The sequence below is a fragment of the Anabrus simplex genome, chromosome 5 (assembly GCF_040414725.1).
Source record: "Anabrus simplex isolate iqAnaSimp1 chromosome 5, ASM4041472v1, whole genome shotgun sequence".
NCBI classification, from domain to species: Eukaryota; Metazoa; Arthropoda; class Insecta; order Orthoptera; family Tettigoniidae; genus Anabrus; species Anabrus simplex.
The window spans coordinates 70,835,227-70,979,405 of NC_090269.1; positions in this window are offsets into that span (position 1 = coordinate 70,835,227).

Genomic DNA, 144,179 nt, shown 5'->3' on the forward strand with positions numbered 1-144,179 from the left:
GCATGTACAATTCTATAATAGCCTTCCTGCCATTCTTACAGCTCTGGCATTACCGGCAATCGAGCCCAGGTCCCCCAAGGATGGCAGCAACTAACACTAACTGTCACGCTACGGAGGTGGACAGCTTTTCTTTTTACAGATTGACAATTCGTTTTACGTCGCACCGACACAGATCGGTCTTATGGCGATGAGGGGATAGGAAAGTGCTAGGAGCGACCGTGGCCTTAATTAAGATACCCCGCCATTTGCCTGGTGTAAAAATGGGGAAACAACGGAAAACCATCTTCAGGGCTACCGACAGTGGTGTTCGAACCCACTATCTTCCGAATGCAAGCTCAGAGCTGCGCTACCCTAATCACACTAGCAACTCGTTCGGTGGACAACTTTTCTCGTCATGACATTGGACCTCCTACGCAACTTTAAAAATGTATTATTTTTGTTTTTATGCTGATTTGGAATTCACATTTTAATTTTTTTTAAAAGTATTTGGTATATACGTACCAGCCTGACTTCTCCGCTGCTCTCTGGCCTTTCCTCCTATGAGCCACTGGAATTCCCATACTAACTTCAGTCCAGTCATGTTCAATTTGTTGGCGAGTGCAAATTCCTATGAGATGCTTCCAAGGTTCACTGAATTTGAGCATCGTATGAGAGTGAGTGCCGTTTGTTTTTTTTACCTTAGAGGACAAGAAGCTAGGTGAAAAGCGGTTTCCTATTCATCAACTAACAGCTGATTGCCTTGAAATATTACTTCAGTCTGTCAAATACACAGTGAAGAGGAATAAATAAAATAACGGCACGGAAAACATTGAAGGTACTCCCACGCCCATTAAGAAGAAACGACTGTTAGCATCGTAATAGATACGTTCACTATTGGAGTTATCAGGCGTAATTCGCAGATTTTTTCTTTCTTGTGAAGGCTTTCCCGATAATTTTAAAATTAAAGGAGAGGCTTCAGTATTCAATCACCGAATTTTCAGAAATGTTACTTGAAAAATTGATCACAGTATTGGATTTCGCTTTAAAAAACTGGACAAAAAGCCTGTTCTTATTGAATCGTTATTTGTCTCAGCCTTCAGACACGCGTTTTTAAGAAGAATTCGCCGATTTTGGGAAAAAAGGCTACAGGATTTTCTACACAGATGAAACATTGTGCGCCCAAAACCACAAAATGGCGTACGCATGGCAAGAAAAGTTATGGAAGCTCTGAGTAGACATTTAATTATGACCAATACTGATCCCACCTGCAGGAAGTACGGATAGAGGGGAGTTTTAAAACTCCGTCAGGAGCTGGACAGCATGTCATAATACTACACATTGGCAGTGAACAGGGCTTTCTTCAAGGAGCCAAGCTCTGCTTCGTGGGAAAGAAAGGAACAGGTGATTATCACCAGGAAATGAATTCACTCTACTTTGAAGAATGGTTTTAAGCCTACTGCCTCCAAAATGCACCTTACCACACAAAGCTGGACCCAGAAACTTAGAACCCTACCAAGTCATGGATAAAGGCCGACATTATTGCGTGGATTGAGAAAAGAAACATCCCACTGCCGCCTGATGCAATTGATTTCAATTCCTTAACAAAAGCAACACTACTCCATCATGCCAAACCCTACTTCAGAACGCCTCGAAAGAAAATTGAGCGAATCGCTAGAGAATTAAGAAAAGACGTTGAACCTATCTGGCTGCCAATAGCGCACTGTGAAACGAACGCTTAATAATTGATTTGGAACCTTGTGAAGAGCAAAACTCCAAAAATAAACCTTGCGAGTGCTAAAGAGAAATGATGAAGCATAAATGTGACAAGAGACCTATGCCAAGAATCCTTACGTTTCCTAACGCCTAGGCTCTGGAAACTTGCCATAGACATAGAAAAAAAAAGATTTGGAAAGAGACAAACTTCCTGTCGAGATTCAAATACAGCCAGTTGTAGTTAGTCTTGGAAGTTCTGGTTCTGAAGGCGATTATTATGAATTGATGATGATTTTCTACTGATAAACTAATTTAAATCTAACCAATGTATATATTGTAAATACTTACTTATACGTAAATAAAAACCGTCAAAAGAATAAAAAATAAAATAAAATGCAAATAATATAAAAAGTATTAAGAAGCATTTTATAGCTGCCATTGAAAGTCCAAAGCCCTCGTGAGAAAAGCTGATGGGAAATATTTTTCATAACCTCATAATGCCATTTGCTTCAATGCTGATTACAGGTAATTATTAAATACCCCTGGGACGTTTTAAGCATACGGCGAAACAAATGCTACTGTACATGCTACTGTAGTCAGCAGACACATCTACCAGCGTGGTGTGGCGTGGCGCGCTGTCTGGCATTATCTCGGCAACGTCGCAGGGTCTTCCCAGCACAAGCCAGCTTCCCATTTATGTCGTCCTACCCATTTAAATACAAACTGATATAAAAAAGTGAAATTATTTACGTATTTCACAGTCATGTGGATTCGTAACGATCACAACGCGACCAAGAACGCAATTTTTCAACCAGCCCGAGCCGAGAAAAAGTTACATTAGAAAATTGATAACGTACTTCTCCTGGGAACAAAACATTCTGATATTTACAAACTCTGAAACATTTCATTGTATATTGTGATAAAATTTGGATACGATCACATGACGAGTTTTGGAGAAACGATGTCTTAAAGTTGAGGCATAGTTGAAACACGCTTAGAAACGGGCACTTTTTGCGTTCCACTTGCGACAAAAAGTATTACAATATAAATTAAAATTTGAAAACTGCATGAACTAACGTGAAATGAAACGAGGAAAATGATGGTGTTATAGGATTTTCAGTGGGCCTATTGGGTATTTCATAAAACAACCTCCAAACTTAAGTGCACATAATACTTTGGTCGACAGTAGATGTTAGTGACCAAGTTCATATGCCGCTCAAGGTCATACAGAACGCTCCCCACCACCAACCTGACCACCTTCATCCACTTCCAAAGCAGCATTCAGTATATCACCGGCATAGGTACGAGAGACAGAACCCGTTTACACCGGAAAGGACGGCTACACAGCAAAGCACAATTATTTGTGGCCAAGGATGATGTTCGTAGTGGAGGCAACAGCAGAGAAACTGCCGTTGTGTGGAACACAGGCTTCGTTTAAGCTATACGGGGTGTTTGAAAAAGAACTCCCTAGTTTTAAGTATATATTCAATGTGGAAATGATTGAAAAATCCATCAGTGAGTACATACAATGAAAGAGAGATCCTTCAACTTTTGTTTAATGTTAGTAGACTTCAACGTGGGATCCACTTCATGTGGATGCTCTGCCCCCCAAATTCAAAATTATGACGATTAACTGTTCCACTGACATGAAATGTATCCTCATCAGTAAATAACATCTTTTAAAAAAAGTTGACATCATCAACTCTGTGTAGAAAGTCAACAGCAAACTCATACCTTTCGATTTTATCAGTATGTTATAATTCATGTAACAGTTGCAATTTGTAGGGGCGCATTTTGAGTCTTCTACGTACATCATACACAGTACCTTTAGGCACTCCTAATTGTAGACTACGTCTGACCAATGCCTTCTTCGGGCTCCGAACACACGAAGAACGGATGTGTTCAGCAACATCTTCAGAAGTTCTCTGTCCACCTGGTGATTTTTCTTTTAAAACACTACCGGTTTCCTTGAAAGACTTTAGCCAATGACGGATAGTTTTTGATGTAGGTGGTTCACCACCATACTGACGTCTAAAATTACGTTGCACTGTTAAAAGTGACTCAGTTTTCACAAGCCAAATGACACAGCGCTTTCTGTTGCGGAGTACACTTTGCTACTGAGTTGCTCTGCACTGCACTCCTGGACGGAACTGAGAGAACAGAGGAAACAAACAGCACTGGTGCCGTCTCGACGTCAATCAAACCTGCCAACTGCAGGGGAGCGAAACTTGGAGAGTTGATGAATCACACACCACAAACTAGAATAGTGCATGTCACTTTGTGCAGATTCTACGACACATTAAAACTAGGGAGTCCTTTTTCAAACAGCCCGCATAGTAAGTTAACTCGTGTCCTCGTCCCGAGCTGGTGCAGTTCCTTTGAGGCACACTACCAATGGAGGTGTGCTGCATGTAACATTTAAACTTCACACTAGTACTCCTGCCATTCTTAAATCTCTGTCAATGTCGGGAATCGAACCAGAGCCTGCAAGGACGCCAGCTAATAGTGTTCACCGTTACGCTACGGAGTTAGATGGCGACCTATTCATTGCCTCCGGCTAGGTCAGAGACCACTGATCAGACACCCTGAGTCAGTTTTCATACGGTAGGATGCACACTTCCTCCTCGCTCCACCTCTAAACAACTGCATGTGGCCTATTCATCTATTAGTGACTACGCACAGAAGGTCTGCAGTCAGTAGATGAGGTGAGTATTTTTCCGAAGGTATTTGGTTTTCAAGGCCTTAGGTGTCCTTAATTTCCACGCTCTTCGTCACCTTTTGCAACCTTTGGCCGTTACATTCATCTTTCAAAAGGTCAGAACCCTTCTTTTTTTCCTCTGACTGGTGTTAGGACAGGAAGTTTGTCCAGTTGCACTTCTTTTTAAAACAATAAAAACCTCAGCCCTGACGACCGGAGCAAACAAATTGCGGAGTAGGGGAAAGAGTTTACAAAAATGTTTCGGATATATCTTCTCGCCTATGTGTTACTGAGGCACGTGGAATTCCTTCGATTAAAGAATAAAGCATTTCAGATGGTAGCTGTGAAACTCTTCAGCTTTTCTTATTTGCATTGGTACTAAGAATCGTGCCGTTTGTTAAGTTAACAAAAATTTCATTGCTGTAATTTTGGTAACTCCATTTAACTATAGTTGCACCTATCTATAAGCAAGGGAACAAGAAGGACTGCAAAAACTGTAAAGGTGTTGATCGGTATACCAGGCAAAATGTTCACTGGCATTTTGGAAGGGAGGTTGAGAGGAAATTGGACGAAAACCAGTGTGGTTTCAGACCACAGAGGGGATGTCAGGATCAGATTTTCAGTAAGCACCAGGTAACTGAAAAACGATACGAGAGGAATAGACAGCAATGTTTATGTTTCGTAGATGTAGAGCAGGGCCTCTCAGGGTGCATGCGCGTGGTGCATGCACTGTGCACGGTGCAAAAGACGACTTGGCTTGGTTGACCAGAGTGCAGACCCCCACTCCTCGATTTGGAGCAATAGCGCTGTCTCTCTCTTTCCCCACGCCTGTCTCGCTCGCTCCGCCTGTCTCCCTCTCCCCCACTTGCGCCGTAGCGCTCCAAATCCTGGCTGAGTTGAGCCGAGTATAGCCGAGTAGGGCCGAGCATAGCCGAGTAGCCCAGAGACGAAGCGTTGATCCGAGCCATACCGAGCGGCACCGATGCACAGTGCACGGAGCTCTTGCGCCTCGCTCTGCACGCGTGAGATTTTGGGCCTTTGAGAGGCCCTGATGTAGAGAAAACATGTGACAGAGTGTCTAGGGAAAATATATTCGCCGTACTGGGGGACTATACGATTAAGGGTAGATTATTAAAATCAATCAAAGACATTTATGTTGACAATTGGGCTGCATTGAGAATTTAGGGTAGAATGAGTTATTGGTTCAAGGAACTTACAGGGGTTAGACAAGGCTCTAATTTTACATTTTTGTTGTTCATAGTTTTTATGGGTCAGCTGCTGAAAGGTATAATGCTGCACGGAGGGATTCCGTTAGATGTAAATGTAGTAAAGAGTCTGACTTACGCTGACGACTTGACCTTAGTGGTAGATTGTGTCAAAAGCCTGCAGTCTAATACCTGGAAACTAGAAAATAGGTGCAATGAGTATGGTATGAAAATTAGCCCTTCCAAGATTAAATTGATGCTAGTAGATAAAAAATACAAGAGAATTGAACGACAGATTGGGGATACATAGCTGTACTCGGTAGATAATTTCAAGTACTTAGGATGTGTGTTCTCCCAGGATCGTAGTGTTGTAAATGAGATTGAATCAACGTGCAATAATGATAATGCAGTTAGTTCGCAGTAGCTATCAATACCATTCTGTAAGAAGGAAGTCAGCTCCCGGACAAAACTACCTTTAAATCAGTCTGTTTTCAGAACAAGTGAAGTGAGGTTTTCTCAGGATATCGTATTCATAAGTTAGAAGTAACAGACATGAAATTAGCGAGAATGATAGCTGGCACAAATAGGTGGGAACACAGGCAGGAGGGTACTCGGAATGAGGAGACAAAGGATAAGTTAGAAGTGATCCCGTTGGATAAACCTGTACGCATAAACCTGCTTCGGTGAGGCGAATGAAGGAGGATAGATCACCCAGGAGAATAATGGATTCTGGTTTGGAGGGTAAGAAGAGTAGAGGGAGACCAAGAGGACAATGATCAGACTGTGATTCTAGCGATTTAAAGATGAGAGGTATGGAATTAAACGAGAGCGCAGAATTAGTTGCAGACGGAGGATAGAGGCGGTGTTTAGTAAATTCACAGGGGCTTGCACACTGAACGCTAAAAGGCATATCATTCGATAATGAAGATGCATACATGTATGTGTGTATGTATGTGCTTTCTGTACGCCAAATTCAGTCAGATTTCGATAAAGAACTTCAGATTATTAAATAAATTGCAGTGAATAATGGCTGGAAGATGAACCTTATTGACAAATTAATAGCTCGAAAACAGAAGAAATGAAATATTATTTCAGTGTACTCATCACCCCATAAAGAAAAGAAAAATTCGACATATCTACTGTGCTACGGCCCAGTTTCTGAAAAACTAGCAACTCTTCTGCAAAGGCAGGATTATTCTGTAACGTTTAAACATAATTCTCATTTTTCAATTTTTTGAATACTAAGGACGCCATCAATTAATAAAATAAAATTGGTATAGATAAATCACAGCGCGGTGACTGCAACTCCACTTGCGTCTGTCAGATAGAATGATGTATTAAAATCAGGACGAAAGAACACGTTAGATCACAGAAATTACAAAAGCCCACATAGTTGCAGTTCACCAAAAAGCAACTATTTCTTCAGCATGGTTAAGCATCTCTAAATTCTTCATATTGAATCCATGGGCTCCGTATTATAAAATTAATAGACTTAATTACTGACCAATCCTTGATTGTGTAGTTTCACCGGGCGAGTTCAATCAATCACTACTGATCTGCATTTAGGGCAGTCGCCCAGGTGGCAGATTCCCTATCTGTTGTTTTCCTAGCCTTTTCTTAAATGATCGCAAACAAATTGGAAAATTACTGAACATCTCCCTTGGTGAGTTATTCCAATCCCTAACTCCCCTTCCTATAAACGAATATTTTCCCCAATTTTTCCTCTTAAATTCAACTTCATCTTCATATTGTGATCATTCCTACTTTTAAAGACACCATTAAAACTTATTCGTCTACTGATGTCCTCCCATGCCATCTCCTCTGACAACTCGGAACATACCATTTAATCGAGCAGCTCATCTCTTTTCTCCCAAATCTTCCCAGCCCAAACTTTGCAACATTTTTGTAACGCTACTCTTTTGTCGGAAATCACCCTGGACGAATCGAGCTGCTTTTCTTTGGATCTTTTCCAGTTCTTGAATCAAGTAATCCTGGTGAGGGTCCCATACACTGGAACCATACTATATTTGGGGGTCTTACCCGAGACTTATATGCCCTCTCCTTTACATCCTTACTACAACCCCTAAATACCCCCATAACCATGTGCAGAGATCTGTACCCTTTATTAACAATCATATTTATGTGATTACCCCAATGAAGGTCTTTTCTTATATTAACACCTAGGTACTTACAATGATCTCCAAAATGAACTTTAACCCCATCAACGCAGTAATTAAAACTGAGAGGACTTTCCCTATTTGTGAAACTCACAACCTGACTTTTAACCCCGTTTATCAACATACCATTGCCTGCTCTCCATCTCACAACATTTTCGAGGTCACGTTGCAGTCGCTCACAATCTTGTAACATATTTATTACTCTGTACAGAATAACATCATCTGCAAACAGCCTTATCTCTGATTCCACTTCTTTACACATATCATTGATATATAGAAGAAAACATAAAGGTCCAATAATACAGCCTTGAGGAATTTCCCTCTTAATTATTACAGGGTCAGATAAAGCTTCGCCTACTCTAATTCTCTGAGTTCTACTTTCTAGAAATACAGCTACCCATTCAGTCACTCATTTTTTCTAGTCCAATTGCACTCATTTTTGCCAGTAGTCTTCCATTATCTACCCTATCAAATGCCTTAGATAGGTCAATCGCAATACAGTCCATTTGGTCTCCTGAATCCAGGATATCTGCTATATCTTTCTGAAATCCTACAAGCTGAGATTCAGTCGAATAACCTTTCCTAAACCCAAACAGCCTTCTGTCAAACCAGTTATTAATTTCGCAAACATGCCTAACATAATCAGAAAGAATGCTTTCCCAAAGCTTACATACAATGCATGTCAAACTGACTGGCCTGTAATTTTCAGCTTTATGTCTATCACCCTTTCGTTTATACACAGGGGCTATTATAGCAACTCTCCATTCATTTGGTATAGCTCCTTCAACCAAACAATAATCAAATAAGTATTTAAGATATGGTACTATATCCCAACCCATTGCCTTTAGTATATCCCCAGAAATCTTATCAATTCCAGCTGCTTTTCTCGTTTTCAACTTTTGTATATTACTGTAAATGTCATTGTTATCATAGGGAAATTTTAATACTTCTTTAGTGTTTTTCACATCCCCTATCTGGACATTATCCTAGTAACCAACAATCTTTACATACTGCTGATTGAATACTTCTGCCCTTTGAAGATCCTCGCATACACACTCCCCTTGTTCATTTATGATTCCTGGAATGTCCTTCTTTGAACCTGTTTCTGCCTTAAAGTACCTATACATACTCTTTCATTTTTCACTAAAATTTGTATGACTACCAATTATGCTTGCCATCATGTTATTCTTAGCTGACTTCTTTGCTAGATTCAATTTCCTAGTAAGTTCCTTCAATTTCTCCTTACTTCCATAACCATTTCTAACTCTATTTCTTTCCAGTCTGCACCTCCTTCTTAGTCTCTTTACTCTGTTAGAATATGGTGGATCCTTACCATTCCTTACCACCTTTAAAGGAACAAAACTATTTTCACATTCCTCAACAATTGCCTTAAACCCATCCCAGAGTCTGTTTACATTTTTATTTACCATTTTACATCGATCATATTTACTTGTTAAAAACTCCCTCATGCCTGTTTTATCAGCCATATGGTACTGCCTAATAGTCCTAATTTTAATACCTTCCTTTCCTCCATATTTATTTTTAACTATGACAAAAACAGCTTCGTGATTACTAATACCATCTATTACTTCGGTTTCTCTATAGAGCTCACCTGGTTTTATCAGCACCACATCCAAAATATTCTTCCCTCTAGTTGGTTCCATCACTTTCTTAATCAGGTGCGAGTGTATTAATATGAGTCAGTGGAAACTTAGGATCTGTAACTATACGCAGTAATGTGAGAATGTATCCGTTTTGATCATGATGTGAACTAGGTTTTAAGTCGAACTAGGACAATGTGTCACATACAACTCATTTTTTTTTAAGGAATAGCACATTAAAACAGAAGTGGATCAGTAATATACATCGTGACTATTTTTAAGTTTATGAAAATACAGTAAGTGGTGTGCATACATCATTTTGAGAATAAGTCTGAGGTTAGGAAATATATTGTTTTTAATTTTGAATGGTGAACCTATTCATATTTCTCGAAAATATCGTTTGGTGATGATGATGATGATGATGATGCTTGTGGTTTAAAGTGGTCTAACAACCAAGGTCATCGGTTGAAAGTTAGAAACTTAATTTTGTTCCGTGTTGAACTGGGATTACATTCATGTAAGGTCATCGGCTCCAAAATATCACTTAGATAGTTAATTGATATTGTGATATTCTGTCAGTGTCTACGTCTTCAAAGTGTCGAGTGATTTCGATGCATTTTACAAGAATCTCTGCTTAACTGTACAAAATTTTTTATCAATCTATACATATAAAATAAGAGTTTTGTCTGTACATTGTTCAGAATTTAAAAAGGGTGATATTTCTGTGTCATACGTGCCCACAGTAACAAGGAACTGCACTTTTTACTTTTCCATAATGTCTGTCTGTCTGTCTGTCTGTCTGTCTGTCTGTCTGTCTGTCTGTCTGTCTGTCTGTCTGTACACGCATCACGAGTTATCGGCTGAAGAGAATTGAATGAAAATCGGTATACAAAGTCGGGGAATAAGTCGCTATAATCTAGGCCATAAATAATTATACTCACGCTGAGTGAAGTGGCAGTTTAGGGGAAGACCTGAAATTGAATTCTCGAATATTTGTTATTAATGGTCATATCTTAACGAAAATCGGTAGGGGAAGTCGAGGAATAAGTCGCTACAGTCTAGGCCATAAATAATTGTATTAACGCCGAGAAAAATGATAGTTTAGGGGAACGCCTACAGTGGAATTCTCAAATATTTATGTTGAAAATGAAATGTTGTATATCTTTTAGTGCCGGGAGTGTTCGAGGACATATTATTTATGTTATTAGTGGTCGTATCTTAATGAAAACCGGTATGCAAAGTCGGGGAATAACTCGCTATAATCTAGGGCATAAATCATTTTATTCACGCTGAATGAAATGGTAGTTTAGGGGTAAAGCTAAAATTTAATTCCTAAATAATTATTTTATTAATGGTCGTATCGATTAACACTATATAACTTAAGTTATGTAGTATTATATTTCCAATTATTTATCTCTTATAAATTGTTACCATACCGGCTATGATCAGAGATATTCATTAATTTGGATTTTTGTCACTAAGTCCTTGTCAGCGCCGAGTCACGAGAAAATAGGTAAACAGGACTTAACGAAAATCGGTATTTATAGTCGGAGATTAAGGAACTACAGTCTATGCTATAAATAATTTTATAAGACGCCCTAATATCACAGAGCGAAAGAAAACTAAATGTGAATAACTACAATATTGAAAGCTCATAAAATTGATTAACGATAACATTACATTTACCATTGTGTATTGTGATGTGCTTTGTCTTCCGTTGCCACTCATCTCCGATAGATAGGATTACTGCTGCGTACCGAGTTTTCTTTCAATTTGCCTTACGTCGCACCTAAAACAGTTAGGTCTTATGGCGACGATGGGAGAGGAAAGGGCTATGAGTGTGAAGGAAGCGGCCTTGGCCTTAATTAAGGTATAGCCCCAGCATTTGCCTGGTGTAAAAATGAGAATCCACGGAATAACATCTTCAGTACTGCCCATAGTGGGGTTCGAATCCACTATCTCCCGGATGCAAGCTCACAGCTGCGCGCCCCTAACCACACCGCCAACTCGCCCAGTCGTATAAGTGCAACAGTCTGCCTAAATTTGGCCAAAAGTAGCTGGGGAGTTAGGTAACTTTCTTCTTTAGCACGCAATTCCACTGTTTCATAAATTTTCCGTTACTACTGGTACGTAACACACCGGTTCGTCATAGTATTCGAGCTATTCAATCCCTACTCTGAGGCGCTGATTGGAATGAGTAGTGTGCATATTTAATGGAATAGTAGCATAGAAGTGTTCATAGCTGTCTGTGGCCTGGTCATTCCAGCTCTGGAACTTTGGACCATAGTACGGTTCGTTAAAACTGAGAAAATGTGTAGGTTTTCATTTGATCGAGTAGTTTATGTAATAATATTGCTTTTAATCGCTAAATTCCTACTGACGTTTTTGTAATGACCTATGTTGACTTCAGGTAGAAAAACCACAAAGTCAGTCTTTCTGAGTATCCTATAGCGAAGCACGGGTACACCAGCTACTTATAGTTATAAAACTGTATATCTCCGGAAGAATGATTTAAATGATAAATGTAAACTGTTACACAGAAAAAATATTGATTTGGAGGGATTAGCTTAATTAATTCATGGTTTTACAATACCAATATCTTCTTATTGATACTGTGGTTATCTGTTATCAAGCAGGCTACATCAAATTGAAGCTCGTCCATTTAGGTTAAAGACATCAATGGTTAGAGTCAATAGAGTTTTTGCAGTCATTTTCCTCAATGGGTAAGGACTTGTTATATCTGTTTTGTCTGAACGATCCATTACTAAGTTTACCATCATTGTGTGACGTGTTGTTATGCCATATGTTAACATAAGAAGTTTAAAGAGTTTTCCGGAAAGGAAAGATTAGCATCACCAAAGCCGTTAGTTGGGTTAGCATCATCATTTCAGATGTAATTTCCTTTCATTGGGTGCTGAACATAAGAATTTTCCATCACTTCGAAACTAAAGCAACAAGTTCTGTTTCATAGTTCTCATGAGAGTAAATACATTGAGGAATTTTGCCCCTTAATTTATTTTAAACATGCAAAATTATGCTATAAATATAATTGTAACAGTTTCATATGTATTTCCATCTATCCAGTGATGTGAAATCTAAAAGAAAACGTTGTTATTTGACGTAGAGAAATTTATAAATAACCACCTTCTTGTTCTCATTTACTGTGCGGCCGTCCATCTATTCTAGTAGAATACATGTAATTGTAGTTGATTATATGCGTTGGGTAGTTGTTGGCGAAGCGTTTTCATACGTGCAATAGTGATTTGCCCCATTATATTACAGGGTGAGGCAGAGTGGGCTCCCTGATTTGATGGGTTAACTGTATAAAAACCGTACAAGATTATTACAAAAGCTTTTTATTTCTGAAATCTAAATACAATGCCATTTTTTTCATTTGGTTCTAAAAATGATATCGTTCAGGTGACGACCTTGACGAGCGACGCACATATTCAGCCGTTCAATAAACTTTTCAAAAACTCTGCGCAGCATATCTGGCGTTATTCCAGCGATGACATCAGCAATTGCTTCCTTAAGGGCTTCCACGGTCCTTGGTCGAACTTTATAAACCTCAGATTTGAGGTAACCCCAAAGAAAATAATCGCATGGGCTTAAATCGGGGGATCGAGGAGGCCATGAAACATCCCCTCGTAATGAGATCACGTGGCCGGGAAACTGTTCTTGCAGAAGTTGGCGAGAGCGACGGGCGGTATGAGCCGTGGCACCATCCTGTTGAAACCAAAAGGTTTCCATTTCCCCACCATACTCTTCCATTTTGGGGAAGAAAAAGTTCTCCAACATCTCACAATAGCGCACAGCGTTCACAGTAATGGTTGCATCTTCCGATTCAAAAAAGTAGGGGCCAATAATGCCTATGGAGGAAACAGCACACCACACAGTCACTTTTGGTGAATGAAGAGGTTTTTGGTGAAGATTGCGTGGGTTTTCAGCTGTCCAGTAACGAAAATTTTGCTTATTTACTGTGCCCGAGAGGTGAAAATGGGCCTCATCACTAGACCACAGAATAGCACCGGGTTGTAAAGAAGCTAACATTGCATTGCAAGCATCTGTACGTTTAACAAAGTCTTCTGGCCTCAATTCTTGAACAACCATCATATTATAGGGGTGTAAATGAAGATCACAGTGTAAAATTCGCCTTACCGTTCTGGGCGATATTCCATGAGCAGCAGCATGTTTCCGCGCGATGGGGATTGTTCAATAGACGCTCTCACAGCCATGATGTTCTCAGGTGTCCTCACACTTCTTGGTTGTCCGACTGGTTTTCTAGGAAGTGCAGATCCTGTCGCCCGTACACTTGTAATCCATTTCCTTATGGTTTTAGCATCAGGAACACTGTCATGACGATTCAAACCAAACCGCCTACGAAATGCACTCTGCGTCGCCACCACACTATCGTTATTTAAAAAAAAAAAAAAAAAAAAAAAAACGTTTCTACTACAAAACCACGATGCTCGCCAGTCCACGGCATGGTGACTACTAAAATGGCGTCTTTCCCCCCACCAAATGCACAGTCAGCCATCACAGCCGAGCCACAGCCAGCCATTCCTGTTTCATGCTCTGTGCAGCAAAGTAGCCAGAGGTCCCAGTCACCGAGCGTGCACCCTGTTTAGCCGCCTGGTCGCCCACGTCTCCGGTCAACTTGCTGTTTCTGCGGTACGTTAGTACCGCACCCTGCCGCCAGGAGCGCTTCGCCGGACTGCCTGCCAGCGCGAGCCCCGGCTCGCTCTCCGCCAGCTACTCCAGAGTCGCCCGGCAACGGCCGCCATCTTGCGGTTTCCAGGGCGGTCCGACTTCTTTGATACCGTCTTGGAGCTGACTTTCTGCGGTCCCCCATATTGGCACCAGCTACTCGCCAGTCCACTTCGTCCAGCCCAGCCCAGCCGTCCGCCTGCTAGCCCACAGGGCCTGGGTTCTACGAAAGAGCAGTCTTTGTCAGTCCAAAAGAGCTATTTGTCTGACGCTCGGTGCATGTCAGCTCGCGACTTGTCCCGGCGCGACCCGGTTACAACTACACCTGGCGCGACTGGCACCCCCCGAGTGCACCCAGCCCTGGTCCTCTTCGGAGTTTGACCACTAGTGCTAGCTCCTGTCCCCCTCCCACTCGTATCTCTACACCTCGCTCTATTCCTTCTTTTTCTTTCTCTTCTCTCAGATTTTCTTTTCTCATTTCTTCTCCAATATGGAAAACCCTGGTGGACTGAGTAGCTGGGGCCCATATTCGGACTTCAACCTCCCCCTTAACATTATCTTCCAAAATTCTACCCCTGGCCCGAATGACACATATCTGATCGTCTGCCCTCCTACTGATACCTCCCCTGACGCCCTTAGGCGCCATCGGAATCGTATCGCCTCCACTCTGTCCTCATATACTCACTCCATTCTCCGTATCGATGAGGAAGACATGTCTCATATGATTTTCATCTTCCCCTCCTCCCAAAAGGCCGCCAACACTGCTCAAGACCGTCTGCTAAATTCCGGCATTCCAGTCGTCCCTTCCACTGCGAAGAAGATGAAGAAGAAGAAGCAACGGAAGAAGATGGCAACAAGGAAGCAGCGAAAGAAGATGAAGAAGAACCCTCCTTCGAGCGTCCCTTCCGCTATACTTCCAGGAATACCCCGTTCCCTGTCGCCCCTAAGAACACTTTTCTTCTCATCCCCCTCACCTCTCCCGGCCCAGTTCACCTCACCCGTCAGGCTATCATAACCAGTATTCAACCTATCATCAGTAAACATGTGGCTGTCATTGAGGAGACTCATAACAGTCACATGCTCATCACTCCCCTCCATAACAAGTCCATCTCGGTTATCCTCAACAGACTCCAGAATGCAGACATTCCCTCTCCGATAGTAATCAATCCAGTCAACAATTCCTGCCGCAAAGCCAATCCTAGCCGCGCTGCTCAAGTCCCCACCACTAAATCTAAATCCTTCCAGACAGACCCTATCCAGTCTTCAACCCATGTTGCTCAAACCGACCCCTCACCTATACTGACTCCAGACCCGCCTCTGACCACCCCTCTACCACCCCCCAAGCTCACTATTGCCACCCAGACCAGAAGAAGAAGAAGACGCCGCCGGAAGTCAACTCCGAAGCCATCTTCGAGCCCCAGACCAGCAAATCCAGCCACTCCAGTCTCCCCTTCGAAAGTGGTCCCGGGTCCCACCACCTCCCTGGTCCTCCAATGCTACAACTGCCTTAATCTCCACCATACGGCCGCTTCTTGCACTAATGCTACCAGGTGCAATCGATGTGGTGGCCCCCACCACCACAAAGAATGTACGAAGCCTCGAGGCCAGGCGAGGTGTGCAAATTGCCAAGGGGAACATGCCGCCTCCTATCCTGGCTGCCCCTTCATTAAAAGGGCAGTCAGAGACCACTATCGGCGTGCCAAGCACCTCAGCCTCCCTCCCCCTTCCAATACCTTCTTTCCTTCTTCTTCTCCTCCGCTACTGCCCACCCCCCCTGTTCAAGACCCCGCCATGCTCACTAGCCTTTTGCTTAATCTTTTAAATTTAACTCAACTGTCAACCATGATCCCAGCCATGCCTAGCCGACAGCTATTCATCAAGTAAAATGAGTACATACTTCCCCGCCAAGCTACTATTCCCTGTCATGCCCTCCTGACAGCTACTGGCTCCCTGACTTCTTTCATGTGACATCGCCTGCCATTGTTCTCCTCCCGTCTAAACCTATTGCCTTCTTCTTCAAACCTGCAACTGAAACCAAACTAGTAACAAATCAACCATATACCTTCCTTTAAAACTTCACTTCCCTAGCACTAGTACTAGATTTTTTAATAGCTCAGTGATGAGGGGTTTTCAGCTCTGACATGGCGGACTTGTTCCGCCATCGACAGATAGATTTTGCCCCGCCAGTGATACGCCATGAATCTGAACTAACGTCGCTGAAACAGATGAGTAGAGAGGCCGAAGTGTGCCTTGGGACTCCCAAGTACGTGATCTCAACAAACAAACAAACAAAAAAAAAAAAAAAACCAAATGCTACTACTCCTACTCCGCTTACTCACGTGCACGCTCTTCTGGGATTTATTGAAACTAGGGAGTCCACTCTGCCCCACCCTGTACATTTATAACGTTAAATTACCGACATTGGTACACTACGCGCGTGACATTTTCATATCAGCCAAAACCAGAAGTCCGACTACTTCAGCCACCATGCTTTATATATATATATGTTGCACTCTGATCTGTTGGAGTCGGTCTTGAATAGAAAGTGTTTAAATAGAAAGTGTACAGTAAATGACGTCACATTAATCGTTACCGTAGGCCTTGATCCCCAAAGATGAAAGACAGATTCATTATCATTAGTTTTTTCAAAGGAAAAAGGTTTACGTATACTTACAGGGAGGGAATTCCACAACCTTGCACCAGACACCTGGCAGGACTGGCTCTGAACTGACGAGTGATTAACGGGTATAATGAGGGAAGAAGATGTCCGTCTCATTGGCTGAATGGTCAGCGTTGAGACCTTCGGTTCAAAGGGTCCCGGGTTCGATTTCCGGCCGGGTCGAGGATTTCAATCGCGTCTGATTAATTCTTCTGGCCTGGGGACTGGGTGTTTGTGTTTGCCCCGTCACTTTGCTCTTCATATTCAGACAACACACTACTCTACCAACCACCACAGAAACATGCAACAGTGGTTACCTCCCTCCATATAGGGTTGGCGTCATGTAGGGCATTCGGCCGTAAAACATGGCCAAATACACATGTGCGGCAAAGTTCGCACCCGCGACACCACAGGTGTGGGAAAAGCAGTAGAAAAATAAAAAGAAGAAGGGTAGAAGTTTTTTAATTTTCCAGTTTTCAACCCGGAGTGTTTCTCTTAATAAGGGGAGATATGTATCCGAAAGTCAAAAGAAATGCTAATATTTCGCACGAGTTTATTGCCTTCTGAAGTTTCAGTATTTGTTCTACAATTGCGTCGGTTCAGCTAACATTACAGTACCTAAATATCGGAAAAATGACTGAGTAAGTTTTATTTTCATACTATATGGAATAATGGATTAAGTTTTAGGGGATGAGCAGATGCATATACGAGTACTTTACTGCAGACGCTTGTTATATGAAAATCCCAGTTTAATGGGCCATTCATGATGATACTTAGGTTCTTTACGGGCTTTTGGAAACGTATAGGTTCACCACAAAGCATCAGAGTAAGCTGAAGCATAATGTTTAGGGCATTTAAGAGCCTAGGCTGTCCCATTATGATTTTCTGCATTTTCTTCGGGTTAATTGATAGCAAGTTCCCTTTTGCATAGGAATTGAATTTAAACGAGAGTTCATTTGGTGGACTGTACTGTCAATGTCGGCGGCTTTACAGAGTAAGTGTATTTGAAAGTTATCGTCTAATTTCGCAACAGTTCCAACTTTTCTGCTAGAGATAGACATTACTGTAGTTCCTTTCAAGAAAAAGCAAAGGTGGTACCAACATCAGCGTTATTTGTAGTACACACGTTTAAGGAGACTTTTCATACCATTTTGGAATGTGAAAGCAGAATGTTGATATCCTCAATGGATTAGACTTTATTTTGGTGTAACATCTTAGTGAAACACCATCATCATCATCATCATCATCATCATCATCATCATCATCATCATACTGGCCTGTTTTGTCACTCTGTATAGATTCAACTCAGTTTTATGGTCGTACGTCTTTCCTGGCACCAACCCTATGTGTATTCACCAGCTAACACAAAATGCAATCTAAGATATTCACAACAACGTAGTGCTATGTCAAACGATGTGGACCGGGATCGAACCCAGTGCCTTCTGAACAGAAAGCTATTACGATCATTCAGACAAGTGGCCGGACATCTTAGGTGAAGTACTCTGCTCTGTTAGTTCAAACAGAAATGATTGGTGCTCAGGTTGTAAACAGGAAGAACAAATGAGCGAAAAATGACTACAGAGATGATTTCACCTTCATATTGTAAGACCAATTTAATATTCATACGATAGTACGGTTATGAGATATATTAACAAAACGAAGATATCTACATCAGCTGCTGTTTTTTATGCGTTTGTCGTGAATATCTTAGATTGCAATTTGTGTTAGCTGCATTTTTCATTTAGAAGTCTACTTCTATTACTGTGTAAGAAAATATTGCTACTGGGATATGCCCAACTGAAGTGCTTTAATAATAATAATAATAATAATAATAATAATAATAATAATAATAATAATAATAATAATACAGAATGGTTACCCTTTTCTGATTTTAGGGAGACTCGGGTGGCCCACTGGTACTGGAAAACGTTCTAGTTGGTATCGTAGTATATGGAATTTACTGTGCAGATTCCCAGTTCCCCGGAGTTTACATCAGGGTGGATGCATACTTGGACTGGATCAGAGCCAATGCATACTCAAACGGCTGTACAAGGAGCTGCTATGTACTCTTCATAGCCTTTGTGCTTGCATTTAGCTAACGGTCTTCTGGAAATGCTACTATGGCAGGGTTATGCTTCCTACCCGAATAAACAGGAGGCAAATGAAGTCACAGATCTATCCATACCTGAAAGATGGCTGAACCCGATTGGGAACTTTCGTGTAACTTGATGACCTCTAAGTGTTAGTAATAAAGTATATATACTAAGAACAGATACTCTGCTTTCATTCGTTCCTTTGGAAATTTTCACCTAGGAACCAGTCGTCTACCAATAGATCATGAAATAATTATTAAAACTCAAAATTGAATACAATGAATGCCAGTCCATTGAGACATCTGTTGGTTGCTAGCAAATAGATAATACGTCCTATCGGTTTCTGCAACAGTGACCAGAAACTGCGTCAGTTCTTTTTTTTTTTTTTGCTATTTGTTTTTACGTCCCACCGATACAGATAGGTCTTATGGCGACGAAACTGGGTCTAAAACCGGCCGCAAATATACGAGTAGGCTATGTTTTCTGCGACAAAAAAAGCAGTTTCGGCATTACCACGGTAAGATCGAAATTAATTTGTATGTTATGGATGTGAAGGCTGTCTCTTCAGCGAGTGCCTCAAATGACTTGGAAGACGAAGGAAGATATTTTCAGAAGTAGGCATTTTATTATTCACGTGGTACGGGAATTTTATTTGACATTTTACTCTTCAAATCAAAAAATGAAATTGTCTCTTGTCTGCTGAAATGGCTAATATAGGCCTACTGTTCAAGGGTGGAAAAAGTATTCTGATGTCTTCAAAAATAGCCACTATGCTGTTTAAATTAAGCAAAAAAGTTCTCTAGTATGTTTATAAATAGCAAATATACTGTTCAAACGGAAGGAAGTTATTCTCTGGTGTCCTCAAAAATAGTCTATATAATATTCAGGTAGAAGTCCTGGATTTTTAGGCGTCTACTTTCGTTGCTACTCCTCCCAGATGTGCATTACTTGGAGAAATACAACTTGACGTCTATTGAAATAATGTTCATAGACAACCCTACATGAAATATAGCACATTTATTTCAATTTGTACTTGTGTTATATTTGCTCATGTACATTTTATATGTAACATATCACTTTTCGAAGCGATTAAATATGTTCGATTCTACCAGAAGATCGCCACAGAAAAGCTGAAACATATAATAGTTTTTTTTGTTTTTGTTTTTGCTATTTGCTTTACGCCGCACCGACACAGACATGTCTTATGGCGACGATGGATAGGAGAGGCCTAGGAATGGGAAGGAAGCGGCCGTGGCCTTAATTAAGGTACAGCCCCAGCATTTGCCTGATGTGAAAATGGGAAACCATGGAAAACCATCTTCAGAGCTGCCGACAGTGGGGTTCGAACCCACTATCTCCCGATTACTGGATACTGGCCGCACTTAAGCGACTGCAGCTATCGAGCTCGGTTAATAGCTTTTAAGGCTATTTTTAATTAAGCATTGAAGAGGTGGAACTTCGTATTGCATTATTTTCAGAAAATCAATTTCATTAATGATCAATGTCAATATAGAACCCAAAATCGAAATTTATATATAGAAATGATTTTCATAGTGAAAAGCACAATACCCCGCTCACTCAGCACGTGGTTCTCTTCGATTGGCGTATTAATGACTGGCATTACCTTCAGTATTGCAAAAGGACCTTTTCTACTTTCTCGAAAATCACTAGTATTCTCAGGTATGCTTTCACGGTCCGCTAAGTAACCACTAGAATGTCAGTTTAGTAGACCGTATAAAAATGGGCGGACTGTGTCGAAGGATCTGCTGCAAGCTTTATGCCGCACAGCACATCTTTTTGACAGAAAAGCAAGAGGTCGTATTAGATAATAGTGATGCGGGAGAAATGCTGTCCCACTCTACTGACGCCTCCAATTTTCTCCGCTCGTATTATTATTATTATTATTATTATTATTATTATTATTATTATTATTATTATTAGAGGCCAGGTGCAGGTACTTCGAGTTGACTGACGCCTTATAGGCGATCTGCACGTCTGTGACAATTCTAATGCTGAAGACGACAAAAACGCCCAGAGCCCGGGCAACTGGAATTAACCAATGAAGGTTAAAATCCCCAACCCGGCCGGGAATCGAATAGGGGATCCTTTGGCCAAGGGCCAGTACAATATCCCTTTAGCCATGGAGAGTGGCCTTCTTGAGCTCACTCGATTTCTCAGAATTCGCTCGCTACTTAAGGGGGCCCAGGGGATGTTAACTTGCTATTTGCTTTACGTCGCACCGACGCAGACAGGTCTTATGGCGACAATGGGACAGGAAGGAGCTAGGAGTGGGAAGGAAGCGGCCGTGGCCTTAATTAGGTACAGCCCCAGCATTTGCCTGGTATGAAAATGGGAAACCACGGAAAACCATCTTCAGGGCTGCCGACAGTGGGGCTCGAACCCACTATCCCCCGAATACTGGATACTGGCCGCAATTAAGCGACTGCAGCTATCGAGCTCGGTGCCTGTTAACTTGGAAGCATGCGTTAGCGACCAAGGGGCGCTTAGCTGATTCCTGGCATTGCTTCCACTTACTTGTGTCAGGCTTCTGACTTTCATCTATCCTATCATATCCGATCTACCTTGTTCAATACATGTTCTCTTCCGCCACGACGGTGTTAGGATCCCGAGGTCTTCGTGGTCGTTTTGCAAGCACGCTTTTTATCTTCTGCTGTGGGAGGAAGAACGGACAAATCCGCAATTGAATCGATCAGAAATCGTCTGCCAGAGGAGCGGTCTGTAATGAATAAGCGACGATAATTTACATGACCCACATAACTATGTGCCGTCTCTAGCGAGGGGCCTGAGCATTTCCCGAATTAGAAGACGTAAGCGTAAAACTGCATGGGGGAGTACATTTCTTAGCCTTTCGTCAGTATTTGAAATGGTACCAACATAATGAATTACGTGGCTGATAATGTTGACGGTGAGGTGAACGGGACTTTGAGGGAAAACGATGCTGTGGTCGGTTCATAACACTGTTTATTAATAATATTAACTGTCTAATCTGTTTTTCAGGCCTAGAAATCCTATCGTTGGGTGATGCCGACAGTTGCGACTAAATAACGGGTAAGCTAAGACTCGTGTAATCCAATAGCCAGTTTCTTATTGTTGCTAGGTTATCCAGAGTATCACTGGAAGATGCTAATATAGACCTTAAATTTACTGGTAGCCTTTGCATGAAAATACACTCATGTTCATAAAAACCAGACCACCCTGAAAGATTAGAGATATTGCCTTTCTTACATGGCGGGGCTCAGGCTATGAAGCCTGCTATTGTGCCAAACCATATTATACAACAGCTTTATACAATTTACAGAATAATGTACATAAAATAATTTTTTACATATATTTCTAAAAATCACTATTAATTTACTTAACCTCTATAATTGTGTATCCTTATTGATAATAGAGAGCTAATTATAACATTTTTACGTTGGTGAAATCTGCTTTTTACATATTTGAGTACCACATTAAACATTTCCTTATAAATAGCCTCGGATTGCTTATGCCTCTAATTTCAGCTGGGATTGAGTTCCAGGAACGTATGGTAGCAGGTATGAATGAGTTGTTGTACGAGTTATGTGGTGAATGGGAATGGACAAGTATTTAGAGGACATGTACATTCTGAAGAAACGATTAGCATTTGAACCATGTCGGCCCTCAGGTTCAAGGTCCACATCGATATCTCGGCGCACCACCACTGAGTGGTATAATGTGCCTGCGGCTCTCGTTATCGCTATAAACCGAAGGTAATGGATCAATGTGACTTGAGCAGACGTGCCAGATGCCTTGCCGATGTATGAGAGAACGTTATGAATCCATCCGTGAAATTGCTGCTCGTGTGGGACGAAATGTGTCGGCAGTGCAATGGGTGTGTACAAAATAGTTCACACAAGGCCGTAGAACACGAGATGGGTCTGGTCGCACTACACAGACCACCCCCCGAGAAGATCGACACCTAGTCCAAATGGCGTTGCAGGACAGATATGCGTCGTCCTCCGCTCTGGCGCAACAGTGAAACAGTGTAACAGATCGTACACTATCACGAGTGAAAGTTCGTTGTTATTACGGTCTGGATTACCGGCACGTCGTCCACTTCTCCACCTACCTTTGACTAATGTGCATAAACATGCTAGACTGCAATGGTGTATGGAAGGACGTCACTGGGGACAGGAATGACAGCAGATAGTGTTTTCTGACGAATCCAGATTCAGTTTGCTTGAAAAATAATGGCTGTATTTTGGTTCGCCACAGACAGGGGGAGAGGCATCACGTTTACTGCATTCCCACAAGACGTACAGCACCAACTCAATGCCTTATGATGTGGGTTGCTATTTGGTACAACCACAAATCACAGTTGGTGCGTGCCCAGGGCACTGTGACCAGTTTGACGTACATGAATGACATCCTGCGACCCGTAGCCATACCTTTTCTGTACGACACCCCAGTCGCCATATTTCAGCAGAACAATGCGCGACCACATATTGCTACACGAACACGTGCCTTCTTGTTGTCACAAGATGTCAGACTGTTGCCCTGGCCCGCCCGATCACCGGACTTGTCGCCAATCGAAAGTGTGTGGGATATGTTGAAACGACGCGTGCGGCGCTGTGACCCACTGCCAACCACCAAAGATGAATTGTAGCAGCAGATGAATGCAGCGTGGATGGCTATACCTCAGGACGCCATTCGCGCATTGTACGCGTCGATGCGATCACGTATGGAATAAGTTATCAGTACCCATAGAGGACCCAGTGCCTACGAGACAACAGGACACATCCTGAACCTAGGTGCCTGAAATGCTAATCGTTTCTGCAGAACATACTACTAATGAGTATGTCCTGTGAATATGAACTTCATATCTCTAGTCTTTCAAGGTGTTCTGTTTTTTATGAACATGAGTGTAGTTCTTAAAAAAATCGTCTTGAACTTGTGTTCCAGCAAGGGTACGCATTTCTCTGAGTAACTGACTAGGCTTCTTATCACTAAGATCGATTTCTGTTAAAAGTTTTGTTAACGTTCGCCCTTCTGATTCATCGAATTTCGTTAGAAGACGAGACTTGAGGTCTGTAAAAGGCGTAGTGAATAATGGTCGGTTCAAAAGGTCACAAGTTCCGCGACATTAGGCTTGAGCGATCCTTTTATGTAAATACATTTTGTCAATTCTGCGTAATGCCGGCAGTAGCAAATTGTGCTTCAATTTGCATTCCTTTAAATAGACTGTTTTCTTTTTACCTAGACGCGTGTGATACGTGCATTAGTGTTCTCGGACTTGCCTGCTGATAATTTTCGGTGTTAGTCATGTTTACAGGAACACAACAGTCTACGGTCACACCGCACGACACGTATATGCACACGTTTTAACTTATCACGTCGGGGTCACCACTGTCAGAGTAGCTTGAATTGATTCGTGGTCTTAAGTTACTACTACTCAAGAATGAAATCTGAGGTAAAAGCAATGATTTATTATTAGCACAGCACATTCAGTTCACAACGAGATAAGAATAACGATAGATAACAGTAAGTTCCACAAGCAGATTACACAATATTAAAAAAAGCAAAGAGAGAATGTGTTGATTGGTCACCAAGTCCTTGGACGTGTTTTAATGTAGGTGGAGCCATCACATCTTCATTAATCAAATCCACGGGGATTTTTGCTAGTTTGTGAGTATCTTTTATTGGTTTTCAGTAAATATTCATTTCGTACCGTTCAAGTTTTGTGTGAATGCTCTGAATAGAACGTCTTAACCTCCTACATTTAATGAACTCCTTTCACGAATTAGTTACAGATATGCGGCTTTGATATACTTTGCTTTCCGCTGCCTCTATTTTCAGTTGGCATTTCTTTCATCTGCTTTATTTTTAGCCGTTAACCTTTTCAAATCAGGGCCATAGCATTATCAGTGATCTTGGCATATTTCATACTCATACGGCAAGCCTCTGCAGTTCTCTGTACCTGATAAGAGGGTGCCATTATTTTCATATTCCTTCCCGAAATATTATCTGACGCTGAGAACAAATTCTCTAACTTGAGAACGAATAGTCCTCCGGCTTCTTCGAGGGATTTCAAACATTGTACTAGCAACACAACAAATCAAAACAGCGTAGATTCTCAGTATTTTGCCTCTTTTCCTGATCTTCAACCCATCACAAAAAATGTATTTTTAAAGAATTCAATAAAAACGTTTCCAGGTGGGAATGGGCTATTTGAAAACGTAGGGAGGTGACTGGGCTGATCCTCCTTTTGGCGTATGGCCTCCGGAGGAGCCTGGTGGAGGTCCTTATACCTGACATCCATGGTAGGCCTGCGCGTTGGATCCTGCATAGGATGAATTTCAAAGTTGAAGACGGCTCGCACACCCAGCCGCCGAACCACAGGGAATATCCAATGAAGGTTAAAGAAAACCCTCTTCAGTCAAGAAACGAGCACTGAATCCCTGGAACCAAACACTCGGGCGATAGTATGGAGTTTAATACACTGAGAAGTATCGTCCAATACAGTATTATTGTTCGTTAATTACAGCTTATCAAAACTGGAGGAGAGAGCGCACCGTGTTGCGATGCCTCTAGCGTGCCGATGGAAGTAACTTTGAGCAAGTGGTGTGGCATTCTTTCTGTGCTGGCGAAGCGTAGACCCTGCTATACGAAGTGCACTCATGAACAGTATTCCCACAGATTGTAGTCCTGTAAACTTGTAGTTGTTCGTTGGGTAGAAAGGGAGAGAGGCGTCAAGATACCATTCTGCGGGATATTTGCGGAATACTGCTGGATGTTACAATCGTCTTCGAATAATGCTAATCGTGGCTCTTAACTTCAGTTGCCGATAAGAATTTCGGTTGCAGAATTGTGAAGTTACCATATATTCTTCCCCTCATAGGAACATTTATACAAATACTGCACTCGATATAAACAGTCAATTTTATTTTCTTGTATTTAAAATCTGACACGTTATATATTTTGTGTTACAGTTCACAAAGATACATGGTTTAAGCATGCAAGCTACGATTTACAATTCTTTGGATGGGAATGGCAGTATTTCCATTTAGGAAAAATGAAATTTCCTGTTATTCATTCGGCAAAAACGCAATATAATTACAAAATTCAACAAGTTTACTGCCTGATTTTGCATAGTGTTGTAGTATTATGTGACTTTCTCTGTTCGCTGAATTTCTGAAAGTAGTATTTAAAACTTTACAGGTGTCCGATGATAATGGTGAGGAGTTTCATCACGAGTGAGAACACTGATATTTACTATTCAGGAATAAAGTACAACAACGTAAATGCATCTACCGAATAGATATTCAGTATGTCTTCAAATGAATAAACTATCTGATGCTATTCCCGTTGGGCATGATTGGATTGTTGTTGAGTTTTTCAGACAATTTAAACCCAAGCAACCAAAAGCCACAGATTATCCACCTTAATATTAGAAATGTTTCTAAAGCACCCCTCAAAATATCATAGTGAAATCTGTATTACGTACAGTAGAAAAATATTTCAAGTTGTATACTCCGTACGGCTTTACTTCTACAATGACGTTTTGCAAAACAAATAAACATCATCTTACCTCTGTTTTCAGCGCCCTACTGTCCAGTGGCGGCTCGTGAAAAAATCGTCCTACGTGCTACAAAAAACAAGCTAAATACGCTGTTTTAAATCTGCATATTGCCATGATGAACAACGCATACTTCAAACTTGGTAATAATAATAATAATAATAATAATAATAATAGTAAATAATAATAATAATAATAATAATAATAATAATAATAATAATAATAATACAACTTTTCTCACAATTTATAACTCAGAACAAACATAAACAACATTAATTTGGAAGCAGATGAATTCTTCGACAACTGTCTACGAGATAAATAATTCATTCGAGAAATATTGTTTTTACTAACCTAATGGCGCAACTTACATCAGTGCAAATAGAATCGTGGGAATATAGATCCCCACTAAGAACACTAATTTAATTTCACTTTATATACACTGCAGTGGATAAATAATTTGATAAATCTCCGTATAAACTTTAACACTAACATAATGACAGAAAAAACACGCACCAGCAATATAACCGCGAGATTAACAACCGCACAAAGCAACTGAAAGAGCTGCCAACTGATTCATTGAGACCTCTCCTATTACCAGAGTAAATGTCTGGCTCCATGGCTAAATGGTTAGCGCGCTGGCCTTTGGTCACAGGGATCCCGGGTTCGATTCCAGGCAGGGTCTGGAATTTTAACCATCATTGGGTGTATGTGTTGTCTTCATCATCATTTCAACCTCATCACGACTCGCAGGTCGCCGACGGGCGTCAAATCAAAAGACCTGCATCTGGCGAGTCGAACATGTCCTCGGATACTTCCGGCACTAAAAGCCATACGCTATTTCATTTCACCAGAGTAAATTACATTGTAATGCGGGATAACATTTAGGGTCAGTCAAAGATTCTTTGACTCACCTACGAATTCCTTATTTTTGACACAAAAGGAAGATGGATATTTTAATAAGGATGTGTGAGATATATTGCCTCCACTTACGTTTTACTTTCGAGCCCAGACGATGCTACTCTCTAGTGGCAGACTCGCTTACCACGTTCAACATCAAGGTAGCAGGAGGCATCGAGTACTTCTACCACCTTGCGGGAGAGGAAGTAACTATAAACGGGATCAGTGAAAGTTGATCCCGGTTTATGGTATACTCCGCCGGCTAGGGGGAGTGTTGCAAGCTTGGCTGCGCCTGCGTATTGCTTCCTTCAGGCTACAGGCAAGGGCTCACTTCACATGAGCACGAGCCTTGTTCCCCGGGAGAACGGCGCTAGGTGTTCGACCTTAGCCTACAAGGAATACAAGCCTGCTCACTCGCAGTGCTCTCTTCGGAAACATTGTCCGCCTGGCAGTGCGCGTCTTGACCACTGCAGCGCTAGTATACCACCTCACATCAGCACTCACTAGCATTGCTAACGGGAGTTAAAACCAGCACAAATTTACCTCTACACTCTAATTACAGTATATTATATACGTTAGTGAGCAGAAGGAAGTAGACAATAATAAATGTTCCCCTTTTACCCCTAGGAGTCCAATTCAACTGTGGATTTTCATTTCAGATGGCACACATAACTCGAAATTTGTCTGGCATTTAAAAGGATGTAAGGTCTGCACTAGATATTTTTACTATCGCACCGTATATTTTCAGTGGAAAGGAACGACTTTAACCATTTTTCTTGATATTTGCTTCTCATTATTTTTCTTCTCAAGAAGTATTCTCGGCGATACTCATCTGTCATGCAATTAGCGTAGTTAGTGACAGAGGGGCGCAGAAACTTCTGCAGTATTATTCTGCTTAGTTCCTCAGGATGATCACTTTTCCCACACTGTAGAATAGGATTTTTAGCAACATGCGGCAACAGTATTTCAGTTAATGTTTGTGCTATTTTTGGACTGCCCAGCGTTACCGATATCATTTCGTCCGTTACTTGCCCCAGTTTCATCAGCAGTGAAACAAAACTTGGCTTTGGATACCTGAGGCCACCTCTGTCTTTGATTTTTATTAATGACGTTAGTGGAGATGGACTCTGGATACTACTAATTTTATCAACACACTGTTCACATGGCATGTGGTCTTCGACAACTCTTACCAAGTACCCTCCAATATATGCCATTGCAGCACTCGACATAGAAACGCATGGTGCTCCTTCGGCTTCCTTTTCGATGTTTTCCAGTTGTGTTTGAAAATTTCTTGCTAACTCAGGATTCGTTGCTGCCGGTTCACCCGCGTCATTTTTTGAGCTAGTACGTTTCCTTGTCGAGTTAGATGTTGCCATCCAGTCACTGCAGGCGGATTCATGTAGCACATTTCCCGTGAGAGATGCACTAACGAGTCCAGTTGTTAAAATTTTATGTAGGGCCTGTGTAACACTTGCAGCGTTTGTTTGGTCGTTGCTACTGTAACCTTTCGTGGTATCAGTACATCAATAGACCATAATATTCCCGCAACATGACGTTAAAAATGGAACACCTTGGATGAGGCCTTCGACCGGGCGCGGCGCCGAAGACCCCTTCTCCCCTACTAGCGTTACAAGGCACTAGCTGAGCCGGTAGAGACATACGGGTCGCAGTCTGTCCTTACTGGGCAGTAATCTAATAATTTACAGTAGGGGAATCATAATAATGAGAGGAATACTATTTACCTATGAAATGAGAAGAATGAATTACGTTTCTTTTTTTAAAAAAAATTTAATGCCTGAGAAAACACGTAGATAATTTATACATGGATATGCCACCATATTAAGCATATAAATTAGACACCGTAAATTTTCTTGAGTGTGTAACTGTCCTCTCTAGTCCTTTCCCTAGAATTGCAATTCACTCTGAAGATATTCAAACATATTATGCACTAGTACCGTTGTACACAGAAATAATTGGATGATGGCGTATCTTGTATTACTCGCCTTATTTACATTATTACACTATATATTCAAATACCAAGTCGTCGTCCTATTGGCGAGAATTAACATTAGCTATCGAATGAACCAGGTGAGGCGTATTTGATATATGAGCTTGTCTAAAATACCTGAAAGTCGTCTCACTTATTAGAAAGAAAAACACCTATCTCGCTATCTCATGAAATAAACAAATAATACACATCGTATGTTCCAATGGGATGTCACTTAAATATATACACGAATTCGACACTTATACAACGATGGTTCCTAAACGAATCATATTTAGCGAAACAGAAAAACAATACAGTATTCAAATACATATCACACCTGTGGAAAGAAGACAATAAATACACTCGACATTCACAATATAAATCACGGACCGGAGCATCCGCCCGTAGCTGATGGCAGCAGCATAACTGCCTCTGGTGCTGATGAGACATGAACTCATGTCCCATGACAATTGTGAAGTGTGACTTCCACCCTGAAAATCCCTAGTCGTTTTAATTAACATAAAGAAATGGGGGAATTCTCTCATTTATTGGAATTGTAGGTCTAACCAACGGTGTTTATTTCTGACTGGTTGCATGTAATATCGATGCCGGAGAGAAAGAGAACGAGCCCTCTAACACTAAGTTCCTCTCACAGCGGTGATAGTATTTCACATCCCTCCTTACCTGGCCGGACTTTAAATCTCTCCGGCCAGCTGTTTACACTGTCCTCACCCTGCACTTTCACTTTCAACACAAGGGAACTCGGTCCCGTTATCTAGCCACCTCGGCATTTCGCTTCAAAATATCATTATTCATTGGATGCCACACGCATCAATTAAACACATCGGCTTGCATCTAGCCTACTTTATACCATTAGCACGGGATAAACAACCTTGCGCATACTTTGCTTATATTTCATCAACACCGCATTCGACCTATTCCTTATCAACTGGAGTAGCTCGATCTCACTTCTCGACATAACCAATACACGCATATTATGGAAGAAAGAAAGGCCCTAGCATTCGGGACAAAGTATGCTAACACTCGCGTTCTAAATAAATTCACACATTATCACACTTCACTTGTCATATCGAGGTTTCTTCTTCGCCATACTTAATTTATACAGGGGATGATCTAACACATTACGTGAAGCATCTACTACAGAAAACCTTGAAATTTCCAGATGACTCATATTACTCGTATCTTTTTATCGATGGTACAGGGAATGATTTTCAAGAATATTAAATAATCCCTTTTAATTCCCATAGTGCTCCACGGTAAATCAAATCTAGGGTCTTAAATTACCATGCATGAATTCCCATATTAAATAAAGAAATACGGTCCCCGACCGTGAAGAAACATAAACACTAGCCCTATCAATAACTACTGCCATCCCTTTGAGAACAACGAAATCCTACCCTACATTTCTAAAGAATCTGCATGCATTAAATATTTACATTTTTACAGGAAATAGACTTTCAAATATTTTCACAATACTCATCTGCCTGGATCACCCCACAGCTCACCCAAGAAGGCACATCTAGTCGTTTAGTCGTCCATTACGACAGTATCAGCAACCTGGAGTCCGGTGTTCGGCTGCCGCTGGGTGGATGGCATGATGTCTTGATTCGCCGTACACAGTCGGAAGTCCTTGAGGTTCCACGGCGTCTTGATTAAGTGCGGGCCTCCCGTTGATTCTCTTCTTTCTCGGAGACTGATGTCACTGGCACACCACAATGAGGGAATCTGACTTAATTATAATTGTGATAATTGGCAACACATTATAATTTTTTATGATCAGAGAGACTCATAGGCTCGAGTCCTCTAACCAAGCACCGGTAATGTTTGTAGCCCGTTGCTTTCCCTATTGGCTGTCTATCCCACTGTCGGCAGTTTAGGCCCTAATTATCACGTTCGCACTTTCACTGTTATTAGAAGTCCCAAAGCTACCCTTACGAACGTGGTTTGACCTTGCCTAATTCAGCACTAGTTTATATGGGAGTACAGATTAGCTACTACGTCTGGGATTTTTTTCTTTACCGATATCGCCCTGAGTTTACGCGTCGCCACTGAGCCGCACTTTCTCCTACACCTGATCATTCATCATTATATGGTTACTGGATCTCCCATGTTATTTCTTCGGCAGTTAATACACTCGTGAATTTACTTACACGATTTCACAGCCTACTAGCGTTTGATTTGCGTTCTCTTTACTCATATATTCGTACACATAAGCACTCTGCATATCATATGACCGTCATGGTTAGGGTTAAATACCGCACTCTGTTAGTATCAACAAATCTTCACTCCACTGTTACATAATCATATCACTGATAGAATTTCAGCTACATAAACACTATTCAAATGATTATTGACTGGTCACACTTTGTAGCACTGAAGCAAAGAATACTGAAGAGTCACTCACGTTAGGTACCACCTCACCATGCCACTGGCAGAATAGAACAAGATGCTTGCCTCAGTTCGCACCCCCTTTTATCATGAAACGTGTCAGACTTGAGAGAGAGGGTAAGACTCCTCCTACCTGCAGAAATCGGTCCGGTGGCACGTGGTTTCCAGGATCGACCAATGCATCAAATTAAAGCTCAATTGCGCGAGTTTCTACTGATCACTTATCATTTTGATCACTTCACGTGTTTTGCTTTAATCTCGAAAGCGTCCTTTGATATCCCAGTGAGGGAGGGGCTTGCAATTTGGCGGTTCCGTGGCTTCGGTCACCCTAACAGCTTTCTCCAGATGGTGGACACCTGTGGGATGTCCACAAACAGCGTAGATTATTCCATTAGAATCATGTAAAGGACTTCTTGGTGTCAAAATTTTCTATAAAATTCGCCGCTTTTAATGAACCTTGAGTCATGAAAATCTGCCTTGTAGTATGCGAGTTATGTTAATTTCTCTCCTGAAAACAATTGAAGACAGGTTTCTGGCAGCGGTGTTTCCGCGGGAAAGGGAGCGAAAAAGTGATATTTGCCAACGCTGGGCACGACCTCCGTGACCTACTTGCTGTGGGAGTGTTTCTTTCTCTGTCGCGCCTGAGTGGGAGCGCTTCTGGCCGGAGGCGAAAATATGTCTCGGTACAGTACTTACGCGCAAAGAGAGTTTGGTGCGTGGGGCTGACAGCTCGCCACTCGCACCCCGTGGAGGGTGGACGTGCGCTGACTTGGGCGCTAATTAACGTATGAAAGCGCGGAAAACGGCATATTTGAGCGGCGGAATGCCACAATATATTGTTGATGATGTGATGAACGGTCACACTACCTCCAAGTTGTCTGATGTAACTAAATAAGCTTTCTACTTCATCAGAAGAAAATTTTCTGGTTAGCACAAAATGGAAGCCATTCTCAAGCAGGTACTTGACACACAGGATGGCAGATTTTGTTGTCAGACAAGCTGTTTAATAAGTTTCTTTACTTATGAATTCCACCGGACTTGCTGATGCTTTCTCCCAGAGTTCCAGATAGGAAATGAAGTCGTTCTCCAGCCATTCCAGTCTTTCATCATCAACTGAGAAGAAATGCATTGCGTCTTCATTCCGACAGCGAATATGCTGCACGTTGAGGATGGTGAACCATTTATTCACTATCTTCAAGAACTCAATAGTACCTTCAGCATCCTGAAATCCTTTTATTCCAAACTGAGACCCGTATTGCCTCAAGAAATCGCGCGCCGAAATGACATCTGAAGAGAAAATATCCACGGCTCTGCCCACGTGCATCTTCTCAAATGTTGTCGGGTAGACATGTTTGTGTGTCAGTCTTCTCACTAATTTTACATTCATACTCTTCTGTAAGTCGTAAAACTTCCTGATGAACTTACCAGATATGGGTTTCCCATCCTTGACCAAATGCTTCTTCACGTCTAGTAATGCATTTCTTAAATTTTTCAATATATGACATTGGTCATGAGAGAGAAATACATTCCGTGAGCTGTCCGAGGGATGTGGCACAACAGGTAGAGGGGTACTACCTCCAGAAAGCAAACGAAAAAGTTTCGCATTTGTGGAGTGATCATCTGCCACTATACGTACAACTCGAAAAGAAGCCTTTTTCACTTTATCAATAACTTCAATAGCAAGTCGATGAAGTACTTCAGCCTTTAGGTCCTTAGTAAAAAAGTACGCCACAGGGATTTTAAAATGAGAAGCAAGTCAAACGAACACAAAACATAGAAGTTTTGTTGAAATCACATTTTCTAGGCCTAAATCTTTTTCCAGTCCACCCAGTGATACAAGTCCCTGTACTTCATCAGCTGCTTTACAGTAAAGCGCGCGGGGTTGAATAGCCATCTCATCTACAATAATCGAGCCAAATGTATTTATTCCCTCGGTGCATTTTGCTTCTTCGTGCAGTCTCTTTACTGTTAAACTTACATTACACCAGTAGTGCTTCCAACATAACGTTTGATAGTAGACCTAGAAGGCAAGCTTAACAGTTCGCTACTTCGTATAAATCTGTAACCTGCCGGGGACTTACTGAGCCAGATAATGCAGTACCTGACAGTTATATCACTCCACCTGGGCTTTTTGTACAAATATTTTAAGCTGTTCTTGTAAAAACTTTGCTTTTAAATTTCCTTCAGCACTCGCAGCCTCAACTGCGTGCAGTAATCACTTTATGGAATGTGACTACAAACCTGAACTAAAGCTAAAGCGGTTAAAGCCTGATGCGGTGCCCAGCGTCTTTAGTGATTACCCGCCAAGTAAGAAAATTAAACTCTCAGTGCCAAGAAGATGTATTGTAAAATCCATTATACCCAAAACATCTTCCAATGCTGGTTCTCTTCCGAATAATTCTTGTGCTCCTGATGACGCCCCCCCCCCCCTACTGGTATCTCAAGTGGTAGTGATTTAGCCAAGAAAGATGTGTCTACACAAACAAAGTTACATGTGCGACATATAAACTCGCGGAATAGAACATTACAAACACTGCGTAGGTCACTTCGACATGCAAGCCAGAAGATATCTGCACTCAAGAAACAAGTCACTAGGCTAGAGAAAAAAATGGTCGATTATAATCTAGACGCAGTTGCGATCAACAGTATTCTGTAAGAAGGAAGTCAGCTCCCAGACGAAACTATCTTTACGTCGGTCTATTTTTAGACCAACTTTGCTTTACGGGAGCGAAAGCTGGATGGACTCAGGATATCTTATTCATAAGTTAGAAGTAACAGACATGAAAGTAGCAAGAATGATTGCTGGTACAAACAGGTGGGGAATATTGCAGGAGGTTACTCGGAATGAGGAGATAAAGGCTAATTTAGGAATGAACTCGATGGATGAAGCTGTACGCATAAACCGGCTTCGGTGTTGGGGTAATGCGAGGCGAATGGAGGACGATAGGTTACCTAGAAGAATAATGGACTCTGTTATGGAGGATAAGAGAAGTAGAGGTAGACCAAGACGACGATGGTTAGGCTCAGTTTCTAACGATTTAAAGATAAGAGGTATAGAACTAAATGAGGCCACAACACTAGTTGCAAATCGAGGATTGTGGCGACGTTTAGTAAATTCACAGAGGCTTACAGACTGAACGCTGAAAGGCATAACAGTCTATAATGATTATGTATGTATGTATTATTTGTTCCGAGGATTCTGTGGAATGCAGAGGTAAAAGAAGGTGCGGGCATGAATGGGTGGATATAAGACAGTCAGAAGATTAATTAAAAAAAATATTAGAGCTATATTTTTTTCTCATTTTCTTCAGAAGTTAGACTTTACAAATTCAGGTACCTAAATTTAGCTTTCAAGCTTGGTAACAACGTTTAGAGGATCAGAACAATCAACTAATAACAAATTAGCTAGCTTGAACTTGCAGATCCCTAATTACCAATTTTACATGAGCACAACTGCTCCCATTAACAGTCCAGGAGACGGGTCTTCCAATTTCTTTTACATCAACAGGAAGAGCGTTATTTCTCTATCAATTTACACTTAAGAATCTATTTTAAAAAATTTTCAGGCCTATGAAAAGCACAACCTACAAAATGGAACAGTATTCACAGTCTTAAATGCTCAACAGTCTGATATCATTACCGTGAAAAGAATGAAATAGAGTTTAACAGGGGTAGCGAGTATCAATTCTACAAGGCCTCTGGTAAAAACAAGAGATTAAAGTTGTTGGCCTAAAATCAAAATGGTGAAGAGGCGGACACTTGCACTCCTTAAAATTTACATTAGATGCATAAAAAGCTATTTAGGCTCATGACCCGACGTTACAGAGGCAGAAGTTGCAGAAATTACAAGATGGAAAATGTTAAAAAGTCACAGTCACCTCAAAGTCAAGTTGAGAAGGAATACGAGAGGGTACCTCACTCTCTATTCCCTGATTTCGGTTAAGTTCTTCCGACTAGTTTGAAATTACATTTAGAGTTTAAATTTATATTTTAGAAAATAAAGTTACATCACTAAAGATTTGAAACCTTCCCCTCGCGCTAGCTTTGAAAGATTATCGGATTTTAATTAGGATCTGCCATTACCTTGAGCTGGTGGACCACTCGAAGTTGGACAATCCGCTCTGGCCTCCTTTATAAACACACGCTATAATGGAGCGATCACTAAGACAACCCGCTTCGAAAATGTGCCAGCTTTTATAGTAGAGGGCTAAGTTCCAGAAAACTCTGGGCTAAGGTACGACACACCCCAAATTCTCATTGGATAATCAAAAAAATACCAGAAAATTTTGCCTGGTAAAGAAATGAATGTACAAAATTTTACACTAGCCAACATCTTAAGTTGGCGGGAAGAGATATAAGTGTTGTAAACTTTTGAAAATCAATAAACAAACGCTCAATATTCCACTTTAGGAAACCATTGCATACAAAATTACTCTAGAATTTTAATAGTTCATCTTCACACCAGAGGACCGAAAATGAGTTTATAGTAGCGACATCTGTTGAGAAATGTTCAAATTTCTTGCACTAGTTATTGGAAGCTTCACATTTTAGATGGCATTCTCCAGGGCGCTTAATTTAAATTCGCGTGGCGGGTGTACCTCCGGTACATTATTAATTATGAGTGCTTAATACATTACAAGATATTAGAATCATTCCGTATTGACGATTTTCACTTTACAAAGGTGAAAAGTGAGAGTATCCTCCTAATTCAATACAATAAATATTCCGTCATTAGACGGAGTAAACAAATTCAAACATGTTTCGGCTCGTTTGAGCCATCTTCAGTGAAAAAATGAGGGGAGTTTGAAATAATTTACATAATATAAGTTGAAAAAATGCTAAAAAACATCATGAAGGAGCAAATTAAAAAACAAAAAACAAAAGAGAGCCTAGACGGAAAGAAAATTAGCACAAATATACAATATTTACATCAATATGCGGAGCATAAAAACAACTCACTGCGACAAAAAACAGTGAAAAGGTGTTAATTTAAAATAATAGGTTAACACAGTTTTTAGTTTCAATTATTATTTTAAATTAACACCTTTTCACTGAATTTTGTCGCAGTGAGTTGTTTTTTGCTCTGCATATTGATGTATATATTGTATATTTGTGCTAATTTTGTTTCCGACTAGGCTCTCTTTTGTTTGTTTTTTTCATTTGCTCCTTCATAATGTTTTTTAGCATTTCCTCAACTTATCTTATGTAAATTATTTCAAACTCCCCTCATTTTTTCACTGAAGATGGCTCAAACGAGCCGAAACATGTTTGAATTTGTTTACTCCGTCTAATAACGGAATATTTATTGTATTGAATTAGGAGGATACTCTCATTTTTCACCTTTGTAAAGTGCTTAATACATAATATTACATATTTCAAAATTATAATTATAATGCAATCACTTTACAAAGAAAGTCATGAATAACACAAATATAATAATAATTGTTACGGAGTTATCCGTGGTAGGTAGAGGTGAAAGAAGGTGCTGGGATGAACAGGTCTCAAGCTACGAAACTAAAGTTAATTTAAAATTTAACAAGGTTATATTTTCTTTGCAAAATCAAGAAATAACAAGAATGGCAGGTACAGAGTAGCAAAGCAACTATTCGAGAATGTACAATTACAGAGTTACAGGATTTGGGCTCCGCTAGCCGTACACACAATTCTTGAGCAATGAGCCCAACTTTCCTTCTATACAAGGTTCAACAAAGGGGCAGAAAACCCCAATCATGCCTAGGAGCACTTGCTCCCCTTTACACAGTAAAGCCTCCTCGAGGAACGCAAAAACAAATTTTTATTTTGGAAAGAGCAACCCGCTCTCAAAGTTCTAGCCTATCAAAGGCCACACCAAATTCCACCTTCAAGCTGTCCTCCAAGGACATAGACACAGGGGTACAAATACCCAACCTACTGAGGCCTATTAAGTGAAGAAACAGAAATATTACATGGCCTCGACAACACCAACTTGAGAGGAGGCACAACTGCACTCCTAATATATTTTACTAAAACCTACTTGGCACTAGGCCGCTTATGCAAGGGCTAATCCCATACTAAAGAGGTGACTTATATAAGAAAATGATTTACATTACATTAGAAGGGAAGAAACGGTTGTGAAAATAAGTTCACCTCAAAGCACTATGAGTGGGAGCTCGAGAGGGTTAAGCACTCTCTATCCCAATTTGTAGTTTAAAAAGATAGAATAGATACCAAGTGTTTTTACATTTTAGGGGAAAGTTACATGGTAAAACGCTTCGGACCTGCCCCGAGAGTTAAACTGCTGAGCTAGCAAGAAAATAAGTTATTAAACGGCCATTACCTGGTGTTTGAACTGCTGCCCGAAGAAAGAGGCGCTACCCGCCCCCTGCTACATAATTTCCACACTGATAGCTGTTACTGAAGTGGCACGGAGACCCGAAAATCAGCAGTTTATATACCCTCGTGGAAAGTTCGAGGCGTTTCAGGAATGAGAACACCCGTCCACAATCATTTATTGGTTAATAACGAAAACCCCTACACTAGATGAAGAAGAAACACATTATTGGTGGAAATTTAATTACAGAAATTCCTGATTGGACAAATTCAAAACAAGGGGAAAGAAAGGGTTAATATTGCTAACTTAAATAAGGACTGAAAGAAATTTAACAAAGAACAAACTTTTGAACCCAAAATTTCTCCAAAAACACAGGTATTTCACTTCGCACTAGGGTGCACCATTGTAGTTCTTCAGTAGTGTCCTCTAGAAGAGAATGTTCACACTTCTTACTACAGGCAAAACAAAAATACATCGAAAATGACACTGTTCAGAACACTTCAAAATTTACAAGTAGTGACACCTTCTGAAAAACTTGAGAATTAGCACTGTAGTTAAAGTTCAGGCTTCCTCCAGCAGGAGAGTTTCAACTGGCGCAAATTTTAAATTAGCGGCGCGGAGGTGTACCGCCCGGTACAATAATAATAATAATAATAATAATAATAATAATAATAATAATAATAATAATAATAATAATAATACAACAAGGGAATAAAACAAATTACAGTAAATATATTACGAAGGATTCTACACTCATTGTGATTAGAATTTCAAACTACATCATTTGATTTGATTTTTTAAGAACAGAATTAATGTTTAATGATTTTCTTTCACAAGATTTTAAATATTTCGTTCCATCTGTGATAGTGCACACCTCAGAACACTTTCAACATCTAGCCGTGGTCGGTATTTTGATTTGACGTAAGCCAGCTTAGAATACCCAAATTCACGTATATATGCTAATGGAAACTGCACAATACAATTTGGAAATAAACTAAAAATATTAAAATTATTGTATTTCGCATAAATTTGTTTTACATTCATATTTATCGGTTGGTTTATTACTTTATCATGTTTTACCATTTTATTACATTACGTGTACGCGTAAAGAAAGTTCTTGTAGGCTATACAACAAATGCAAAAAATTTTACTATACTTCATGATAATAAATCTTGTATTTTATAATTATTTGCATATTTCATTACACAATTCTTAATCACGAATTTCTTGTTCCAACGTTAGTATAAAATATACTAATTTTTGGATAAACTCTTTTCTACATGTACGATATAGCGGTGACGAAGAAAACATTTTGTAGTAAATTATTTTCTTTGTCACAACTTATTTTTCGTTTAGCAAATTTGTGTGTGTTTTTCATCGCCCACCACGACTCCCCTGAAATTCTCCAACTTATCGCAAGTGGGGCGTGCACCCCATGTTGAGAACCGTTGTTCTAGATTGTATCTCACCGGGCGAATTGGCCATGCGGTTAGGGGCGCGCGGCTGTGAGCTTGCATCCGGGAGATAGTGGGTTGGAATCCCACTGTCGTCAGCTCTGAAAATAGTCTTCCGTGGTTTCTCCATTTTCACAGCAAACGAATGCTGGGGCTGTACCTTTATTATGGTCACGGACACTTCCTTCCAACTCCCAGGCCTTTCCTATCCCATCGTCGCCATAAGAACTATCTGTGTCGGTGTGACATAAAGCCACTGGTAAAAAAAAGGATTGTGTCTGGTTTTTGTTAGATGCCATTTCCTTTAGTCACCATTTCGTTCAAGAACTACATGCAGCATTAAAAAATGTCCCGCGTGTCAGAGCATAAAGAAAAATGCGAGCGAAAATAATTTGTTGGTCAGTGACGCAACAGCAATTTCCTCCATGGTCCCTTTAGCACTGAACATCACCACTCAGAGCATCATGAACGGGCAGACTGATACGCCGAAGACATCCCCGTTCAATGACAATTGTTCTTAGGTAACGATCTAATAATTGCCCCACTGCTGACAATAGCCTTTCCCTGTCTCTGAGGGCTGTCCCATCAATCATGTCACAGCCCATTGTTTATCGCTAACACTTAAGTCTAAACGGTCTCTATCGAGCCGCTGAATGTCACAGGATTATTACTTGAAGGGGAGAATGTAGATACAGAAGCCCATTTATCGTAGTCTCCAATTGGCCCGCAGGGAACCGTTATCGTAATGAAACACGGCAGCCACTCGCACTTTGCTTACAGAGCAGTCTTGTGCATTGGTAATGGAAAATGTCCTCTCAAACTTGAGCTCCGTCAAGAGGATTATATACTCCAACGCTGGACTGAGAGAGTTATCTAGCATATAACATGCTGCGATTCCCCTCGGGGTACAGTTGATTTGTTCGAAAAGTGAGGTTCTTTACGTCATTCAAATTGGGGTCTCCGGCGGTATACAAAAGGGACATTTTAAGGCCACGGCCGCTTCCTTCCCACTCCTAGGACTTTCTTATCCCATCGTCGCCATAAAACATACCTGCGCCGGTGCGACCTAAAACAAATTGTAAAAAACAAAACAAAAAAGCAACCTGATGTAACGCTTTTCATATAACGCAAAAGTCTGTGTAGCTTAGCAAGAAGAAATAGAAGGTTGAATGTACATGAAGTGACTGCGGTAGCTGACATAGCATGACGTCATCACAAGATGATCCTTCACCATAATCCATCAGTCACCATTGATCTGCATTCAGAGTTGTCACACAGGTCGCAGATTCCCTATTCAGTTGTAAACCTAGTATTTTCTTAAATGATTTCGAAAAATTCGGAATTTTTTCGAACTTCTTTCTTGGTAAATTATTCCAATTCTAATTCGTCTTCCTATAAACTAATGTTTGCCACAGTTTGTCCTCTTGAATTCCAACTTTATCTTCATGTTAAGAACCTTCCTGCTTTTTAATACTTAATTTACATTTATTCGTCTAGTGATGTCATTCCACCGACATCTCTCCACTCACAGCTTGTAACGTATTACTACTTCGATCTGCTTGTCCTTACTCCTAAGTCTTCCCAGCTTAAAGACTGTAATATGTTCATAATCCTACACTTTTGTCGGATATCTCGTGAACAAATCACGCTGCTTTGCTTTGGATCTTTTCCATTTCTCACACTTGAATCATACTCTAATTGAGTTGTTAGCAGAAACTTATACTTTTCTCTCTATTAGGCCTACTTCCTTACTACAACCCCTAAATTCCTTCACAACCATATCAAGAGATCTGTAAACTTTATTTAGAATCCTGTTAATATGATTACACCAACAATGAAGATATTTTCTTATATTAACACCTAAGTACTTGCAGTGATTCCTAATAGGTACATCCACTCCGCCAGCGATGTAATTAAAACTCAGAGGACTTTTGTTCTTTGTAAACAACTTGATTTTGCCATCAGACCATCACCATCAATCAACGGGATTTTTTTTACTACTACTACTATTATTATTATTCATTTATCAGGGATTTTAAGTGAATCCCTGTGCACCCCTGTGGGTGGGGGTGGTAGAACAACACCCACGGTATCCCCTGTCTGTCGTAGGAGGCGACTAAAATGGGCCCCAGGAGCTCCCGACTTGTTGATTACGGGGCTCTTAGCTTAGTCTAGGCCAGGGATGGTGAACCTATGCCAAGCCTGTCACTAGGTGACACGCGGACACGATTTCGGTGGCACGCCACGCGAACATAATATTATATATACTGTACGTCTCGTAATACAGACACTGGATATCTTACAGTGTTTCACGTGTAAGAAATAAATATCGAAAATCTAAATACTATTTCCATTCGGACGTGCAATATGGCAACACTTCTACACTGATAGATCCGAAAGTCAAGTGAGATAACAGTGTCGTTTTCTGGTGGTTTTGTATACGGACATCGCAAATATGTTTTCGGTGCCGAAAAACACAGAAACTTAACAAAGGTGGTGACCGTATTTTTCAAGAACTATGGCCAAGGGAATTCGGACTGTTTAAAAGATGTGTTGCCTGTGTTCGAAAACAGTTGCGTTCCCCATATTTAATGTAAAGCGCAATTTTGAGACTGGTCATTCAAATGTTTGTTCCATTTCAAATGAAGAAAGAAGGGAGTTCGTTTCACAAAATATCGAACATTACACAAACAAACTAGTTCTTTTGTATCATATTTCCGGCCCGGGAATAATATCAGTGCGGTCTTTCTATCTGTCTCACTGCATAGTACAGCATGCATGGGAAACCGATTTCTGACGGTGTGTTGTTGAAGGAAGGTTTCTTATTGACGTCCGACACATCGTTTGAAAACTTTCCTAACAAACAACTAATAATTAACAAGATTAAAGGAATCCCAGCCAGCTGAACTGCTGTCAAGGATAGAATAATAAAAATGAGTGAAGAAGTTTCGAAGCAGTTGAAAGATAATTTGGATAACTCCCACATATATGCAGTATGTTTTGATGAAAGCATGAATGTGACCTTACAAACAAGGATGGCTGTTTTTTAGATTTCCTTATGGAAATGTGCTGAGGGAGAAATTAGTTTAATTGTTGAGCGTACAAATTACAACATGGGAAGATAATGAAGCTAATGGAGGAAGTATTTACAAGATATATTGCACCCGTTATGCAAATATTTATAATAAATAAATAAATAAATAAATAAATAAATACTCAATAAATGAATAAATAACGTATTATGAAACATAATCGGGAAAATGAAAGGAAGTTGCGAGGGGGGGGGGGACGTGTAGGTTGTAGACATCCCGTAATGGAAATGGAAAACATCAAGTGGCACAGTCAACAGATGAGAAAAATAAACCAGAGTTAAAATGGCACACTAGTTGGAAAAGGTTCGCCATCCCTGCGTGTAGGCATTGCTTCCACTTATTCGTGCCAGATTCCTCACTTTTATCTACCCCATCCGACCTCCCTTGGTCAACTCGTGTTATTTTCCGACCCCGATGTTGTTAGGGCATTCGAGGAAGAGGGATTCTTTCATTCTCACGCCCGTCGTAGCCCTTGTCTTTCTATGGGCAATGCCTTCATTTTTTGAAGTGTCGGATCCCAAACATATAGAGGATGGTTGCCTAGTTGTACTTCCTCTTAAATCAGGAATCACCACCACCACCACCACCACCACCACCACCTGAAGCCGGGTGTCAGTGTTTTCCCCAGGTGTATAACTTTTTGTCATCTACTTACAGAACTGTTCCGTACGACTTCTTTATCCATTTTGTAAAGTTTCAAAACCCACGTGCGTGTTAACCCTTTCCTGCACATTATGTAAGCCACGCCCCTATTCCCTAGCTGCACAGCAAACGTATATTGGTAACACCATGCGGCAACATTCAGAACTCAGTTATTTTCCTCTAAGCACACATATGTAAGGACGCTAATGCCATCTGTTAGTGAACTACAGAACTACTACGAATAATAGATTTACGCGTTGCATCACTGTGACGGTAATGCCAAACCATTAAACAGGGCGGTGCGGTCACCATGCCTCAAATAAAAAGGAACATGTAATCTAAAAAATGAATAACTACGCCGGAAAGTGATCGCGCTACGCCTATGGAGCCAAACTCTGCATTTGGTAGACAAGTCGGCTAGAAACCCACTGTCGGCTGCACTAAGAATAGTTTTTTGTAGCTTCTCATTTTCACTTCCGCACAAATGACGCAGCAGTTCCTATGCATAGGCTACAGTGAATTAATTCCACCTCCCTCTCCAATTCTATTTACAAACATTTAATGAATCTTCATTGCCATTCAACTACAGTTGATGCCAGGAAAGGCATCCAGTCGTAAGAAACATGGCATATAATTTCCTCTCCCCTCACCACTGATACCGCATCAGGAAACCGACTAAGGGATAGACACACAATGGAAGCTTTATGAAAGGGACATCCGTCAGTTTGTAAATAAATGTGTCAGTTACTAAGAAGTATATTTCAAGGTGGCTTGAAAGTGGCTCTAATAATAAATTCATATCAGGGCAGAGTGAAGTATATGACGAAACCGATTGCGGAATTGTCCATCTGAAAATAATTTTGGAGGTGTACATACGTACCAGCATACATTAAATGCGCCTTTATTATGAGCTGTTAAGCCTTCCATCCTTCAATCTGCAAGCCTCTGTGAATTAATTAAATGCGTCCACAATCCTCTATTTTTGTAACATTAGTATTACACAACAATATGTTTCTTACCTATATCTATAAAAGCAGAAGTAAGTTTAACATTGATGCTTTCACGGGATCACGGCCCATGCGTGCCTAGATATGATAATTGTGAGCTTTTGGGCTTATGCCGTGTCAAGAAAATAGCAAGGAAGTACAGGACTAAACTCTTCGTTGATAATCTTTGTTTTACTCTAACACAATTTAGCAATTTCTTCGGTAGAACGAACCTAAATTTCATAAATGAGTCGGGAGGTTTGTAGAGGTAGACCCAATTTATATCATCAAAGATTTAATAAAAATGGTCATAGTAACTGACATACGGGTATAAAGTTTTATGTGTTGACGCCATTTTTGATACGAGAACTCTTAACGGACGTACTGGGTAAACGTGTAACATGGAACTTAAAATAGCAAGGAATATCTATGATACAATCTAGCGATTTACTTCTGTGTAAAATTAACCTAAATTCCAAAAGTGAGTATAAAATGATTGCTCTATGATACAACCTGGAACTTACAATACCAAGGAATATCTATATACAATTTAGCGATCTGGAAAATGAACCTCAATTCCATAAATGAGTAGCAAATGATTACTTACAAGTGGCGCCCTGCCCCATGACTAAATGATTAGCGTGCTGGCCTTTGGTTCAGAAGGCCCCGGATTCGATTCCCAGGCGGGTCGGGGATTTTAACATTAATTGCTTAATTCCTATGGCTCGGGGGCTGAGTGTGTGTGGCGTTTTTAGCATTATAAATCATCGTAGTCAGGGCGTTCATCTTCACAGACATGGAGGTCGCCTAATAGGCCGTCTACGAGATAAAGACCCGCACAAGGCCTCTTCGGAGGCCATACGCCATTATTACTTGCAAGTGGCGAATTGTCTCTGTGATAAAACATACTAAATTACGGTATAGAAAGAGTACAGAGTGATAGCTTTCAGACGTATTTTCTTTAATCCGTTTATTCCAACCAATACAGACTTAGTATCAGTCACTGATTGGATCACTATATTTTCTCGAATCGTATGTTCCATAGTTTTACGTTCTTCTGGGTTTTTAACCTTAATACTATACATGAATGTTAAATGATTGCTTTTGAGTGGCGGATTTTTCTCTATGATACAACATAATAATTTATTGTCTGGAATGAGTTGTCGTGACACAGGCTTTGCCACGACGAATGACGATGAATAATCAGATTGACTTTCCTCCGAGCGGTAATGAGGGGTTGTTCAATGGGCCTGGGAGATTTGCTACGTGTGAAGAGACGAAGTCCTCTGTTTCCCAAAACCTTCCTTTAATAGTAAACTGATGAGTATGTATAATTATATACAGTATTTACAATCTCTCTTCCAACTTCAAATATCGCTAACATAGAAGACTTGGCGTGGTCGAAGTACTGAAGTGAATACTCTAAGTCCACACTTGGACCTTATTATTATTATCGGAGACCTGACTGACAAGGCTTCCGCCCGCACTCCTAGTAGACTTGTTCCAAAAAAGCCTCGACCAGGGTGTGTACCCCTGTTTTATACCTTCACTAACTTTCGCCTCCCTTCGAGAAGGCCATCGAAATTCTCATCCTATGGAGACTGTCCACAGACACACAACAACGGAATTGCCTCCTTCCGTTCACTCTCTACCCACCTTTTCTGAAGACATACTACGCACCTTTAGCAGGGTGCAGCATGTGATTCACCTACTTCGACCAAGCCTTACTTCTAATTGCACAACTTGTTGCTTACAGCTTTTGGTGTGCCTTCAAACTCTTAAATCTTATATGATTCTTAATTTACTTATATCCTTCTCCCAGTATTATAATTATGATTCATTGGCCTTACTGCCATTACATAGTCATTACTATTAGCTTATAATTTCCCCCATAATATTAATGTATGTCTCAGCGACACCATTCCTCCTACGTTCCCGGTCAAGGGTTCGATCCTCGGAAGAATGAGTCCCGAGCTCCAACTGGGGTCGACACGACAGAGTGTTGATCATGCTTTCAGACGGATTTCCTTAAGTCTATTCATTCCAACTGATACAGACTTTGTATTAGTGGTAGACTGTCTGGCTCCATGGCTAAATGGTTAGCGTTCTGGCCTTTGGTCTCAGGGGTCCCGGGTTCGATTCCCGGCAGGGTTGGTAATTTTAACCATCATTGGTTGATTTGTCTGGCACGAGGACTGGGTGTATGTGTCATCTTCATCATCATTTTATCATCATCATGACGCGCAGGTCGCCTAAGGGAGTCAAATCGAAAGACCTGCACCTGGCGAGCCGAATATGTCCTCGGACACTCCCGGCACTAAAAAAGCCATACGCCATTTCATTTCATTTTCAGTGGTAGACTGGATTACTGTACTTGCTTCAATTGTATGCACCATAGTTTTCCATTCTTCTACGTGATATCATAATGTGTTCTATTACCACAACAGTTCATATGTATTATTACATTACCTCAAAAGTTTTCAAGTACATCCGTGGGGATATTAATGAGCAACATGATACATTGCGGGAGGAGCCCGCGTGAAACTGCTAGTATATGCTGTATGTTGCGTATTTTTCTCATATTCAGTATAATTGAATTGTAGGAAGATTCAATATAGTAATTAGATTCAGATTTACGTCATATTAACATTTACGTAGGCCATCCAAAAATTAAGTTTCCTTATTTTTTTTGCTAGTTGTTTTACGTCGCACCGACACAGATAAGTCTTACGGCGACAATGGGACAGGAAAGGGCTAGGAGTGGGAAGGAAGCGGCCGTGGCCTTAATTAAGGTACAGCCCCAGCATTTGATTGGTGTGAAAATGGGAAACCACGGAAAACCATTTTCAGGGCTGCCGACAGTGGGGTTCGAACCTACTATTTCGTTTTAAAGAGAGAGAAATAGTTACATGGAAATCTTGATTGGCTCCAGATACAGCAATATTGGAAAAAAATTCAACATAATTACCTCCCGAATTAAGACAATTTTCATATCGTGGGCTCAACTTTTGTATACCGGTGTTGTAGAAATCTGCCGCCTGGAAACAGAACTAGCGTGTGACATTGGTTTTCAGCTCTTCGTCCGCGTAAAAATGATGACAGGCGGACAGGAATTTCTTGAGCTGTAAGAAAAGATGAAAATCACTGGGAGCAAGATCAGGACTGTACGGTGGATGATCAAACACCTCCCGGGTGAACTCTTGCAGAACAGTTGCTGAACGTCGAGCCGTATGTGGGCGAGCATTGCCATAGATCAGCACAACGTCTGAACTGAGCTTTTCACGCCTCTTGTTCGGAATGGCGCATCGCAATTTCCGTAGAAACTTTATTACAGACCGAACCTCGCAGGCGGTGGGAGAAAGAATACGAGCTGCCATTTCGAATCACTGCTGCTGCGCTACTGACACCACGCGGGACTTGTCTCGATGTCATAGATCTGTCGCGCATGCTCATATTTCCCGGCTAAATACGTTAACTTCACAAGAAAAGGAATAAGTAAACTTAATTTCTGGATGGTCCTCCTATTTAAATTCTTTTAACCTATAATTCAGATATTGGGACATACCTGTGCAATCTATATAACTTTGTATTCACTTGTTAAATCAGGAAGTGCTTGAGGAAATCAAATCCAGTAATACTGGAAACAGTTGAAGTTTTGAGAGAAGGATTTTAACTAGACGTTTTTAAATATCGGCAGTTCAAATATTTTTAGTTCTAACTACTACTGACCAGAAGTACAGGAAGTGGCAGTTATTCTGATTCAGATTCTGTGACCGTTCTGAGCGCTAGTGCAAGCTACTCTGGTTTGTCGGTGGTTGCTACTGCCATAGCTAATGATAATAGCTATTATGTTCTGTCTTTTGAAAATTACAGTAGGGCTTACATGAATTCGGAGATGGAAGACAGAATTAGCCTGAAAGATTGTTAAAATGTATGAAACTGCGCGGAGAAATGAAAAATTTAAATAAAGATGAGGTTCTTACTCCCAAAGATGATAAAAAAAGCGAGCACTACGAGAAGGCGCTACAGAGATGAAAATGGGATTTAAACTCTGTCACGATACATACAAACCCAGAACCATCTCTTCCGATGAAAAATTTAAACACTACTCAACAGAAGTCAGACCAGAGCATCTATACGCTGCCGAGACCCCAGCCAAAAGTAGATTCTCAGGTTGAAGAAAAAAAAAAAAGAAAAAAAAAACACGAAGTACCTCAGGAGGATATTAAGGCCCAAAACTGTTAGAAGGGTTTAGATTCCAACTGAGGTCCGGCAAGAATTTTATGCAAATACAGAAAATATATCCATAATAGTGCGAAAGAAGAGGTGAACCTTTTATGGGCATTTTGAAGAGAATGAACCCGAGAAGATTGACATGTAAGATACTCGCACTTCAGGAGAAACTGGAAAGCTCTCCCCACTGGCTGAGATGAGGAAAATTTCTCAACATACCTGAGAACATATCAGCGGATTAACGATGGAAGAGGAGCTGAAAGTTGAAAAATCATCTGCTGGGAATGTAAAGAAAAGCATGTAAGCCTATGGTCAAGGAAAGGCTGGTATATACCTTTTCTACTCGTTATCCGCAGCTGGCTGTATCGTGGTAATAATAATAATAATAATAATAATAATAATAATAATAATAATAATAATAATAATAATAATAATAATAATAATAATAATAATAATAATAATAATAATAATACCAGAGGTACACATTCTCCGTCTATTTAAACTGCGCACTTTCTCTATGGCCATCTGTGACAACTGACTTGAACTTCTAAACTCCCAAGAAATTTCATTTTCTTCTGTCAGATGGCTCTACCATGTATTTATTAGTGCACTCTTATGGACTAAAAACTAACTTAGAACTTAGAAAATTTCATTTTTGTTATTGGTAAACCTTGTTCTATGTATTGTTCTTTGTTAATGTACCAACGTTGTCAACACTTCAGCTGGTTCCTCCTCGATTGTAATCAACCTATCGGATACTTGGAAATATGTTCTCTAGCCAATTAAAATCGGGGGTGTGTACAGGAATCGAGCCTATCAGGAAAGTGTTCTGGAAGCTTCCCCTTAGGGTACTATAAAATCAGGGCGCTTTAGGGCCGTATTTCATGAATTGCTCCTGTCATTGGCCCCGCTTGAGAGCAGCTGGCATCGCTGCTAGCTGTTGGCCCCACCTCCTGGCGCGCGGCAACCACTGAGGCAAGAAAGTCAAGGGTGAATATGCGGCCTCTCTCTGGTGCTTCTCTGGAAGCCTCTGACGTCGACTAGAAACCTCTGGAAGACTAGAGATCTGGAATGCTCCAAATGAATCCGCATTCTGGGTTATTCTCGGCTGATAAGCCCGAACTATATAAGGCGAACAGGCAGTCAGTCACCATGAGCTCACCACGAGCACACACACCACGGAGAACCAACCCCGCCGAGCAGCACTAGCACCCTGCACGCTAGCCCATAGATAAGGAACACACTCACAACTCCACGGTACTGAGTAGTATACCACTCTGCCTCCAGGACCACCCCGCCGCACCTCCGAGTCCATCCCAGTCAGTCACCGCGAACTCCCTGCTCACGCCACGACGCAATCCCGCAGCACGTACCAGCCAGCGTTCGCGAATTCACAGCCCGCCCATGACAACGCTACCCGCCACACCACACCCACCCAGCAGAAATAAATACTCCTTCAGCCTGCCTGCCAATACCTGGCCAGGTCCACAAAGAAGAAAGCAAATCTTGTCTAGCTCTCGGTGCAGTCCATAGCTCGATTCTTGTCACGTTGAGATACGACACCTATACCTGAGTCGACGGTACTCACTGAGTAGCGCCAAGTAAAAGCCGGTACTCTACGTAGTTTGACCACTTCCAGTGTTTCAACGCACCCAAAAAAACTTCATCGTCACCATCCCACCCTCCAATTCCTACTCCTATACTCCAACAAAACTGCAAGTCCAGGATTCGGGACCACCTTGGTGGATTGAGTAGCCAGGACACCGACACCTCATACAGGAAACACAAGCCAGTCCCACGAATTTCCACGCTAAGACCCAACCATGAATCGTAAGTTTGACCTAGACTACGATGCCTTTTTCGCATAACTACAACGCGAAGTCTACGAAAATTCCCCTATCCGGTCCGAACCCAGCACCCCACCTACCCCCAGACCAGAACCCGATCCGATACCTCAAGAAGACTCATCTGAAGAAGAACAAAACTTCGAAACTCCATACTAATGCGTTAGCTTTATTGCTCATTTCCCAAACTCTGAAAAGTGCAGTATCCTACACTTCCCTCTCAACAACCCCGGCCCCGTCCCCCTCCTCACTAACCCTGCGGCTTATAATAAACGACCATATTGCTATCATAGAAGAAACACAAAATAACCTTATCATGATCACTCCCATCAGAAACAAATCCATCACTCTCATCCGTGACTCAATCCGGAATACACGCCTCCCCACACCCATCATGGTAAACCCACTCTATTACTCCACGATCCCACACTTCATATACCTGAATGTCACAGATACAATAGACACCAGCATCCAAACCGACGCCCTCCCACTTCCCAAACCCGCCCCTCCGACTGAAACCACGCAAACCCAGAAGAAACCACCCCCACCCACCTAGTCCAGAAAATCTAAAACACCTCCTACCACCACCATTACTTCCCACCACACACCCAGTCCAAAACATCCCAAACCACTACCACCACTCACCCCCACCCCCAGCTACCGAGTCCCGAGGAAACCAATCCAGAGTTATCACCGTCAACAAACGCACGCAAGTTTTTCCCAGAACACAAACCAATCCGGCCAATGAAAGGCATAAAAATCCTCCCCACAAACCACACCCTCCCCCGAGGCCACACAGGCTTCACACTACACCGCATATAGTCATCCAGTGCTACAATTGCCTACAACTGCATCATTCTGCTGCTTTATGTGCAGAAACCACCCGCTCCAACAGGGTGGCGGTTCACACCGCCACATAGATTGTAAGGTGCCTCGGTACCAGGCGAAGTGCGCCAACTGCCACGGCAGCCACGCTGCTTCGTTCCCTGGCTACCCATTCATAAAGAAGGCATTCGAGCAGACTACAGACGATCATACTACCTCACACACACCCATGTTCCCCCTTCCCCCTCTCCTCAACATCCCAACTACCCCCGCCCAAACCCGAAACCCCGACGTCTAAACCAACCTTCCTGACCGAGCCTAACTCCCTACCACCACAATCAAGACACTAACAACATCCCCAAGCTAATTGTCTTAAATTTCCTCACAATCCGGGCCCTCCCAACTTCCCCTCGCCCCCCAATAAACCTACCCATCAAGCCCTAAAATCCCCGCCAACCTCCTACTTTCTAAGAACTACCCACCAAGATCCAACCAGAAACCTCCAAGCACGCCCACCCTCTAAAATGTTCACACTTCCTCAACCGCCAGCCTTGCTTACCATGTACACCGCGCAACCAGCTTTCACTATCCTCAAACCTCAACTGATACCTCCACATTCGAATAAACAATAATCACCACCACCAAAATGACAATTAAAAATACCACCTCCTACAAACAATAATCACCACCTCCACTACTGAAGTACTAGAAGTCAGCAATAGCCGAGACGGAGCTGCACTAAAAGCTGTAACAACACAATACTTATTAAAAAATGTATTATATCACGTATCCACAAGAACCTATACACAAGAATAACTATATATTCTTGCCGCGACAGACAGCAGCAAGGCCCACTGCTGTATATCACGAAGCAACATTGGGCGTGGTCTGTATATGAGTGGGCGACTGTCCAGGTCTACCGCTTGTCACTGCAGCCAACACTCAATCTTTCATTAATACCTCAGCCATGGCCAAATACAGTACACTGTGCGTGTGCGACTGCGAACCAAAATAACTCTAAGACAGATACTAAATTATTTCTTTTACATTATTTCTATCATTCCATTTATACTTATAATTCTTATTTTCCTAAACAGTTCAGGTGAGGATCGCACTAGCGAAACAGGTAGTGGAACTTAATTAAGGTCACCCCACCGCACCCCCTTCGGGGTGGGATGCCCTCACTGATCTAGCATGGTAGTCTTGGTGTTGAGTCGAGTTCACTATAATGGGTTTGGAGACTGTGTATGTACGAGGTTTGTCCGGAAAATACGTATAAATCCGTCGGGGTGATGTATCACGTATCGTGGAGGCGCCGCCAAGTGGCACAGCTGTTGTCGCCAATCTTCTCAACGCTCAGTTCGAGTCGGAGAGCTCTGCGTGTCAGTAGCAGTGTGCGGCTGCTTGTTGAAAGTTACCCGTTTTCACCTGCCGTCGGTATGGAGCTCTCTCTGATTGAGGAACAGCGCATCAACATCAAGTCTCAGAGCTCGTGTGGCCCGAGTTCGACCGGATTTGGCACAAGGGGGCAGGTGGATCCTTCATCACGACAATGCGCCCGCTCACACGTCGCTCGTTGTGCGTGAGTTTTTGGCCCGAAGCTCAATCACCGTGACAGACCACCCGCCTTATTCACCCGATTTAGCCCCTTGTGACTTCTTCCTGTTCCCGAAATGCAAAATGGTGCTTCGGGGGCGGCACTTGGGTGATGTGGAAGCCATCAAGGGAGAAACGACACGGCAACTGAACAGCATCACAACTGAAGACTTTCAACAATGTTATCAACAGTGGAAACGGCGTTGGCAGAAGTGCATCTTGTCTCAGGGAGAGTACTTTGAAGGAGACCATATTGTAATACCTGAATAATTGTCAAATAAAGTTATTATTCAACTTTTATACGTATTTTCCGGACAAACCTCGTACTGCCATTAAGTTCAGTAGGCTGCCGGGCGAGTTGGCCGTGCGGTTAGGGGCGCGCAGCTGTGAGCTTGCATCCGGGAGATAATGGGTTCGAATCCCAATGTAGGCAGCGCTGAAGATGGTTTTCCGTGGTTTCCCATTTTCACACCAGGCAAATGCTGAGGCTGTACCTTAATTAAGGCCATGGACGCAACCTTCCCACTCCCAGGCCTTTCCTATCCCATCGTCGCCATTTTCCTGGTGCGAAAATAGGAAACCACGGAAAACCATCTTCAGGACTGCCAACAGTGGGGATCGAACCCACTATATCCCGGATGCGAGCTCACAGCTGCGCGCTACTAACCGCACGGCCAACTCGCTCGGTGTAAACAGAATCCAAAAGCTGTATGTTTGGATATCTTAGTTCTGAATCATGACTGTGCAAGGAGTAATTTCCCGTAATATGTTTGCAAATTCATTCCAGTATTTCTTTCCTTTTTTTTTTTTTACCTTTTCAGATCTTGGGAACCATTAAAACTTACCCATACTCTGAAAACAGAAATTTACTGTTACATCCATCTCTGCGGAACTCACGGTCACACGGGTTTTAAGACTCACTCCCAAACATATGTAACTCACGACCTAGGTTGCACTAAGACCCAAACACACTTAAAACCAAGGAGATTAATTCTTGTATCACAAAATACAGCCATAGTTGATAAATGTGTATTAATTGGCTTAATAGGTACGGTATCTTACCTTAGTTTGCGATTCCTGACTCGTACAGAGATGTACCAGCTGCTGAATCCTGCAAAGAGAAGTAAATCTTTATCATTGTCGTTAATTCAGTCGGTACCTGAATATGACATAGGTAAATGAAGAGCCCACAGCAGAGAGATAATCCACGTAACAGCTTCTCCTATTAGGTAATCGAAATTATCGGCCTCCTAATCAAAATTGAAATTGTCGACCATCAGACAGACTTTATATTCCTGATTTTATTGGGAAAATAATATTTAAATGGTATTTCTGATCAGGGCGTACAGATGGTGTCCAACAATCACCAACAAACTTTTTAGCACAGACTCCGCTGTGGCCTGGATGTCTTGTTATTCTTACGAAGTTCAGTTTTTACAATCTGCTTTACGTTGCACCGACACAGACAGGTCTTATGGCGACGATGGGATAGGAAAGGGCCAGAGGCGGGAAAGAAGCTGCCGTGGCCATAAGAGGAAAGCGACAAATAGAACACGATGGTAATATATTTAGTACGTTCAATATTGATTAGTATTCCCATTATAACTCCTGCAAAGTACGAGTTTGAAATGTGTGGTGATGTATGCGTGAATATAGACTGTAGTACCGTCTACCGCTACCAGATGGTGTATGCTGCTTCCCATAGGTGGCGCATTGCAGCAGCACTTGTTCCGGCTTGCGAGTACGCTGGTAGACATCGATAAGACATACAAGCATGGGCAACGTTGGACAGTGTGGTTTCTCTGGAGGGAAGGAGTGACTGCTTCTGACATCCACAAGAGGTTAGTAGCCATATGTGGGGAAACAGCACCAAACCGCAGATCAGTATTTCCGTAAGTATCAGAGTTCAGAGACGGCAGGGACTGTGGTGAAACACGTAAAAGCACTGGGTGTCCAGCAACAGCATGCACACGAAACAATGCCGAGCGTCCCAGTGACTTGAGAATGGGCACAGGCAAATCATCTTGGATGAACTAGGGAAGGCAATAGGTCTAGCACGGGGAATCCTCCAACACCATCACCTATAAGGATTTGAAGGAGAAGGTGTATGCTACCACAAACTCCATATTCGCCGGATCTGGCTCCTAGCGACTACGCGCTATTCGACGTAATGAAAGAGGTCATGCGGGGTAAGAAGTTAGCTACCAGTGAAGAACTTCATGCAGTTGTCCACCAGACGCTCCGTGATGCTATGCAAATATGGAAGCTGCCACAACAATGGCAAACATGCATAGTCATTCGTTGGGAATACCTGTAATATAATCTGTATTCGTTTGTTCAGTACGTGGATCCTCTGAACAGGAAAAAATTGTAGTGCCAATCAGTTTTGAACGACCCAATACATTGCCAAAATATTCCCCAAACACCGAAGTCAGATCGTGAAGCTTCTGATGTAATTGCACATTGCTGTGGTGTACAAGTGCCCGTGTGCTAATGTGAGGGACATTCCGGACAGCGTCCAAAATTATGAAAAGATTATCTTTAATAAGTTTTCTTCCAAGTACGCCAATTGAATATCAGTATCAAAATCATGTGCTTAGTCACAAGCATACTGAATATCATCACCACTATTTTGTTATACGTAGCGTTTCTTAAACGTTCTTAACAGTTCCTAAGAAACGCTGAACATCCTACGAATAAAAGAAAGGTCATATACCATCATCCAGACCATAGCGGACTCTGTGCTGAAATTAACCGTTGGTGATTGTTAGAGACCATTTGTATTCCCTCGCCTAAAACATGAGGTATTGGATTTTCTTTTTCCAATAAAATCCGAAAGAGAAAATCCGCGTAATTGTTGACATTTTTAATTTTGAGTTTTAAGTTATACCTCACTTACACCCAAAACAATAGATAACATGAATATTGTTCATATGAACGGATTAGTCGGCCAATCATTTCTATTCTCTAATAGGGGCGGCTATTAGGTGGATTATTTCCCTCTTAACAATTTTCTGTCTTTAATATTCCTTACAATAAATATTTCTACCAGTAATTTGAACTTCTAACATTAATACGAACTTTTGAAAGACATTTTGAAGGCGTCACAAAGATGTTTAATGCCACATGCAACGGAAAAATCACACCATCTCACTCCCAGCATTTAACGACCCTTCACCGTGTTCACAATACGGAGTGATCTATAAGTTACTCATAAAACAGGATTTTAGTAATCTAAACCAGGGCCTCTCAAACGCCCAAAAACTCACGAGTGCAAATCGAGGCGCAAGGGCTCCGTGCACTATGCATCGGTTCGACTCGGCTCTGCTCGGACCAACGCTTCGTCTCTGGGCTACTCGGCTAAGCTCGGCTCAACTCGGCCTGAATTTGGAGCGCGACGGAGCAAGTGAGGAAGAGGGAGACAGGGGGCGCGAGCGAGACAGGCATGGGGAAAGAGAGAGACAGCGCTATTGCTCCAAATCGAGGAGTGGGGGTCTACACTCTAAGCAACCAAGCGAAGTCGTCTTTTGCACCGTGTACAGTTCATGCACCAGGCGCATGCACCCAGAGAGGCCCTGATCTAAACAATTACATTCTTATTTTACTCCTTCTACTTCTTTTCCAACGCCTGTGGGGTCACGGGTGGGACTGCATCGCACACGTGGATTTGGCCCTGTTTTATTGCCAAACGCCCATCCTGACACCAAACCTATGTGGAGGGATGTAATCACTATTGCGTGCCTCTGTGGTGGTTGATAGTGTGGTGTGTTGTGTGAATGTGAAGGGGAGAGTGTCGAGACAAATACCAACACCCAGTCCCCGAGCCAGAAGTATTAATCAGAAGTGATTAAATTCCCGACCTGGCCGGGAATCAAAGCCGGGCCCCTAATTAGTAGTTCAAATTTAATCAGATGTACTGAGTACCTGTTTCTACTGCCTGACCACTTGTTAGACATTAATGAGAAAATGCGTTTAACAATTGCATTTGACCCAGGAACACTAATTCAAAAGACACAAGGTTTTTCTAATTCTGTTAGTTTCTGTTGTCGTTTATGACTAGTAAAAACTGACAAGTTGTTTGAGGCATCTTCTGTACTCTCCAAAATACTGACATCTTAACACTGATATCTTCGATGAGCTTTGATAACTTCACAATTTACGTATATTTGGTCTCAAACAGCATAAACAATCACGTTGAAAATTAAAATGGAAGACCCAGGAAATTGAGCCTTACCAGTAAATGACGAGACATCACGAGATTTCATTCTTCTGAGGCTCCAAAGAGGAAAAGAGAATTATGGAGGTATTTTGAACTTCAAAGCGCTCAAATCAAATACGTATTTTACATTATTTAGAGACAAAAGAAGACAACACTCGCTTTTACGGGAGAACAGTTCGTAATACAGCACGCAAAATGTTCACCTCAAATACGGGATATCCCATACAATACGGGACAGGTGGCAACCCTACTAGAGTTGTAAGTAAATAACACTACCCGCCTAATGTACGGTTAAAGAGGAAGGACAACAAAATCTAATATTAGCATGACGTCGTAGGATGATGCATTAGTGCTGCCATCTGGAAGTGGTAAAACTGCTGTGCCACGTAGTAAATAATTTGCTCTGGAGTCCGGTTCGCCTGGTTTGTCTCAGTGGGATCTACATGAATACAGTAAAAAAAGGGATGCTGAACATTTGAGAAAATTGTGGTATTAAAGCATACATACATACATACATACATACATACATACATACATACATACATTATCATTATAGAATGTTATGCCTTTCAGCGTCTGCAACCCTCTGTGAATTTAGTAAACGTCGCCACAATCCTGGATTTGCAGCTAGTGTCGTGGCCTCATTTAGTTCTATACCTCTTATCTTTAAATCGTTAGAAACCGAGTCTAACCATCGTCGTCTTGGTTTACCTCCACTTCTCTTACCCTACATAACAGAGTCCATTATTCTCCTAGGTAACCTATCCTCCTCCATTCGCCTCACATGACCCCACCACCGAAGCCGCTTTATGCGTACAGCTTCATCCATCGAGTTCATTCCTAAATTAGCCTTTATCTCCTCATTCCGAGTACCCTCCTGCCATTGTTCCCACCTGTTTGTACCAGCAATCATTCTTGCTACTTTCATGTCTATTACTTCTAACTTATAAGATATCCTGAGTCCATCCAGCTTTCGCTCCCGTAAAGCAAAGTTGGTCTGAAAACAGACCGATGTAAAGATAGTTTCGTCTGGGAGCTGACTTCCTTCTTTCAGAATACTGTTGAACGCAACTGCGAACTCACTGCATTAGTTTTACGACACCTTGATTCAATCTCACTTACTATATTACCATCCTGGGAGAACACACAACCTAAATACTTGAAATTATCGATCTGTTCTAGCTTTATATCACCAATCTGATATTCAATTCTGTTGAATTTCATACCTACTGAAATCGATTTAGTCTTTGAGAGGCTAATACTCATTGCAGCTATTTTCAAGTTCCAAGATATTACACTGCAGGCTTTCGGCACAACCAGCCATTAAGACCAAGTCGTCAGCATAGGCCAGACTGCTTAAAACATTTCCACCTAACTGAATCCCTTCCTGCAATTTTATACCTTTCAGCAGATGATCCATGTAAACTACGAACAGCAAAGGTGAAAGATTGCAGCCTTGTCTAACCCCTGTAAGTACCCTGAACCAAGAACACATTCTAACATCAATTCTCACTGAAGCCTAATTGTCAACATAAAAGCCTTTGATTGATTTTAATAATCTACCTTTAATTCCATAGTCCCCCAGTACAGCGAACAACTTTTCCCTCGGCATCCTGTCATATGCTTTCTCTAGATCTACGAAACATAAACACAACTGCCTATTCCTCTCGTAGCATTTTTCAATTACCTGGCGCATACTGAAAATCTGATCCTGACAGCCTCTCTGTGGTCTGAAACCACACTGGTTTTCATCCAACTTCCTCTCAACGACTGATCGCACCCTCCGTTCTAAGTTGCCAGTGAATACTTTGCCTGGTATACTGATCAATGAGACACCTCGATAGTTGTTGCAATCCTTACTGTTCCCTTGCTTATAGATAGGTGCAATTACAGCTTTTGTCCAATCTTAAGGTACCTTACCAACACTCCATTCTAATTTTACTACTCTATGAAGCCATTTCATCCCTGCTTTTCCACTATACTTCACCATTTCAGGTCTAATTTCATCTATTCCTGCTGCTTTACGACAGTGGAGTTCATTTACCATCCTTTCCACTTCCTCAAGCATAACTTCACCAACATAATTTTCCTCCTCCCCATGAGCTTGGCTGTTCGCAACACCACCAGGATGATTTCCTCGTACATTGAGAATATGTTCAAAATATCCCCTTCACCTCTTCAATGATTCCCTGGGATCTATTATGAGTTCACCTGAATTACTCAAAACACTGTTCATTTCCTTTTTACATCCCTTCCTAAGATTCTTTATTACTGTCCAGAAACTTTTTCCCTGCTGCTTGACCTAGCTTTTCCAGGTTATTGACAAAATCTTCCCACGACTTCTTTTTGGATGCAACTATTTGTTTCGCTCTGTTCCTCTCATCTACGTACAAATCCCTGTCTGCCTCGGTCCTTGTTTGGAGCCATTTCTGATAAGCCTTCATTTTACGTTTACAAGCTGCTCTCACTTCATCATTCCACCAAGATGTTCGCCTTTTCCCATCTTTACACACAGTTGTTCCTAGGCATTCCCTTGCTGTTTCTACTACAGCATCCCTGTTTGCCACCCATTCACTTTCTATATCCTGAACCTGCTTACTGTCCACTGTTCGAAATTTCTCACTAATCATATCCATGTACTTCTAATTTCCTCGTCCTGGAGATTTTCTACCCTTATTCATTCCCAGACAGATTTCACTTTCTCTACCCTAGGCCTAGAGATACTTAGTTCACTGCAGATCAGATAGTGGTCTGTATCATCGAAAAATTCTCGGGAAACGCGTACATTCCTAACAGATTTCCTTAATTCAAAGTCGGTTAAGATATAGTCTATTATTGATCTGGTACCTCTAGCCTCCCATATGTAGTGGTGAATAGCCTAATGCTTGAAGAATGTATTTGTAACTGCTAAACCCATACTAGCACAGAAGTCCAGCAAACGCTTCCCATTCCTATTAGCTTCCATATCTTTCCCACATTTATCAATCACCCTTTCGTATCCTTCAGCTCTGTTCCCAACTCTCGCATTGAAATCGCCCATTAGCAGTATTCTATCCATGCTGTTGACCCTGACCACGATGAAACTCATTGCTTCATAAAACTCATCCGCACCCTCACATGGTGAATACACGGACACAATTCTAGTCCTAATTCCTCCAACTGACAAATGTACGCATATCATTCGCTCATTTACGTGTCTAACAGAAACTATGTTACGTGCAATGGTATTCCTGATAAAGTGCCCTACCCCAGACTCTGCCCTTCCCTTTCTAACACCCGTTAAGTACACTTTATAATCTCCTATCTCTTCCTGGTTATCTCCGCTTACCAGAATATCACTAACTCCTAGCACATCCAGATGCATCCTATTTGCTGACTCAGCCAGTTCTACTTTCTTTCTTCCATAAGCCCAGTTAATATTGATAGCTCCCCATCGAATTCCATTTCGTTTGCCAACTTGTTTCCAAGGAGTCCCTCACCTGTCAAATGGGAGTGGGACTCCGTTACTCCCATAGGTCCGAGGCTTGCTCAAAATGTTCTGAGCTCTGTAAATTCATGAAGCAGGATGCTACCCTACTTGCACATAGTCCAAGTGAGGATCTCTCCTCTAACTGGTTACGGACCACCGGTGAATTGTATAGTCCTAGCCGCCTGAGCACAAGGAGGGCTATGACTCAGAATATGTCCGAGATGCCCACTCCCATTCCATAGGAACTGGTATCCCGACTCTCAGGACCACTTACTAGGCCACTCAGCCGTTGCCCATGGTTTACGAACTAGGACGTGACTACAGTAACCCACACCAGGAACCATGTGGTATTAAAATGCGGCAAAAAAACTTGTGTAATATGTCACGACATCGAAGCGTGGAAAATGGCTTCAAAATATCGAAAATACATTCGATAGAAAATAGTAGTTTTTCTGAATTCCAAAAAGTCCAAAATTGCTATTGTCGAGAGTAATTTTTGTTTGCTATTTGCTCTACGTCGCACCGACAAAGATAGGTCTTATGACGACGATGGGACTGGAAAGGCCTAGGAATGGGAAGGAAGCGTCTGTGGCCTTAATTAAGGTAAAGGTCCGGCATTTGCCTGGTGTGAAAATGCGAAACCACGGAAAACCATCTTCAGGGCTGCCGACCGTGGGATTCGAACCCACTATCTCCCGGATGCGAGCTCATAGCTGCAATGTCGAGAGTCAAAGGTCTTGTCGGGATCGTCTCACGGTGAAGGCGGCCGAGTCGAGTTCCTCACTGCTGGAACCCCAACCAACCCCATCTACCGCCCCAGGGGTGAAAAATAATTTGGAACTAAAAGTCTTGAAATTCTGCAAATTTGCGTAAAATTAAAAAGTAAAACGTCAACATTAACATTTGAAACCAATACTGACTACGTACCCCGACACAGTCCCCTTCGGATTTTCTTTTCTTTCCTAAGTAGTTTAACGTCGTATTAAAATTAACGGGTTGTAATTAGATGGGAAAAGGTTAGAACTTGGAAGGTTGCAGTCTTTATCTTAATTAAGTCTTAGCAATTGTCTCGTATTTAAATGAAAAACCATCTTAAAAGCCGCCGATAGCAGAATTCCAATCCAGCATCTCTCGAATGCGACCTTACAGCTACTCGACCCATCATCATCACCATCAACATCATCATCACCATCAACATCATCATAAGCAGCAACATTCTCCTGACCATCATGTTGCCGATTATGAGTTGTTAAATGACTGAAGGGGCACTACTAGGAATGAAAAATCTGCCACCATGATGGCGCATCAAAATATATACCAAATGCCATTGTTGTTGTAGGGTCTGATGGTTTATTCTTCTGCGCATTTTCCGTTCATTTTTTGTATCGGACTCGTGCCTTAGTAACTGCGGATCAACATTTTTTGCGGTCCTCGCTCAGTAGTAACGCCATTTTTTTGCTAGTTGCTTTACGTCGCACTGACCCAGATAGGTGTTATGGCGACCATAGGACAGGAGAGGGCTAGGAGTGGGAAGGAAGAGGCCGTAGCCTTAATTAAGGTACAGCCCCAGCATTTTCCTGATGTGAAAATGGGAAACCACGGAAAACCATCTTCAGGGCTGCCGACAGTGGGGTTCGAACCTACTATCACCCGAATACTGGATACTGGCCGCACTTAGGCGACTGGAGCTATCAAGCTCGGTAGTAACGTCATTTAATACGAGAAAAAGTGTATTGGATATGTAAATTAAACATCATGGTCGTCCATACAATTATTTTCAAACCATCAAGAGAGGCAATGTTGAAAAACAACAAAACGACCATGAGTTTCCGCCGTTGGGTAAAGTGTAAGAGCAGATGAGAACTGATTTCTGATGAATGGTGTTATTCACACGATTGAGATAAAGGAGAGAGAGAGAGAGAGAGAGAGAGAGAGAGTACTGAAGAAGTGAGTGACGGATACAGAGGAGAGTCAGAGAGAGCGCGATGTTATACACGAAGACATTTTGAAAGCCACACAAAGCTGCGTAATGCCCCATGCAATGGACAAATTACACCTTCTCACTCCGAGCATTTAACGATCCTTCACCGTCTTCACAATACGGAGTGATCTGTAATTGAGCCCAGATATCCTATTCATAGTCTGATGATTAACCATTGTTCGTCGTAGTTCCTCGTAATTTGCCACTCGAAATTCATCAACCACTAATGATCTTATCCCAGACAATCTGAGGCCGAACTCTCATCCGGATATTGTTCTTCATATTAAACTTAAATTAAAAGAATACCAAACGCTCCAATATTCGTAGCGGAACTCTTTTTGTCAAGATTCTTGCTTTAATATTAGACATACCTATTCTCTTTACATCATTATCTGGAAATCTGCGTCTTCTTCCCTCCTAGTCGGTGAAGTGGCGTGATTAGCATAGTAGCTATTAGCTGTTAGCTATTCGATTTTTCAATCTCACAAATGAATTTCGAGGCCTATAACAATGGAGTGCAATTTCACCTGCAAACCTGGATGGTTCTCCAACCAGAATAAAATATAGAGGTATGATGGCTGAATTACTATATTTCTGGCTTTCTAAAATGAATATGTGAGGCACAATGTTCACGTGTTCTTCTATGTCCACACATGTAGTTGCCACCTCGCCCTTTCATCCGTATGTATCACATTTTTCAACCGGGCTGGTATCTGCAAGAGGGAAAATGGTTGCAATGATTTTCGCCCCAACTCTCGTAGTTGGAATTCAAGAGGGCAAATTGGGGCAAGTATTAATTTGTAGGACGAGGAGTTACGGATTGGAATTGACGTAAGTGCGATAACAGGTATAACTTGAAAAGAATGTTCTCTCACCCATGGGTAACTAATGCAGATATCGAGCTCGAATTATTATTATTATTATTATTATTATTATTATTATTATTATTGTTTTACGATCGTGATTATCATTGTATTGTGTGAGAGGTTATGTCATGAAAGATATTTCGTACATAGACATTTACATCAGTTCCGGTAATGTAAATACCTGTAAATGAATATTATAATTTATTCTTACCTGTATATATAAATTGTAATACACAATTTTGAAACACACTGTAACTTCCAGAGTGGTAATAGGCACGAGAACGGTTGAGAATATTCTGTACATTATAATCTATTTATTAGGCACTCTAGAATTTTCAAATATATATATTTTGTAATGTAACTTTCTAGAAGCCTGGCCAGACACCAATATAAAGAGACGATCTTGACGGTGAAGTTAGTTATTGACAGTTACTGTTAAGACAGTCATGGGCGCCCGCAGGATCTTTTCCAGGGGGGGGGGGCACATTAACAATTTTCTTGAATGTAAAACCAATATAACGTCAGCAACATTAAAATGTTTACAGAAATTTCCAGTTATAACAGATGCTAGATGACTGTCAGTAAGTTCAGTTTATGAAATAATCTGGTATGATATTAAACAATTGAACATCAACATTTTTGGAATTCCAGGGGGGGGGGCAAGTGCCCCCCTTGCCCCCCCCCCTTGCGGGCGCCCATGAAGACAGTTATTGTTTGGTAGAACACGTGTTGTGGTAAGGCTGACATGCCGATGTAGGCAGTCGGTAGTCATCTGTTCCAACTGTGTTCCAAGGTTGTAACCTCTATATGCTGTATTATTCATTTTTTTTAATGGCGGCTTGGCGATGGGAGTGTCTTGTCTGTGCCAACAGCGATTTAGGTTATGCGTGTGGTTAATTTGTAAATACGTGTAAATAAAATAATTATACCAACTGACAGCAACTCGTGTGCGTCTTTGTGGATACGTTAGAATAATTTATCAAGGGAAATGTTCAATAAACTTCAAAATTCTTCGAAAACGTTTGAGAAAACGCCAGGTAAACAATTGACAGGGAATCTGCCACTTGGGCAACAGCTCCACATGCAGGTCATTGTTGATTGATTGATTGATTGATTGATTTCCTAATAACTGTAATCAATATCAGAGTCCTAGAACTGTTAACATGGCCTTATGTAATAATAATAATAATAATAATAATAATAATAATAATAATAATAATAATAATAATAATAATAATAATAATGATTTTACGTCCACTAACTACTTTTACGGTTTACGGAGACGTCGAGTTGTCGGAATTGTGTCCCGCAGGAGTTCTTTTACGTGCCAGTAAATCTACCGACACGAGGCTGACGTATTTGAGCATCTTTAAAATACCACCGGACTGAGCCGGGATCGAACCTGCCAGCTGTGGTCAGAAAGGCTGCGCCGCAACTTTCTGAGCCATTCAGCCCGGCTATTTTTTAATGTAAGAGAAGGATTCGCGGACTCAACTACGCCGAGAAAAAACAAGACAAGTAAATTCTCTGTGGAGCAGAGCAAAGTCATATCCATACAGGCAATGAAGGCCCTTGGAGAGGTGGAAGTTAGGGGCTTTCGCTATCCGTAAACTGGGCACTTGATGATGCAGGGTGGTTAGCTCTACACCTGGCAACCTTTGCCCACAGGAATTAACCTAGTTGTCATATTTGATGTAGGCTGAGTGAACCTCAGGGCCATGTACACCTCCGGAAGTGCAAATCTCGTTTCTTAATTTTTTCGACTTCCCGACCGGGAATCTAACCCCACGTCCTTCCAGGTGAACCGAGCACGCCTTTACCGCCTCGGGCAGGCAGCCCCTTCTCGGTGGAGCATATAAGCCATTAAGGTCCTTAGCCTAACAAGGCGACTACTGCTCAGTTAGGTAGCCTGCAGATATTTGAGTGTCACGTGGTCAACTTAACGATACTCCTCAGCTATATTGCTTGAATTATGTGACAGTGTCTGCTGTATCTCTAATCGGGTAACGTCGCAGGTTACCTCATGAAGCTGAGTGAACACCATGCCAGCCATCAGTTGAGAATTACATTTTCTGGACCAGCTGGGAATAGAACATGCGTCCTACAGGTACTATCTGCATCTGACGAGAAGTCGCGGCTGCTTTTAGGTACGGCACGAGCAACAGATACTACACTCTTTGCTACAAACATCAGTCGTGGCATACAATGCAAGCTTTTTGATTCAATGCATATTCATTATCAAACTGTTCATTATGCAGTCATACAATAAATGAGTAACTAAAGCACAATCGCACTACAACTTCGAAACTTCGCGACAACACTCCAGTTCGCAAGAGTCACCGCGGACGGAACAGATGTTTATTGTCAGGCCTTGAGACTTAAGATACACGCATGCGCGGCAGCCATGTTTACCCCTCGTACCTCTCAAACCGCATGTACGCGACTTCTCGTCATACAACCATATTAAGAGGCCGACATTTCGTTCCTATACCAGGTCAGTGCAAGTTGGCAGTCCCCGCGCTTGCTTGTGGCAGCCTCGGGCTCTCAGGGCTGAGAGCAAGCCCCGAAAGAGGGAGAGAACAATTTTTCAAAAAAGTATGACGTACGGAAATTCCAAAACGATTGTTTGACTGGTAGCAGGCATCCAATGATATTCAGCGTGCAGAGTTATGTTTAAACCTAATTTTACTGCCTCAAATATAACCTGAGCACAATAATGAATACACCAAGTTATTCAGGAAAAGTTGGAGACTTTGTTAAGCTCAAAAACGAAAATTGACATTTTTGAGGCTATCACAACCTCCTGGTTCACTTAACGAATTACATCTGTTCATTTGGAGGGGTTGTGGGTCTGAATTTCTTATGGCATTCGATAGTATTTATCTACTGCAGCGCATATGGACGAAATACTATTTTTCCTCTAGAGTGGAAATAGCACGTTTTGAACAGACACTCCTTAAATACTATGTACTATCCTGTACCTCGGCAATACATGGAAGAGCTCCACGCCCAGCCACATTTGCTGAGGAATATTAACTTGGTACTCATTTTTCATGTAGGCTAGGAGAAGGCTTGAAACTGCTAGACACCTGTGGAACAACAACAACAACTACTACTACTACTACCACCGCCGCCGCTTTTCCCATATCTGTAGATTCACGGGTGCGAACTGTGACGAACATGTGGATTTGGCCCTGTTCTACGGCCGGATGCCCTTCCTGACGCCAACCCTATATAGAGGGGTGTAATCAATTTTGTGAGTTGCTGTGGTGATTGGTAGTGTGGTATGCTGTCTGAATATGAAGAGGAAAGTTTTGTGACAAAAACAAACACCCAGTCCCCAAGTCTTGTGGAGCTAGATCATAACCTTACTTATGTCCGGAAAGACAAATTGCAACACGTTTTGCATGTTCGCTATATCAAGTTTACATGCGTTCGTGTAAAACGACATTCTATCCCACAACAACGTGGGTCTTAAAACATTCTTACCAATGTAGCTTTACACTTTGTTGTCATCCCGGGATAATAACAATTTTCGGGGTGGAAGATGGGGCATGCCATATTTTACCTTCTCTTGGTATTCGATTTCTCACCCGAGAAAGCCATTAAAGTAGACAGTAAATTTCCTTTTAATTCCGTTCCAGTCTTATAGGGAGAAACGAACGGCTGCACAGTATTTGGTGGTGAAAGTAAGTTATATTTCTATCAGATCTTACCTTAATGGCTTGTGTTCGTGTAAGGTAACATTAATTCAGGGTGGAAAGTAAATCAAGTCATGATTAAAACATCAGCGATAATAACTTCTTGAAGGTATTATGTTAGTTATGAGCAGATAACTTTTGGGGTAAGGAAACTTGCAGCGGTGGAATGATATTCACGAGTGAAGAATTTGTCTTAAAAATAAAACATAGATTGTGATCCTAATTACTCACTGCAGAAATGAAGTTATTCCATGTGCATACAAAGGGAGAATTAGCATCGCTCTCTTCAGTGAGCTAATTTTTAAGACGTGTACACTAATAGTAAGCGAAATCTATATATTAAAAAAGCTTGCTAAAAACAGCTTTGGCAAATCCGTCCGTCCATTCTACTGGACCGATTTACTTCATTTCTTTTTTATTCTGTCCGGAATTATCTTCCGGTTAATCATGAGGTATTGAAAAGTATCTAAGTTGGTCCAACTTTGAGTTATCATAAAATCCAACCATTGAATGATCACTCCAATAAATGCAGGGGAAGGCTTACCCTAATCCGTAATACACTCTGCACTTATCAGGTTGCTAAGTGACTAATACTTTCATTAATATTCTGATATATATGATTTTCATGCTTAGTAATGTGATTGCATGCAGCCATGTTTGCTTATTATCTGTCAAGCCAGAGAGTATACACTTCTTCTGATGATGGAAAAATACTATTCTCTGCTAGATACTATTTGATTCTCTGACCTTCCCTAGCTTCTGAATATACTCAACAGATGGCAGAACGTTCCTAATAACTTACATGCTGCTACGAGAAAAAAGTCTACGTACGTACAGACAGAAAGATGTCAAGTCGACTAGCCTTCTGTATGACCATTAAGAAGCGCAGGGACAAACTCTTGTAATAGTGGGTACTCTAATTAATCGAACCAGTTTTCAGCCACGGCCAATTAATTGTATGTTGCACTATCTCGGGCAAGATCCTTTGAAAATTTTAAGATCCACATATGACCGAATTTTCGAAGCACAGAGTATACAGTACGGAAAGAAGTTTTATAAACTACATTTTTGTTCTTCTTTCCCTGTTGCTTTTTCCACATCTGTGGGGTTGCGGGTGCGAACTACGGCGCACATGTGGATTTGGCCCGGTTTTATGGCCGGATGCCCTTTCTGACGCCAACCCTAAATGGAGGGATGTATGCACTATTGAGTGTTTCTGTGGTGGTTAGTAGTGTGGTATGTTGTCTGAATATGGTGAGAAGAGTGTTGGGACGGACACATACAACCAGACTCCGAGCCAGAAGAATTGATCAGAAGCGATTAAAATCCCAGATCCGGCCGGGAATCGGACCCGGGACCCTCTGAACCGAAGGCCAGTACGTTGACCATTCATCCAACGAGTCAGACTGTTATAAACTACACTACCTGTATTAAATATTCAAAAGGACAAGCAAACCAATATGACTCCGACAGACATATCAAGACGAGTTATCTGTCCTATTTATAAGGAATACTGCGGAGTAACACGGGTCTACTAGTAATAATGTAGGGCCGATGACCTAGATGTTAGGCCCCTTAAAACAACAAGCATCATCAAGCATCAGTAATAATGTAATCTAATAATGTATCACATAAACTACTTTTACGATATTCGGGGCCTAAAGCCAGTTGCACACCGTCAAATTTTCTTTTCAGTTCAATACTAAACAAGAAAAATTGTCTAATATTGTCAATGATTATACAATATTGCTGAAGATTTGACAAGACTGGAAAATATTTGTCTAGGTTTGATAGAATTTTGTTTTAAAATGGAGGAAAGGCTAGCAGCAGTTGTGGTTCTTGCATTGGCAGTGAGATATATTCATAAAACGAAGTGGAACACCCAATAAAGCATAATTTGCATACGGAAAAGATTAATGTCCTTACCTTTAACATTATTTTTTCAAATGCATTTACTGCCATAATACCATTTGCAGACATAATAATAATAATAATAATAATAATAATAATAATAATAATAATAATAATAATAATAATAATAATAATAATAATAATAATAATAATAATAATAATAATAATAATAATGTTACTGGTTTACCCACCAATTACCTTTATGGTTTTTGGAGACTCCAAGTTGCCAAAATTTCCTCCAAGGGGAGGAAATCTACCGACACGGGGCTGACGTATTTGAGAAACTTCAAATACCACCACCCTAAGCTGGCATCGAACCTGCCAACTTGGGCTAAGAAAGCCAGCGCCATAACAGTCTGAACCACTCAACACGGCTTATGTTATTTACTTACATGAACTGAACAAAAATTACAGCAATGCAATGGAAATTCATATCGTATTACATGAAAACGCATTAGGAATAATAATAATAATAATAATAATAATTGTACCGGGCGGTACACCTCTACACCGTTTATTTAAAAGTTGCGCCAGTTGAAACTCCTCTTCTGGAGGAAGGTTGAACTTTATCTATTCTATTAATTCTCTACTTTCTCAGAAGATGTCACCACGTGGAAAATTTTGAGTTTTTGAACTGTGTCCCTTTTGATGTGTTTTTGTTTCGCTTGAAGTAAGAAGTGTGAACTTTCTCTTCTAGAGGACACTACTGAAGAATTACAATAGTGCAACCTAGTGCGAAATCAAAGAACTATTTTGTTGGAGAAATTTTTATTTCAAGAGTTTGTTCTTTGTTAAATTTCTTTCTGTCATGGTTTAAGTTGGCTGTATACCCCTCTTTTTCCCCTTATTTTGGATCTAGCCAATCCCGAATTTCTTTAATTAATTTTCCACCAATAATGTGTTTCTTTTTCCTCTATGTAGGGGTTTCTTTTCCCTAGCCAATAAAAACTTTGAGGGAGGGTGTTTTATTTCCCCTAACGCCTAGAATCTTCCGCGAGAGGATATAAACTGCTGATTTTGGGGTCTCCGGGCCACTTCTGTTCCATCTTTCAGTGTATTAAGTACATAGCAGGAGGCGGGAAGCGCCTCTTTCTTCTTCAGCCGTTCAACACCAGGTAATGGCCTATTAATAACTTCTTTTCTTGCTAGGTCGGCAATTTAACACTCGCGGCGGGTTCGAAGCATTTCCATCATGTAACCTTTTCCTAAAATGTAATTACTCTTTTCATCTTTTTCTTGTAAGGCTACATATTGGGATAGAGAGTGCTAACCCTCTCGAGCTCCCACTCACATTTGTTTTGAGGTGAACTTATTTTCTCAAACTATTCTTCGTTTATGTAATGTAAAGTGTTCTTCTCTAAGTCACCTCTGTAGTATGGGATTAGCCCTTGCGTTAGCGGCCCAGAGCCAGATTAGGTTTTAAAAAAAAACAAAGTGTATTAGGAGTGCAAGATCGCCTCCTCTCAAATTGTTATTTTAGAGGTCATGTAATCAACCTTCTTTTCATGTAATAGACCTCTGTAGGTTGGGTAATTTACCCCTGTGAATACGTCCTTAGAGGACAGCTTGAAGGTAGAGTTTGGTTTGGCCTCTGAGAGGCTTAAATTTTAAGAGCGGATCGCTCTTTTGAAAATGGAGTGTCATATGCCTCGTGGAGGCTTTTCTGTGTAATTCGGAGCCAGGGGCTCCTAGGGATGAATGGGGTTTTCTGCCCCTCTGTTAAAACTTGTGTTTGTGGTAAAACTGAGCTGATCGCAGAAGTCAGGGCGTGAAGCCCAAAACCTGTAAATATTGTATCTCCCCTTGTTTTGCTACATTGTACCTGCCATGTCTGTTATTGCTTTGTTTTTGAAAAGAAAATATAACCTAGTTAAATTTTAAATTACTTTTACATTAACTTTGATTCCGTAGTTTGAAACCCATTCACGCCCGCACCTTCTTACGCCTCTACCTACCGCTAAAACACGGTAACAAGTGGTAGCAGAGCGTGGTTGAATGGGTCTCAATTTAGCCCCTTTTGACGGCTAAACATTGCTTTGATTCGAACTCTAACAATTGTCTCAGTTGCTGGACTTTTTTGAGTTTTTCAAAATTGTTCTGTCATCATGCCCGGCCCTCGCGATGTTCTCCTCCTTAACTATTTGCGTAAAGAGGAGTTGATATACGAGTTAACTATCAGAAATGTGCAATCTGGAGGCACGGTTGCAATCGACACCAACAAGCTTAGAGAGTCCCTTGATTTGCCCATTTCCATCCCCAATTTGGGAGAGAAAGAAATTGATGACTCTCCTTCCACGATCGTCGAGAATATTACTGGGCTAGCATCTGTAGTCAGCTTTTTTGATGAAAACGATCCGTCTCCTAATCAAATTAAGCGTGTGCAAGGCAGGCTGTATCACTTTGCAAATAGAGTTAATGATCTGTTGTCTCTAAAGGTGAATGACGTTCAGAGGAAGGACGCTAATACGCTCCTTGAAACTATTTCTGAATTGTCTAATAAGGTCACTCAATTGCTAACCGGCGAAGTTCCTCCCAAAACTGATCAACCCGCCACAGTGAACGTAGGTAGTGATGAAGAGCCTCCTCAGGGAGAAGTCAATAGGATAACCGTTGCTGCTCAAACTATCTCTGCCCCATCGAACAACGAATCTGAACGCCGTGCGTCATTGGGTAACATCCGCTCTGAATTAACTTCTTTGCCATTGAAACCTTTAACGACTATGTCACCTGGGTTCAGTAGCTTGCCTCATCCATTGGCAATGTTGCTTAGAGGTATCTCTAAGTTTTCCGTCAACACCACCAGTGATGTAATTTCATTTTTAAGATTTCTAGTGGAATTTCAGGATCATGCTCTGGTTTTTTCTCTTTCGCCATGTCAAATTTTGCAGATTATCTATCCGTATGCTATTGGTATTCTCTCTGATAAAATCGTAAGAGCCATTGCCGAGCAATCATCTATTGAGGATTTCCATGCCCATTTGCTAGCTAACTTCATCCCGGCTAGGGCCAGGTCCTCCCTGATTCAGAAGTACTATTACCGTGTACAGCGCTTGGATGAAAACTTGGCTGATTTCATTCAAGATATCAAATTCTACACTAGGGTGTTTTCTCTGCACTTTCCTGAAGATCAGATTGTGCAGGCTATTGTAGAAGGTATTTCGCCATCCTACAGGTCATATTTGTGTTTCGCGGCGTGTCCGCAAACCTTCTCTGAACTTGAAGCATTGGCCGTCTCAGCGGAAGGAGTTAGATACGCCGATTCTTTGCGTGTCGCGAAAGAACCCCCGCCTTCCTTTAGTAACACTCGGCCTCCACCTCGCCGACCAGTCAATCCCCGTAAATGTTATGCTTGCGGGTCGCCTGAACATCTGCGGAATAAGTGTCCTCTGATCAAGTCAAGTGGGACAAGGAATGGAGCAGGGTCATCACAAGGCTGTTTTAAGTGTGGGGCCTTCTCACATATCGCCAAGAATTGCCCAAACTCAAATAGCACCCCCTCCTGCTCAACTTCTGGTGCAAATTCCAGCTATTCCAATAATAAAAAGTGACTAGTGGCGTCGGCTGAGCCGACTAATCCATCTTCCCGAGACTTAGCCCCTAGTAAACAAGTTGTAAATGCAGAGAACGACCAGCCTTCAAATTTATCTTTTGAATGCCCTAAAGAGTGTCTTAGGATCGCGGCGGATACCCCCGCACCTGTTCCTTTTCTTAAGATTGAGTTAAATAATGAGCCTATAACAGCTCTCTTAGATTCAGGCAGTGTTTGTTCCATTATTTCGGCTGATTGGTATTCTAAATTGAAATCTGTTTGTAAACTCCCTGACTATGACTCATCTCCTGTTAAATATGTTTCGGCTAATTCATCTCCATTAGAAATTCTAGGTTCCTTACATGTCAAAATTCGGGTTTTTAAATTTACATGGAAGATCAAATTGTTTGTGGCCAAGCGTTTGTCTTGCCCCATCATATTGGGAGCGGACTTCATTTCTCACACTGGTCTTCTGCTCGATCTCCAGAGTAGGTCGTGCACATTCAAATTTGCGTCCAATTGTAGAATTCCCTTGTTAAAGTGTAATTCTGTATCATGTTCATCTATTTCGCCTACCCAGGATGAGATGTTGTTAGACCTTAGACATCTACCTGAGGAGCAGGCTGATAGTATTCGGAAACTGTGTCAGTCGTTTCCCGAGGTGTTCTCTGATACTCTTGGTGTTACTGACCTTATTGAATACAAAATTGAGGTCACGGATTCGATTCCTGTCTGTTTTCCACCGTATAGGCTATCTCCACCTAAAATGAAGGCTCTGAAAGAAATCATCGATCAGATGTTGAAGGATGGTATTATTAGGCCCTCTAAGTCAGCGTATTCTTCGCCTATTTTTCTAGTCCCGAAACCCCAAGGAGGCTTCAGGCCTGTCATTGATTACAGGGCTCTCAATCGGAAGGTGGTGTTGCAATCTGTGCCCCTTCCCGACCTTCATTCTTGCTTTTCATGGTTTCGTAAGGCCAAGTTCTTCACCATATTGGACTTGAATCAGGCCTATAATCAAATTCCCCTTGCCGAAGAGTCTAAACATCTTACAGCGTTTGCCACGGACTGGAATTTATATGAATACAACCGCGTGCCTTTCGGGCTCCCCACGGGGGCAGCTGTGCTCACTAGGCTACTAGATAGGGTCTTTTCCGACATCAAATTTGAGTACTTATATCACTACTTAGATGATGTCGTCGTATTTTCAGAGACCTTTGAAGAACATCTAGATCATCTGCGAGAAGTTCTCGATCGCCTTCGTAAGGCTGGGTTAACTGTTAAGTTGTCCAAGGTTGCCTTTGCTAAGCCCTCTATGTCATTCCTAGGGCATATTGTATCACCCGATGGAGTAGCAGTCGATCATTCTAGAACACAGGCCATCCGTGATTTTAAACCTCCCAAGGACATCAAAGGTATCGCCAGGTTCATTGGTATGGTAAATTTCTTCAGGAAGTTCATTCCTAATTTTGCTAATAGAGCGGCGCCCTTAAACCTTCTTCGTAGGAAAGGCATCAAATTCGAGTGGGGACCTTCTCAACAAGCCGCTTTTGAAGATCTGAAATTAGCTCTCTGTAATGCCCCTGTACTTGCTATGCCTGATTTCTCGAAGAAATTCATCGTCCAAACGGATGCGTCGTCGTCAGCTGTAGCTGCAGTCCTTCTTCAAGAGACTGAACTAGGGAGGCGACCCATCGCCTCTGCGTCTAGGACATTGTCGGCTCAAGAAGCCAAGTATTCCATCTATGAGCTCGAAGGTTTGGCAGTCTTATTTGCCTTAGAAAAGTTCCGTCTCTATCTGGAACACGTTAAATTCGACCTGGAGACAGATAATCAAGCCTTAAGCTGGGTCTTAGGTAGGCCGCGTCGTATTGGTCGTATAGCCTGCTGGGCTATTCGTATTTCCGCCTTCCAGTTTGATGTTAGACATATCAGAGGTACCGAAAATGTTGTTGCTGATGGACTCAGCCGTATGTTTCATAACGACGTAGAGACCCACGAACCGGTCGACAGTTCATCACCTTCTGAGTCCATACTATCTGGTGTTAATGCCATCTTAACAGATGCTCCCATGCTTTTTAGGGATATTGAGAAATACCAACGTGAAGATCCTACGCTGGCTCCGATAATGGAAACCCTTTCTTCTGGGGAACATGCTGTCCCTTATGTTCTGAGGAATGGTGTTCTATGTTGCCCTTCGAGGCATGATAAGTTGATGAAAGTTGTTGTTCCAGTGGTTCTTGTACCTATGATCTTCAAATACTATCATGAGACCCCATTGGGGGGGCATCTTGGAATCTTTAAAACTCGTGAAAAGATTCGTGAAATGTTCATATGGAAAGGTATGGACGGTGAAATTCGGGAACTCGTAAAAGCTTGTAAATCTTGTTTGATCAGTAAACCCACCATGTCCACTAAGGTAGGCCTTTTGTCTTCTCATCAAGCGTCGCGCCCCATGGAACGCCTGTATATTGATTATGTGGGACCCTTCCCCCAGTCAAAGGGCAATGCCAACAAGTTCATCTTTGTGTGTGTAGATGGTTTTACAAGATTTTCCTGGTTATTTCCGACTAAGCTGGCTACCGCTCAGTCCACCATTACTTGCCTAAATTCTATTTTTGCTTCTTTTGGTCCGTGCCAATACATTGTATCTGATAATGCTAAAGCTTTTACATCAAATCTGTTTCGTAAATTCTGTTTTGACTTGTCCATCTCTCATGTAACTACATCTGCTTATTACCCTCAACCATCTCTGGCTGAACGGGTTAACCGTAATCTCAGGTCCGCACTTATTGCCTATCATCATGAAGATCATTCTAGGTGGGACACGTCCCTGCATTGGTTAGCTTTTGCTTTGAATTCGGCGGTTCATGAATCTCACAAATTTACTCCAGCTTCTTTGATGTTTAAGTTCGTTCCCAACACGCCGCTCTCTAACCTCTGGTCTCTGAATGACATTCTGCCCGAGACAATAGATCCGGACAACATTAAAGATCTTTGGAAGAAGGCTAAAGCTAATCTTAAAGTATCTCATGAAAAGGTTAGGGAAAGGTATGATCGTGGACGGAGACCCACCACCTTGAAGGTAGGTGACCAGGTTATGGTCAAAAATTTTGTTCCCGCGGGCAAGCTTGCCCCCAGATTTCATGGGCCTTGTATCATCCTCGATTTTCTTACGCCGGTTACCTTATTGCTAAGTAATCCAGCCACCGAGAGGATATTTAGGGTTCACCTGTCCCAGGTGAAACCGGTGTAATTTCGGTGTTAACTTGCTTCATATTATTTTGAAAGGATATGAAGGTTATATTTTTTTTTTTTTTTTTTGAGTTTCACTTTTAAGGCATTCTGCCCCTTCTATAGGATTTTGTTTCTTATGTAAGAATGTTTGTGAAACCTGCCCCGACCCATTAAACTGCCATCCTGTCTTTGCCACGGCCATTACCACGCTCCCGTCTCCTGCTCCACCTTACACTGTGGCTTCATAATAGTAAATGCCATGGATAACTACACGCCGCTGGCCCCTCAACCTCTCCACAAGCCTGTACCCTCAAAGAAGATGATAGTCCAACACAATTCTGCCGCCTAGCTTTAATGTTTCAGCGCCCCCGCAGCCGCGCAGCGCCGTGCAGCGACTGGGGAGGGGGATGGGCCCCCTCCTCTCCAGCGAGGACGACATGTGCACGGCGAGCCGGAACTCTCCTCCCGGCCAAGGCTGATGTGCGGCGCACGACCTGCTACATGCCCGCAGCCTGTATCTGTTCACCGCGGGCGCGGCGTACTTCAACACCTCTGCTCCCCTCATAGTGCGGGCGAGCGGTATCTCAGGGTACTTGAGGGGTCCGAGCGGCCTCCGTTGGACGCAAGCTGCAACGGCCGGTCCGGCCATTCGACTCAATCTACATCAACTACATGGACAGTCACCATAAGCAATAACTACACTTGGGAATTCAACTACAATATTTGGTGGACATTGCAAAATTTTTCTTCACCTTTAAGTATTAAAAGTTTATCTTCAGAAATTCAAATTTTACAAACATAAAGACTTTCATTCTCCTGCAACAACAACATTTTGAAACTGAATTAAGAAATCTTGTAAATGCTTCTGCTATCTATCTTCGTATCAACATCATTACTTGGACTTTGTTCCAAACTGATTTCATGTGTCACCCCTGGAGGAACTTTTGGGGGGGGAGGTCTGTACCGGGCGGTACACCTCTACACCGTTTATTTAAAAGTTGCGCCAGTTGAAACTCCTCTTCTGGAGGAAGGTTGAACTTTATTTATTCTATTAATTCTCTACTTTCTCAGAAGATGTCACCACGTGGAAAATTTTGAGTTTTTGAACTGTGTCCCTTTTGATGTGTTTTTGTTTCGCTTGAAGTAAGAAGTGTGAACTTTCTCTTCTAGAGGACACTACTGAAGAATTACAATAGTGCAACCTAGTGCGAAATCAAAGAACTATTTTGTTGGAGAAATTTTTATTTCAAGAGTTTGTTCTTTGTTAAATTTCTTTCTGTCATGGTTTAAGTTGGCTGTATACCCCTCTTTTTCCCCTTATTTTGGATCTAGCCAATCCCGAATTTCTTTAATTAATTTTCCACCAATAATGTGTTTCTTTTTCCTCTATGTAGGGGTTTCTTTTCCCTAGCCAATAAAAACTTTGAGGGAGGGTGTTTTATTTCCCCTAACGCCTAGAATCTTCCGCGAGAGGATATAAACTGCTGATTTTGGGGTCTCCGGGCCACTTCTGTTCCATCTTTCAGTGTATTAAGTACATAGCAGGAGGCGGGAAGCGCCTCTTTCTTCTTCAGCCGTTCAACACCAGGTAATGGCCTATTAATAACTTCTTTTCTTGCTAGGTCGGCAGTTTAACACTCGCGGCGGGTTCGAAGCATTTCCATCATGTAACCTTTTCCTAAAATGTAATTACTCTTTTCATCTTTTTCTTGTAAGGCTACATATTGGGATAGAGAGTGCTAACTCTCTCGAGCTCCCACTCACATTTGTTTTGAGGTGAACTTATTTTCTCAAACTATTCTTCGTTTATGTAATGTAAAGTGTTCTTCTCTAAGTCACCTCTGTAGTATGGGATTAGCCCTTGCGTTAGCGGCCCAGAGCCAGATTAGGTTTTAAAAAAAAACAAAGTGTATTAGGAGTGCAAGATCGCCTCCTCTCAAATTGTTATTTTAGAGGTCATGTAATCAACCTTCTTTTCATGTAATAGACCTCTGTAGGTTGGGTATTTTACCCCTGTGAATACGTCCTTAGAGGACAGCTTGAAGGTAGAGTTTGGTTTGGCCTTTGAGAGGCTTAAATTTTAAGAGCGAATCGCTCTTTTGAAAATGGAGTGTCATATGCCTCGTGGAGGCTTTTCTGTGTAATTCGGAGCCAGGGGCTCCTAGGGATGAATGGGGTTTTCTGCCCCTCTGTTAAAACTTGTGTTTGTGGTAAAACTGAGCTGATCGCAGAAGTCAGGGCGTGAAGCCCAAAACCTGTAAATATTGTATCTCCCCTTGTTTTGCTACATTGTACCTGCCATGTCTGTTATTGCTTTGTTTTTGAAAAGAAAATATAACCTAGTTAAATTTTAAATTACTTTTACATTAACTTTGATTCCGTAGTTTGAAACCCATTCACGCCCGCACCTTCTTACGCCTCTACCTACCGCTAAAACACGGTAACAATAATAATAATAATAATAATAATAATAATAATAATAATAATAATAATAATAATAATAATAATAATAATAATAATAATAATAATAATAACGAGCTTAATAGCTGATGCCACTTAAGTGCAGCTAGTATCCAGTATTCCGTAGATAGAGGATTCGAACCCCACTGTCGGTGAGCCTGGAAATCGTTCCCGTGTGGCCACGGTTGCTCTCTTCCCACTCCTAGCCCTTTCCTATCCCATCGTCGCCATAAGACCTATCTGCGTCGGTGCGACGTAAAGCAACTTGTAAAATAATAATAATAATAATAATAATAATAATAATAATAATAATAATAATAATAATAATAATAATAATAATATGCGAACAACTGCTGATAGTCCCATATAGGCTGCCGTACGGTAATAAACATGAAATTTGTCCACCTTCTTGAGACATTTCTCTTGCAATCTCCTCGTACACTGATATTTTGTTTATTGTATTGTGGTACTCTACGGAGTCCACTGAATATAGACAGGAATTAATACACACGCACACATCGCCAGGCCATGAAGACGAATCCATTTTTATTGCTCTGATCCCCAGCATGACTAGCCGCCTAGCGCGTACCGTTAATACTCTAATGTCATTGGACACATTCTCGCGCGACTTAACAATTCTTTGACCGATTAGAACATGTTTTAATTCACTTTCAAGACATTTCAATATTTCTCCATTGAAAATTCATGTTGTGAAATCTTGAATTCGAAAAAAATTTCATGATGTAAAACAGGCTTAAGTTTAGTCATTTTTTCATTGATTTTTTAGACTTAGAGAACAAACATACAAATGATTAACCTCAAAATTTTTTATTGTTGAACACCAGCTGTTATGTACAATTTTGGACGGGTTAGTCTCCTCTCTTTTAATTTTGAAGGCAGCACTCAGTATACTCACTAAACGAAATTTTATATAACAGCTATATCAAATCGTAATCAAAGTACATGGAAGGGACTATATCAGGTTTAAACAGTCAACCGTTAATCATCAAAATATGGAAAAATCACTCAAGTAGAGTGGCAGTCGAAGACTGCCCCACTGGGTTTTTGTGAATACGTCCCGCGACTTAAGTCCGACTTCGGGTAAACAGGAAGAAACGTTAAGAAGTGAATTCTACACAATTTTAAGAGTATTAAACCTACTGTAAGGGACGAATGGCATCGTAGTGGGCAATTGTCGCGTCAATTTTCTTCGTAACCCTTATGCCAATTTATTGGGGTTGGCACTTATTATGGATTTGACCCACTTTTAGGCAGTAGCGGTGACTGAGAATTAGAAGTGAGGAGGGGGGGGGGACGGCACAAAACTGAAAAAAATGCTACAAAATGACAAATTTTTAAGCTCTTCGAGCAAATTTAAGCACAGAGGTAAAGGTTGACAGTTTACCAACTTAACTGCGGCAGTAATAGTCTTTTGATAATTTAATTCAGTACCATACAATACAACGTTCACCAAAAGAACAATTAGATATTTATTACAATTAAATACAAGTGCGTTGTGATTATACAATAACATAGCCATAGACACACTGACTGGGTGAGACTGACGAATGAGCACCGCAAGTGGGTGAATAATAACTCATTGTCCATGATCTTGGCGACAAAAATATACCCCTGCTTCCTTCCCTCACAGCATATGCTAGAAGTGCGATTACGATCTGGTGGTACAAACCTGCGCGAAGCCCCGAGCTTGAAGGTGAAAGTAGGGGAAGGAAGGTAGTGGAGGGGGTAAACACTGCTGTGACATTCGGAACGAAATGAAGCCTTGTCACTGGGAGTCGATGTGAACACTTCGGTAGCAACCAGCAAAGTGAACTCTCAATCATACTGCAACACATGGACTTGTCCGCATACAAAATTCATTCAGTGCACAATTAAGGTTTTCTGCCATAAGATATTAATCGCGTTTCTACACGCTGTTGCGCGAGTCTCCACTACTTGCTATGGTGATATACGAATTGGCTGGCTACGTCGAATTAAAATTTGTTTATATTTGGGCAATGCAAATTTTTAATCATTAAAGAAATTAAAGGGAAGAATTAGAGAATCGACAACAGAGTTTGTATTATTTGCTACTTTTTTGTAATTCCTAATTTTAGTTGGCTAAAATGGCATAAAATTGAATTTTTCCCCACAAAATGGAGGGGGACTACCTCCCCCCATCCACCTCGCTCCGTCCCTAATGGCCACTGCTCGTTTCAGGGTCGGATGTCCTTCTTGACACATTCCTATCCGGCGAGATGTATTCACTATTACGTGTTTCTGCACTGGTTGGTACTGCAATATGTTGTCTGAAGTGCAGTGTATTGAGACGAACCTAAACACCCAATCCCCGTACCAGAGGAATTAACTTGAAACAGATAATCCTCAGCCCGGCGGGTAATCGAACCCAGAGCCCTCTCTTCAGAGGGACAGTATGACAGTCTGCTTTCAGTCGAGCCAAGAAGCCGGGTGGTAACTGTCAAGTCAATAGATATAAAGTAAATGAAGTGGTTAAGAGCGGATCGACTGATTTTATATTTTTGGCTGTTAAGACCCATTCCCAATAAACATTCAACGCGAAGGCAATGTGCAGATAAAATCTTGCACACATATATTTCAGCAGAAGCATTCAAAATAAAATACATAATCTTAAACGAGAACGTAAACTCAAGACGCCAACATGAGAGTTTGCAAACTCCAAGCTTTCGTGTTCGTGTTGATGGGATTCGAGAAAAATTACTATCGCTCGATTGCAGTGTGCAGGGACAAACGAAAAAACGCGGAAAAATAGAGTCATTTGATTAAAGGCTTTATTTCACGAATGGAAAAGAGGAATATGTATTAGCATCGATCCTTCTCTGCTTCAATAGACAAACCCCCTCGTCAATATCTAGATTTCCTAGATTTCAAACGTAGCATAATACGCACACAAGCTAATACAGTTTACAGTAACATAAACTGAACTGCCACGTCATTTAATAGAAGCATACATTTACGAAGGATACAGTCGTGTGTGTTTTCTCTCTCCCTCCTTTTAGCGTCACACCGACACAGGCAGGTCTTACGGTGACGATGGGTTACTAAACCTCCTCCAAACATAAACGTTCTTATACGGCCGACTTGATGCGTCGCTCTAGCTAGCTCCTTAGCGAGGGATTCAGTCGGCCGTGGTTCTCGATAATTAGTTACAATATAGAACACAAGATAGCACTAGAAAATCGCTGCTAGAGAACTCTAGTCCAAACACGTAGAATTTCTTGGATGTAAAACAGTTCAAACACTTCTTAATAGATAACGCGATTCAAACTGAGGGAGATACCTAACAAATGGTATTATGAATTTTTATTATTTATTATTTATTATTATTATTATTATTATTATTATTATTATTATTATTATTATTATTATAAACAAGGTCATCACCAAAAGCAAGCACAATATGCAGACAATTTTGCAAAAATATGACGTTCATTTAGGATAAATATAAAACTATGAAAGTTGTTGTTGTTTATTGATTGATTGATGCTTGTTGTTTAAAGGGGCCTAACATCTAGGTCATCGGCCCCAATGGTACGTAATGAGCGAAATGAAATGACAAATTAAAAACCCAAAATCCTCCACTGACCACAATTCAAAACGTGAGGACGATGGATGAGATTGGATTGGATTGGATTGGATTGGATTGGATTGGATTGGATGGATGGATGGATGGGATGGATGGGATGGATGGATGGATGGATGGATGGATGGATGGATGGATGGATGGATGGATGGATGGATGGATGGATGGATGGATGGATGGATGGATGGATGGATGGATGGATGGATGGATGGATGGATGGATGGATGGATGGATGGATGGATGGATGGATGGATGGATGGATGGATGGATGGATGGATGGATGGATGGATGGATGGATGGATGGATGGATGGATGGATGGATGGATGGATGGATGGATGGATATGAGTTTTAGTCGCCTCTTACGACATGCAGGGGACACTGCGGGTGTATTTAGGGATCGTAGTAAGGATGTAAATGAGAGGGCATATAAGTCTCTGGTAAGACCCCAACTAAAGTATGGTTCCAGTGTATGGGACCCTAACTAGGATTACTTGATTCAAGAACTGGAAAAAGTCCGAAGAAATGCAGCTCGATTTGTTCTGGGTGATTTCCGACAAAAGAGTAGCGTTACAAAAATGTTGCAAAGTTTGGGCTGGAAAGATTTGGGAGAAAGGAGACTAGCTGCTCGATTAAGTGGTATGTTCCGAGCTGTCGGTAGAGAGATGGCGTGGGAGGACATCAGTAGACAAATAAGTTTGAGTGGTGTCTTTAAAAGTAAGAAAGATCACAATATGAAGATAAAGTTGGAATTCCAGAGAACAAATTGGGGCAAATATTCGTTTATAGGAAGGGGAGTTAGGGATTGGAATAACTTACCAAGGGAAATGTTCAATAACTTTCCAATTTCTTTGCGATCATTGAAGAAAAGTCTAAGAAAACAACAGATAGGGAATCTGCCACCTGGGCGACTGCCCTAAATGCAGATCAGTAGTGATTGATTGATGATTTAAAACCATCAGTAGAAACGACCCACAGTGCCTCACATGCACAGAAGCTGGCGTAAAACAATAGTATTACTGATCAAGGTACTGCTTCTATAGCACGATACTGAATCTATGATTCTTGTAGTCGAAAGGAGTCAAAAATCCAAGTCATCGGCCCCTCATAATGGTACTTATCGCTAGAAAAGTAGAACCATGGTATTTGTCATGTTGCGGTACTAATCAAGAATAGCGTAGACTCGCGGTATTCCACACATTAGAGCACTACTCACAGGTAATGAAATTCGCACATGTATTACAGACCTACGCTGTTTCACACATTGCGGCGCGATTGACAGGCAACGCAAACCTATGGTGTTCATCACCTAAGTGTACTAACCACAGAGACTCCTAATATCCCGTGGTGTTCCTCATATAGTGGGTACTAATCATAGGCAAGCCAGAACCATGGGTTTCGTCATCACACGGTGTCGCTCATATAGTGCTACTAATCACAGGTACTGTAAAAGCCGTCGCACTCTCGTTTGCTACTAATCACAAACCTATTTGGTACCTAACATTGTGGTACTACGCGCAAGGAAAAGCGACCTATGGTGTTCCCCGCGTGGTGGTACTAATCACAAGGAGTTTCGTGGTTCTAATATAATTATCCCTTGGTCGCCCCTTTTAGCCGCCTCTTACAACAGGCAGGGTATACCGTGGGTGTATTCTTCGTCTGTGTCCCCCACCCACAGGGCGTGGTTGTGGTGGTGCTGGTGATTATAAAGAGGAAGTACAACTAGGCAACCATCCTCTATACAACACTAATCAGAGGAAAAATATGAAGGGGCCCAATACTTTCAAAAGTGATCATATCGGCCAAAGAAAGCAAAGAGCCACGAAGGGCGTGAAAATAAAAGACTCCCTAGGCCTAATACCGCCAGGATCGGAAAAGTACACGAGTTGACCAGAGGAGATCGAAGGAAGTGGGATACCTGGTACCAGTAAGTGGAAGCAATGCCAGGACTCGGCTAAGGGCTTCGTGGTCGATAACTGACGCTCCCAAATTAAGAGCCCCTGGGGCCCCTTTTATTTGCCTCTTACAATAGGCAGGGTTTACCGTAGGTGTTATTCTACCACCTCCACCTCTTGGGGGATGAAACTATGAAGTTATATTTAACAGTATTATGAAATACAATAAATCACGAACATTGGATAATTTTAAATATTTTATTGGTTATAAATCAACACATATAGGGATAACTATTCTATATTGCACCCGTCCACCTCCCGAGTCCAAGACTAGCATTTATCTCAGGGGTGTCGGTTCATTATTTAAATCATCAAATATAAATATAACGGCATAATAGAACACGGGGATGAACGGAGCAACATAAAATTAAAAGGGGGAAGGCTCGATTGTAACTTGAATTTAAGGACTCCATGATAGGACTAGGAAGTGACTATTACTTTAAAAAGGGCATCATCTAACTACAATAAAAAGATTATGAGAGTGGTTTCCTTTGAAATAATTTGCCAGAAGGAGCGGTTTATTACGCCATTTGACGTATAAAACTTTGATACACGTGGCAACAATATTTGAATTTACACACATGTTACATATATAAATCACTTGCCATACCGCAAGTGGTATCAATATCTTGCTGCGTTGCTTCTGAAATAAAATGACATTTTGGAGGTATAATTTACGGATCGATTCCATTTGAATCGAACCGTTACTCAAGGATATAGCTTCCTTCTATCGGGAGCCCGAGCATAACCCATGTTACGGTCGGCTTCCCGATTTAACTAAGATGATGTACTCCGGCTATATACATTTTTCCGAGACCGGTACTCGGACTGGGTAATGTTTCTCGTGAAGTGCGAAAACTGGATTCCACGGACAGTTCCTATCTTACGATATCCAGCTGATGCCATACCAATGAATTAGCATTTACATTTTATTTACATGTGATCTGAATTGTCACCAGTTAGCCTCAGTAGACTACTGACACAGATGAGATAACGAGAAGCGGTGGGAAATACCGTGGCCAGTGACCCCCCTCGCATCGCGAGCGAAGTAAACAAACACGCAAGTATGACTGTCACATCGTCCCATACGAAACCGTACAAAAACGAGGCAACCAAATGATTCTAATATTATCACTCTCATTATTCAACAGACGAATAGAGGGATGTTGTCACCAAATAATTTAATCCACAAAATTATCATCCTCGAAATTATTATTATTATTATTATTATGCAACGGTTCCTGGCACTGTCACGTTTGATTAATATCATCATTATTATGCGGGATGCAAACACAAATGGTTATTACTGTTATTATTATTATATCCCTCTCGTGATTATTATTATTATTAATGAATAGGTGACCCAAGATATTATTATTATTCACGTCACTTAAAAAGGTTATTATTATTAATGGACCGGTCACTTCCGCCAAATTATCTATTAAGATATCGGTCGCAATTACAAATTAATTCACTGATCAACCAACGACATCATTACAGTTATTATTATGACAATTATTATTAATCCGACCGCGGTGATTTAACATCGTCCTTACATTATTATTATTATTATCGGTTGCATATTCTCAATTAGATTCCCGTTTAACATCGTTATCAACGCTCAATTAATTAAGGCGGTCCAATCCTTTATCTGCAATATTTATTATTATTATTATTATTATCACGACATCATGATTGTCCTCACTCGTTATTACAATGAATACAATATATGACCATTTATGTGGAATCTGAACTCTCATTATCCTTAGATCCGTTGTATCTCAATGAATAACTGTGCAGTCTATTTATTTCGTACATGCTGTCACGGGTTCGAATTCTACCCGCTGCGTAACTCAGTATTTCTCTGTGACACTGCCCGTACATTTTACACTCATATCAATATCCTAAGTGTCTCTCGTACGGAATTTATTTTCCTCTCTATCTCAATATTCCTCGATTCATTTATTTATTCCTCACAGAATTATCAACTGACTTATTTATTCATTTCGGACATCGTACGACCTTTTATTATCTGACTGCAAATTCTTTCACATTTTCTATCTCATTTGGATCTATGCCTTAGTTCATTCTCCACAAATAATCGTAACATCTTGAAATTATATTTACCAAAATTTGACAATCATGGTCTCGTAATATTAGCACTACATGTTCCGGCTAATGAATCGCAACTTCAAAACGCGACATTTATACGTAAAAAAATATTGGACCGTAATTTAAACCACACGTTCATTAACATGTACGGATTATTAACACCGATCTACATTTCAATATTATTAATCGATCAAATTAAGTTATCACGCACTTTAATTCCAAATTAAAACGACCTCCCGTCATTAAATGATTCCCAATAAACTCAACACTTGATCACATAAATTACATGAATTATTATTATCTCCAAATCATATTTAAAAAAGAAATATCTTCACAAAAAAATAGTTATATTATTTATTTATTATTATTATTAATATTTTAAAAAAATAATAATTTCGCCTGTAACTCGGTAGTCCACTCGTAATATGTTTAACGCATAACCCCTTTTACAAATTCAATTTATTCTGGCACTAAACACTCCAGATATGATTTACTTGGAAATATTATATTAATCGCATCTCACAAATTTAACAACTTCACTTTGAAAATATGACCATATTAATTTCAACAAAACACTCTTGGTATGGCGAAGCTGGATTTTCCTTCCATGTCATTAAATGGCTCGTTAAAATTGACAAAACATAAAAGCACATATCGGGTCTTATTTAACTAGCATAATCAAAATCAAAATGTAAAGAAAATTATTGACTACAAAGAAAATATGAATGCATGCATGACTTAACGTACTACACTATATATACAAATTTACATCTCCAACAAACTGAATACATAAAAGACCCGATTATTTACATTATTATGATTTACTACTGTCCGTGCTACAAATTTAGGATGGGGTCGTTAAGCGACCCATCTTGTTACAGAAGGTAACCAAGTATGACCAAATTATTCCCATTTTTCCCATCACGATAACATTTCCCAAATATATTTTACAGTTTAGTACTCATCTTAGTTATCGGTATTCCATTGCAGCTTTGCAGACGAGAGGCTTCATCCAGCCCCTCTCTGCGTTTTACTCCTCCATCCTTGATGGCGTAGTTTCACAAAAGATTTCCTGGCACATTATTATTATTTTACACTCATATCTTGATTACCACAAACCTTCACCATTTACTACGTTAACACTGTATGCTTTAATTTGGATACAACAAATTTCTATCCTAGACCCAAGAATTTAATATATTTACACTATTTAATCTTCGTCCACCTACCGCACAATGGACCTGGACACGTACGACGAGGTGTCAACTATTTCGCCCGTCGCGATACGCCCGATTTATACGGCATTCTTGACGTGTTCATTACATCGGTTCGGTATAGCTAAGTACAGGCTACTACTTCCTTAAAGTACTGTTCGTCACACAGTCTATTATGTACGTACTTATGGTGATATATTTTATACTACTCTCTTGCAGGATAATTACTTTACGTCACTGATTATTCATAAACAACAAACACTATCCTACGTTAACTATTTCCAGATTTAACATGTTGCTTGAGCGCGATCACACTTTACAAACACTGGCGGATGCTCGCGCCATTAAATGACTGTACGTCCGTAGAATTATAAGTTACCGGCGACCAACAGTTCAACTCCCGATTTTCAATTCACGTGTGCTGGCGACCGTCAATTCAGCTCCAACGATTCAAGACAAGTGGCTGGCGACCGTCAATTCAGCTCCGTATATATGGATGAAGCCTTTTTCCCGCGGATTCGTTGACGTCATGCCCCTTAGGGAGGGGGTGGATTTTTAATATCGGTACTTGCACTCCGAATTGGAAGTTAAAATTTACATCAAATTAATCCACTCCGCTAGCATATCTGCTGGATAAAATATGAACTCCAGGTGATCACAGATTTAGGAGATATGGATGGATTTCGCTCCTCACATTTCGCGCCTTCGTAAGCGTCTCTGACAACGTGGTCTTCTTTCAGCCAATGAGATTCAAGCTGTCCGGTTTCCAAGAAATCCAGCCTTCAATTTAATTAATTTGCCAATAAGTATTGATTATTTTTCCATGCGTGACATCTAATAAATTCATTACATCCATCCGCGTACTCAGATTAATTTATTACTGAATACTTTTGTAGTTACGAAAATATCTCATCCATCATTCCTTAAGATGGTATCACTGAGTCTCCCATCAAATTTTTACTATTGGCCGGCAAGCGGTCACGTGATTTAAATCTCCACCTGCTCGAACTTAGGCTAGCGAACGTACACTCAGCCGCTGTAATTTTCCATGAGGTCATGGAATTTCCGTCCTACCAAAAATATCCCAAGGTCTTACTCATGTGGTGGGTTTTCTTTGTACGACTCTCCCCCTTCCTCTTTCTGACCAAGACTTATTTGTGGACTCTGTATTTCCTTGTACGCCAACTAATGATATCCCCTGCTGTGAAGTAGCTAAAAGTTGTCGTGTTGAGCTAATCCGTCAGGCTCCAGTCTGTCGTCCTTCCTTCGCTCTGATTTCAACATTACATAAACGAAATATTTTCAAATACACTCCTCTGTATTTCAATAAATGTCTCATATTATTTTACCGATCAAATCATGATTGATTATGGGCCTAAGTCACTCGGGTTCATCTTCCTCTTGCCCAGGTAAAAAAAAATCTAGTGAGCATCATGAGATTTTTTTTATGATGTGTCCATATCATCACTATCATGATTTGACATTGGATCCTCTGTTCTGCGACGGCTATTGATTTCGTCTCTCAACATCTGGTTCCTGACCCTTAACTCCTCGTTCTGTCTTTCGATTTGATGGATCGTATTGACAAATTCCTGCACGTCGCTGTCTATCTCTCCACACTCTGGACATGGCCTTGCTTCAATTGGTGTATGGATTACTTGGACTTCTTCTTCCCTTCCGTCATCATCTTCATCCTCTTCTTCGACCTCATCTTCTTCCGGCTCGTCATCTGCTTCCTCTCGTTCATCCTCTGCTTCTAGTCACATCTCTTTGTTTCCTTGTCCCGAATCGAACGTCGGTGCATTTGGGTTCAAATTTCTGCCACCCTTCCTTGCTCTTTGGAACTGCAAGCTCTCCGCTCCTGTCGCTTCCTCATCACGGCCCCGATCATGGATCGCCTCCTTCCATTTTCTCTTGTTCAGCTCTTCTATATACCGCCTAGACTCTTGGTATCTGTCATCCTTCTCCTGACGAGATCCTCCCTGGTAATATCTCGGGTTCCCTTGATTCCTAGCTGGATACGGCCTGTAATTACTTCTCTGGCATCCACGGTATCCCCTGTCGGCTCGAAAATTCCCTTGGTTTGTTTGCCGGTTGCCTTCCGCAAAATTCCTTGGTCTCGTCCATTGTCGCGGCTTCCACTCCGAATTATATGCTCGACGAGGTTCCGGATCCGTACTAGTTCCCTGGTTCTTCGTACTAGTGGTCTTCGGTTCGATTGTCCGTTCGATATTATTCACCTGTTGGTCCCTGCTCCTAATTTGTCTTGGGTTCGAATGATGCGTTGTGAGGTCTAATTGACGTAATAAAGCCTCCGCATCGACAGCTGTCTGGACATTTGACGCTATCATCATTCGTTGGACCTCGAATGGCAATTGTTTTCCAATGGCGCTAATCAATTCTGTTTCGCTCATTGGATTATCAAGCTCCCGTAGCTTGTGAAATTGTGCCACAAAGTAATCAGAGAATTTCGTTGGTGAAGATGTTGCATATCGTCTGGAGTATACTTCCAGCCTTAACTCCTGCTGTTCCTGAATACTCCAGAACTTTTGGAGAAAAGCCCGCCGAAATCCTTCAAAATCTTCAAAAGTATACAAGAAAGCCCTGAACCATACAGCTGGTGCTCCGTCTAGGAATTTCTCGACTGTTCGCAGTTGTCGCTCTACTGGTATTTTATTCTCATTTATATAACTGGCGATTTCCCGGATGAAACCTTTCGGGGTAATATGCCCACGGGCATCGAACTTTGGTGGCTTGTCATCAGACATCTTAATGACGTGTACCACCGATGTCGGGATAGCACTTGATGACGTAGACGACCCATCTCTGTTTTCAAACTTGAAACCGTGTGTATCAGCATGGGATAGGCCTCCTTTCTTATGAATCCCCTGGTTATCATGGGGTTCGTATTCGCGATATTGGAGGTTAAAATCTTGGCTAGACGCTGATGGTTCCAACCTAGCCTTCAACATCTCCAAGTCTTTTCGGATGTCATCCATTCCGTCGGGATTACAACTGGCTATTTCTTTTGTGCCGGAATTTTGCCCATTATACGCCTTGCATTGTTCTAACAAGCGAACTTCCGTGTCGGCAAATGATTGGCCCTGTTCAATTAAGTCTTCCGTCCGCTGGAATAACGCTAAGTTTGCGTCTTCGCACTTAGTTATTCTCTGGCTACGGTCTTCTAAATTTATAGTTAGTTCTTCGACTTTGTTTTTCAGTCCTGCTACGATGACAAGTGTACGTGCGGCTTCCCCACGTAACTCGTTCATGCCCTTGTCATGCTTGTCCAAGGTGCCAGCTATCTGCGCGCATTTTTCTTCTACTTGTCCCCGGACGATGTCATTCTCCTTCCTACACTCATCCCGAATTTCCTCTATGTGTGATTCTATGTCTTTTCTGTCAGTTACTCGTAGAGCGGCGAGTTCCTTGACACTAGCGTTCAATTTTTCCTTAATTTCTGCGCGTTCCATTTGAGCCTCATCTCTAACGCGGTCAACCTTTTCATTAACGATGGTAATGTACGCATCCATGTGCACTTTTAATTCGTCTTTCGCGAAGTGACATGCTTCCTGGACTTGAGTTAATTTGTCCCTAAGTTCCTGTCCCATCGCTACGCTCGCGGCCTGAACTGCATCTATTTGTGCCTTGAGTTCTGATTTATTTATTTCACACGCAGCCTGTACTCGGTCGATCTTATTCTCTAGTGAAACACTCGCAGCCTGTACTTGGTCGATTTTGTTTACAAGTTCATGTTTAGCTGAAACATTATCGGCCTGCATTTGATCAACTTTATTCTCTACCGAAACACTATTAGTCTGTAATTGATCTAACCTTCGTTCCATTGGACCAATACTTGCAGCCAATGCTTGCATCAAGTCCTCTAACGTGAGAGTTTTCACCTCTCCCTGTCCTTCTACCACTATGTCCTGGGATCGCTCCCCACCGTCGTCAGACATTATAACTTTTCTTGAGAAAGCAAAAGGGCCGATCGGCCTCTCGCCTTGCTGCACACGAAGGAATACGCTATTGGGTCTAGGCCCTATCCTATGACATTATACCCCTACACTAACTTTCATTTAACAAAAAAAAATTTTGACTATAAAACTTGTTTACATTTGCAGGTCATTCACCTTGAATGCTGGCTTGCGCCTAAGATTTCACAATAAACCGCTCCAATATAACAACAACAACAACATTAAAAAAAACAACGATGAAGTCGGAAATCTCCTGCCCTAAAATACGTTAATTTTAATTTATACCATCTCAACCTCTTTTTAACTAATAACTTGAACTGGTACTCAGTAATATTTTTACCATTTCAAGCCTTCCTAAACAGCTGTTTATAATATTCATCTCATGTCCAATGACATTTAAATGGAGTCCTGAATTACCAAAATAATATTAAATTTCATATGGGAAAAGAGAAACATCAAATCTTCGAGCTTATTGAATTTTGAATCATTGCCAAACTTGAAGAGATTAGCAATGGATTATATTAATAACTAGCCAAATCTAGCTCCGTTCGAAACTAACCTTACTCTAGCATGATATTACGTTACAAGTGAACACACACTTGACCGTGATGCGGTCATCAATTAATAAAAATAAAAAATTTAAAAATATAAAATTTGGAAAAAAAAATATAAAAATATAAAAATTGATTAGCAATAAAATTGGCCTCTCTGCCGTTCTTAAAGCAACACTTTGCCGTTCTTAAAGCCCCACTTTGGGCCAGCCATTTTGCACCCGTCCACCTCCCGAGTCCCAGACTAGCATTTATCTCAGGGGTGTCGGTTCATTATTTAAATCATCAAATATAAATATAACGGCATAATAGAACACGGGGATGAACGGAGCAACATAAAATTAAAAGGGGGAAGGCTCGATTGTAACTTGAATTTAAGGACTCCATGATAGGACTAGGAAGTGACTATTACTTTAAAAAGGGCATCATCTAACTACAATAAAAAGATTATGAGAGTGGTTTCCTTTGAAATAATTTGCCAGAAGGAGCGGTTTATTACGCCATTTGACGTATAAAACTTTGATACACGTGGCAACAATATTTGAATTTACACACATGTTACATATATAAATCACTTGCCATACCGCAAGTGGTATCAATATCTTGCTGCGTTGCTTCTGAAATAAAATGACATTTTGGAGGTATAATTTACGGATCGATTCCATTTGAATCGAACCGTTACTCAAGGATATAGCTTCCTTCTATCGGGAGCCCGAGCATAACCCATGTTACGGTCGGCTTCCCGATTTAACTAAGATGATGTACTCCGGCTATATACATTTTTCCGAGACCGGTACTCGGACTGGGTAATGTTTCTCGTGAAGTGCGAAAACTGGATTCCACGGACAGTTCCTATCTTACGATATCCAGCTGATGCCATACCAATGAATTAGCATTTACATTTTATTTACATGTGATCTGAATTGTCACCAGTTAGCCTCAGTAGACTACTGACACAGATGAGATAACGAGAAGCGGTGGGAAATACCGTGGCCAGTGACCCCCCTCGCATCGCGAGCGAAGTAAACAAACACGCAAGTATGACTGTCACATCGTCCCATACGAAACCGTACAAAAACGAGGCAACCAAATGATTCTAATATTATCACTCTCATTATTCAACAGACGAATAGAGGGATGTTGTCACCAAATAATTTAATCCACAAAATTATCATCCTCGAAATTATTATTATTATTATTATTATGCAACGGTTCCTGGCACTGTCACGTTTGATTAATATCATCATTATTATGCGGGATGCAAACACAAATGGTTATTACTGTTATTATTATTATATCCCTCTCGTGATTATTATTATTATTAATGAATAGGTGACCCAAGATATTATTATTATTCACGTCACTTAAAAAGGTTATTATTATTAATGGACCGGTCACTTCCGCCAAATTATCTATTAAGATATCGGTCGCAATTACAAATTAATTCACTGATCAACCAACGACATCATTACAGTTATTATTATGACAATTATTATTAATCCGACCGCGGTGATTTAACATCGTCCTTACATTATTATTATTATTATCGGTTGCATATTCTCAATTAGATTCCCGTTTAACATCGTTATCAACGCTCAATTAATTAAGGCGGTCCAATCCTTTATCTGCAATATTTATTATTATTATTATTATTATCACGACATCATGATTGTCCTCACTCGTTATTACAATGAATACAATATATGACCATTTATGTGGAATCTGAACTCTCATTATCCTTAGATCCGTTGTATCTCAATGAATAACTGTGCAGTCTATTTATTTCGTACATGCTGTCACGGGTTCGAATTCTACCCGCTGCGTAACTCAGTATTTCTCTGTGACACTGCCCGTACATTTTACACTCATATCAATATCCTAAGTGTCTCTCGTACGGAATTTATTTTCCTCTCTATCTCAATATTCCTCGATTCATTTATTTATTCCTCACAGAATTATCAACTGACTTATTTATTCATTTCGGACATCGTACGACCTTTTATTATCTGACTGCAAATTCTTTCACATTTTCTATCTCATTTGGATCTATGCCTTAGTTCATTCTCCACAAATAATCGTAACATCTTGAAATTATATTTACCAAAATTTGACAATCATGGTCTCGTAATATTAGCACTACATGTTCCGGCTAATGAATCGCAACTTCAAAACGCGACATTTATACGTAAAAAAATATTGGACCGTAATTTAAACCACACGTTCATTAACATGTACGGATTATTAACACCGATCTACATTTCAATATTATTAATCGATCAAATTAAGTTATCACGCACTTTAATTCCAAATTAAAACGACCTCCCGTCATTAAATGATTCCCAATAAACTCAACACTTGATCACATAAATTACATGAATTATTATTATCTCCAAATCATATTTAAAAAAGAAATATCTTCACAAAAAAATAGTTATATTATTTATTTATTATTATTATTAATATTTTAAAAAAATAATAATTTCGCCTGTAACTCGGTAGTCCACTCGTAATATGTTTAACGCATAACCCCTTTTACAAATTCAATTTATTCTGGCACTAAACACTCCAGATATGATTTACTTGGAAATATTATATTAATCGCATCTCACAAATTTAACAACTTCACTTTGAAAATATGACCATATTAATTTCAACAAAACACTCTTGGTATGGCGAAGCTGGATTTTCCTTCCATGTCATTAAATGGCTCGTTAAAATTGACAAAACATAAAAGCACATATCGGGTCTTATTTAACTAGCATAATCAAAATCAAAATGTAAAGAAAATTATTGACTACAAAGAAAATATGAATGCATGCATGACTTAACGTACTACACTATATATACAAATTTACATCTCCAACAAACTGAATACATAAAAGACCCGATTATTTACATTATTATGATTTACTACTGTCCGTGCTACAAATTTAGGATGGGGTCGTTAAGCGACCCATCTTGTTACAGAAGGTAACCAAGTATGACCAAATTATTCCCATTTTTCCCATCACGATAACATTTCCCAAATATATTTTACAGTTTAGTACTCATCTTAGTTATCGGTATTCCATTGCAGCTTTGCAGACGAGAGGCTTCATCCAGCCCCTCTCTGCGTTTTACTCCTCCATCCTTGATGGCGTAGTTTCACAAAAGATTTCCTGGCACATTATTATTATTTTACACTCATATCTTGATTACCACAAACCTTCACCATTTACTACGTTAACACTGTATGCTTTAATTTGGATACAACAAATTTCTATCCTAGACCCAAGAATTTAATATATTTACACTATTTAATCTTCGTCCACCTACCGCACAATGGACCTGGACACGTACGACGAGGTGTCAACTATTTCGCCCGTCGCGATACGCCCGATTTATACGGCATTCTTGACGTGTTCATTACATCGGTTCGGTATAGCTAAGTACAGGCTACTACTTCCTTAAAGTACTGTTCGTCACACAGTCTATTATGTACGTACTTATGGTGATATATTTTATACTACTCTCTTGCAGGATAATTACTTTACGTCACTGATTATTCATAAACAACAAACACTATCCTACGTTAACTATTTCCAGATTTAACATGTTGCTTGAGCGCGATCACACTTTACAAACACTGGCGGATGCTCGCGCCATTAAATGACTGTACGTCCGTAGAATTATAAGTTACCGGCGACCAACAGTTCAACTCCCGATTTTCAATTCACGTGTGCTGGCGACCGTCAATTCAGCTCCAACGATTCAAGACAAGTGGCTGGCGACCGTCAATTCAGCTCCGTATATATGGATGAAGCCTTTTTCCCGCGGATTCGTTGACGTCATGCCCCTTAGGGAGGGGGTGGATTTTTAATATCGGTACTTGCACTCCGAATTGGAAGTTAAAATTTACATCAAATTAATCCACTCCGCTAGCATATCTGCTGGATAAAATATGAACTCCAGGTGATCACAGATTTAGGAGATATGGATGGATTTCGCTCCTCACATTTCGCGCCTTCGTAAGCGTCTCTGACAACGTGGTCTTCTTTCAGCCAATGAGATTCAAGCTGTCCGGTTTCCAAGAAATCCAGCCTTCAATTTAATTAATTTGCCAATAAGTATTGATTATTTTTCCATGCGTGACATCTAATAAATTCATTACATCCATCCGCGTACTCAGATTAATTTATTACTGAATACTTTTGTAGTTACGAAAATATCTCATCCATCATTCCTTAAGATGGTATCACTGAGTCTCCCATCAAATTTTTACTATTGGCCGGCAAGCGGTCACGTGATTTAAATCTCCACCTGCTCGAACTTAGGCTAGCGAACGTACACTCAGCCGCTGTAATTTTCCATGAGGTCATGGAATTTCCGTCCTACCAAAAATATCCCAAGGTCTTACTCATGTGGTGGGTTTTCTTTGTACGACTCTCCCCCTTCCTCTTTCTGACCAAGACTTATTTGTGGACTCTGTATTTCCTTGTACGCCAACTAATGATATCCCCTGCTGTGAAGTAGCTAAAAGTTGTCGTGTTGAGCTAATCCGTCAGGCTCCAGTCTGTCGTCCTTCCTTCGCTCTGATTTCAACATTACATAAACGAAATATTTTCAAATACACTCCTCTGTATTTCAATAAATGTCTCATATTATTTTACCGATCAAATCATGATTGATTATGGGCCTAAGTCACTCGGGTTCAATATACAATGAGAGAACAAAATAGAATACTAGTTAGTAGTTAGTTAATAATTGCTGTAATTACAATATTTTATTCTACCTTCCAGGTGTATTCAGCTTTTAGCTCTTTAATGAGAATTACAATATGATAAAAGCAGCGTCTCAATATTTTCTGGTAAAAGATTGCATCTTCTGTTGTAAATATTAATTTGTACAATAAACAAGATCCCTCCACATCACATGATGTAATTGGAACTTACTTGTATCGTGTTGTATTTGATAGCTTAATATTTAATGGAATTTCACTGCTTTTACCTCCAAGTACTTTACCAATTTGAAGGATAATAACTGTATGTTGGATTATTTTCCAGCAACAAAGAAACTTTTGTTGAAACTGCTTTTGTAGGTACTCCTGTAACTTGAGCCAATTCTTCCACCAGGCCTTCTACGTACTGTACTGATGTCAGCAGTGGCAACTTCTTTGTTTCCAACTTCTCCCTCACAGTAGGTACTCTGACAATATGTGCCTGTATGTATGCTAGGTCTCCCTTCATGCTTTTACTGAGAAATTCCTCCTGTGCAAGTTGCACAAAATTACTTAACTGATAGTCAAAACTATCAATAACCTGCACAAAAGTAGTAAAAATCACAACAAATATCCATTCAAATATTCCATGGTTCCATCATTTAGTTCTATATCAATATCGGAAAGAAGTCAATAAAGGAAACTGCAATTGTTAACGGAAATATTAACGGAAGGAAAATGTGCAAACCTTACAAAATATGAAATAATAAGTAGATTCTCACTAAATAATTAGCCTACCAGTTATTTTTTTTTTTTTTGCGTGCATTGCCATCAACCTAACCTAACATCCTCATCAGTAAACACCCTACTTTCGAGAGCGCTAGCAGCCATGGTTTAGAATATGACATTTCATATTGTGCCAGTTCCTTACTTATAATATCTCGTATGTTTAGGGTATTTTTTATTGAAAAACTATCCCTGAAATACCACACGTTTGAGCCTTTGGTTTTTTTAAGACCCAAATCCCGTGAATACAGTTAGTAAACAAGAAACGACCAGCCTAGGGCTATATTGAGCTAGCAGCACAGGAAGATACGGCGCCACAATGGAGCAGTAGTGACAGCGTCCGGTAATGAAGGCGGGAGAATTTATCAGCTGCTGACAACATAATGAGATACGAGAACAGGATCAGTCACCAGGCATGTCCGGAGGAGGGTGCATTTAAATAGGAAATGAACAACACTAGCAGAGGAATTTAACTGAGAGAGCGGTGGTCCCTGATAACAGCTCTCAGAATGGAATTAATTCACTTACATATTGTAACTTATTTAATCCTTGAATGAGGACGAGCATTATGATGGTAAAATGATACAGAGTTTGACTCACTTACACAAACGTATTTCAACGGAAAATTACCTCCGAGGAGTGGTGATGTCGTAGTCGGAATAGTCATCTTCAGCAACTTATTTTCATGCCGTGAACCTGTTAGCTTGTATTCGGGAGATAGTAGATTCGAACTCCACTACCAACAGCCCTAGTTTCCCTACTAGTTTTTGGGATGGGATCTATCTGAAATTAGTCATCTGTTTCCCGAAATCGCTGTAACCGGTGTTCGTCTACAGTTCAGTAGCGTCGTCACTTCACTGTATGCTGTAACTAATAATTGAGAACATTTCGTATCAAACGAACGCCGTTCTAAGCATCAGTCCAGAATTGAAGTCCTTGAACTGGCCTAAAAAAGAACCCAGGGCCTTCGAATAACAGACAGGCAGACTACCACCACACCACAGGAGTGGCGTATATATTTTACAGTTAGCTTTACGTCGCACCGACACAGATAAGTCTTATGGCGAAGATGGGGTAGAAAAGGGCTAGGAGTGGGTAGGGAACGTTCGAGCCTTAATTAAGGTAGAGCTCCAGCATTTGCCTGGTGTGAAAATGGGAAACTATGGAAAACTATCTTTAGAGCCACCGACAGCAGGGTTCGAACTCACTATCTCCCGAATCCAAGCTTACAGCTGCGCACCGTAACCGCACGACCAACACGCTCGGCGACTGATGTATGACAATAACAATAACAATAATAATAATAATAATAATAATAATAATAATAATCGTTTAAGTGCAGTCAGCATCCAGTATTCGGGAGATAGTGAGTTCGAACTCCACTTTCGGCAGCCCTGACGATTGTTTTCCGTGGTTTCCCATTTTCACACCAGGCAAATGCTGAGGCTGTACCTTAATTTAGGCCACGGCCGTTTCCTTCCCAGTCCTAGCCCTTTCCTGTCCCATCGTCGCCGTAAGACATATCTGTGTCTTTGTGACGTAAAGCCAATAACAATAATAATAATAATAATAATAATAATAATAATAACAATAAATTGTACCGGAATGTACACCTCAACTCCGCACATTCAAAATAAGCGCCTTAATGAACTCCTCTACCGATCTAAATGTGAAATTGCTACTACATAAAGTTGGAACCTTAATCGGAAGATGCCACTTCTGAAATATCAAGTAATTGCGTTATTGTGCAGTTTCCTAAACTGATTGAATTTCTCCTTGTTTTGTTTTGCTTTACATCAAGAAGTTTGGACACTTTTCCACAGATGACACTACCAAAAGAACTTATAACTTAAAGAAGTTTCGTATTTACAGACTTTCATAACTGAATCTATGTTCAGTTCATTTTGGGTTGGCAACACTTCTTTATCTTTCCGCCAGTTTTGAATCTGGCCAATCATGAATTTTGTAATTAATTTTCAACCAATCCCGCATTTTTTGTTCACTTTGAATTAACCAAGAAAAATTGAGAGGGTGTGTCCGGATTAGTCTTGAATTCTCTCGAACCTCCCCTGAGGGTATATAAGTTGAGACTTTTCGGGTTTCCTTGTCAATTGATCGTCGTCTTTTTAAGTGCGTGTGTTAAGGCAGGAGGCGGAGCGCCTCCTTCTTCGGCAGGCAGGACATCTACAAGGTAATGGCCACGTAAATTCTATCTTTCTTGCTGTCTCCGCAAATTTATCCAAGGGGAAGTTCCGAATCTTTAACTATGTAACAAACCTTTCTAAAATGTAAATCTTCTTACGGCTAATGTAAAATTTCAACTGTAAATCGGGGATAGAGAGTGAGTTACCCTCTCGAGCTCCCCTTCATCTTGGTCTGAGGTGACTACTTTTTCGTAACGGTTTTCTTCCTGTAATGTATTAAAGTTATTTCCATGCAAGATACCTCAGTAGTTTGGGACTAGCCCCCGTTTCATCGGCCGAGAGCCCGATAGGTTTTTAGTATTTCATTTTCTCGGAGCGCAGTGTACGCCTCCATTCAGTTTGTGTTCGGGCCATATATTTAACCTGTTCTTTTTCGCAAAGGCCCGGCAGGTTGGGTACTAGATACCCCTGTGTAAAACTATATCCGTTTGTAATTCGTGCCTTGTGAGTCCAGAGAGTGTAATATTTTGATGTAATGTTGCCTTGAGTGGGCTGTAAGAAAGCGAGAGCATGTAAGCTCTTTTCAAAGTTTTGTAATAGTGAAGGGTGCCTCTGGAAGGCTAGATATTGTAATTTTGGGAGCAAGTGCTCTTGAATTAGGAAATTTCTGCCCTTGACAAAATTATTCCTCAGTTGGTAAATGTTGTAAACTTGAGCTTGTTGCGCAGAAATTGTAAATCGAGGGTTGAAGTCCAAACTTGTTAAATTCCCTATTCTTGGGGTTTTCCACCCTTATTTGGCACTGTACCCGAGATATCATTGTTACCAAGTGAAAATTTTGCTAAATTTGTTATTTTTGAAGAAATACAACCTTCAGTTCAAGTTTTAAATTAATTTTGATATTGTAGATAGACCATTCACCCAAGCACCTTCTTTTACCTCTCTGCGTTCCACAGGTACCCCGGAACAATAATTAATAATACAAATAATATTAGTATTATACTAGCTTCGCTAGTGCTTAGTGCTTCGCTACATTATTCTTCATTGATGACTGATTCCACATAAATTATTGTACAGGAATGAGCAACATTTTATTCAATTGCAGGTCCCTTAGCGTAATCCAAGAAACACCGCGGAAAGATCCCCCATACGTTGTTTCCGATGGAAGGTGTGTGTTGGAAGGTTTGCTGATAATGGCAGGACACGTATCCTACACAATAGAGTTGGGGAGTTTTTATTATAATTACAGGCCCCTTTTCCTAATGTCAGTCACAATCCACTTGGGAAGTGTTGATTATAATGGCAGGCACACTTGCCTACTGCCCGTCACAATCTAAGTTGGGATTCTTGATTATAATGGGAGACACAATATAGCCAGTCACAATCGAGTTGGGGTGCTTTTATCATAATAGCAGGATCCCGTGCGTACTACCAGAATTGGGGTGTGTTCATTTTAATGAGAGGCACACTTTCGTATTGTTAGTCACATTCGAGCTGGGGAGTACTCTTTATAACGGCATGTCAGCTTTCCTACTGCCAGTCACATTCGGATTAGGGAGTCTTGGTTATAATAGCAAGCCTCTTCACCTACTGCCAGTCACAATCAAGTTGTGGAATTTTGTTTATAATGGCGGTCAATCCTTGCCTATTGACGGATACACTCGTGCAAGAAAGTTTTGAACATAATTGTAGGCTCCCTTGTTTACTGCCATTACATTCGAGTAGGGGATTATTTCATTACAAAAGTAAACCACGTTTCCTAATGCCAGTTACAGTGGAGTTGGAGAATTTTCATAATAATGGCAGGCCCCTGTCCTACTGCCAGTCACAGTCTATAAGGTGAGTCTTGATTACAGTTGCAGACCCCTCTCCTACTGACAGTCACTATCGATTTGGGGAGTTTTAATTATGATGACAGACCTTACGGGTCATGAAAGCATCAATCTAAATAATGAAATGGTATTTCCATAAGAAAGAACTTTCATGTGTATTGAAAGAAAGAGACACGTATTGCTCAAATGGTATTTAATAAATTTGCAGTGCATATCTCTTTTGTATACCCTAGTTTAACTTGTAGAAGGGTTAGAGCAATAACATCTTTAAAAACCTGATTCTCAGCACACTTTTAATTTGGTTTAATAATTACTCACAACATGCTTTGTGACGCTTACCATTATCTTACAACAAGGCACAGAAATGTGTTAAATAAATTACTAAATTACTAAACTAAACAAATACACTATATGTCGTATTGTCTAATACTATGGAAAAACAACAGGCGATAATTTTAAAGTGGTACTAACTTACGTTTGAGGAAAAAAATCGATTTCCAATTTTTATTTAATTTTGGTAGACCCATTTATTCAATTGTTATGAAAATGTATTCACATAATATAACGTAAGTTTACTGTATTAGATTTAGGAGCTTAAGGCCTAAAATTAAACGTGTTTCACTGTTACCAACATTCCAAATATTTGGTGTCATCAATTATAACAAGGTACATTTTATAAAGTAACTATTGGAGTGAGAGTTTTGAAATTAAAAAACACACAGAGAAGTGTATAACTTCTCCTAGTTTTTATTTGATAGTACATATCCATCAATGAAGGCTGCAACTCCATCCAGGATAGCTGCAGTCTGAGTTTCGTTTCCCATAAAGATTTTTTTCTAGAACTTTGTAATGATGAAATTCCCAAAATAAAAAGGTATGTTATAATTTTTATAAGCTGTACAAAAAAATGAAAATCCACAGCCTGTTTCCAGTCATTCGATCGGGTCAGAAATGGAATGAATGAAGCCCCCATCCAGCGATGAGGATGGGAATTGTGCCGGCTGCCGAAGCCTGTCGCACTCCTCTGGGGCAATGATTAATGAATAACAGATGAAATGAAATGATATTGAAGATTGTTGCCGGAATGAAAGATGACAGGGAAAACCGGAATACCCGTACAAAAACCTGCCCGCCTCCGCTTTGTCCTGCACAAATCTCACATAGAGTGACCGGGATTTGAACCACGGAACCCAACGGTGAGAGTCCGGGGCTCTGCCGCCTGAGACACGGAGATTCCACTATAAACTGTACAACTACTGTATTATTTGTCAAATTAATGCAAATCAACATATAAATATATTCTGAAAATTTCAAGTACATTGATGCATTAGTTTCTGAAGTAAATGTACCTTAATCTATGAAAATGAAATTTGCGGGAAATGGAAATTAAAAATTATCTACATGATTTCAATACCAGTTCAGGGTACGCAATCAAAACAGTCCATAACTATAATTCTTCTCCTTATGAATCTTCTTACTTTGCTGTCTCACATGTTTCCTATTTCTCTTGTCTGTCACATTATCCTTAATTTCACAGTGCTTCATCTGCGACAAATCAAGGCTTTGTAGAGTGGCACAGCACCACGTATCTGGTTGCAGTCCCAACTTCTCCTAGTTTTTATTTGGTTATACATATCCATCATTGAAGGCTGCAACTCCATCCAGGATAGCTGCAGTCTGAGTTTCGTTTCCCATATATATATATATTTTTCCTAGATAAATTGGAAATATACTTTAAGAGAGATGAAATAATATAACAACCAAGATAGGTCAATATGTATAATATTTGTCGAACTGGTAAGTTTTCAGGAACTTCTGGAGGAGTGGAATGCAACAGATATGTATTTTCCGAACGTATTACTGTAATATCTCGTCATGGTTTAAGAGCAATCATGGATTTATTCCGGTTATAGGTGCGTTTTCTCTGAGATTACATAAAGATTCGTGCGTTAGTGAGTGTTTCAAGTGGCCCAATTGCACTTCCATTAAATAGATCCAGCTGTATTTCGACGTCTCCTTGTTTTCCTCTTATTTGCCTCCTTTCGTTTTCATCTCCATTCAACTCTTCCTAACGCACGCATTTTTTTTTTTTTTTGGTAGTTGCTTTACGTCGCACCGACACAGATAGGTCTTATGGCGACGAAGGGATATATATATATATATATTTGCTGGGGAGCATGGAGCATCTTCCCCAGATTACAGCATTCAGGGCCTCGTTAGAATTCTGTGTCTTGCCGTGCACATATGTACTGGTACCAAAGAATAAAAGCTCTTCAAAGATATATCAGCACACGAACTGCATTGCTTTGCCATCTGCCATGAACTACATTCTCACGCAAAGACTACAGATGTGGGTAAACAGCCAAATAGGAATTGAAGCGCCATGCTGAACTGTCAAACAAGATGGATGACACGACCTTCTTATAACCTTAACTTTAAATGGCCATATCTCGAGTAAATATGGAAATATTTTCACCAAACTAACTTTCAGTGATATTTCAATTTGTTTAGTATCCAAAATATTAAAAGATATGAAGATCGATTTTTTTCACTTTAACGTACGCTAGTGCCACCTTAAATGAATGTAAGGAGTTACTGGCGAACAGGTGATTTTATGGAGGTAGTGACATCATTTGGTGACATATCCTAGAAAAATGTCTTATATCTAAATTAAAATCTACTTCTCTTTCCTCTGTGTCAATAATGTTGTATGTATTCTGACTGGCAATGATTATTGCGCGCTGCTGTCTTTACAAAAAAAAAAAAAATATATTCCTGGAAGTTGAGTGTTGATCGCGGTTAATAAGGAACACAATGAAATTAACCTTGCACAGAATCTAAGAACTGTCCGCCAAGTTATTAATTAACTTGCATAGAAATCTGTTAATAATTTACCGTCCAGTGTGACAAATCTGAAATCGGTTGATTACCTGAGGCTGTGTCTGATGATTCGGGAATCTAATTCCAATGGTAGAACCTCACCCTCACACAAAAACGTGCTTCTGAGGATAGGTAGATTTGTTTCTAACCAAATAAAAATGAAAAAAATTCCACTCGACAGTTTATACATAAATAAGTAACTTTACAATAATCGCACTAAAAATACTTCGTAAATATTAGAAACACTCCATTTCTAAAAGATTACGAAGAATATGTTTGATGGCTTGATTTTGGAGGAGATAGAGTATAATCGCGAACTATCCCCATGAACTCCTCCATACACGCTTGTCTATTTTTCCTAGATAAATTGGAAATATACTTTAAGAGAGATGAAATAATATAACAACCAAGATAGGTCAATATGTATAATATTTGTCGAACTGGTAAGTTTTCAGGAACTTCTGGAGGAGTGAAATGCAACAGATATGTATTTTCCGAACGTATTACTGTAATATCTCGTCATGGTTTAAGAGCAATCATGGATTTATTCCGGTTATAGGTGCGTTTTCTCTGAGATTACATAAAGATTCGTGCGTTAGTGAGTGTTTCAAGTGGCCCAATTGCACTTCCATTAAATAGATCCAGCTGTATTTCGACGTCCCCTTGTTTTCCTCTTATTTGCCTCCTTTCGTTTTCATCTCCATTCAACTCTTCCTAACGCACGCATTGTTTTTTTTTTTGTAGTTGCTTTACGTCGCACCGACACAGATAGGTCTTATGGCGACGAAGGGATAGGAAAGGCCTAGGAGTTGGAAGGAAGCGGCCGCGGCTTTAATTAAGGTACAGACCCAGCATTTTCCTGGAGTAAAAACGGGAAACCACGGAGAACCATCTTCAGGGCTGCCGACAGTGGGATTCAAACCCCCTATCTCCAGGATGCAAGCTCACAGCCGCGCTCACATATTGTTAACAACTTAAATTGAGGTAGCTGCAGTAACGCATCTCTAGGCTATTTTTAATCCATACCGCGAAAGAACCAATTAACTGTTCCGAATAACATGCAGGTTTTTCCATTTATCACGTTACAAAGGGAAATAATCGGAAATGAAGGGGAAATTATTAACCTTCGGTGTGGGCACGAGGCCTTTGATATCTGTCCATTGAAACAACAGGAGAGAAATGAAAAACATTGCATGAAGAAAAGCTTCTCCAAGACAGGAGGCACACCTTCACCATTCTTTTATCTCAAGCTATGGTGGTAGTGGCAGGTGATTTATTGAAAACATTTGTTCTCTTCGAACTGGCGCGGAACGTGACCGGAGATGGTTATAGACCTCAAAGAAAAGGAGCCTTGGGCGATCACTGCATTGAATTTCTATTCAGACTGCAGAGTTCCCTATAACTCGACATCTGTAATGAAAAAGAATATATTACTTAGGTATATTTGCAGTCGTTTCTTTCACGTTTGCTTAAGAATATAGTAGGTTCAATGAGCTCTTCCAGAACTCATGAAGCCTATATTTAAAATAATATATGCCTACAGTACGAAGATACCACGTTAACAACATCTGAATTATACGAGAACAAGTATCTCACAGGCTATATCAGGGGTTTCCAAACGGCGGCTCGCGAAGCCATATAATGCGGCCCACAGGAGCATTTTAATAAATAATGTAAAGAATAGTTACAAAGTAATATTTTATAAGTCGGTTAAAATGTACTATTTTTATATTAATTATAGACCCAGATCCGAACTAGTTCATTCTTTTCAAAAATCACCTGATCTGAATGAATTATTTTTCATTAAAAGAAATTTAAAATCCAAATTTCAGATAATAATGATTGGTTTTTACGTACCACTAACTACTTTTAATGTTTTTCGGAGACGCCGAGGTACCGGAATTTTGTCGCGTAGGAGTTATTTTACGGGCCAGTAAATCAGTCGACACGAGGCTGACGTATTTGAACTTCTTCGGAATGATCTGACATCGAACTTTCAGAAGGCCAGCGCCTCAACCATCTGAGCCACTCAGCCCGGCTCCAAATTTCACTCTTTTATGCAATTGTAAAATAATGTTTTAGCTAAGTAATTAAAAACTATGAAACTTTTATTTCCATTGAATTATGCATATTATTTTTTCATAATGGTACTTCTGTAGGCCAACTATATGCAGAATTTTGCTAAAATTGGCCTATTACTCAAGTGCGGCCCGCGAACCTGACTAAGGTTTCTAATATGACCCTCGAGCCCTTACAAATTGGAAACCTCTGGGCTATATGCTTGGGTGGTGAGGTGGTGTCATGCGATGGAATTTCACCCGAAACTTCAGCAGATGATAAAATGACAATGGCGCGAAAAATCGACGTATTTTTTTACAAATTACTTATCAGTATGACCAACGCTCTAAAGCTCATTTTCCCGGTTCACGTTGTTTCCGACCACCCTGTATATTTAAAAAAAATACCTAAAGTTACTGAAACGATAAGACTGCGACGAATTCAACTTTTAGGCCATTTGGAAAGAATGAATAACAATAGACTTACTTATCGAACACACAAATTTATGCAAATCAAAAGTACGATGTCAAAATGGTATACGCAAGTAGAGAAAAACCTCACTGAATTAGGATCACCAAATCTGTAGGATAGAAATGTAATCAGGAAAATTGTTCACACAAGGGAATTCGAGGAAGACGAGAAGGGACCAACAATACGGTTCTTGGTCCGAGGAACAGAAGTTACAAAAGTTGATGAAAATGAAGAACTATTGGGAAAAAAGGAAAATTTAACAAATGTTGATTCCGCATGGTCCTAACTGACCCATTCGCGCAGAAGGAGAAAAAGAAGAAGAAGAAAATATTTTAAATGAAAATGATGAATGCACAAGACGTACCACGGTAGGTGACCCAATGCGTTTGATGCCATCACAAGACGGCCACTAAATTAAGGAAGACCGAGCTCGATAGCTGCAGTCGCTTAAGTGTGGCCAGTATCCAGTATTCGGGAGACAGTAGGTTCGAACCCCACTATCGGCAGCCCTGAAAATGGTTTTCCGTGGTTTCCCATTTTCACACCAGGCAAATGCTGGGGCTGTACCTTAATTAAGGCCACGGCCGCTTCCTTCCCACTCCTAGCCCTTCCTTGTCCCATCGTCGCCATAAGACCTATCTGTGTCGGTGCGACGTAAGTCAACTAGCAAAAAAAAAAAAAAGGAAAAAAAATAAGGTAGTGGTGAAATGAAATGGCGTATGGCTTTTAGTGCCGGGAGTGTCCGAGGACAAGTTCGGCTCGCTAGATGCAGGCATTTCTATTTGACTCCCGGAGGCGGCCTGCGCGTCGTGATGAGGATGAAATGATGATGAAGACGACACATACACCCAGCTCCCGTGCCAGCGAAATTAACCAATTAAGGTTAAATTTCCCAACTCTGCCGGGAATCGAACCCCGGACCCCTGTGACCAATGGCCAGCACGCTAACCATATAGCCATGGAGCCGGACAAGGTAGTGGTAAAGTGGGGGAATTCTGATGAAGGAGGTAATTCCGATTACGACTTTTATTCAGAAACGTAGAGGGTAGTTACCTAGATGTACTTCCTCTTAAAACAACCACCACCACCACCACCACCACCATTAGTCAGAAACGACAATGAAAACAGTGTTCTGTTTAGCGCTGACATTAACAGATAAGCTTTTGAAGCCTTCTCTAGAGTAGAGCAGTCGAGCAGCTTGTTTGCAGCGTGATGGACGTTCTTTGTTCAGTAATATTTTTTATTAGAAAGCTGCGTCGATAATTGTCAGGAAGGTTACACATATTTATGAATTATTACAATAACTGTATAAAATATAATACCAGTAGAAGTAATAATGTGAGTTTATTTCTTACAGTTTTTATATCTAACTTCATTAAGTGTGTACGAGTAATTTCCAATATGACAAGTTGGAGTAAGTCCGAATATCAATGACAGTTCACCCGAGGAAGAAGTTGCATCTCTTGATGACACAGAACCCACAAGACATGCATATCCTACATGGTGAAAAAACCCAGGAAAGTGACATGTGGTATAGGCACAGTCTGTATATTAGACTGTGGAATAGGTGCACTTAATGTTCAGACTGAGTCCATGCAACGTTCAGTGTCTACGACATACCAAAAGGTGACATAGTTCTATGTGTGTGGTAAGCCAGGTGCTATACGATTTTGTACTTTTTATGTTGTTCCTATGGTTCTAAATAGGTGATGGGAATTACCCATGTGTTAGGGCAACTCGGATCAATTGTAAATATTGAAATAATCTCTATTTTCTATGGTAAGATTACTTCCATGTGTAATCAAGAAAGAAATATGTCAACAAAGAATCATCCCTTCTCTTTGATTTCCTGAAAATGAAAATAGTTGACTTCTGTTACTCATCCCTTAAGTGATCGGAATTCCCTCACTCTGCTCGTGTGTTTTCGGCAGTCTACTATGAAGTTACACACCCCGTGGAGTAGCTTGGTGTGTATATGTTGTGCAGAGACAAGTTGGATACCATTTGATTTGCCAAGACGAGATTCACCAGAAAACACCAAAAAGTTGAAATGTTACCGAAAATAAAGAAACGTAGTGGCCTGTCGCAGCGATAGCTTCGAACCAAAGACTAAAAATGAAACTGATAGTACAGAAAACGTGATAAATATAATGGAAAATATACTAAACTTCGGAAGACCATTTATTTGCCTTTAAGCTTACACTTCCTTTGCGATTATACAGTACATATGGAAGTTTTGAACCTTTGAAATATATAGAAATTTCACAACGAACTATGTTGGCAAGACTATAATCTATCATATAAAGCTGGCTGTATAATGCTCGTCAATTTTCAGCAGACAGCAAATCTGAAATTTACCTATGAATCATCCACTGAATCTTAAAACAGTAAGGACCTAATCCTGGTGTTGCTACGGTTGGGAGAGAAGGATGCAAAGGACATTGTTCCATTATACTGCCTTACATGGTTCATAACATCATTATCACGTTTACTTCACGTTGTGGAAAATAAACCAACCATTGTGGCAATACGAATTAAAATGTCCATTTACCATTTCCGTAACGAAAATCGTGCTTGGTAGTGCATACAAGTTTCATTTATTAACTCTACAATGAATAGTTCCATGAAGTTTCTTAATAATGGACTTTGGAAATATAGAAGATCCTGAGATGGACTTATTTCCGTTTCTCGCTTATTAGAACCAATACGGAGCAACAACGAACATTCTGGTGAGAACTCTATTTCACAGAGCCACATTTCGGACTAACATAGAAAGACGTGCATGTACAACTTTCTTCTGAGCCCTCTATCGGGCTAGCATAGGAAGATCAGCGAAGACAACTTTCATAGAGCCATCTACCGGCGAATTAAGTGCAATGACCTAAGCATCATATTCTAATAAATGGCTATTTTACGCAAACAAAGGACTTCATGAAATAAATAATATTATTCGAGTAATCCTGAGATGGAGACCCTTTATTTCATGTATGTAGGTATTAATATTGCGGTTTTCTCACAATATTGTGTTACACGTTCAAATTATACATAGATAGTGTAGCTTTCATGACTGAAAATTGACGAAGCTAGGCATACTTAACAAAAATGTAAAAGTTAGAGCAATAAGATGATAAAATCCGATATGAAACGCATTCGCGAGGAAACTAGACTCAACAAGGGATCGAACAAGACCAAAAGCACCCGTGCAGAACGAATGAGGCGCCAGCGTCGCAACTTGAACCCCCTATGGTTGGAAGCGGTAGAATAACACACACGGTATTCCTTGCCTGTCGTCAGAGGCGACTAAAAGGAGCCCCAGGTACTCTGAATTTGGAAGCGTGGGTTGGCAACCCTTAATTAAGGCACAGTTCCAGCATTTGCATGGTGTAAAATGAGAAACCACGGAAAACCATATTCAGGACTGCTGACGCTAGGATTCGAACCCATTATCTCCCTACGCAGGCTCACACATACGCAACCCTAACCGCACGGCCAACTTGCTCGGTTATTGCTAACTTGTTTATGAACTCTTATTTAAAGTGACCAGACGTCCCGTTTTTAACGGGACAGTACCGTGTTTCAACGTGTTGTCCCGGTGTCCCGACAGATTTTGTCGGGACGCCTCTTTGTTCCCGTTTTGTTAGAAAATGAATTTTAATTTTAGTCTCTATTTTCGTCAACGTGTATGGCAAGGTAACTGTTTTTTATGTCCATAACAACTAAGCTAGCTAAGAGTAAAGAGGGAATATAGGAGGCTGTGACAATACTCGTTACGAGCAACAACAAATATGGCAACCCTGCTACTCTGCCTGCATTTGTTTTCCTTGCTTGAAGCGAGTGCCTGGTTAATTCTCTCAACGACAGTAGTTGGAGTGTCTTACTATGCAGGATTAACGATGCCGAAACGAAAATGTATGTTCACTACTGCGTTGCAAGAAAGGTAAGTGCCTTATTAACTTAGAATTTATAGCGAATTTAATGCAATTCAACTCCCAGTAATTATGTATAGATCAACAAATACTTATTTTCTATCGTAGGTATACGTTCATAAAGAAAACACTGACCGATTGTGATTGTGATGTTCGTTGCACCATATTGTAACACCGAATTCTCTGTGTCCCATGGAGGGAAAAGCGACATTGAACAACATCTAAAATCTAAAACGCAGAAATTGCGGCATCGTCATCCAAAAGTGTAACTTCATTTTTTCGGCCAACTTCAGCACCAGACCGTGAACTGCACTTGGCTGCAATTGAAGGAGCCTGGACTTACCACATGGTTGAAGAAAATCATAGCTTTCGCTCAAATGACTGTGCTTCGAAACTAATAAGAAATTGGTTTGAACAGAAATTCTCTTGCGGTCGTACGAAGTGTGAAGTCATTGTTGTGAACGTATTTGCACCTCATTCTTATGAAATATTGCAGAAGGAATTGAATGAAGTTAGGTTTGTTACAGTGTTTACAGATGCTTCTAATCATGGGGAGAAAAATATTTTTCCTGTTATGGTTAGGTACTTCTTACCACTACAGGGTGTCCGTGTTCGAATTTTGGAAATTGATGAACGTCCTGGCGAAACAGCAGATATTGTTACCAATTATCTGATTGACGTATTTTTCAAAAAACAATCTTAACAACAAGATATTTGCATTCCGTGGTGACAATACTACTAGTAATTTTGGTGGGGCAGCACGTAAGGAATCCAGATATATTTTCCACAAACTTAGGATGTTATTACATCGTGAAATCCTTTGCGTTGGATGTGCAGCGCATGTACTGCACAACACAGTTAAGATTGCTGCTGATTGTTTACCTATCGATGCAGAACTTGTTATTCACAAAATATATTACCATTTTCACTCCTACACTATTAGAGTATAATCATTAAAGGATTTCTGCAATTTTGCTGAGATTGAGCATAGGAAATTATTAGGTTATAGTAACACCAGATGGTTAGCGTTGATGCCAGCACTTGGAAGAGTTCTTGCAATTTTTGAAGGACGGAGGTAATATTTTCTGAGTCAGGAAAAATGTCCAATGATAATGAAAGATTTTTAGAAAACTCATTGGCGAAAATTGTTCTTCTTTTTCTGCACAACCAAGGTACAACTTTCCACCCGGCAGTTCTCCAGGTAGACGGTGAGTTAACAGGAGTTGAAGTAGCCATGGCACTTTCTATGTTGAAAGTAAATATGACTCAGAAAAAAGGAGAACAATTTTATCCCAGATGTTGTAAAACGTGCTTTGCATGGACTACAAGATGAGGGTAAGGTGAAAGTAGAGGATTTCCAAATAATTGCTAATAGTTTCTATGATTCATGTATTCAGTACTTAAAAGTCTGGACTGACAGATTTGAAGTATATGAGAAATTTTCATGGATCTTGCTTAACAATGTCCTGAAATGGAATGATGTTGAAATATGTATACCTACGATTAAAATTGTATCTGGAGAATCAAATGTTGATGATAATGCTATTTTCAGTGAATTTGTTTAAGTTAAGCAATTTGCTACTGCAGACAAAATCACTCAATGGAGTAATGCAGGAAAAGAAGCCCATCTAAGATGGGTAGAAATGTTTCAGTGTTTCTCTTCTCTATCATTCAGTATTTTTCTAAGGTTGTAGAATTTGGGTTATCCTTGCCAGGTACTAAAGCACCTGTAGAGAGAGTTTTTGCAAGTATGAACAAAATATGGACATCAGAAAAAAAAAATTAAAAGTTGGAACGCTGAAAGCATTGTTGCTTACCAGTCAATCTAAAATACAGTTGCTTTGAGGTTTTCAATTACTTGAAGCAAAATGAGAAACTTCTGAAGAAAATCCATTCATCAGAAAAATATGTCCTCTAGGCTAACTGTATAAGATGATTTAAAATGCATGGGATTTTTATAGTAATTGTAATGCTTTAAATGTTCTGTATTCATAAGACCTATTGTAATAATTTTGCCTTATATTTGTAATAAATAAACAGGCTTATAGTTTTCTATTTGTTTTAACTTATAGACCAAATAATACTTTTTTAAAGCCAGTTCATAAGTGTCCCGTTTTCAGCTTGAGAAAATATGGTCACATTATCTTATTACAACACACGAGAGGCGTTTGACGTACATAACTTCAGTTGTATTACTGTAATACAGCATACTACGTTCTTTTTTTATTCTGCAATAATTTTTTCGTGATGTATGATGTATAAGTGTTTACGGTGCCGATTGAAGACACCATTTCAGAGGGCTTTGCAGACTGAGTGGCAATGTGCAACAGTACATACCGTCTCAACGAGGAAAGCAACTGAAAACTTTCTCACTCCTCATTTCCATTGTAAGCCTCTTCAGTAAAGCCTTTTTACTTTACAGGACGTTACTGGATAGGGGTGAAAGCTGGAAGGACTTGGGATATTTTGTCTAGGAGTTATAAGTAACGGACATGAAAGTAGCGAGAACGATTGCAGGTATAAATAGATGAAAAAAGTAGCAGGAGGACACTCTGAATGATGAGGTAATGGCTAAATTAGGAATGAACTCATTGAATAAAGCTGCTCGTATATATCGTCGAATGGAGAAGGATCGGTTACCTCGGAGAATAATCGACTTGGCAATGGAGGGCAATGGGAGTACATGGATGTCGTTGCGACAATGGTTAAACTGAGTTTTTAATGATTTAATGATGTTACGTGATAACGCGACTTTCTGCTCCGTGGAGGCCCTCTCGATAGTTTCTGGAAGGGATGAGTGAGTAAGGTTGGACAGATTCCGGCTGGCCCGCAAGCACGTGACAAACTCTGCTTTTGTTGTTCCTTTTGTCTGGTGTCCACGTGAATTTTGTGGAAGGCAAAATTAGAACATTCGTATTCTGGCCGCACTCCAAAAATAACACCAGGTATATGAAAGTAACCTAGGCGATCAGTGTTGTTATTGTGTTGAGTAATCAGTTACTAATCGTGAGCTGAGAGTTCAGTGTGTGGTGCGATTATGTGAGTTGACTGTGCGAGTTATCGGTCTTGTCTGGAGTCGAGCCAAGTGTACTGTCGTCGTACTTCGTGATAGCCAATGGACGTGCGTTGAAACCTCGTTACATGAAACTGCTGTGTGTAATGATATTAATTAATTAATGTCAGTCTCCATGTCTAGATGGTTAGAGAGTTGGCCTTTGGTCCAGCGGGTTCCGGGTTCGGTTCCAGGCCGGGTCTGGGATTTTGTCCTTCATTGGTGAATTCCAATGGCTCGGTGGCTGGGTGTGTGTGCAATCTTCAGCATTAGAATTCATTAGTCCCCATCTTCACAGACGCGCAGGTCGCCTATACGTCGTCAACTCGAACGACCTGCACCGGGCTTCTTCGGAGGCCACACGCCTTTATTATTATAATTAACTAGCAAATGTACCCGTGCTTCTTCGGAGGCCACACGCCTTTATTATTATAATTAACTAGCAAATGTACCCGTGCTTCGCTACGGTATTCTACATTGTATACGGCTATCGAAGTAAATTACTGTACATGCAGTGAATACGATTTATTAAATTGCATGTCTCTTGGCGTTATCCGAGAAACAGCATAGGGAGGTCCGCAGACGTTGTTTCCAATGTAAAGTGCGAGTTGCGGAGTTGTGATGATAACAAAGGTCCACTTGTCAACTGCAATTGACTATGCGTAACGTTAGTCACATTTTTGTGAGTAAATTCGTTCATAATCGGGTGCACCCTTGCAAGGGGGCACCTTTGCCTACTGACAAAGAGTATTAGGTAAAGTAGTTTTGAAAAAAATGCACGCTCCCTTGCCTTCCGCTAGTCAAATCGAGAAGAGAATTATTCATTACTGCCAGTTAGAGTCGATGTGGGGCGTACTGATTACAATAGCAGAGAGTCACCATTGATTTGTAAAGTATTAATTACAATGCCAGACACGCCCCTTCTAGATCGCTACAAATTGACTTCGGTGAATAAATGTAGATCGACATATGGAAGTATATGCATGTTTACCTTGATATACAGAACAACTGCTGCTAAACGGTGCATCATATAGAAAAACGGATTGTACGATAAGACGCCTCTGGCCTCATTTAGCGATCTAAATGGCTGCTCCTATGATATTTCCTCGTATCTCATCTGTTTAAAGGTGAGATTGTTTTAGAAACGTTGAATGGGGTGAAATTTGTTTAAGATTTCACACAGTGAATTACTTTTCAGATAGTTTTGCGACAGCTTCAAACATAGAATTTGGCTCACATATGGCTACTAGATGGGCCAATATACGTGTAGAATTTGATGATACTATTCCTTCTATAATGATTCAAACCATCAATTATCCGTGTACAAAGTGCAAAATTTAAGTAAATCCAGAAATAGAGCCAAATTCAACGTACATGGGATAGAGATACGACAAAAAGTCATAGGACCAAAGTTGTAGATCACTCCAAATTGAACGGAGATTGAGCCATCCGCTTTGTACTACGACTTACCGTTTAACCACCAAATACCCCGAAAGGAAGGTCTGCACCGTCATTAAAATAGCCTCCATATTTCGATATTTTTCGGGGACAAAACTAAAACCTTTAATTTTGCCAAATTTCGATTTTCTAACCCGTCTGGCAGATTGTTCTGCCATCTTGATATGGGAGGGGTTGAAAAATAGGACTTTCAGGAAACTTTTAAGCCCATGAAACCTATAGGTTATCGTTTTGGATAAATATATCCGACTGCGTTCTTATGCAGATTTGAAACTCCCAGCGTGTCCTTCTCAGAGAATTTTGAGAATTTTCGATTTTTTTTTTTTAGGGATCCTGAAGTAATCAGCTTGTCTGGTTATACCGAGTTTTAAGTCTTCAAGATGCCTGGAAGTGTCTCATTCATTCACGTCTGTTTTCATTTTCATGCCTTAATTATTTTATAAAAATATATATACAATATAGTATATATAGATCGCTTCAAACTGACTTCCATTTATTAATATGGATTATGTTTCACCAGCTTCCCTGTTGGTTCTAGGGGCGTATTACTCCCACAGTATATTTTCCAGATAGTAAGTCATACTTTTAAGTCATACTGGAACATACACACGTCCATTATCTCGGTCATTTTGGACAATTTATTTTTTAACCCTTTCTCACACCGTATGCCAAAGAGTGCTGAAGTTGGACTTCAACAAATCCGGAATGTCACAATTCATTTCAGCGACCCAGAAAACTATGGATTCGACACTACTTTCGATGATTTTTATATCTCACCCCCTCGCTAACCGCCGCTAAGTGTTTCTGAGGTGTCTTACCCCCCACATGGTTTGTCTCCTGATATTAAAAATACGGCGTGTACAATTTACCTCAGCGATCCCGAGAACTATGTATTCGACACTATTTTCGATTATTTTTATATATCACTCTCCCATCGCCCCCTACCCGAAAGGGGCTGAAATTGGACTTCAAAATATTCCGGAGTGTCACTATTCATTTCAGCGAGCCCGAAAAGTATGGATTCGACACTAATTTCGATGATTTTTATATCTCCCCCAACGCCCCTAAGGGTTTCAGGGATGTCTTACTGCCCCCCCCCCACGTGGTTTGTCTCCTATACTAAAAATCCGGACTGTAAAATTCACCGCGGCGACCCCGAAAACTATGTATTCGACACTATTTACGATTAATTTTATATATCACTCCCCCTCGCCCCCCACCCTAAAGGGAGGTGAACATGGAATTATAATATATCCGGAGGGTCACTATTCATCTCAGCGTCTCCGAAAACTATGGATTCGACACTATTTTCGATTATTTTTATATATCACCCTCCCATCGCCCCCCTACCCCCAAAAGGGGCTGAACTTGGGCTTTAAAATATTCCGGAGTGTCACTATTCATCTCAGCGACCCCGAAAAGTATGGATTCAACACTACTTTTTATGATTTCAATATCTCAGCCTCCCCCCCCCCACCCTAAGTGTTCCTGGGGTGTATTACCCCAACGTGGTTTGCCTCCTGATACTAAAAATCTGTAATCTCAGCGACCCCAAAAACTATGGATTCGACAATATTTTCTATTATTTTTATATATCACTCCGCCATCACCGCCCACACGGAAGGAAGCTGAACTTGGATATTAAAAAATTCCGGAGTGTCACTATTTATTTCAGCGAGCTCGAAAAGTATGGTTTCGACACTATTTTCGTTAATTTTGACATTTGACCCCCTAGACCCCCGCCCCTATGGGTGTTCGGGGTGTCTTACCCCCACGCGTTTTGTCTCCTGGTACTAAGTCATAAGTGTACCAAGTTTGGCTGAAATTGTTCCAGTGGTTTAGGAAGAGATGTGTCATTTACACACCCACACACACACCCACACATACATCCATTTTATACATAGTAAGGAGAAGGAGAAGGTAAGATTTTTATGTACAGTTTTTCGATTATTTTTATATCTCACCATCTTCGCCTCCGACTTGGACTTTTAAAAAATCCGGAGTATTACTATTCATTTCAGAGACCCTGAAATCTATGTATTCGACACTGCTTTTAATTATTTCTCTATCTCAGTCCACCTTCGCTCCTCACCTAAAAGGGGGCTGATCTTGGACTTTAAAAAATTCTGGAGTATTACTTTTCAACTCAGCGACCCCGAAAACTATGAATTCGACACTATTTTCGATTATTTTTATGCCTAACCCCCATACCCCCTTCCTTAAGGGTGCTAAGGATGGATTACCCCCACAGTGCTCGTCGCCCGATAGTAAGTAATACGTGTACCAAGTTTCGTTGAAATTGCTCCAGTGGTTTAGGAGGAAATGACTGTCATTTACACACACACACTTAGCAACACACATACATCCGTTTTTATATATAGTAAGATTATTTAACGTTAATGCGTTTACGTCCCGCTCACTATTTTTACGGTTTTCGCAGACGCCGAGTTCCCGAATTTGTTGTCCTGAAGGAGTTCCTTAACGTGCCAGTAAAACTACCGACACGAGGCTGATGTGTTGGAGCATTTTTAGTTACCACCGGTCTGAGCCGGGATTGAACCCGCTTACTTGAGTGCAGAAGGCCAGCGTTCCACCGCCTCAGTTAACCAGTCCAGCTGTGTGGAATGATTGCGTGGCGTATGTAGCGAAGTAAATTTGAGAGGTAAGACCTGTCAGTTAATAACACGGAAGACCTCTGAAAGGCACAATAGACTAATAAAGATGCGAGATGTTCACGGAGTGCTATGGTAGTTAATTTCATAACGATGATGATGATGATGTTTTTTTTTTAAAAGGACCTAAAGTTTAGGTCATCGGCACCTAATGTTATGAAATGAGACAAAATGTTATGAAAATTTAAAATTCCAAAAATCCATCCACTGACCATAATTCAAAATTTGATGATGAAGAATGAATGGATGAACATGAATTTAAAATAATCAGCGGATCCAACTCACAATACTGGAAGTTAAAAATAATTCCCAAATCAATCCACTGACTAGAATTCAAAAAAACGACGACGAACAATGATTATGAACTTAAAACAATCAGTCGTTCCGACCCGCAATGCCTCACCTTCCCAGAAACTAACTTAAAACAATGGTATATACTGATCAAGGGGCTACTTCCTAGCTGGGCTGAGTGGCTCAGACGGTTGGGGCACTGGCCTTCTGACACCAACTTGGCAGGTTCGATCCTGGCTCAGTCCGGTGGTATTTGAAGGTGCTCAAATATGTCAGCCTCGTGTGGGTAGATTTACTGGCACGTAAAAGAAGAACTTCAGCGGAACTAAATTCTGGCACGTCGGCGTATCCGAAAATAGTTAGTGGGACGTAAAGCTAATAACATAACATTATTAGCTACTTCCAAAGCACGATCCTGAATCGATGATCCTTGTTGTCGAAAGGGGTCCAAAATCCAGGCCAAGGGTTCCTCATAATGGTACTGACCGCTAGTAAAGCACAACCATTGTATTTCGCATGTAGCGTTACTAATCACAATTAACGTAGACTCACGATGTTCATCACATTGTAGTACTGCTCACAGGTAACGTAGACTTATGGTGCTTCTCACATAATGGCGCCACTGACTGGCAACTCAAACCCATGGTGTTCCTCACATAGTGGTACTAATCGCAGGGACCCGTACTATCCCGTAGTGTTCCTCACATAGTGGTACTAATCACAGGGACCCGTACTATCCCGTAGTGTTCCTCACATAGTGGTACTAATCACAGGGACCCGTACTATCCCGTAGTGTTCCTCACATAGTGGTACTAATCACAGGGACCCGTACTATCCCGCCTAGTGTTCCTCACATAGTGGTACTAATCACAGGGACCCGTACTATCCCGTAGTGTTCCTCACATAGTGGTACTAATCACAGGGACCCGTACTATCCCGTAGTGTTCCTCACATAGTGGTACTAATCACAGGGACCCGTACTATCCCGTAGTGTTCCTCACATAGTGGTACTAATCACAGGGACCCGTACTATCCCGTAGTGTTCCTCACATAGTGGTACTAATCACAGGGACCCGTACTATCCCGTAGTGTTCCTCACATAGTGGTACTAATCACAGGGACCCGTACTATCCCGTAGTGTTCTTCACATAATGGTACTAATCACAGGGACCCGTACTATCCCGTAGTGTTGCTCACATAGTGGTACTAATCACAGGGACCCGTACTATCCCGTAGTGTTCCTCACATAGTGGTACTAATCGCAGGGACCCGTACTATCCCGTGGTGTTCCTCACATAGTGGGTACTAATCACAGGCAACGTAAGCCCATGGTGTTCCACATAGTTAATTTGAATGTGACTCAGTATCTTTGATAAGTAATGATGGTGGTAGTGACTGTTGTCTTATGGGGAAGTACTTGGGTCGAAAGTACTTCATTGTTATGCCGCTTGGTAGTTGTCATATCACTTGCAGCTTTCTCCGTTTTGTGGCACACAGACCATATTTTGAGATAAATAAGTTGACACGTCTGCTCGCTGTTTTGTTCTGTAGGTTAAAGGTGAATGATTCTAGCCTACGTGACTGATGCCACAAAAAGGTGACGATCCATTATTTGAACATGCCTGTAAAATGCGTATTTATTGACGCTGTGGAAGGTTCTCACCCTCACAATGTGATGGCTTTCAGGGTAAAAGGTAGTTGCATTTTATCCTCGCTTTCTTACTTAATACCATGCAGACAAGGGTAGCCGAGATGTTGGAGTGGGTGTAGTAAATAAAACATCTTCGAACTTATGTAGATTCAAACGGTATTGTACTGTGTAACACCGGCTAATGATTCCTATGAGAGCAAGATTGATGTATCTGGGCCTAATATGTTCGGTACAACTTGTGAACTGATGGCAGACGGCGAATTGTATCCGAGGTAAGTTCTTCAACAACAACTTGAGAATTTTTTCAAGTTGTTTTACGTTGCACCTACAAAGATAGGTCTTATGGCGACGATGGGATAGCAAAGGCCTAAGAGTGGGAAGGAACCGGCGGTGGTCTTAATCAAGGTACAGCCCCAACATTTGCCTGGAGTGAAAATGGGAAACCATGGAAAACCATCTTCAGGGCTGCCGACAGTGGGGTTCGAACCCACTATCTCCCGGATGAAAGCTCACAGCTGCGTACCCTTAACAGCACGGCCAAATCACTGGGTAACTTGCGAAGAATTCCACAAATACATACATACATACATACATACATACATACATACATACATAATACATACATACTTACATGTTTTTTAAATTTTGTTGACTTCCGACCAGATGAATACGGTACATAAACAAATAATACCTTGTAATGGTGTTAAATCTTACTAAATGAGAACGACGTGGCGTTTAATGTACAGTCTTTTTCTGAATCTGGACGAGTATCATGTACCATCAAATACAGAACGTCATAAGATACTCTAAACAATGTCAGGTAACATTTGACGGCAAAATTCTCTATTATATTCAGCTACGCAAATTAATAAATTATTACCATGTATGTTTCCACTCTGTAATTCGATATCCTTCAGCCATAAAATATTAGAATTCAATTTGTTCGACATTAAACCAGAATGGGCAATTGTATAAATATTTTTCATTTGTTGATGCAGAAATGTGTTTCGGGGCATATTTAGTGGATATTTTACGATCTATACAGCTAGCAATTACTAGTATAATTCTTTTATTATGCATTTTAATATGGTTTATGATGCAACTCGGTGAATAACACATTCGTGTAGGTATCTACGTGTAAAATGAACCTCATTTGCGTGTATAATCAAAATTGAATTACACAATTTTACTGTTCAGTGAAACGTATTCATGGTTTGCTGTATGTCAGAAGTACTATTTGGTTTTGCTGGTTAGAAAAGGTAACGTGAAGCATTCATTTGAATGCATTCTTCTGGAACATGACACCACGATTCGTGAAACCTAATGCTACCTGCTGTGCGTTATCTAATACGAAATAGGTGGAAATATGTTTAACATTGGGAACCGATAGATGGTGGTGATTATTGTTTCAAGAGGAAGTACAACTAGGCAACCATCCTCCTAAATAGCACTAATCAGAGGGAAAATATGGAAGGGGTCCGACACTTCGAAAAATGAAGGTATCAGCCAAAGAAAGACAAGGGCCACGAAGGGCGTGAAAATGAAAGACTCCCTAGCCCTCGCAAACCTAATAGCGTCGGGGTCGAAAAAAAACAAGAGTTGATCAAGGGAGGTCGGATAGGATAGATGAAAGTGAAGAGCCTGACACAAGTAAGTGGAAGCAATGCCAGGACTCAGCTGAGGGCCTCGTGGTCGTCAACCCACGCTCCAAAGTTCAGAGCCCCTGGGGCCAGGAACCGATAGATATCCCTTAGCAAGGTGCGCTAACTGATTCCGGTAGAAAAATTGGTTGGTTGATACAACAAATGTTGCAGTCAACTATTCCATTTTTTCTATCTATGCAAATATATATGCAGATCAAATAATTAATATTAATCAGTGCCAACGTGGTTTACTTCTTCTTTAAACAATCCGTCGCTCCTTACATACAACTTATCTTTAAACATGCATTTTTATTATTATTTTGTACAAGGGAGAGGTCTTTGAAGGACCATGCCATGACCGGTGAACATTTAGTTTTATTTATTTATTACTGTTTGCTTTACGTTACACCGACACAGATAGGTCTTATGGCGACGATGGGATATGAAAGGCCTAGGAATGGGAAGAAAATGGCCGTGGCCGTAATTAATGTACAGCCCCAGCATTTGTCTTTTGTAAAAATGGAAACCACGGAAAACAATCTTCAGCGTTGCCGACAGTGGGGTTCGAACTCACTATTCCCGGATGCAAGCTCACAGCTGCGCGCCCCTAACCGCACGGCGGTCAACATTCAGATAGTGATATTAAAGTAGACTTACGCTCTTCGACAACGGGTACATGGAAAGAAGACGCTTTTAGTGTTCGGGTGGAGCGCGTATATCACTGAGAGTATTACAACATCCGATTATCTTTAATGTCTCAAACGACATATAAAAGAGGAGGCTCCTTCTTGCAAGAAAATATATATATATATATAAAAACTAAATTTTGGAACGCAGTTTTCATGAATTAGCGTTCAAAATAAGGCCGAATTTGTGCTAAATATGTGACGTCACACGCATACTCTGTTATAAGATGGCGCTGTGTTGACTCGCGCGCTCAGCTGGAAGTTAGCTGTCGTTCTGAATACAACGTGGTCAGTTGTACAGAATAACGAATTTAATCATAGAAAAGAAAGATCTGATTAGGATTTCAATAAAATGTATTATCCACATAATATTTGTCTTTCATTTCTAATAAGTAATTCTACAAAACCCTCATAACCTGTACAATGGTGACAGCCCACTGCATTTTTTTTTCACTAACGTTGCGCTGTAGAGATAGTGGGCCGAAAATATCCTTAGCTCTGAAGATGGTTTTCCGTGGTTTCCCATTTTCAAGACAAATGCTGGGGCTGTGCCTTAATTAAAGACACAGTCGCTTCCTTCCCACTCTTTGCCCTTTCCTACATCATTGTCACCATAAGACCTGTCTGTGTCAGTACAATGTAAAGCTGATTATTAAAAAATGTAAAAATTTCGTCAATGAGAGTCAGACTGGCTAACCACTGTGTCAGGCCATACAGAATTGGCGTACTTAACGACCACGGCTATTAGACAAGCTTAAATATGCAATTAGAGCCTACTACAATCTTCTACCGTAATTTTCTGGAATGCCTCGCTGCTACGCACTGCTGTTCTCTTATTTGTTTTCACTGTTGAACCTTTTCACTTGACCCCAGAAAAATTCGATGGGTTTAAATTCGAGACGATATTGAGGTAGATGTAGAAGAATAAAAGCTTATGCAGGCAATATAAGGTCCACAGAAAATTCTGCAGGCGGCTACAGGCTCTAATAGTTCTGGTTCCGTCATATCTCCTTACACCCCACTTAACGGTACTATTACGGTAGACAGTGATCTATTAGGGCAGAAGTTATAGGTATACGAAATGTCTATTCACACCAAATATTTGAAAAATCTTTATCCTTCGTATAATTAGAATTAGGAACGTGAATATGACTGAATTCTGCCGTCGTAACACTTCTCAGATTTTAACTTCAGGAATCATAACAGTACGGAATTATACGACTTACATAAGCGCACGCGGTGACTGGTACGGAATTATATGGAACGGTACGGTTTGCGTTTGCTCGGACTATAAAATTAGCCACCTTTTGTCACTAGGCAGCCAGCTTGAAGAGTTGTCTGTCTGTTAGGTCCTCAGCCAAGTGGTTGGTTGGATCCATAAATAGCAGCACCAAAGGTTTCGCGGTTATAAGGAAACCACAAAAACTGAGGGCGGCACCAAAATGAGGCATACTAGGCAAGATGAGCAGTGAGGTAGTTTGCTATTCCTTTACTCACCTCAAGCGTTAATTCACAATAAATACCACCAAAAACATATATAACAGCCGTAAAAATAAAATCACGTGACGTCACGGAAACCAAGAGAGTTGCTAACTAGCCCCACCCTATTTATTTGTCTATATGTACACCAGCTGAAACCTCAAGACTGAATATCACATCTAATAGCTGATAAGTAAATGTTGTCTTAGGAAGGTAGATTACAATTTTCTCTTAAATAAAATAGACTTTGAGCTTTATTTAGGCCTATATTGATACTAGCCGTTTTGTACGTGATGTACCTACTCCTCTAACATTATGTTAGGAGCGAAATCTACGGAAGTAGTATAAGAAGAAATGGGATGATAGAAAACTGTTCTGAAGGAAAAAAGTCTAAGGATAAGCAAATGTAGACCTAAAACGGAATTCTTCTTCTTAATCTGTTTACCCTCCAGGGTCGGTTTCTCCCTCGGACTCAGCGAAGGATCCCACCTCTACCGCCTCATGGGCAGTGTCCTGGAGCGTGAGACATTGATTCGGGGGATACAACTGGGGAGAATGACCAGTATCTCGCCCAGACGGCCTAACCTGCTATGCTGAACAGGGGTCTTAGCGAGGGATGGGAAGATTGGAAGGGATAGACAAGGAAGAGGGGAAGAAGCGGCCGTGGCCTTAAGTTAGGTACCATCCCGGCATTAGCCTGGAAGAGAAGTAGGAAACCACGGAAAACCACTTCGAGGATGGCTGAGGAAGGAATCGAACCCCCCTCTACTCAGTTGACCTCCCGAGGCTGAGTGGACCCCGTTCCAGCCCTCGTACCACTTTTCAAATTTTATGGCAGCGAATCACACTAACCACTACACCACAGAGGCGGGCTCTAAAATTGAATTACTAGTTAAAATGAAATAAAAGTTGTCCGTTTCCTTAAAAAAGAAATAGTCAATTTCAAATAAATAGGGGTCAAGGAACAAGAATATGAGACCAGAACTCTTTTATTAGTGTTAAGATATGTGTATGTATTGAACCCAACCTCACCCACTCTTATCCATTTATCCATTCACTGGAGTTTTACTGTGTCTCTAATTTTCGATTGTAGTCAACTTCTGAGGCATCTCTCATTATATTCCAATAATAGCCTGAAAGCATAGATGAGTTCAATAGCTCTGGTAGGTACCATCTTTCAGACGCTAAAATGCCTTGGTTGAAATTCTCTCCTTGATCGTCAGTTAGCTTGGAATGAGGTCAAGATAAGATTGAAGAAATTGTATCTTCAGTGACACAGTGCAATCTAGGGATGTCAACCTACCACGTAGATGTACTTTACGTAAATTACAGCAAATGTGTGATACCCAGGGTTAATCCATATAGCCTATACCAGGTGTATGCTTAAGTTTTTGCCGGTTTTTGTCGTGAAGGAAACACATAATTTTCAAGAGAAATTCAATTTTTGTTTATTCAAAATATTGACTATCGGCTTCTACACATTTCTCCAATCTTTGAGGTAAGTTATGAATACTATGCAAGAAAAATGCTTGTCTTTTGCGGCCGTTGCCTACGTGCACGGCCGACTTGATACGTCGCTCTAGCTGGAGCGCAGCGAGGGATTCAGTCGACCGTGCTAAATGACCAGTAATAAGGCCAAGGCCTACGAACGGCAATTTTCACAGCGCGAAATACGTTCTAGTTCCAGACTCACCGCTAGAATTCGTGTTAGCCCTCCACTTTTTAACACAGACGTATATGGAAACTGTGAAGCAAAAAGTTAAGTTAGTAAGATTTTAGGTCAGATAAGCCTTAAAATTAATTATACAAGACGTTGAATTGTGTATTAACCTTGTGGTGAGTATACAGTTTCTATTTAAACATAAGAAAATTATTGGTGCATATTGATAAATATACAACAAGGTTCTGTAGTTGGCGCCGAGAGAGTATTTATTGTTCTATTCACAGGATGTTTATTGCGTGTGATAAACAATGATTTATTGCAGTGTACTATTCTGCTAAAGTAAACATCAGAAAGGTAGTGGAATTTCTTTCTACAAGCAAATGCAGAATGACAAGAAATATGGATCAAAATTATATCACGTCCAGGTGATGAGAAAAGAAAAAAGCATGTGGCAACCTTGCTCTAAGTCTGTAGTATGTAGTGTACATTTTGACAGCACGTGCTTTAGAATTTCTACTAAAACTAGCCGCATTCAATTCCAAATCATTTTTCAGGGTATCCATCGCATTTGCATTGCAAGAGTTAGGCGATGTGAATACTGATGTGTTTTAAAATATATTATGGGGTATTTTAATTTTTACCAGGACGTGGAACTTTCCGTATGAGCTCTTCTTGAAATCTTCGGCGATATATTTTTCTTTATTAAACGTCATTGACATATCACTTTCCTACACAAAACGGAATGTTTTATCTTCGTAATGTGCTTCTATGTGCAAGTTATTCTCGCAGTGCCAATATTGGTATCGTGCTGAAGTGTAGAGGGATAACCTAACATCTAGCGGCGCTATTAGAACTGCAGCTTCTCTGTCAATTTAGTATTTGAAAAGACCGCGCATATAGAGGCCTTTACTTATCTCGTAGGCAACATTGCAGGAAACCATTCATCGAGCCATTTTTCAACGTCTTCGAAATTGCTGAAGTGCTGTTCTGCGAGCGCGTGCCCCATTGATGCGAAGAGGTGATGGTCAGATGGCGCCAGGTCGGAAAAGCACGGCGGGTGCGGAAGGATGTTCCATCCAAGCGATTTGAAGGTGCTTTTCACTGGTTTTGCTGTGTGAGACGGCGCAAGGCGTGATTTAAATTAATCATTTGTTGGTGATAGCGTTGTGCATGAACGGTTTCGCCTGCAATTGCTCGGCTTCGCACTTTTGTGGTCTACCAGAGCGCGCAGTGTCGTTCACATTGAAATCACCATGTGTATATTGTCGAAACCATGTCTCACATATTCTAGTCGACGGAACGTGTTCATCATATGTTTCTACTTGCAAACGATGACTTTCCACAGTCTTCTTTCTTTTGATTAGGCCTATATAAGAAAAGCAATACATGCCGCAAATGTTCTTTTTCAGACACAAATATCGACATGATCACTGAACGATACACCACAGACACTAGTGTTTGGCGGACTTGTGTTGGTGGGTTAATGTCATACGGACAAACTGATGTAGGTCCTATGTGTCGAATTCATACGCTGCGTACTGTTCGCTGGCGCCATCTCATAGTGAAACCGGAAAAGACTCATGCATACACCTGGCATTTTACAGTAATATGCTACAGAAGGTCGTTCAGGATCTCTGGTGACTAGTTCGATGGCCGCTGGTGGCGCTGTTATCAACTTGAGCACATCAAAACGGTGAGTGATGGTTCACGTCAGTGCTGAGAAAGTGTGCGTAGAATTTCGTGACATTAGCTGCAAGGATGCCGAAGAGGATTGACCCTTACTGGGAGGACTACATAACAGTCCTCTCCGATGCTAAATATAGCTATTGTGCAATCCAAGGAATGTGCAAGAAGCGTGATTTCTTGATATCAAATAACGGGATCAGTGCTGTATTGAATAAAAAAGCCGACTGGGCTTAATTCCAGAGGGAGAAGAACAGGCAAATCCACGACCAACCACCAACCGTACACCAGAAGTGGTGGGGGAAGAGGAGGGCTTTGTCTCAGATGATAACACTGCCCCCCCCCCCCCGCTCAACTCCCAAAGGACTATCGCACGTAAATTGGGGATGTATGAACAGTTAACATCATAATCGAAAAGGACCGGCAATTAGAAAAGCGGCATGCCGAGTTCACAAGCTGTTGCCTCGTCACATTTCGGAACATCGCACTAACGCAAGAAACTGTATGGGCGCTATATGTCAGGGGACTGATAGTAAAATGCGGTGACATTAAACGAAGCAGATGTGTACCTTAGTTATTGTAATGAACCACGCTCGAATTACTACCGCCCTAGAAACAAAAAAATATTATCAAACATTGTATACAGAATGCCAGGAAAGTTTATCAAGGGGTTTCATGATCATCGCTGGGTACTGCAACAATGACAAATTAACCATTCGCTATTTCGCTAATAATGTGAAGGTAATAAAAATGGCGTATGACCTCCGCAGAGGCCTGGTGCGGGTCATTTTCTCGTAGACGGCCTATTAGGCGACCTGCATGTCTGTGAAGATGAGGACCCTACCTAGGATGATTTCTAATACTGAATACCACGCAGCCCCCGAGCCATTGGAATTAACCAATTAAGGTTAAAATCCCCGGCCCGGCTGGGAATCGAACCCGGGACCCTCTGAGCCAAAGGCCAGTACGCTGACCATTCAGCCAACGATTCGGACAATGTGAAGTTGGACTCTACATAGGATGATTTCTAATACTGAATACCACGCAGCCCTGAGCAATTGAAATTAACCAATTAAGGTTAAAATCCTCGACCCAGCCTGGAATCGAACCCGGGACCCTCTGAACCAAAGGCCAGTACGCTGACCATTCAGCCAACGATTCGGACAATGTGAAGTTGGACTCTACATACTATTAGCAAGAGGTTTTAACACTCATTTACAACACCGATATCCTAACACTGCATGGGAGGGCGAAAACTCAGGTATGAGTACATTAAGATAAAGCACACCTTTAGTTCGACTCGTACCGGGCGAGTTGGCCGTGCACGTAGAGGCGCGCGGCTGTGAGCTTGCATCCGGGAGATAGTAGGTTCGAATCCCACTATCGGCAGCCCTGAAGATGGTTTTCCGTGGTTTCCCATTTTCACACCAGGCAAATGCTGGGGCTGTACCTTAATTAAGGCCACGGCCGCTTCCTTCCAACTCCTAGCCCTTTCCCATCCCATCGTCGCCATAAGACCTATCTGTGTCGGTGCGACGTGAAGCCCCTAGCAAAAAAAATAGTTCGTCTCGTCTGTTCTTAGAGTGAATGGAGACGGAAACTGGAATCCGTGCAATTCCTTTTACTGACATTCCGGTGAAGGCACCCGATGGGTCATCCATGGACTTCTGTGCATTTAGACTCCTGAAGAGGGCCTTAAGGAGTAGACGTTCAAGCACTATCAATGCCCTCTGGAAAGCCTGTAAGGAAGAGTAGGATAAGGTAGACATGCTTAGCTCTGAGAAAAAGTTTGCTGCAATGGAAGTTACGTAGCTAGAAATGCTGGCTTTCCGATTGAGCACGTTCGTTGGTGGAGACATGGCTTTTCATGAAACACCGCCCCGAGCGACTTTCTGTATCTGTATTAACAGAGTCAATTCACGTTTCTGAGAATTCATTTTTTTTTTTTTTTTTTTTTGCTATTTGCTTTACGTCGCACCGACACAGATATGTCTTACGGCGACGATGGGATAGGAAAGGCCCAGGAATTGGAAGGAAGCGGCCGTGGCCTTAATTAAGGTACGACCCCGGCATTTGCGTGGTGGGAAAATGGGAAACCACGGAAAACCATCTTCAGGGCTGCCGACAGTGGGGCTCGAACTCACTATCTCCCGATTACTGGATACTGGCCGCACTTAAGCGACTGCAACTATCGAGCTCGGTGAATTAAAAAAAAAAGAAGGTCGATTCACTGCCTACAGACAAAAGTTATCCACACTATTTATAAATTTACGCGGTATCATTAAAATATGCCTTTGCTGGCGAGATGTACTGTTTACACTGCACTATGCCTTCTGGTATGGGCTAGAATAAATTTGTTACTCTCATTGACCTGTCTCAGTCTCATCCTTGGCTTTGACAATATGAAAGTGACTGAGGTATGAGCGATGCTAGTAACACTGTTCCTTATGCGGCCAGTCCCTGTTAAGAATGGTATGAAAATATCGCTCATAGGGTCGGTTGGTGCGTGCATTTCAGTGGGCTTGGCAGACTGATATGTGAGCAACTTCTGGTTCGGTGAGGAAAGCAACGGGAAACTACCTCAATCCTCATTTCCCTAGTACGCCTCTTCAGTGATGCCTAGGCCATCTGTGACAGCTGTTGGCAAAGCTGTGGAGGATCAAACCAGCCTTCGGGCTGAATACCTAACACACATCATTAAAATTTGGATTGGAAACCAAATAACAAATTAGCTTAAGACAATGCATATTATGATCATGTTTTATGCATCCCTGATGATAAATCTAGGTTTGTATCCTACAATTTTCATTTATTATTTACTCCCCCCCCGCCCCTCCGAAAATTGAGTATTCTTAAAACTCCGAATGCAGAAAATGGTATTATTGAAAAATAACAGCAGATAGGTTTCCCTAAGCACAACAAACACATGTGATGAAAATGGGTTCTGAAGGAATAAAATAAAGTTTACCGCTACTTAATTTTGACAACCTGTATTTGTAACAAGAGTTACTTACCAAAATTGAAAATGTCCGTCACAAAACAAATTCCTATTTTTCAACATGATGAGAGTTTCAAACACAATATTTGCTTATTTCACATAAAAATGAATAGTAACTAACTGCTTTTAATTCGGGAACATTTTTACTGTTAACTCGTGATATGATTGTCTCGAGACTGTTGAGGATGAAACTGACCTGACGTAAGATCAGAACAACATCCAAAAGGCAGACCGCTTCAAGTAACTGGAATATATTGTTGAAGAAAGTAGAAACATAGAGAAGAAAGTAAACATTCAGGTTCAGAATTACTGACCGAAGGATACCTGTTTAACTGAAAGGGAAAGTGTTTAAGACGGTAGTAAGGTAGAGCTTAGGCATGTAACTAAAACATTACCTCATCATAGGGCAAAATGTTGGCAGGATGAAAGTTGCTGGGATGAAGATGCTGCGACGGATATATGAAGTGATAAAGATGAACAGAATCCACAATGATCACATTTGATGGACGGTGAAAGTTACAGATTTGGCAGAGAAGATCCAGGAAGCCAAGTTTAGATTGTACGTTCGCGTTGTACGGAGAGTAGTTGTAGGGAAGACGGTCAAAGGAAAGATGCATGGAGTTAATCAGGGAAGAACTCGCGGAGAAAGATTTGGAGGAAGAACTGGTAAAAGAAAAATAAGGATAATAATAATGATAATCACTGGCAGGCTTTGGCGATTTGCTTTACGTCGCACCGGTATACTACAGATAGGTCTTATGGCGACGATGGGATAGGAAAGGACTAGTAGTGGGAAGGAAGCAGCCGTGGTCTGATTTAAGGTACTGCCCCAGCATATGCCTGGTGTGAAAATGGGAGGTCACGGAAAACCATCTTCATGGCTGCCTACAGTTGGATTGAAACCCACGATCTCCCGAATGCAAGCTCACAGCTGCGTGACTCTAACCGCACGGCCACTTGCTCGGTAAGAAGAATCACTACCGAAGAACGTGTGCTGTATCAAAGTTACACAATTTTGTGAAATACAGAGATATAATATATATACACATTCCCCTGTGGGTTATCTTCTTGCAACAATCATCACCATCCCCATAATCTATCCACGAACGAAATGACTGCCAAAGTAACACTATTTAGCCTACAATTAGTTCAGTAAGAGGAAGGGATCTTACCTTCAATCCCTATGGGGAACTTCTAAGCTGATAGGTCATCCGGAAAAATTACATTGCGAAATCCCTTACCATATACGAGGGTAAGTACTCGTGCTTTATTGCTCAGAAACAAAGGAACGGGGATTGCTACAACCCGATAGTTGGTAGTCATAGAGATAGGCCGCGCCCTGGCGCAGTGATAGATAAATCAGATCCTTTCCACAGCGACAGCTGCAAAATGGCTCTTACTGAGCGACGGGTTACGCAAGGAAGTCTGTTTCTTCGGGCAGATACATGGAACCTGTAAACATTTACGAAGAATTGTGTTGGTATATGGAGATAAAGTGATATCCATCCAACAAGTGCGGAAGTGTTGCCGTGAATTTCCTGAGGGTCGCACGACTGTGAAAGGCAAAGTGTGGAGCGGCCGTCGATAAACATCACAGGCATTATTCAATGTCATTGGCGAAGTGGTAAGGGAGAGTAGACGTGTAACAACACTGAGTCTGAACAACATTTCATATCGTCACCGAAAGACACTCATTTCGTGCTAACACAAATGCTTGAGTAACTCTGATGATTATGTCGGAAAGTAAAGGAGTCTTACTGAAATGTAACAGTGTTCTTTACCTTGACCTGCATTTATTTATTTATTTATTTATTTATTTATTTATTTATTTATTTACCGAGCAAGTAGCTGTGCGGTTTGAGTCACATAACTAGCAGCTTGCTTTCGGGAGATAGTGCGTTCAAACCCCACTGTCGGCAGCCCTAAAGATGGATTTCCGTGGTATCAAATTTTCAAATGTTCACATCAGGAAAATGCTGGGGCTGTTGTACCTTTAAGGCCACGGTCGCTTCCTTTCCACTTCTAGCCCTTTCCTATCCCATCGTCACCATAAAACCTATCTGTGTCGGTGCAATGTAAATCAGATTATTAAGAAAAAATATTTATGTGCCTTTAGAAGTGGCGAATTTGGGGCTCATGGCCTTCTCTTAAACTTAACCATGTAAATTACAGGATAATAGAATAAATATAAGCATTCTATTATGAAATAAAAGATAACTACGCTAATTAAAAATGTGGAGAACATACAATGAACCAACAACAACAAACAAAAGGAAAGAAATTTGAAGCATTAAAGGAAAAGGAAAGAGAAAATCAATACATAATATTATTATTACTATTATTATTAATATTATTAAAATAAAACAGTAGTGTCACCACGGAAAGGTTCAGTTCATAACCAATTTTAAGACACTGCGGTCCATCATCAGCGATTAAAAAATTGCTAATCCACATGGGTGTGTCATCAAAATAAAACTGAGCCCAGATGAAATAAACATTAGAAGAGCTGGCTGGACTTGCTGTTAAAGCTGTTAGGCAGGTACCTGAGTTTAATTGTTTTAATGTTTAATTGTTTAAATATTTTGTAATCACTGATGATGGACCTTAGAATCCGAAAACCGGTTATGACTTAACACTTGTGTGCTGTTTTATTTTAATAATAATAATAATTATTATTATTATTATAATGACAAACGAAATGAATACAAACTGAAAACACATGAAAGTTAATAAACAGAGTAATACCCAACAACTAATACGGAAAAAGAATGGGAATAAACAGAGATATTACTTAAAATTTACGTACATGAAGTAAGAGAAGAATATTATGTACATATACAATAAAATAATAAAATAAAGATAACCTAATGATACTTATAGAAATAAAGAGTATGCTTTAGCAGCGCTGTAAAATTACAATGTTACCAGTCTGCATACCACAATCGGACATTCTACAGTCACACTGTATCTCTGCATGCAGTCTAAAAATTTAAAGATTGTCTTTGAATTCTTGACAACAGCTGGAAGTGAATTCCAAAGTCGTGATCAAACCACAACGAAGGATGTATTAAACATAAAATTGTTGACGGGAATAGCGTTGGCAGTCCCAGATCTAGTTAGAATGGAATGATGATTTAGCTTAATGTTAAAATTATGGAATGAGGAAAAGAAAAGAAATTTGTTTAAAAAACCTCTGGTGAGTCACTTATAACATATTACGGTAACTTACTTCCTGACTTACACTCCTATGTTCTCCCACCGTCGCCATAAGACCTCTCTGAGCCGGTGTAACGTAAAGCAAGCATTTTAAAGAAATGTTCTATGTCTGAAAGATGCCTTCCTTTGATTTTAACACTGTCCCCCAACAACCGCTTTAAATCGAGCTTCTACTGTACATTTAAGTTTGGCTCTGAGAACTTACTCAATTAATTTTTTATTTTTCCTCGTAGTAACAAGAAGTGGCGTGGCCATACTTAAGGAAAATACTGGACAGGAACAGCATTGTCAGATACACGGTATTGTTTCTTAAGGGACGATTTGTATATATTTTTCCCACCGTCACACCAATTTTTCTATGCCCATGAGGGAATAATTTTTCGGGTTGACGCATAACGATCCAGTGTGAAACAATATGCAGTAGCATTTCCTGTTGATGCCTTTACCACAAAATCTGCAAGAACGATACCCTGCCTTCACAGCATTAACATTGCGTTGTGTGTGTGATGTGCGAGGCCGTCCAGAATGGTGTTTATCCAAGACAGTTACACACACGCCCTACGTTGAGCTGTGCAAACCAGTTGCAGACACTTGTAAATATCATGCACGTCTCACTATACACTGCACACAACTCTCAATAGATTTCAGGAGGTTTGTGTTCCTTAGACAACAGAAACCGAATCACACTCTAAATGAGTCGAACATCTCAAGCTTAACCGCCATTTTGAAATAACTGCTTCTCGACGTGCGCAAGGTGCACACACCTGCGATCTTGAGGAATGATTGGGAACTACAAATAATTCCCCGCAGCCGTGAATTCCCAATTTATATTTAAATTTTGAAAATACATTTTCATTTTGTTGCAAACATTTTACTTATTTATTTTCTCTCGTATATCATGCAAACGTTGCGGTGTTTTTTCCATACACTATTATTCTAAACAAAACCTCTATCCCATCATATTAGATTGAACAGAATAATAGTTGGGTAATGTGTTATCGTTTATTATACATGTTACTATTAGATGTTTCACGTCGTACCGACACACACAGGTCTTATAGCGGCGATTGCTATAGAATATGGTATGTTGCCAGCTGTCAGTAGAGAGATGACATAGAATGACATAAGTGGACGAATAAGCCCGAGTGGTGTTTGTAAAGTAGGAAAGATCAGAATGTAAAGATAAAGTTGGAATTCAAGAGGACAAATTGGGGCAAATATTCGTTTATAGGAAGAGGAGTTAGGGATTGGAATAATTTACCAAGGGAGATGTACAATAAATTTCCAAATTCTTTTCAATTATTTAAGAAGACTAGGTAAAGAACAGACAGAGAATCTGCCACCTGTGAGACTGCTCTAAATGCATATCAGTGGTGATTGATTGATTGATTGATTGATTGATTGATTGATTGATTGATTGATTGATTGATTGATTGATTGATTGATTGATTGATTGATTGATTCATGGGGCAGGGGATGGAAATAGCTGTGGCCTAAATTTAAGGTACAGCCCTAACATTTGCCTCATGTGAAAATAGGAAACTATGAAAAACCATCTTCATGGCTGGCTGCAAACAGTGAGCTTCGAACCCACTCTCTCCCGTATATAAGCTCACAGTTGACAGTTAAATGATTCAAATCGCCCAGCCAACTTGCTCTTGGTGGTATTAATAAAGGAACATATCAGAGGAAGAGGCACACTATACCGCATCTTGAGAGGGAAATAATAATAATAATAATAATAATAATAATAATAATAATAATAATAATAATAATAATAATAATAATAATAATAATAATAATAATAATAATAATAATAATGGCCACTCGCTACTTTGCAGAAATTTATCTTCAGAAGGCACAAAAGAATAATAATATAACGGAGGAAAAGCGAATTAATAAAACGCCTTGTTAGGGGGATATAAGTACTGTACTAGGAGGGAGGAAAATAATGGAATTAAACGAGGTGAGAGACACAATCTGAAAATATATTTAAGAACATGGAAAGATGGAAATTTCTTTGTGTTAAAGATTACTTTTCAGAGCAGGGTGTGACAGAGGAGCGCTTTTGGAATCTCTAATGAGGTTTTGTATTTGAGAGGGTTGTCCTTTGTTGATGCAGTACAAAAGACCGGGCCATTGTTCGGCAGTAGACAAGGAAGCTTTGCAACTGCCCTCATCAGTCCTTGCTGTGCTGTTGCCAAGTAATAGCATTGTCTTTTCCGAAGTGCGCTCGTCATGTCGAATCTTTGGATTGAAGATATTATGTCAAAGGTCTTACTGAACAAGAACACGTGCATTCTAGTCTATCTGGTAAAAAATATTCATTTTGCTTTTACTGGAGGAAACGAACTCCTATCAAATCTGTATGAATATTGAATAGGCTATGACTATAGCACAGCTGAACAGTAGAACACTCAGCGTGTTCTTCAGGCAGAAACTCTGAAGTCAGGAGGAGAGAAATTACCACCATCATGATTTTCATATTCTACTTTCAGACAAAGTGTACAGTGGATCATAGAGAGTTGCCATTTACCTTCAGGCATAATTCGATTATCTATATAAATAAAATCGTAAGAACATTGTGTCTGTACATCGATAATTTTTGGCGAAAATTTCGTACGGTTTATCAGTTTCAGGTGTAATAATAATTGTTTGAAACTTTGGCGGCTGTTTGTATGAATTTTTATAACGTGAAAACTACTGGATATATTACTACCTAACTTCGTATTCAGAATCCACCTGTCCTTGGGTAGGTTTCAGAGCCAAAATTATTTCTAAATCCCTCAATGGTTTGGGGGTTTATACGAAACCGAAAAGGTGATTTTACACTCCCACAAAATGTCCACAACCAAACATAATGGAAATCTACCTGCATTAATGGAAATATATTTCTAAACCTTTTTTTCTCATGTTCATCACTTCGATAGGATTAATAAGGGAGGTATCATTACAGTCCAAGTGCCAGCGGGCTCAGTTCAAAAGTGAGTGCGTTTGAAGCATATTTCTTATAACTGGAAAACTACTGGAGATATATTCAACCAACCTTGATATTTAGCATCCACCTGTCCAAAGGTAGATTTTAAGGTGAGTGCCATTTCAAATTTCATGAAGTGACTGGGGGTTTATACGCAACCGAAACAGTCATTTTACTCCCTCACAATATACGCAAGAATAAACCGAATGGAAATCTACCAACCTTGATGGAAATCTATTTCAAAAACTTTTTCCTCATATGCACCTTCTCTCTAGGAGTATTACTAAGGGAGATATCATTAACGGATGGTTCTACGGGCTAAGTCCCAGCGGACACAGCCCTAAAGGTGTTGTACGTGGAGCAGACTGCTTATCTACCTATATAAATAAAATCGTAATTACCGTGTGCCTGTGGGGCTGCCTGGCCGAGGCGGTAAAGGCGTGCTCGGTTCGACCGGAAGGACGTGGGTTCGAATCCCCGTCAGGAAGTCGTAAAATTTAAGAAACGAGATTTCCACTTCCGGAGGTGCATTTCACTCAGCCTACACCAAAAATGAGTACCAGGTTAATTCCTGGGGGCAAAGGCGGCCGGGTGTAGAGCTAACCACTCTACCCCATCACGTGCCGAGGTTAACAATGGCGGAAGCCTTTACCTTCCACTCCTCCAAGGGCCTTCATGGCCTGTACGGATGTGACTTTGTTTGTTGTGTGCCTGTGCATTGAGTATTTTCGTGAAATTTTCGTGTAGCTATCCGCTTCTGGTGTAAGAATGACCATCTGTATAATTTTAGCTTTGGTCTGTCTGTCTGTCTGTCTGTCTGTTTTTCTCTGAGTTATTATAACTGGAAAACTACTGGGTATATTACTACCTAACTTCATATTTAGAATCCACCTGTCCTTGGGTTCGGTGTAGTTGCAGTGCTGTCACCAAAGAAGGAAAGCATACTCCGAATACGATAAACTGAATGAAATCGCTTGTGTGAAGAATGGGATATTGAATGTGTGTATTTAAGGTACAATGTCTTTCGTAAAATTGTGTTTCCTTGTAGCCTATTATTCTTTCCCAATCTTCTACCATCCTATAAGTCAGAAAAATGTAGATACTCTTTGAAAGTCAATATTAATGGAACAAAATTACATACCGCCACAGTTCTTGCATGGGGGAAGGTTAGTTTATGTGTTCAAAGTGACCCCCATCAGCAGCCAAACAACGTTGATGCCCCTGAACTGTGACCGAACTGCGGCTGTGTTGCCGGTGTGATAGCCGCACAGGACGCCTGGATGGTTTCTCATAACTCGTTCAGTGTAGGTGGCTTCTGCCGATGAACTTCAGTTTTCATGGTCACCCATAGGTAGAAGTCAAGAGGTGTAAGGTCGGGAGACCGTGGTGGACACTCAACAGCTCCCCTTCGACCTATACATCGTCCAAGTAGTTTTTCATCCAAGTAGGCTCTGACATCTCTGTTGTAGTGAAGCCGAGCGCCATCTTGTTGTACGTAAAATTTTTAATTTCCAAACCCTCACCAGTTACGGTACCTTCAAAGAAGAATGGGCCGATCAAACCGCGCGATGACAGACCATACCACAGATTAACACCGGGTAGATTAACAAGCTTGTCCACATGAACGTGAGAATTTTCAGGAGCCCAGTAGGCCCCACGCGAAGATGTGACGGTTTACAGTACCGTTCAGTTTGAGTTGTGCCTCGTCAAACCAGATAACCATCCATGTAAACCATTCATCCTCGCGAAGCATGCCTTCGAACCACTCGCAGTACTCAATCCTTCGATTCGGGCCGTCCTCGTTCATAGCATGCAGCGATCTTGGAATGTACTTTTTCCACTTTGCAGCCTTCAGAATTCGTCGTACGTTTGATCGCCTTACCCCGCTTTTACGTGCACCGTGATTCACAGATTTTTGAGGTGACCTAGTTGCAACACAGTAATGCTGGAAGCTGGACTCGTTGATGTTTTAGGTCGGCCAGACCTTTCCTTATGCACATTCTGAACAGTACAGTCGGCTTCAATTTATGCCGAATACGATAAATTGTTGTACGATTTGGTGGCTGAGTTCCGCACAAATTACGTCATTGCCGTTACAGCTTGATCATTTTATACTTCCAGTATCACTTCAATACGGCCTTGCGTTGCTCGAACGACAAACTTACTTCATTCATTGCTGCACTGTCATCTGCCGGAAAACGCAGTTCAAAATTGTCGCGCCCTTCACGTAACCTTCATCATCTGTTGAAATGAAAAATGAAATGGCGTATGGCTTTTAGTGCTGGGAGTGTCCGAGGACAAGTTCGGCTCGCCAGATGCAGGTCTTTTGAGTTTACCCCCGTAGGCGACCTGCGCGTCGTGATGAGGATGAAATTATGATGAAGACGACACACACACCTAGCGCCATGCCAACGAAATTAACCAATTGTGGTTAAAATTCCAGACACTGCCGGGATTCGAACCCGGGACCCCTGTGACCAAAGGCCAGCACGCTAACCATTTATCCATGGAGCCGGACATCATCTGTTGAGAAAACAATGGTCTACGCTACCTCGCAAGAACGCCAATGATATGTCATTTTGCTCCAAAGATATCAACTATCAAATAGTGTCTACATTTTTCTGGACCTCTCTGTATTTACCGCGCAGGTATTGTAAACTTTTTCGACACCATGTATAACGTGAGCATAACCACGAGACATCCAGTTTTACATGTATACATCCAAACCACAGGGACATGAAATTAGTTTCAAAAGTCTCGCACGCATTGGTTAGGATTCAAATCGTTAACCACTTTGATTAGCAGCCAATTACGATATCATTCAGGTGATCCCCACTCCCAGTGTTATGGGTCTCTTGCATTTAAGCACGTTGTTGACTAATTTTCCGGAAATAAAACCCGTAAGCTTAAACTGAGAATGTGAATCCATAAATAAACACAGTGCATAACCGACCGAGTTGAAGTAACATTACAAGGCATCGCCGTACCCCTCCCTCGGTACTTCAGGGCAACTTCAAAGCTCATCAATATCTGAACAAATTCTTGTACCCCACTGTGAAACTTAATTGTCGACAATTTGGACAAAAATCAGTCTTCGTCGAGGAAAACTCCTGCGCACATCGGGAAGGCACCGCATTTTCCCCTTCTCCTTCTTCAGCGTCACTTTCACCCTGGCGTATTCCCGAATTTTTGTAGGGTTTTTCAAAAATATTCAGCTTACCTCATTCATTTCTGGGGTTACTGGAGCTACCCAGGCTCATTTTGTTTTGGCCTGGCGTTTAAGGCCAGTTGCCTTTCCTCATGCCATGTGAATTTTGAGATGAAAGTCTCAACCCAGGAGTGACCGAGGGTCAAACCTTAAAGGAGCAACTAAACCACTCAGCTAATCTTACTCCGCTGCAATTGTTTCCTTCACAATGTGAAAGTCGGTCGACTAGTGCGGCGGAATCCTTGACATGAGTGATATTGGTAAAACATGGGATAGTTAAAATAAACTGCGTTTTTACATCATGACACGCCACTAAATCTGGCAGACTTCCGCAGAAACTCCACAGAAAAGAGAAAAAATGGCACCATCAGTAAACTGACTGTGATGAGTACCCGTATCTAACCAATGTATGTCATATGATCATCATAGGCAATCTCTCGCTGGGGAGTATAACGATTATCATCAATGTCTACGATTATGGGTTCTCAGGTGGCTGAAGTGGCCTATTTTAGAACCACAAGCTCTGGCTCAGTGATAGCATACCAAATCTCTCAAAACTCCTTGTTGTTCAAGAAACTGGTGGTCATTTCTTCTCAGATTCTCTCGTTCTTTCTGCGATATTTTTTACCGGACTATAGCGTTGGTCACTGTAGTTCAGAATGGTGTTGTTCTTCATGGGCAATATGTCTCCGCTCGACTGATAAAACACTAATCTTCATAGTTGCCGATATCAGTTTGGAACTTCTACATATTAGTCTTTGGAACAAGGTGACAAGGAAAAATCAGGACACTTTTGTTAACATTTCGATTATGTGATTTCATAAGGTCGGTGCACCGTGCTTTATCATAATTCTAATTCAATCAGAAAGAAATGGAAAACAAAACCTAAAACAGAGGTAATTTTTCAACAAATTAAACAATATTGTATTCACAAAACGAAGAGACTTTACTACTAGAAGTATTGTTTACTGAGTTCCTTTATCTCATTTGAAATCAGTAAAAAAAACGCCAACTGTCTGGACTATGTGAGCCTAGTAGGAAATAACCAACTAGAAGTGTGAAGACAAATATTTCCAGATAATAGGTCATGGTGGATTATCCGTTTTCACAGACTTAGTTATTCAAGTTACTAGCAGTTTATTTGCGATTAACTTCTGGATTCACTAGTACTGTATCTGAGAAGTATGAAAATGTACTTTTGGCAATGAGTGACAAACAAAGGATGCTTTTCGCTTACAGATAGTATTTTCTGAGATTACTAAACCACATCGTTGAAGATACGTGTATCTATGGTCACAGTAAAACAGACACTGCAAGAATAATTATTTCAATTTCATCAAACATTTCTCTCAAAAACTCTAAAATGATAATAGATTATTTGACCAGTTCTAAAGCAAAAACTAAAAATTGTTAACACTGGTTTGATGTGAGCATTTGCTTTGCCATAATTTCGTTATCTGTTTACTTTTATATTCATGTTTGCTGTATTATTAAACTAACCTATTTCAACTTCTGTTTCTGTCATTTGTATGCACTCTCTCATTTATACTCGCAAATCCCAGTCCACCTCCCTGAACTTCTTTCCAATAAACCGATGAAATAAAAGTAGACGATGAAACAAAAGGGAATAAAAGATCTTTCTTGCTCTGATGAGACGCGCAGGCGTACGGATGATGTAGGCAAAGTGACGTTGCAATTTACATTGGCCGAGGCCTCCATTGAAGGACGCTATGAGAGACATACCTAGAGAGCTAACATGCAACGGGCCCTGCAACAAGCATCGGCACGAATGGCTTACCTGAGACCTGTGCCTTTTATTAAGGGTATCTCTATTGCTATTAAGAGAAAGGTTTTAGCGGGTATTGAGTCCATTTTGCTGCATTATTGTGAGACCTGGTGCAAAGTTCCCAAAACTCCACTTAAAAATTACATGTATTCCAAAATAAAACATTACGATGACAGGAGTCCCGTTGTTGAAAGCTAATATAAAGATACGTCGCGAACCCAGTATTCGGACTATTAGATCTGAGATAAGTGAAATAGCGAAGATGACGTAGACTTGGATCCTCCTTAGCCAATCTACCGACCCGAGCATCATACTCTTGAAACAGGTCATGCGGACCAAGAAGCCGAATACAAGATTTAAATATCGCAGCTCTTGGCCTACTTATGACCTGCTTTAATGAAACCATTCGATCTTTTCCAAAATATAACTTGAATTTCAATAAATAAAAAAAGAAATCTGTTTCTTAAGAAGAAATATTCCCCCTCATCTTCTCTCAAAATTACTCCGACTATTTTCTCGTTTATAAATTATTATAGATATGAGGAAGTTATTTCTCTGACTTGAGGGCAACATCCCCTTAAGACAGACCGTCTTGCCCCCCTGCCAGAATATATTTTACTATTTCCCGACTCATCGCGGGTGACTATTCGAAGAAAGAGAACACTGCACACGCGTTCATGAATGGCCACGTACGTCAGGTAGAAATCCGGTACAGGAAAGTGTTGATGTGCTATTTGTATGTGCGGAAGCAAAGCCACTGGGTTGTATTTTGCAATTAATTCGTCCAGAATTTTCGAGCGTTTGTTATTCGGTTTACGGTGGCGGTTAGTGTTAGCAGAGACGACATTTATCGTGTTTTGAAGGATGTGTATGGGAATGAGTGCGTGTATCACGCTGTACAGTGTTCAGGTGGTACTGATAATTCCATCATTGATGCGTAAGGACGTGCCCAAACCAGGTCGGTCTCACTGGACTGCCTGGTGAGCAAAAATAAGAAATGACAAAATCAAAGGATGTGGTTGGGAAATAATGGGGAGTCCGAGACGCCAACCAGAGAAGAAAAAGTCACTGCCATGGTTATTGTGCAGCGAGGTGATGCGTTGGATATATTCCAACCAACTCCAGACAGTGAGCAATCTAATTTCAATTCTCTGGTGGCGCGACTAGAGATGAGGTACGATGATAAAGACCTTCAACAAATTTACCATAGTCAAATTCGTATCAGACACCGAAAACGAGGCGAGACACTGCAAGAGTTTGAGGCAGACATCGCGCGTCTTGCTTGTATGGCGTATCCTTCACCTCCAAAGGATTTCATGGAACAGCTATATGTAGAGTCTCTTGCGATGGGTATGTCCGACCCAGAATTGCAACGAGCCCTTCGTCTCGTGCACCCAAATTCGTTAGACGATGCGTTGGCTCGTGCATTGGGAAGCTGCTACACACACCTCGAATTCTACAGGCGCAGCTTCGACGGCTGGGTGAAGAGGAGCCTCCAAACGAAAGGGTAGAGAGGAGTTCAGTGATTGTTTATTGTTTGGATTACGTGAACACACAGGAAGTAAAGAGTGATCTATGGATGATATGTATGACTGAATATAGTCGCCTTGTTGGTTGAAGCAATTGTCATGGCGGTTCTCTTGAAGACGGATATCACTAGATAGCAACGTCCATGGTTGGAGTGACGTACCACAATCAATAAAAGCGATCGAATCCATACTTCTTGAGATCACTGAGATGAATTGTGACTCTCTGGATGCCGTTTAAGTCCAGTTTATGCCTCCATCGCCAAGCGGGGCATAGTTTAAGGGGTGAGAAATTAAATGTCCAGAAAGGCCGAGATCAGTACTGAACTCACAGTTTTCGGTTTCTCCAGGCTGATTGATGACAGTCCCAATGACAGTTGGAACCGTGTACATCATATCTGCAGCGCGACGTGTAGTAAATACCGTAGATAGAGTTAAAACATATTTATTATTTGAAAGTATCAATTGCTTGCCAGACAATTACTTCCCACTCAGCAGAGCTCTCGATGCCATGAAAAAAGTCAGTGAGTCGAAATTTGCCCTATGAATGTTGCAAATTCTCAATGATTTTTGGTTCCCTTCTTAATAAATACTTTTTGTCTTACGATGACAATTCATTTGAGATTATTTTATTACCAGTATTGGCGTATAGAAAATTAAAAATTAAGATTGATGTTAAATGTTTCCGCAGTATGAAGGTTCAAATGTCTCTCGTAGTTTACTCTTATGGAATACTAATTTTCAAGTTAAGAACTGGCGCAATATTATCCAGAGAGATCAACATTTCCAATCTCGTTCGAAACATACAGGATAAACCCAGACTGAACGCACGATGTTTGTACTCCGGGCTACGGCAGCTGCTGTGTGGCAGGCGCGCGCATAGCTCTTGACCTTGCACGCAGCCTGCACGTGTACGACCTGGCAAGCATGAGTCGCCATTTTAAATCTCAGCTGTTGACATAGTGAGACAGTTATCATTGCAATGCTGTATTTTCTTATGAAAACATTCTGGTTTCATCTTAATGGTCATGTGAACAGTCATGACTCTCACAATAATTGGTGTGCAGAAAATCCTAATAGTGTTTATGAAGTCCCTCATTATGATAGGAAGATTGGTGTTTGGTGTGTTGATAGTGCAAGACGAATAATTGGGCCTATTTTTCTCGAAATGGCAGTAAATACAGAGAGGTGCCAAGATGACATTTTCAAGCCATTCTTCCATCAGTTAACGGAAGAAGAAAAATCGCGTGGGTGGTTTCAACAATATTCAGCCCCTGCTCATATAGCAGAAGATTCCCTTCTTACTGTTTCGGAGGTGTTTACAGACGGAGTGATCAGTGGTGGTCTATTTCCCCATCATTCTCCACATCTAACAGTAGGTCTATGCGAGTTTTACTTGTGGGGTAAACTGAAAGGAAAAAGTGTATCGAACAAAATTCTCACACATTAATAATAATAATAATAATAATAATAATAATAATAATAATAATAATAATAATAATAATAATAATAATCGTATGGCCTCAGCTGCCGTGTGCAGACATTTCAATTTGACGCCATCTGGCTGTCTGGTCGTCAATTTTGACGTTTCGTTTTACTCTACGCCCACTAGATGGCAGACCGAGTAAACCGAAACTCTCTTGGGCGTCTCTGGCTGAGATTTAATGAATTTTGTCGGGTAAACACCAAATGTGTCACCAGAGATCTTTTACATGCCGACATCATACGACATGGAGTGTCGAATGGACTTTTTTCCGCCTTCAAAAATCCGACTACCTCTGCCGGTTTTGAACCCGCTATCACACATTGGAAGAACTGAACGAAATCAGAAATATTACAGTGGAAGAACGCCTTCGCGTCAGCCAGAATGTGGTTACCAGATACAATGCCTCTACAACCCAGAAAAGACGACACTTCCAGCATATTTTAT